At 26.6% G+C, this 121,896-nt stretch overlaps 5 protein-coding genes across 10 annotated transcripts; 4 read left to right on the forward strand and 1 right to left on the reverse strand.

Annotated features, from left to right (window-relative positions):
- Positions 1–10,543: 10,543 nt before the first annotated feature.
- On the reverse strand, positions 10,544–50,519 carry LOC129611247 (uncharacterized). Its single transcript, XM_055524297.1, has 2 exons — positions 50,435–50,519; positions 10,544–13,362 (listed from the first exon to the last, which is right to left on the reverse strand). The coding sequence occupies exon 2, from the start codon at positions 13,338–13,340 to the stop codon at positions 10,671–10,673; it is 2,670 nt and encodes an 889-aa protein (XP_055380272.1). The 5' UTR covers positions 13,341–13,362; positions 50,435–50,519; the 3' UTR covers positions 10,544–10,670.
- Positions 32,001–39,710, forward strand: LOC129610802 (uncharacterized). The gene is made up of 11 exons (XM_055523524.1): positions 32,001–32,272; positions 32,381–32,451; positions 32,845–33,018; positions 33,127–33,802; positions 33,884–34,014; positions 36,060–36,287; positions 37,219–37,330; positions 38,629–38,882; positions 38,985–39,123; positions 39,387–39,541; positions 39,601–39,710. Exons 1-11 carry the CDS (start codon positions 32,001–32,003, stop codon positions 39,708–39,710), a joined length of 2,322 nt encoding a protein of 773 aa, XP_055379499.1.
- On the forward strand, positions 48,255–50,784 carry LOC129611249 (serine proteinase stubble). 3 transcript variants are annotated; one of them, XM_055524304.1, is made up of 7 exons: positions 48,393–48,408; positions 48,467–48,586; positions 48,670–48,750; positions 48,828–49,207; positions 49,277–49,422; positions 49,491–49,598; positions 50,509–50,784. In XM_055524304.1, exons 2-7 carry the CDS (start codon positions 48,509–48,511, stop codon positions 50,685–50,687), a joined length of 972 nt encoding a protein of 323 aa, XP_055380279.1. In that variant the 5' UTR covers positions 48,393–48,408; positions 48,467–48,508; the 3' UTR covers positions 50,688–50,784. The 3 variants fall into 3 exon arrangements, with proteins under 3 accessions (XP_055380277.1, XP_055380278.1, XP_055380279.1); XM_055524302.1 differs by having other exon boundaries at positions 48,255–48,408; positions 48,467–48,750; XM_055524303.1 differs by having other exon boundaries at positions 48,255–48,408; positions 48,467–48,750; positions 50,453–50,578.
- Positions 50,785–58,421: 7,637 nt separating this feature from the next.
- LOC129611248 (serine proteinase stubble) lies at positions 58,422–77,347 on the forward strand. 3 transcript variants are annotated; one of them, XM_055524298.1, is made up of 6 exons: positions 58,422–59,054; positions 70,293–70,475; positions 75,192–75,620; positions 75,839–76,016; positions 76,254–76,551; positions 76,892–77,347. In XM_055524298.1, the coding sequence occupies exons 1-6, from the start codon at positions 58,856–58,858 to the stop codon at positions 77,189–77,191; spliced, it is 1,587 nt and encodes a 528-aa protein (XP_055380273.1). In that variant the 5' UTR covers positions 58,422–58,855; the 3' UTR covers positions 77,192–77,347. The 3 variants fall into 3 exon arrangements, with proteins under 3 accessions (XP_055380273.1, XP_055380274.1, XP_055380275.1); XM_055524299.1 differs by having other exon boundaries at positions 75,474–75,620; XM_055524300.1 differs by lacking the exon at positions 75,192–75,620.
- A 7,417-nt stretch (positions 77,348–84,764) lies between these two features.
- On the forward strand, positions 84,765–120,990 carry LOC129610901 (serine proteinase stubble). 2 transcript variants are annotated; one of them, XM_055523693.1, is made up of 10 exons: positions 84,765–84,855; positions 101,422–101,770; positions 115,785–115,942; positions 115,999–116,184; positions 117,799–118,309; positions 118,365–118,643; positions 119,305–119,482; positions 119,732–119,884; positions 120,309–120,580; positions 120,674–120,990. In XM_055523693.1, exons 2-10 carry the CDS (start codon positions 101,422–101,424, stop codon positions 120,835–120,837), a joined length of 2,250 nt encoding a protein of 749 aa, XP_055379668.1. In that variant the 5' UTR covers positions 84,765–84,855; the 3' UTR covers positions 120,838–120,990. The 2 variants fall into 2 exon arrangements, with proteins under 2 accessions (XP_055379668.1, XP_055379669.1); XM_055523694.1 differs by lacking the exons at positions 120,309–120,580; positions 120,674–120,990 and adding an exon at positions 119,950–120,072.
- Positions 120,991–121,896: the final 906 nt, after the last annotated feature.

Consider the following 121,896-nt stretch of genomic DNA (forward strand, 5'->3'; position numbering starts at 1 on the left):
TCTTATGAATAAGCCTACTTGTATAATAAAACTTGAAAAATTATATAACTCCAACGATTGGTAATTTAATTTAAAGTATTTTAACTTTGCCATTCTTCATGTCATTGTTTCTAAAACTTCACAACTTAAAAATCATCTTATTTTGCTAGAAAAGTCAAAAGTATTTGATACAGAGGCAGGAACCACATAACCTATTTCGCAAAATTATAAATTTTCGTAAATTGTAATTTGAAAAATTTAGATTAGTGCCTAAAATAGATAGTTTTACTTAATAAAATTTTTTTTGTTGTAGAAAATTTGTGTGTTGAATTGTTCCGTTTGTCCAAAAATTAGTCATTTAAGTAAATTTGTCAAAAAATAAGTTATCTGAAAGCCGGCAACTTATTTTTTAGCAAATTCTAGTTCATAATTGAAATCAACTACATATAAATATGTTAAAGTTGGGTCAAACAAAAGTTTGTAAAGTAGCACCTTTTCTTTCGACAACTGTTTTATTATATTTTGTGATATTTGAATTACTTTAATTCATATACCAAAATATGCCAAAAAATAGCATATATTTAGGATCAGACAAAAAAAAAATTTTAAAAGGTTGTTAATTTTTGGTGGTATGGCATTTACCTTTAGCCTTCTGCGTTAATAGATATTTGGGAAAGCTTCCGGTTATTTCCTATTGGCAAAAATTCTAATTTGGCAAATTTCGAAAAGCGGTTACTTGAAAGGGTTTCTAACGGTCATTTTGTCTTTTTAAAGTTCAGAAACCTTGAATTGAAAAATTTTTTGCTTTTGCAGAATTTTTAAACTGTTTGTTCTTTCGTTGCAATTAATAGCCAAATTTTTAGGACCTTGAGGGACTAAAACTAAAAGAGAACGGGGGGAGATGGGAAAAATTTGCTTCTACACAAACAAGTTTCTAGAGATCTATTTATATTTATATTTAAAATTTCATTTTTTTATCTTAAAGGGTTTAGAAGTTTTGTAGACAAACACTCGGACGGACGGACAGAGTGAAACTATTTTTGGAAAATGGCTAAAAAGAAACTATGAATATTCAAGTTTTGTCAATGTTAGTTCCAGTACAAAATATAAGCTAAATAATGTAAAACTGTCAAATATTTCGATGATATTTAGTTTTTTTTACTATTTAAAAATATTATCATAATAACAATAATAATATAAATTAATATTAATCTGAATAATAATGCAATCGTTTCCAAGCAGATTTAGATTTTTTCCTTTCTTTTTGTTTTAATTAAAATGATTTCTTTTTCATTTTGGAAATATCACAGTCATAAAGATTTGACTTTCTTTTTAATTTGTACGGTACTATACAAATATACCATATTACAAATATACCGTAATTCGTTTATTTGTATTTGGGTTAATTTTACGATTAGCATGAAGAAAGAAATTTGAATTAGTTTTTATGGGTTTTTTTTGATTTGTTAAGTAAAAAAATAATATTTTTAAAGTTTTTTTTCGTAACTTTGGTTTAATGAAATATTTTCTTTTTTATTGAAGATAATTTAAATTTAATTTTCAATTTTTATTTAAGAAAAATTTAAAAATATAAGATAATTTAAAAAACAAAAATAAATGAAACTTTATGTGTATAAAATTTTTATTTCAAAATTGCAAATTTTGATAGAAAACGAGAAAAAATAGAGTTGACCTTGTCAACTCTGTGAAATCCATACGAATTTGTTATCCTATGTGCGAATAAATATGCCATAACTGACTATGGGACAGATTAAGACTTAAAATTGCCTTGTTGCCACATTAATTTATGCAAAATTTCAGTACTGCGTTTTTCAAAATACTGTGTGTGCCAAACTACTATTGAAGTTGTATGGCAGCTACCAGAAAGAGCCAAAAAATTTTAACGAATTTTATCAAGCACATCGGCCCTACTAATTTATTCGCTTGTGTGAAATATCAATTTTTACATCTTTTATAGTTTCTGAGATATAGCCAAATGAATTTTGAAGTTGTATGACACCTACCAGAAGGAGCCAAGCAATTTCAACGACTTTTATCAAACACATTGGCCCTAATCATATATTCGCGTGTGTGAAATTTCAATACCATAGCTTTAATAGTTTCTGAGATATAGTCAAATAACTTTTGAAGTTGTAAGGCAGGTGTCAGAAGGAGCCAAGTAATTTCAATGACTTTTGTCAAACACATTGGCCCTACTAATATGTTCGTTTGTGTGAAATTTCAATACCACAGCTTTTATAATTTCTGAGATATAGCCAAATAAATTTTGAAGTTGTATGGCAGCTACCCGAACCGGTACCCTGGTCAAGTCCAATTTAAATAGAGTTCTGACACTTACTACAATAAATCATTTGTGAAAATTATGTGAACTTAATTCAATTAGTTTTTGAGTTATCGCTGGGACGGACGGATAGACGGACAGACAAAGCCAAATCAACTCAGAATTCGACGCTGATCAAAAACATACACTTGAGTCTATATCTATGACCGTTATTTCTTAACGTTACAAACGGTAAGGCAAATTTAGTATATCCTTCGAACATACGTTCGTACTTGTAGGTATAGAAATTGACGAATTAATCTTGTTTAAAATCAAAATGAAAAATAAATAAATTTCTGTGGATTTGAGAATTTTAATTATGAATGGCTAAAAATTTCACTAAGGCAAGTTTTATCTTTATTTTTATGTCAATCGAGTTAAGCCAAAACATAGCTTTCAAGAATTTTATCCAAATAAAATTGTATTTCTTTATTTGGCGTTGAATCTTCTGCATGAATCTTTTTAAATCGTGAAGTTATAGAATATTTAGGTAATTTGAACGAAACTCTTACAAGTAAAGCGAGACGACGACATATGCAACTTATGGCAACCTGAAGGGTCTTAAAAGTTCTTTGAGTTCCTATGACTCTAAACACGAAAATCGTATCCGAAAAATATATTATGTATCTTTCCAACAGGAAACAGCTAGAGAATGACCATCTTCAATCCCCATTGTAATTTTTACACTGGAAATTGCAAAAGAATCGAGTCTTAAATTATTTCAAACCTTATGCAAAAATCACTGTGCATTGTTGAAAACCTTATGTGAAACTCTTTATTTAAATAAACATGTACATATATGCTTTTTCTAATCACTAACTAAACTTTCTAACTATAATATAAGATATCTATATTACCTATATGTGCATTTTACGTAGAATCTATGTAAATTTGCACATTTTGTGTAATAAATAATATTTAAAGTAACAAATTTCTTTTAATACCAAAAAGCATTAAAGAAATTTATTTTAACTTGTATTTAAACTTATAGTACTCGCATAAATGTCTACTATACAAATTTCCGCTATTGAAAGTATGCCTTTATCTGAATTTAAATCTTTGTCATTTATACTCGTATATTGTGTTGAATTTTCATATGATATTTGCTATAAAATTGTTTTTTTTTCTCATATACTTACATAACAGCAAACAAGTTGAACTTTGGGATAGCTTTGGTGAAAATTTAGCATTGCAAAAGCATTGATTGCATAAAGGAGAAAATGTAAAAAGATTTAAATTTCTATACAAAAACATGCCTATACTTGTTGTGTATACTTACTAAAGAATCTTACAAGAAAACCCTCGATTTATAACTATGTGCATTATGATGTATAATATTTACTTGCTACAAACGAAACTACTTCCTGTGGTTTTATTTTATTGTTAGCCAATAAGGAAATTTTCAAGGAATATTTTTAAATTGGTTTTTTTTTTGTCTTAATGAAACAAGTAATGCATTAGCATTGCATTTCCTTTACATTTGAATTTTTTTGAATCAAGCAGGTTTTAAGTATAGCTATTAAGAAAGCATATAGCTAGTAAGCATTTCAATCTTTTTGTTGCAACATTCCGTATTGAGACAGTCGATTATTGGCCTGAAGTCATATCTTTATTCAAAATAAAGTAAATAAATCTGATTAAACACCAAAATAAATAACAAATATATTTTGACGCATTCCAAAAAATTAGTTTCCGGATCAAAATTTTTTTACTTTCGCAGTTTTTTTTCTCAATCTCTATTTGGTACATACTAATATACATAATTAAATAGTGATTTAATATGAAAGCGTGTAGGTGGATAAAAGAAAACATTGTATTTTCACTGTAAGCTTACCTAAAATTTTGAAGAAATTTTACACACTCTATGATTTATTCTGTGTTCAGTATTGTTATAAAGTAAAATGAATCAGAGAGGATGTAACATTATCATTGTCATTCCTATAGTTTTATGACAACGATAATGTCATGGTCAAATTTAGTTAACCGATTTAGTGTAATTTGATTGTCTTAAGATTTGTAGACATCCCACAAATATTTACAAAGACACGAATAAATTCGTTTGAATATAATGTTGATATTTACCATTGATAAAATTGCAACTTTTTTTTTTCTGCAAAAGAAATCTACGAACTAAATAAAAAACTTAAAAATTTATACTTAATCGATTAAGGAAGTATTAAAGGAATTTATTAAATTTGGCTTGTATTATAATATAGTATTCGTTAATTAATAAATACTATATTATAATAAAAGCTAAGACAAACAATTTGTGTGTATGTAACTAAACTCTTTAATGGTTACCAGCCGTCTTTAAGAAACTGTATAAGAGTTTTGTCAATTAAAACATGTATTGTCAACCAAATCTATTATTTTTAAAAAAAACATTCCTTTACAATTTAAGTCCAAGTTTTATTCCTAATAAAATTTTATATCTCTAAATACGTTTTATAATAAAATTTTGCAGAAATAACTGATGAATCTTAAAGTGTCACCATTAAGATTTGATTTCGAATTAATTTAGTCATGGCATAATGATCGATGGATCTTATATTATATTAAAAATAGCAAAAATCTGTTTTAAGATTAGAATTAGTTTAATAATCTTAATTTTGCTTTTAATTTTTTATGCTAAAGGTAATAAGTCTGCTCATTTAGACCAAAGAACAGACGCAATGGCAAAATTTTTCGAAAATATTTTGGATTGCTCCAAAATAAAAATTTATTTTAAGTTTACGAAAAATTACACCGAATAGCGTTATTTAAAATAGAAAAATTGGTCTAATATGATTTTGAACAAAGATAGGAAAGTTAAATATCTCTTTGGAATACGTTATTGAAAATCTAAATGAGCATAATCTTCTTTTAAACCGAATATTCTAATGAAAAATCAAAAAATATTTAAATATACGTCTTTTTTCAGGAAATGTGCTTTTTGCATACTATTTCACTTAGTTTGTCTTAGAAATTTTTTTTGATTCTAATTTTTATAAAATTGTTTTTTGAATAATAACAATGTTAAATTATTTGCTGAACTTAAGGTGAAATTCTTTAAAAAATAAAAGAAATTTATTTAAAATAGTTTTTATTATAAAATAAGTTAAAGTTGTTAGTATAGCATGTGGGTGTATACAAAAACGAATATTATAGTAAATATATAAAGGTTGTCACATGATCTGTAGGAATGTAGTTGTAATAAAGTAAAACGTTAAATTATAATTTATCTTAAAATATCACGATATTTGTTATACCGTATAAAAATGTAGAGTAGACGTATAGGCATTTAATTTAATCATAATGCGTGAAATTTAAATACAAAGCACTTTCTACAAATAAACTTCTACCCTCGTTATTAGTAAGTACAGTTATATCATTTTCACTTTTAGTTTTGTATCCATATTTTCGAAGGGTATTACAAATTAACCACTCTGTTTGAATAACGCTAAGGAATAGAAATCTGAGATTTAGTCATTTTATGTTATAAGCATATTTTTATAATCTTACTCAACTGAGAATTTTTAATCGATTTAGTTTTATGTGTTTATTCGTCAGTTTAACTTATACTTAATTTTCTGACGCATACCGAGATCCTAAGTTTCAGACTTTGTACGCAACAACTCGAAACCAATCCTCGTGTATACCAAAAAAAATAAATTTTTTAATTGTTGAACTTTAGTGTCCAAAAATCAAAACCAAAAAAAAAGGCCCATTTAACTGGAAATTTTATGACTTACTTAATTTATGGTTAACTTTATGATTAGGTTTCTAATTTACCCATATAACGAAAGAATTTGTTATCACATGTCATTGCCCCACCTACTGTGAAAATTTATAAAATTGGCGGATTTTCATTTTACAATTTCAGATGAATACAGCAATGTTAATCAATAATTATTATGTTAGAAATTTGTAAAGAGAGGAATACATTTTTTAAAATTATAATTTCTAATTTTTACCCATTATTTTCAAATTGTAAAAGAACTAGAAATCCTAAAACTTTCGACAAATTGATTTGAAGCTGTGGCCATTTCTACAGTGATCATAAGACAAAATCCGGATTCATTACTCTTTGTCTTATTAAAGCCGAATTCAAAATTTAATAGAATCCCTAAAACGCAGAAGTGAAAAACTCAAATAGAATTGGGAGCTGAATCTAATTTTAACAATCATTTAGAGTTTAAGTAACAATGATTTATGAAATTTTTTTGGTCTCACGAAACTCAAAATGTTTGATTTGTTTACCTCTTCTAAAATAAATTTCGATTAAATATTAAAATGATTTGGGATGTAATTTTGGACGAAATTTTTTAAACATACTTAGTCGATTTCTTAAATTCGTCATTAAATCATAATATTTCTTTTAAAGCAAAAAACCAAGTTAACTTTACCTTTAACTTTAGTTACATTTAATGTAAAGTTTAATCGCGAAATATTATGAGAAAATGTTATGGCTGATGGCTAAGAGAACTGAAAGAGTGCTGAAAATTTTTATAACACGAAATGAAAAACAAAATATTTAAAATGCATAATGCGTGTGATCGTATTAGAAAACTAGCTTAAATGAATGCACAATAAAAACGAATGCATATTTACGGTTATTCACGTATTTTTTTGTTATTTTTATCATTGTCTATATTTGATGCTGGTATTCTTGTATCATTATAATTTTTAGTATTGTTGACTATTGTTGTTCCCTCTGAAGATACATATATGTGGTGCAAGGTCGTTTTTTTTTTCAAATTAAATTAAGGATTGTTTAACATTAAATTTTCAAGTTTAACAATTTCAATTGTATTCGTTATACTGCATTGCATATTTTTATGATTCATTTTGTTTTTGAAATCAGCTAATATTAAACAATATGAACATATTATGTATGAGTGTGTGCACTTATTATGTACTTAATTAAGTTTCATTACAGGGAGATAAAGTTAAAATTTTGACAACTTTCAGAATATCAAAATGATATTGAACACATTCTAAGCGTTAGTAAATGAATTCGCACGAACATTTTGTTTTATTATCGCACAAATTTATTTAAACACTTTAATATTTTTCCGGCAACTTTATTTCAGACTCCGTAATTTTTAAAGTTTTTGACGAAATTCGTGGTGAACTTTTTATAGAATTTACTTGTAGAAAGTACTTTTGCAGTAATTTCGAGTTAATTTGTATTGTAAGAAATGTCTTACTCGAAAAGACATAATCATATGCTTCTGAAAAAAAGAAGTATCTTGTTGGAAAATATTTTGAAATATGCTAGTAAGGTAAAAGAACCAATTAATTTTTTTTTGTTTATTTTTTGAATAGCTTTAAAAATTTAGATTCGATGAGCTCATAAAACTTTAAGCTTAAAATGTAAATTGATATTTATTTTATTAATCATATATAATTTATAAACAATAATAAAAAAAAATTCACATAAATTGTTCTACAGAACCCTGTAACATATTTGCTGTAAATTTGAATGTTATACATTTTCTGGCCGAATGAGAAGCTTTACAAAAAAAAAAAAATATTATACACACTATACCCAATATGTATAGGTACTTTAACACAACTTTAATATTAAAAAGTAACTGAAATTTCAATATCAAAATGTTGTCAAAAAATTTTAAATAAAATTAGATTGCGTATTGTGTTATAAATTTACAGTACCATATAATAATGAAAACAATCGCGCGATTTTTAAACAAAACCAACAACAAATTCTTCTAAATTATTAATGAAAATATAAAAGTTAGGAAACATTTGGAATGAAGTTTTGAAAATAAGCACATTTATATTGTAGTTGTATACTTATTTTAATTCAAACACAATTTTTGAATAATTTGTTAAAATACTTCGCGGGGGTATGGCATATTAACAAAAAGTCTGACGTTGTTATACCAAAATTTCACGTAAATATCTATGGCTTCAAAGTTTGGTATTGCTTTACTAATCTATAGGACGTAACTAAAAATTTTTTCTTTAGGAAACCTCCTTAAAAAATATTTTTGTACCATGTATCAAAAATTTCAATGAAGTTTTATTCGGATGAATTTTGATTTTATAAGGATAAAACTCAGATTGTTAAAATATTTAAAATTATGTCAAGATTATTTAGTCTCCAATAAATATTGTCCCTTTTTTAATGATTTTTCTGTTTCCGGCAATCATGAATAATGAAGAGCAGTGCATGAGGAGCTGGAAGCAACATTATAGGCACCAATGTAATGGTATTCGTACCATTCAATATAATTTTAATTTATTTTTTATTTAAAGGCTCTATACTTAATTTTTTATTTTTAGGCAAGATTTTATGATTAACTGACTTGATCAAACTTAACGATTTCTAATACACCTTTTCAATAAGTGTAATAATTTTTTATTCACTTGCGATTTTTCCTTTAATGTGCTAAAAGTGGAGAGCTGATATTACAGATCACATTAAAAACAGCAAAACATACAGTGAAATACTAGACTAACAATTAAATTTTCTAAAATAAAAATATTAATAGAAGAGAAAGATTAACATTTTATATGGGTATTGTACTTTCAATTCTTCAGGCATTTACCCTTTCTTTTTAAACACTTTGTAATTTTGAATAGAGAAATTACTTTAGCTGCTGAAAACAAAAAAAAAATTAAGCAGATGATAATGACTTAGGGGACTCAAAAAAATCGCAACTCTAAAATACTTTTGTACATTTCTTTTAATTTTCATTTAAAACAATCCACTTTCAACAATTTTAATCTTATCATAAGACTTTTTTAATTTTAGTTATTCTTCTTTTGTATTTTTGTGAGACATGGCAAGGTCTTTGTTATTTTTAAAAAAAACTTTTGAAATTGATAGCATCTTTTACACCTTATTAAAATAATGATCGTAAAGTGAAAAAAAAAACATAATTTTTGTTTCTGAATTGAAGAAATTTTTTGTATAACAAAAATTATAATTTTTCTTGTTTTTATACCTTTATTGTCATTCATGTATGCATACATACATATATAGATAAATTTTTATATAAACAATTAATTATAATAGAGGTGAAGTTTAAAATTTCACTACGGAAATGAAAAGTGAAAGGATTTAAAATTACATACATTTATGTATGTCAATGTGTGTGCATGTTTAGTCAAATTAATTCATATATAAAGTAAATATATGTATGTATATAAAGTATTCATAAAATTTATTTACAAAATATAATTTAAACAAAATATAGAAAATGGAATTTATGAAATGGAGTAGCAATTTTGCCATATGATATTGATAGTGGCAGACGCAAATGAGGGAAAACTCATCGGATCCGATTAGCAAAGAACTAAATCAGAGTATTTGTATTGAAAAGGCTAACTAATAGCCGCATAATCAGAGGACCTATTTGTGGTCGATTATATTACTAAATTTCAAGGAATTTTAATTATTCCTTCATACTTGATAGAAAATTTATTAAAACATGCTCTTGGCAGTTTTCTTTTCACTTTTGTAAAGATATTTATTTTATCTTTGAAATTTATTTTATTAAAAATGGGGGAATGGTTCAGGTGAGAAAATGAGAAACAAGGTGATTTAAACGAGTAATTGCAATATTTTAGCTAATTAATAAATAATAAATAGCAAGCTTTAATTACAAATTAAAGTTGAAAGTTAAAAATTTCCTGAAAATTTGAATGGCAATCTCAAGAGGTAGTGTGGCACAGTAGTGATATATTAGCATAAATATTTTTCTAATATTGTTACTTCTAATTTCATAAATTTACTTTGGTTTAAAGAAAATAATTTAAGGAGAGGTTTTATTCAGAAAATATTTTTTTTTAAATTCCGAATTATTTTCATAAGTATTATTGGTTGGTTTTGATTGTTTTTCTATTTGCCTCATATAAAAGAGCAACATTTCTTTGTTTGCAAATATGACTACGAGACAAAATAGTGAAAGAATTAACTTTTTATATCTTTCGTGTAAAGTATACCAAAATTGCATTCTAGTTTAATGATTAACTAATATAATTTAACTTCAATGAATTCTAAAGGAACAACTACAACTCTTTATAACTTTACAGAGTGCTAAGCTGACTAAAAAGCAGATTATATATTTGGAAGTAATTTATTTAAAGTTCTATTAGGGCAAGCTTGTCATGGCATGTTTGATATAATCATGCCATGACATAATTAATTATAATCTCTTATTCAGTTATTTGATATAATCTCTTATTCGATTAGATTAGATTTAGAGTTTGATATAATCTCTTATTCAGTTATTTGTATAACTTTTATCACTGAAATGGCTCACGTTATATAATAAATAGAATTGTAAGACCAATATTTTGCAGTTTTTAAATTTATCAATTTTGTTACTTTTCTAGGTAACTATGTGCCATATTCATTACAAATATCTTCAATCTTTTTTTGAACATTTATTTCTTCCCAATCACAATCTTCACTAGCGGCATCATATTTCATAAAACTGATAACATCGTCTAATGTCGCTAAATAAATAAAATCAGATTTACTAATTGATAAGTCAAGGCAACGAAACTTTCCAACATTATGTATGCAACCCTTGTACAAATAATATTCTTGAAAATATTTGAAAACTATGTAGTTGCCATATTTTGTTATTGCTAATAAACGATCAGTGCATTTGAAGGCACTATTAAGAAGGTTGCGTAGATTTTTGTAAGTACATTTTTCTGTACCAACGATTGCTAGTTTCTTACGGAATGAATGAATTGTCGGTCTCTTTGGTTTTGCATGTGGAGCACAAGTAATCGGTTCTAAATATTTTGCATTGCATATTTCAATATCTTGTTTGATCTCAAGTTTGGGACATGATCTCACACTAGGTGCGCATGACTCGTCTGATTTACATATTTTTGCTAACATTTCCATTTTATCAATCTCAGTCGACTTAGCTAGTTTATCTAATAATATTTCATCTTCACCTCCCTTTGGCGTGATATCTTTATCTCCCTTTGCCAAATCACCTACTTTCTGGACGAGCTCATTATCATCATCAACATGCGCTGTATCTGCAAAGTGGTTTTTATTCTGCTCATCCAGATCATCATTAATAATTGGAAGAATATCATTTTTTTGACTTGAAATGGTAAAGGTATCCTCATCTGGCAGGTTCTCACCTTCAAATAATTGTGCTACAGTTATGCCATCTTCCGCTTCTTTTTCTTGTTCTTCATACAAATCCTCTTTATCCTGAATTTTTGATTCTTCTATGTTGTCTTCATTTAATTTTCTGCGCAGCTCTTCTTTTAACTTTTTCTCAGCATTTGCTACTTGTGTTTCAAACATTATTTGATTTTGAATATCAAAGTAATCTTTTGCTATTTGTGTTTCTGAAATTCCAGGTGAATTTAAATCTGCTACACTAATTTTATCAGCTAAATTTTTCAAATCACAAGTACATTTAAACGTTTCGTGACAAACTAAATCTTCAACTGACTCGTTTAATGATTTAATCTCTTCATTTTTCAGTATCCCACTCGTACGGGTAATGCAAAATATTTGTCCTTCTTCATAGTTTGTTTCAATTCTGCGATCGACTATATTTAATATACGCACAGAATGTAAGTTAAAATTGGTTGCGGATGGAATTTCTAGAATGAGCTGAGTCAAAATTGAACAACATTGATTTATTGTGCTACACATATGAAGAACTGCTGATTTATATCGTTCAAAATCTCCACGATTTGCTTGATGTTCGTATGGATCAAAGATGTAATAAATATCATGCCTTTTCCATATAGCGTAACTTTTACTTTCAATTTGTAAAATTAGGTTAACGTTTTTAGCAAAACAATTTTTAAGTGCTTTCGTTAGTCCACTTCGTTTATAATTTGAAACACATTTCCATTGACCAAACTCTATATTGAGATTAACAGAAACATCTATCATATACTGGCCAATAGTAATCTTATTTGGAATATCATAAAGAGTAAATTCAGAACAGTGTAAGCAGTTACTCCAGGTTTTGTAAAATGTTGTGCCAAAAACAATAATTTCATCAATCATAAGGTTATCCCAACTGCATGTAGGCGAAATTTTTGAATATAACAATGCTATTATTGCCACAGTCAACGATTGTTTATACCGAAGTTCTTTAAAGCAAATTGATCCAATATGAATATGACCTTTAAGTATTGCATACTTATTACTAACAATTTGAAATGTTTCAATAGAATTTTTGGAAACTTGATCCATTTTGAGGTTGGAGCAATTAGGGATAATTTTTGACATTTGTAATTTTCTTATAGAAAATATTCCATCTATATTCATGTTTCCTAAGTTAACAATGTAGTAATATAAATTTTCTGGAGAGCGAACCGCTACTAAAACAGCGTTTGAATTCGGTTTTACGGTCAAAGTTTCATGATCTCTTCCGTATGAATCCCATAAAAAGTACATTCCGTATCTTTTCCATATGAAGTAGTAGGTTTCATTACCAAACAATAACAAGCCATATGAAGAATATTGGAAAAACTTTTTCATTGATGTTAATAATATTGGAACTGTTAAATCTTTAGACTGAACTTTTCCAGTGTATTCCGGATCTAATATTTCAATTTCCATTACATTATTATTGACGACAAATTTTCTGTTCACCGTTATTTCGTTGAGTTTTTTTGGGTTGTTTTCCTCTTTAACGATCGAAGCTTCAATCAATTTTTTTCCATCTTCAAGAATTTGATTAATTATTAAAGTATTCCAATCCTTTTCTGGAACAGAATATGCCATTCCAAATGCTATTAAACAACAAGAATATGCCTGCATTGAAATATTGCTCGGATTAAAATGATAAATTGACATAGTTCCAAATGTAGCACCAACTGGACTTCCAATGCTTATTTTTGATACATTAGAATATATTTGTGCAGGAATTGACATAAGGCAAGCTTTATATTTTTGTTGAATTTTTTCAGGGTATAAATGTTTTCTGTATTCAAGTTGACGGCATTGAAGAACTTTTTTTACATTTTCATTCAAAGAATCTTTAGGAGAATTATATGACCTGGTTGAAAACATTCCGCTTCTTCCAACTGTATTCCTTTTTCAAAATAGAATTTTAAGAACAAAGAATTTTTCGTTATTAAAATTACAAAATTAAATATGTCAATAAAATATAATACACAAACATATACAAAAAAAACTCAGTTTACATAGACACAAAATTATTTTTTAAAATGAAATAAGAAAGGTTATTCTCAATAATGTGGCACAAAAATTGGATTTGTTTGATATTGTTTCGTTTGCCGTGAATATTTAGTCTTACTTATTTTTGACATAATGATGATTAAGCTCAATGTCCTTGAATGGATAAGTTATCTTAAGAGTAACACTGTCCGCGAGAAACTTAAAGAAATCGTTTTTAGCAAAATAGTCATCTTTCGATATACATACATACATCTGTCTTTTGTTAGAAAATCATATTTGTTTTTTTAAACTTCTTGTTTTTATCGCAACAAAATCTAAAATGATAATACTCGATTACTGGATTATCACGGTGAGTGGCAGAACAAGACTAAAAAATAAACCTAAATCGATTACACCGGGTAAGCGAAAAATGACATTTTGCGAATTTTTTGCAGTAATAACTTGTGAGAGGAAGGTGTTCTTTGAAACTTTAGGTTTGTTAGTATTTATCAACATCTCTAAAATGTGTTGAAATTGATAAATCATTTGATTTACCGTGAAAACTGACTTGGAAAATTATTCAAAATCACGTTTGGAATCATAATCGAAGAGTCAATTCAACAACCTAACATTTGTTTATAATTTTAAAAAATTATAAAAGCTTTATATTGTCAATATTTTCAGTAGTTTTTTTTCTTTGTTTAAAATATGTAAGATATAGTCTTGAATTTTTTAAATTTTAATACTCCTACAATTTATTTTTATTTTATAAAACAGTTTTATTAAACGTATAAAAAACTGTATCGATCGATCAATATTAATAATTAAGAAAAAAACTAAAAATATTGGAGTATTTAAATAAAAATCACACAATATAAATCACCCTATTGAAATTAAATTTTTAAAAGAAAATTATAATAACATAAAAGTGAAAGTGTATAATCTTTGATTTAAATAAACACAGCGCGAAGAGTGATGAAAAGTGGTTGGCAATTTACTAAAAGGAAATAGCGAAAAACGAAAACAAATTAAAAAAAAAGTTCCCTACGAAAAATTTGCAAATCATAAAATTACATGATTTTTAATTAACAAATAACGGTGTAAGTTGTTATTTAATAACCACAAAATACTCGGTGAAAATATTTATTTAACCTTTAACTATGTACGTAGTTTGGACTTGTACCTCTTTGCATGTGTGGCAAATTTTGGAATTATTTTTAGTTTTAAAAATTTTTAATTCAAATTGTATGTTATATTTTATATAAATATCCTTTTTTATCTTTGAATATTTAAAAATGTGTATCACAACGTATTTTTTAATAATATTTATTTCATAAGTTGAAATTAATTCAAAATTAACAAAAATATAATTTTACTTTTTACAAAAAAAAACGTCTTTAATTACAAAAATTAATTAAATTGATAGTAATAATATAAAAACAAAAAATACGACTTGAATGTCTCAAAAGATAAAAAAAGTCGGGACCTTAAAAAATTTCAGTATTGTCACTAATAATTACACGTTTTTGCTCAGTTTGTGCAAAATCTTTTGATAAAACCAAAATAATCAATGGCAATCAATGATACAGCTCGACGTTTAAGTCATGGAAGACATTTAGAGCACATTTTCTTCTATGGAGCACTACTTAAATGTATCAATTTCATTTGAACATACTTCTATTCTTTCTATATGTAAAATATTATGCCAAAAAACTTTTCTTTAAACTTCGGATCGCCAACTTTAACGATATTGGAAGACTTTTTTCGTAGTTTTTCAGAAAAAATCTTTATAAGATGTATGCGTGTCAAAAATAATTCCATCAAAAACTTACTTGCATATGTATGAGTAGAAAAAAAAATTTATTCCTGAAACTTTCGCATGCACATGAGTCAAAAAAAAAAAACTCTGAAAAAATCACACTACTTGTATGTGGTATTTTTTTTGCCATTAAACTAAATTTTAAGTCATTACTCCCTCCCTTTTAAAACCAAAATGAAAACTAAATTAAAGCTAGCCGCAAAAGAGAGAACCCTACAAGTGAGATGATGCTACTACAAGCATTTTAAGCAAAAAATTTTTGCAGTTTTTCTCAAAAGTGTCAAAAAATCTATCATAGTTAAAGGTTAATATTTAAGATTCAATTTAAGTAAAAGTTTAATATACTTTGATAATAATTACGATATTAAAACTAGTATTTCATAGTTAAACAAGTCTTAATTTACAATTTGATTACAAAACAAACTTTAATGGTTAATAAATAACCCAAAAAAAAAGTATAAATGAGTAGATGAAACCACAAATTATTGAGGTAAACACGAATCTTGTGAAAGGGTTTTTCTCTTAACACAAATAAATAAAGTTGGGTCAAACCAATGGTTTGTATTGTAGCACTTTTCCCTTCAACAAGTGAAAATTCTGCTTTTAAATACAGTCTATGTCTATCAAACACACTATTAAAAATATTTTCATTAATATACGATACTCTTTCTAGGATTGCATATCTTTAGGATGAACGATTTGTGCAGTCTGAAATAAATCAAAAATTAATATAAAGTGGGGTTAACATAATGCTCGATTTTAAGGGTTAATTGTGTGAGTTAAGAAAAATAATTATATTTTTTAATGTCATGGGTATTAAAAGGTATTAAAAATTCAAATTTTACAAATTTCAAGAGGCGATAACTTGAGAGGGGACGGAGATGGAAAAAAATTTTCTTCTAACGAACTAAACTTCTTGTGTTAATGTCTAAAAGTTCCTAAAATTTCGAGGTTCTACAAGCTGGGGTCTAGAAGAAAAATTAAATCAAAAATTTGGAAAAAAAGGACTTCAGATAACGGTCAATTTGAACGGCCATTTTGTTTTTCTAACAAAAATGCTTATGGTTTCATTGTAACAAATAGTTGAAAAAGACCATTTTTAGGGTTTTTGGGGGGGATAACTCCTAGAGGGGGGGATAGGTAAAAATTTTGTTCTACGGAAATAAGTTTCTAGTAAAGATCTATGTACGTATTAAATTTAAGCTTTCTATCTTCAAGGGTGTAGAAGTTTTCTAAACAGACACACGGGCAGACGGACGGACGGACGGACTGACGGACCGGCGACGGACAGAGTGAAACTAATAAGCATTTTTTTAAAAAAAATTTTGTGCAATTAATATAATATTTTTCAATGGTTAGTTTAATCACTAAGATGGTGTTGTGTGAAGACAGTAGTTATAATAATCATCATTAACCGTTTTATTATATGATGATGATGATGATGATTATGATTATAAAGTTATAATGTTAGCTTGCGTATTATGCTGATTACGATTATTAAGTTATGCAAAAAATTTCTCGATTACGAAACAAATTTTATAAAATGTGTGAAAAAAACATCGAAAGGAGAAATGAAATGCTCAACCAATCTTTCTTTTCAGTTTTTCTTTTTTACAGTTAAATATTGATTTTTTGTTTTTTGTTATTTTTACGTTTTATATGAGTGTCTGTTTCATATGTCGATGTTATTATTATTATTGTTTTGTAAATTACCAGTTTGCATATATCACAGCGCACTTTTCATACATATATATACATATATGTATATATATATACATAAATATAAGTATATATATAAGAGTCTGAGCATATCAATAGTTCAATGTATTGATTGCACTACAATATCATTTTTATTGTTATTGAATTACATGAAGTTAGCCAGTTAGCGTTTTACAATTACAATATATAGTAATATGATCATAACGGTAAGTTTTTATTTTCGTTACATCTCACTACTTATACTTGAAGAAATGTTAGGGATTTTATATTTTCTTTTAATTCGAAGAAAAGTTTTAATGAAATTTTGTAATAGGCATAAATTGGTTATAGGAATTAAGTATGTTTCTCACATTATTCTAGGACAATTTTTTTCATTACGAATGCTGTAAAGAAAAGAATAATTATCTACAAATAAAATTTATACCTAATAAAATAAATGTCAAATACAGTAAAAGACCCGAATAGATTTGAATTGTTACAACAAAAAAAAACTTAGTGGTTGTCCAATGATACTCGCTCTTCTAAATTTAATTAAAATAAAATAAAAAAAATTTAAAAAAATCTTGTGGATCCAAATTATTTGGTTGACATAATAGTCTAAACACCAACAACTTCTTTACTGTATTCTTCTTTACTGTAGTGTCCATATGATACAGGATATAAAAATTCGAAAAAAAAATTTGTGAGATTTTTGGCCCATTGGAATTTTTATCACTTTGCTATAACAACTGATATCATCCTGAAACTAAAAATTTTTTATTATTTGCTTTTTTGAATCTTACCATTATAAATATTTTAATATCTGCTCTTTTTTTGTTTACACTATTATAGTTCGATTTGATAAAAAGATGAATAACTTATCCTCATTATTTTGTGTTTTATAAATACAACAATGCGTTTATAAAGTTTATATTTATATACAGTTATATACATCAATTTAGCAGCTATATATTTACATTGAATGTCTATTGTACGTAACATTATGCATATTTTTATTTGCTTTAAATGTGTATGTAGATATACAATTAGTATTATGTTGTGTTTATGGCCAACATATTACCTAAAAGATTACGAAATTGAAAAACAAAAAAAAATAAACATCAAGCGAAAGCAATTCGGGTTGATTGAGGAAAGGAAAAGTTAAAATTTTAAAAATGAAAATGAAAGTGATTGTTAAACACGAAAATCGAGAAGTGCAACACAGAAAAAAAATTACAGTAAAAGAAAACAAAATCAAAGAAAAACACAACAAAAAACAAAAAAATGTATTCGCACAACATTACAAACGGCTTGGTTGCCCCCGCTTTACCTTTCTTCTATATTGATGTGTAATAATGTAGCAACTTAAGTTTGGGTTTATTTTTTATATTTTTTATACGTTTCTATTTCTGCGGTGATTGCTTTAAATTAACTGAGCTTCATAGACAACACCATTTAGCTTTTGAAAAAAAAAAACCAAATTATTATTTTTTTTCTTCTTCATTTTGTTTTTTTTCAATAAAATTTTTTAGGAAGTATTTTAAGCTGGAAAAGTAGCGTGAAATGCTCATAACCATGTTCGTTTATTATTTTATTTATTCCTATAATAAAAAAAACTAAATTTAATTTTTTTTTGCTACATGAACAAATTTGAACCGAACCAAACAACAATAACAACAATTTGTTAGGAAAGAAAAAAAGAAAGTGAACGCAGTCAGTGTGATGCTGAATGTAATTTAGGGGAAAATTTGCTGAAAATAGCAAAAAATTAAAACAAAAATCTTTTACAAAAAAAAAAAAAAAAAAACAAATCACTTTTATGTTTTTTTTGTTTTTTTCCTATTTTTAAAGATTTCAACTATGGAATTGTTAGTTTGGTTTTTGTTTCCTGTTTATTACATGATTTTCGATCTGCTAACATTTACGCTGTACCATAAAAAAAAATAACACATAAATTCAACTTTCTTTATCGATTTGAATTCAAATCAATCATAAATTTGAGTTAAAAAAATATTTATTTGAAAGTAATCGAAAAATGTAACCCACCACTTTTACATGTTTTACGGCCGAGATGTAAATTAACTTTTCGAAATATGTAATTTCAATAAATTAACAACTCGTATATGGAAAGAAAAAAAAAACTAAATACGAGTAATTAAGAAAACAAAAATTCAGTTATGTTCAATTTATATATTTATTGGCTTTTCACATTATAACGGCACAATTGCTACACACAACTGCACGAAATGTCAAAGTATAAATTTAATTCACTGAATTAAATGTAGTAGTTTATATTGCAATGATTTAGAACATCAATGTTAGCAGAATTTTGAAAAATCGAATGTTATTTGCCTTTACAGCGTACAATTATAGATGAATATCGAATCGTGAAATGTTATTTTTAATTTTGAAACAAAAATTGCAATGCAAAAAAAGTCTGATATGGTCAGCACTTAACCGATCGCATTCTACATTGCCAAGTTAAGTGAAAGTGTTACAGTTAAAATTATGAAAATGCATTTTAAACACCACCTGGAAAAGTGAAAATTTGGCTCTTAGTAGAGTTTCGCTTTTCGTGACCCTAATATTCTGAAACTCAACAGTTAGTTTTGGTAACAACCAGAACTAAAATATCTAATTTCAAGAAATTGCATCAATCATTGCCGCAGATAAGGTAAAAAATGTAAAATCGGCCAGCAGTTCAGTTTTCGAGCCTTCCAAAAAATTTATAGATTCATTGTTTTAACAATCCGAAGTTAAATACTAAATTTCAAGGAAATTGGTTGACTACTTCTCTCTATATACGTAAAAATATAAAATTGGCCCGACCAAAAGTTGATCAATCCGTGCCATAGCCAAAATAAACTGACATATAAAATTTCCTCAAAATCGGTTCAGCCGAACTTAAAATATATGCGCACACAGAACGAAAGACCGACAGGTTGCTATAATAGTTTATTTACACTTCCCTACTATGGAAAAGTGTGTTCACACTGAAAACTCGATATGCAAAATTTGTTGCCAGCAAATAATCCATATAAAGCATATAGAAAAGCAAATAGAAAAACTGATGTAGTAGTTTTAAAAGTTAAAGCAGAGCTAAATAATAAAAAAAAATTTTAGACTATAATGTGAAATGTTTTGATGTACGAGTATCAAAGTCGCTAGTCGAAAATTTTAAATAGATACACAGTTAAATTAAATTTGTCTTATATTTAACTTTAATAAGCCCTGTTTGCAGTATTAAGAAATATTAATTTAATTAAGCAAATCAATTAAGTATAATTAAATTGAAAAGATAACGTAATTTGGTACTTATTTCAAAAGTATACAATGTTTCGTTACTTTTTAATTTGAAGTATAACTAAATTGCGATGCATAATTCAAATAACTTTCATGATCGTTCCAATCTTATTGTAATATTCCTGAAACGGATAAGTACTGAAAAATTTGGAAAAATCAATAAAAACATAAAATATATTTTAATGTATGCATACGAGTATTTACATTTACTTATTTTATTACGATTAAATTAACTTAAATGTTAAATTTGTAACATTTTATTTAATTATTAACTAATAAATCATGTTACTCTGAAATGAATTTATTTCAAAAATAACATTTTTCAATATTATAGTACGAAATGGAGGATTTCAAAAAAATGAAATATTTTTAATACCTAAACTGTTAGCAAAACTATTTCAAAGACGGATTTGATCAAAGTTCTTCACTTCAATGGAACAACTTGAAACGTACAAGTCCACAACGTATTGGTTGACAATATGAAGAAAGATAATAGTTTTGGCTATATAACTTTCCTTTATACATAATTTCATTTGTAAACCTATAATGACCTTCTTTTACATCTAATTCAATAATATTTCCAGACTCTGCTCTAAAACCTATTTTAGAAATTAAATCTTCAGCATCTTCTGGAGACAGGTACTTTAATCTTTCACATGTAGCTTGATTTTCTGTCATATAAGAAAAGATTGATACTTGTATATATTTGCAGCAAAAGTTTTATATTATATATGATATTAAGTAAAGATTTTGCAATAAAATATAACTGTATTTATCAATTTACCAACAAGTGTAGGTCGCAACGCTAACTAGCTCCAGCTTTCTAAAATTTTACGCAATTCGTCATATTCTGGAGGTAAAATTATCATTATCCGGTTCATCGTTTTCCATAAAATATGTTTAGGAACCACCATTATTATTATTATTATTTTCAATATTTGACCTTTCAAGTTCAAATGTAGACATCTTTGAAAAATTTTTTATTCACTTATATTCACTTTTTCATGTATTTTCAAAGATCTCGGTAATATAATATGTAGACATAACATTTTATTTAATTATTTATTTTTAATTATTCAATATCTTCACTTATTTATGTATTTTTTTTAGAATTAATAGTATAAGAAAACAAGGCACATTAAAATTTATTTTTGCGCATATGCATACGATACGCGTCCACTTTTCGGATTGACATATTTTTATTTAAAATAACCTGAAACGTGTTTGATTTTTTGTTTTCAATTTTTGGTAATTGTATGTAGGTTTCTGTTAAAATCAAACTCATTCATTTTTAATCAGAAATTTAAACAGAAATTTGGTAACACAAACAGAAATCTGTTAAAATTAAATATGTATCTGTTTAAAAATTTTGTTACGGAGGCATGTTTAAACACGAAAAAAACTAACAGATTTCTATTTAATTTTTTCGTTGTTCATTATTCTCAGTGTTGATAAGATTACAAAAAATTAATTATCTGCATAATGGCTAACAGTATTGGTTCGCCTATTAGATTGAAACTATTTGTTATGGCCGCTTTCATTTCAATTCAATAAACAAAAGTTTATCCTTTAACCATGTACGCAGTTTTAGTTGTATCGAAATTAAGATGTTGAGTTTGGAGTTGATTGTTAGTTGAGTTGATTTGCGATTTGTAAATTGAATTTTGCAAACACTTACTTTCAAATCTTTTCTTTTTTTAGATGAAAAAAGATGTTATCCTCTTTTTTATTTTAATTATATAAAATTAAAAAAAAATTCAGGATTTCTAACTTTTTGAATATTTCAACATTGTTTGTATGCTTGCAAATGTTGGGAATTTATTTTTAATAATCAAATGGCAAAAAAATTATAAAATAAGTAAAAACGTTTCAGTCGGTATAAACCGATTGAATTACACCCTGCACCTTTCGTTATTGTGTAGCAATTACTCGAACCTGTGAAATCATTCTATAGAAACTTCACGGACATGTCTGACCTATAATTGTATATCCGACTGCCCAGTTTCATGAATCTGACTTTATTATTTTTCCAAATATTAAGAATAAGCTTTTAAACTTGTATGGGATCTACTCGAACCTGTTAAGGAATTCCAACAAAACTTCAGAAATATATCTGATCTATAGTCGGACATACAACTCCCAAGTTCCATGAATCTGACTTTATTATTTTTCCAAATATATAAAATAAGCTTTTGGAGTTGTATGGCAAGTATCCGAACCTGTCAAGCAATTCCATCAAAACTTCGTAAATATATCTGATCTATAATCGGACACACAACTGCCAAGTTCCATGAATCTGACTTTATTATTTTTCCAAATATTAAGAATAAGCTTTTAGATTTGTATGGGAGCTACTCGAACCTGTCCAGCAATCCCACCAAAACTTTAGAAATATGTCTGACCTATAATTGGACACACGACTGCCAAGTCTCATGAATTTGACTTTATTATTTTTCCAAATATTTAAAATAAGCTTTTAGACTTGTATGAGAGCTACTCAAACCTGTCAAGCAATTCCACCAAAACTTCAGAAATATATTTGACCTATAATTGGACACATGACTGCCAAGTTTCATAAATCTGACTTTATTATTTTTTCAAATATTTAGAATTAGCTTCTGGAGAACTTCAGAAATATATTTGACCTATAATTGGACACATGACTACCAAGTTTCATGAATCTGACTTTATTATTTTGCCGAATATAAAAAATTTGCTGTTGGAGTTGTATGGCAGCCACCCGAACCGGTGCAGCTATCCTATTTTAATTCTTAGAGCATGTGTAGAACATAATTGGACACATGTATTCAATTTTATATTTATAGCTTTATTAGTTTTTGAAATATTCAAAATAAACTCTTTGAGTTGTATGGCAGTTACCCGAACCCGTTGTCCGACTTGGTCCAATAACAATAGGGTTCGTCCTTGGCGCACAAGAAAAAACTTGGGAAAGTTTGGTGTCGATTGCATTATTCGTTTTTGAGTTATCGTGCTATAGGACATGTCTAAATCGACGCAGAATTTTACGCAGAGCAAGAATATATATATATGTCCATACCGCAGATGACTCCTTCAAGTAGTTACAAACTCCGTACCAAAGTTAATATACCCTTCACAAAGTGCAGGGTATAAAAATGATAAAAAAATTTTGGAAGGGGTGAGCGTAAAATCTATAATTCCTTGTCTTTTATAAATTGCGCTTAAATTTGAATTGTAAAAAGTATTGATAAATATTACGTGCTTTGTACAGACAATGAAAATTTGTAATAAAACAATAAATTTGACTTTGATGTAAATGTTAATTAAGGTTAAGTTTCTGTTCAAAGTCAAATTTAAAATATTACAAACGTTTTTTTTATTCCGTTTACTTAAGCAAACTAATATTGTTATAATGAAGCCATTTGTAACAAAAAAACAAAGTAAAAACCGAATTAAACCTTTTTTTATTACAAAGTGATAAAAAAAAAGGTTTAAATCGTTTATAATAGCTGTGAAAGCTAAACAGAATATGTACATCTTAGACAAGAATTTGTACTTCATGAATAGTTTCGACAAGGGCTCGATTTCCGAAATAATTTATCAATAATTTTGCTGTTTATTAATAATTCAAGGCATACATGGCATCCAATGCAAAAAAAACCTTACTGTGCATATAAAAAATTGTTATTCTGAGATTTCAAGGTCTAATGTTAACTCATATTTTTAAGATTAATAAGCTAGGTATACTTTAATTAAGGCAGGGGAAAATAACGAAATAATTTTTTAATTTTCTGCAGCAATTTAAAAACGAGATAGGCCTGATAAATGTCATTTGTTCTCTAAACATATTTCCCATACAAAATTAGTTAAACACATTGTTCTATATTATATACCAATATTGTTGTAAATTCATCCCGATTAACCCATGGTACCGTTATCCCATCTTTGGTAATGTTTAGCTATATGTGTGAAATTATAACGCATTATTTTAGTTGGTGTAAATTATTTTACAGTACTATTTTGTTAAGTTATTATAATGCAAATAAAATCATAACAGTACCAAGTAAGAAAGTTATTTTACATCTTTGCCAATATCAAAACTGCCATCTGCTTTAAATTGAACTTTCTTATAAGAATATAAGACTTGCCATGCATTCAATTCAATTAATTGATTGAAAATTATAAAATAAAGTAATATGGTATTTGTGTATGAAACTGTAAGTATAGGAAATTGCAAAACATGGACTTTAATTTGCATTATTTATTCACGTTTTTCAAACAATTCACGCATTTAAATTAATTATGCAATTTTTTTTTGTATAACAAAACCTTATTGAAATTATAAATAATTTCATTATCAAAGTGCAAAATAAGAAAATTCCAATCAAAACCCTAGATTTTTATTCAATCCAAAACGAAATCGAATGTTACATAAGAAAAATGTACGAATAACCTAAAAAAAAAAACCAACAAAAATACAATTTTTTTCAAACTCTTTTTTTAATGCATATTTATTACATAATCGGAAAAAAGTTTAAATTTATTTGCATAACAATCGAAATTCCCCAAATTGCGATCCATTATAATCGCATAATATTTGTACATAACGTACTTATATATGCAAGTTTTATTAATACTTTGAAATTTATTCAATACAACTTTTTAATATTTTTAGTATATTGTGCAGTATACGACGACGATATTATTTAAAAAATACAATTAAAATACAAATATAATAAAATCGGTCAAATATTCAAAAATTCATTTAAAATTCATTGAAAATACTTAAAAAAATATGGTATGTACGCAACGTAACAACTCTACCACGAATACCATACGCATAAATTAATGCATACATAACCAAAAAAAAAAAAAATTAACTTAACCCAATTGACGAAGCACGAACACAGAAAACGTAGCTGTTCTTCTTTGTTTTTTGTATGTTTACGAACTTTGAAAATTGCATATTACAATTAGCCAAAAAACTTGTATTGAATACCTAATTGAATTGAGATGGCGATGTCGTAACTCTTGATAAATAAATTATTAAGAAATCTACTAAGAAAACTTTACAAGAAAATGACACATCAGTTTTTTTTATTTTTACATTAAGACTTTCATTGTTTTGACTCAAATGCTATTTTTTTCAACTTTCTTTTTGAAAATAATAAAAAAAACAAGAAAAAATGCTGCTAAGAAATTCTTAACCCTTTCTCGACGCAATTCATATGGAGATATTAAGGACCAATTAACATAAAACATATTGGAGTAGTTGACCTTAGCTGTTGAATGTAAAGAGTTTGTGCTTAGCGAGATGGTGTAATAGTTTATCAGTATGCGAAAAAATTCGTTGTTACAATATTTATTTGCAATGAATTAGCTTAAACAGGAAGAAAAAAAAATTCGTAGAGAACAAATTTATGTCACTAAAACAAAATTTCCGAACCCCTTTACCTAATTGGTCAATTTATATTACTTATAAATCATTCTCGCTAAAAAATTTTATTGAAATTGGCCGAATTGGCCGAATTGGCCGAATAACAAAACAAATATTGTAAAACTACATTCGTTGTTATTTACAACAAGTTGAAAAACATTTTTGTTCAAATTTCAACCAAATACGACGTAATTTACGTACTTTTGAAATGTTCAAATCTCTAGTAGTTAAAAAGGTATGATGTGTATTGAAAAGGTTAACTTATCTCGTCTTTTAAAAGCTTCATCTTATTTAAAAAGCATGGAAAATTAAAAAATTTTACATCGGGATCGTTTCATTATTGTTATTTTCGCATTATTACTATGAAAATAGGGTATGCAAACATACTTGGGGTATATGCTTGTGTATTTTATTTTCGAAAATCAATAAATTGTGTTTTGAGTGAATGAATTTCACATAATATGCGCGCCCATAAATTTTATGCAATCTAAAAGAGTACCCATATTTTCCACATTAGTATACAAGCATGAAATAAAGTATTTTCACATCTCAAGATATAAGAGCATTATAAAACAAAGACAGATGAAAAAGAAAGATGCTAACAAAAAAAAACAGAGGTTCAACAATTATTTTTGATTATTTTATCTGTTCCCTTATACATATGTATTTCTGTTGATTTAAATGTGCCTCCAAAATGCAGAAATAAAATATTATGTTAATTGTATATACCCCTTTTGTTAAAAACCTTATTTCAACTTCAAAACAAGTCGACCTTGTTGACGGCCAAAATATCATTAAATCGTTTATTTTGTTACTCGTATAGTTAATTCGATGCTGTATAAAAAAAAGCATCCTATTAATTATGGAAAATTTCAGACGTCATTTCAACACTACAATGGAGTTAGCAATATTATTTTTTTAGCATATTTTTCATATTTAAATTTAATGGAAGAAAATTGTGAAGTTCATTTTACCCGTTGATCCATTCATAACTTTTTTTTGAATCAATTATTGTCTGTGAAAATGATTAATAATACGTATAGGTCGGACCTGCATAATACTTGCTTAACAAACCATTCAGCTTATCAGTGTCAATTGGTGGATTGTATGTTGATACTATTTTGTTACAATGTTAGGGAAAGTTGTGATACGTTATCTAAAAATATATGTAGTCAATGTCAAGATTTTTTTCGAAACATTGCATTGAAGTTTAGGGAAAACTTTTGTAATTAAAATTTTTTTAAATAAGTTCTTTAGTAATTGAATAGAAAAATAAATAGTTATTGGCTTATTTAGCGTCTTGGGTAAACCTCATATTGAAAAAAGAGACCTTTGTAAGATATATTGAATATCTTCTAGTAGTTATAAGTGGGTACTAATTGATAATCGATATATATTACAAGAAATATATAAATAAAACAAAGTCTTCCTTTTCATTTTGTAAATTTTTCAAAAAACAAAATAATATTGTTGATAAACAATGAAATTTAGTTTGAATTGAAACTTAAACTCAAATTTGCAAGGAATAGAGAATAAAAATAGAATATTCATGAAGTAAAAAAGGGAAACTATGACGATGAACCCAGTTATGAGTTAAGACTAAATATAAAATTAACTTTCTTGAAAATTATTACCTTATTCCTAATTTGATTTTAATATACCTAGTAAATTCATACAAATTGACGTAATATACGTCAAAAATTTCTTATGAGTCAAAGTGAAAACTAAATGGTAAAATTTAGGGACAGTCTGTATTAACTGCAAGCAAATAAGAAAACAATTTGTTGAGAGACTTTTTGTTTTTTGATAATTTTATTTTTTACAAATGTGTAGTGAAAGTTCCGTTTTTTTTGTGTTTTATTGAATAATGAATAAATTAATTAATTACTTAATTGTAGCCGAGGTAACGATAAAGGTTTTTTTTAATGTTAAAAATTGTTTTTAGATTTAAAGTGTTTTTTAATTGGTTTTGTTTATTTATTTTTGTTATTTACTTTTTTAATGTTTTGTAAAAATTTAATTCATAAGTTTGGTTTACGAATGAAGAACTCTCATGTATAAATACTCGTTAAATATTTTGTAAACTAAACAAAAGTATAAGTTATATTTTTTTTCAAAATTTATCAAATTGTAAATCTTGATTATGGAATTGTAAAAAAATCCTTTGAGAACTTGTTAACCTGAAAGTAATTTGAATTTGAATTCTTTATTTCTAACTTTGCAAAAATATCAAAGTCCATTTAGAATTTTCTAATTATATTTTGATGTGGAAAGTAGCTTAATAGTTTTTTATTTTGAATTCTGTGGCCTTGAACTCGAAAACCCTGATGACTTAGTTACGGAGCACTAACTCTAAAATTTTTTTTTTAAATTATAGATTTTCCCTAGTAGAAATAGTGTAACGGCGTTATATGTTTGTTTACTCTTATGTTTACTTTTCTGTAAAATAATATATTATGGTGTTGTTGCTATAAATGCTATTCATACATGTTTCCGGGCTAAATGTTATTGTAAAACATATAAAAAACGTGGATTAAAAATTACAAAAGACTCCAGGGAGAAACTCTTGAGCTCAAAGTATTTAATAAATGTTTTTACTTTGAATTCAATTTTCAAATTAATAAAAATTTATTAAATACTTAAAGAAATTTTCTTTTAAAGATAAATGGTTTTATAAAATTCATTAACTTTGCGTTTAAGTACAATGTCTTGTAAATTGTTAGGTATTGGTGCTCGATTGAATATAAAAATTGATTTAAAATTAAGCAAATTAAGACAATTAAGCTTAATTCAAAATTCGTTTACAATCTTAACATTTACTTCGCTCAAGAGAAAATTTCGATTTATTGACTCATTGCTCTCTTATAAATTTATGCTTTACATTCCACGTTCTTTGATAACATGAATTTGATTATTGAAATTTTTGCAAAAATTTTTAAAACTAAATTTATAAATTCTAAAAATTGTTATTAATTTTTTATTTCTTTTTTTATAAAATTTCAGATGCGAAACGGATTTCCTCCTTCTATATATCATTAATTATTCAATACTCAGAACTTGATTGTTAGAAGTTTATTGGATTGCATGAAGGAAAGAATAAAATTACTATTGAGGAAATTCTTAAAAAGCATTAATGTATAACTATATAAACATCACAATTATCATATATATTACATACATATGTGCATACATAAGTGGGTACTAATTGATAATCGATATATATTACAAGAAATATATAAATAAAACAAAGTCTTCCTTTTCATTTTGTAAATTTTTCAAAAAACAAAATAATATTGTTGATCGTTTGAATACGAAGCTTAAATTTATCTCCGAATATATTTATTTTCATTCAAAATTAAATTGAAAAATAAAAGCCGGTTGGTAACAGGATAACGAAAATTTGAATTGTTATTACAGAAAGAAAGAGAAAGAAGACTAAAAAAAACAAGTATTATACATATAGTAATGCTATTATAATAATCAATTTTAAACCAGTCGCTTCAAATAAATTGAAACGATAAGCATATAAGTTTTTGAAAACAAAAATAACGTGTCATTTAAAGAGTAATTCCGTATGTCGAAGAATTATATCGAATGAAAATACGACAGTGATAAAGAAAGAAAGAAAGAAAGGGAGTGAAAAGAAAAACAAAACAAAAAATGTAATTTAAATGCTCATATTTTCTTTGTTTTGCTTTATTTTTATTTTTTGCACAACTAACAAAACAACTGCCTATAAGAGGACAATAACATTTGCATCAGGATAAAAGTGGAATATCAGTATAACACTTGATTATAAGAGAATATTGAAGTAAAGAAATTGTTATAAACAAAGTTTGATAAAAACATATTAAAGCAAAAAATTAAAAATTTTTTTAATTATTGTTTGTTGTTAAAATGATGTTTGTATTTTACAGTTAAAATATTGTTATACACTCTTAAATTAAATACTGTTATATACATTTTAAATATATTTGTGTTGTATGTTAATCGCTGGAGCTTTTGTTAACTTTATTATTTCTTTCTTTTTTACAATATTTTTTATTATTTTTATTTAATTTTAATCCAATACCAATATTTTATTCAAGTAATTCAATTTTTCTTGTGTTCAAAGAGCACAAGTCTCTTAATATTTTCTTGTTGTTTTTTTTATTTTTTTTTTTTATTTTTTTTACTTTTTACATTATTTTCCTATATATTATAGCGAAAATAGTATAACAGAAGAAATTAAAAAAAAAGACAATTAATTCAAAATAAATTAAAAAATAAAACAGAAAATAATAACAAGTGCATTGCACTTCTTGTCTTATATTTTGTCACAACCAAGAGCAGTTAAAGGCAAATTATATCGACAAGAAAAAACCAAATTAAAGCTAAAATGGTGACATTTATTCAAAATCATCAATACAAACTTAAAGTAGACGGGATTTTGGTTTGATTTTTGATCAATAAGAAATAAGAAACCGTTGCAGTGACAATATATAGTGGCGAAAATATTAACATCAACACTTGAATGAAACTAAATGATAACAGTTATTACCTTACAGTTTTAATTCGATAATCGATAATGAAGTGTACAATATTTTAACGAAAAAAGTGATACAGTTACTGAAGTTTGACAACAATGACAACATTGAAATTTCATAGTTAAGAAATATAAAAATAAATTTACAGTTTCATTTTTGTTGTTGCTTTTTTTTTTATAAAATTGAGTGCATTATGCAGAAAATAACGTTTGTTTTTTTTTCTCTTTTTAATTTTCATTTTTAACATTTATTATTAAAAAAGTTAAAAACGCACTTAAGTGTGGAAGGTGGATACGTTTTGTTACCGTTTTACTAATAAAAAACAAAAAAAAAACAAAAGAGATTATAACGAAAAAGTGAAATTTTCATGGTTTGATTTTTTTAAAACGAAAAAAAAAAACAGTTTTTCCAATTTTTTTTCTTTTACTTTAAAAATTTTATTATTGCTATCTCTTTTTAGTTTTCGTGTTAAGATAAAAATAAAAAAGTTGTTTACGTTTTTTCATCTTTATACAATAAAAAAAAAACTAAATTGTGTATGTGAGTGTGGTGTCCCAAGAAAATTAAAAATTTTTAAAATAATCACAAGGCATAAAAAGAAATTAATAAAGAAGAGAGGAGAGAGAAGAAAGAAAAATTCGAAGAGTAAAATTTTGTTTTTTTTTGAACTGGATTGAATTTTATGTTTTTCTTTACAAATTGCATGAACTTTGTATGTGTACACATATAGATGTAATACAATAAATTACGTACATATATGTATGTATATATTTTCATTTAATTTATGACTCACAAATATAATATTATTAATATACCGTTATTACAAATATATACATATGTGTGCTTATAAAATGAAATACAATAATTTTTAAGTTGTATAAAAGAAAAGACCAGTGTAATCATTTAATTATATATGTGTATATGTAAATATGTATGATATATTTAATGTATTTTAATATTTTGTGCATGAAAATGAATACTTTTCTAAAACAGAAATAATACGTAGAAAGGAATATTTTATATGTATGATTAATCTTAATAAAAAGTTATAATAATAATAAATAATAAATAGTAACAATAAAAATAAAAGTAAATAAAAAAAATTTACGAATCGTAATTCTCTTGAACTTATACTTCACGCGAGATATCTTAACCTGGTACTAAAATTTTTTCGACTTTTTCTATAACAGTTACCAGTAGAAACAAAAACAATAAGTCAAGTAAAAATAAATAAATATGTATATTTTTGTATATATACAATAATTTTAAAAAATATAAATTTATTATACGAAACGGACAATAAGAAATTAGTATCTATATTATCAACATATTTAAAAATATATTATTAAAATGGTAGAGAGAATAATAATGAAACAGATGTAGTGAACTTGAAAACCGGTATGAACTTATGCTCATAATAATTAACAACAGGAAAATTTATTAAACTGGGAAATTGTTAATTATTAATATAATAATTAGGAATTAATTAGGAACGAAAAAAATATCATTTTTTTATGCTTCATTTTATATTCCTTCCCAATTGCAATTAAAAAACTGTTTTATTACGTAACTTTTGAACACAATTTTTAAATATATTGTAAAACAATCAATAACAAAAATAATTTAAAAATTAAAAATAATTTTGGAAATGTGTTGAATTTCATTTCTAATTAATCTAAAATAATTGCTTCATTTCCAATTTAAAAAGAAAATAATTTCATTGAAATTAAAAAAATAATATTATAAATTGAATAAAATCATAAAAATAAAAAATACTTTGTACAAAAATAATGTTAGGACATAATCAATGGCGATTTTTTACTATTATAGCTGGATTATTATTAGCGAATGCAATTGATACTCCAGCAAAACATCATCAAAATTCTAATCATCCAATAAGATATACATTATACACAACACAATTACCTTATTTAAAATCACCTGCATCATATACAATAGCAAAATTTACAAATAGAGATTTAAGAAAAATTCCATCATCAACATCGTCTATTGTAAAATATCAGCAGCAACAGAAACAATTACAATATCAGCATCATCAACAGTTTCAAAATCATTACCAAAAGCCAATAATTCCACAACAACAACAACAAATACAAAATAAATCGTATAAATTACAAAAACAATTACAACCACAACGTGGATTATCTAGTCTTAATCTTGAAAGGCGAAATATTTATGTAGCATCGTCATCACCACCTTCGTCATTAGATTTACATCAACGTTTTATTCCAAAAAAAAATCTTATTAACGATAAAAAATATTTTAATATACAAAAGCGTTTTTATGATGTAAGAGCATTAAAACCCTCATTCTCATATAATCCAATATATCATAAAAATAGAAATAATTTTAAAAGTAATCGTAGATCAGATGATCATCAAACAACAACTATCAATAATATTAATGAAAATCTAGCTAGAACACCATCTTATGATAATTTAACAATTGATAATCAATTATTACAACAATTTAATAATGATCTAATAGAACAAACAACTACTACTTTACCAAATAATCAATTAGAATTAAATTTACAAAATCCGCAAAATTTACAACAACCAATCGCTGAAAAATTAATTCAATATCCTCAAAAATTTCATTCATTTTTGCAAGAACAAAAAATTGAAAGTACAACACCTTATGCACAACAATATATTTATATTGCACAAGTTATTGAACCAACAAGTCCTGGACCAATTAATAATCGCAAAAATAATTCTGATAATCAATCTATACAACAACCAAACCAAGCAGAACAAAATCAACAATTTCAACAGCAGCAACGAAGTAATGTACATCATTTGAAGTTAAAAAATACTAACATTCGAAATAAATTGAATAATTCGAATGAATTTTCAAATTTGAATTTAAATCAACAACAATTACTTGATCCAGATCAGCGTAATAGCCGTGATACCCAGGAAGAAGAATCAAACTTATCTGGACGTCGTATTGGTTTTCAATTTCCGCTACAAATTAGTAGTTATGATTCACCGTTTCTAAGTTTCCCAGATCCAACAATTTTTCGAAATGGACCACCAATAGCACAGTTCAGTGATAATAATAATAATGGCGGCAGCGGCGGGGTTGGTAATGGAGAATTATTAACAGCCACAACTGTTGGTGTTCCAATAACATTTCCATCTGGATTTGATATAGATAATAGGTTTCCGAGACAATTAATATTTGATGATACAACTGGTACATTACCAGGAAATATTCAAGTTGAATTTCCGGGATCGGTAGTAGCAAATAAAGCTCATAGTAATAATGGTAAAATTTTCCGCGATGAATTAACAAAATTCATTGATTTAAATGGACCATTAGGACAGCGCGGGCCGAATCGAGGATTATTTTTTACAGATGATTTTCGGTCTGGTGGTCCAGGTCGACCATTTTTACCGGCACCACAAAAAATGTATGTTGAATATAATGATTTCCCAGGTCAATTGAAAACTTCTAGAGGTATTCCATTTAAATCATCAAGAACACCAAGAGTTGTATTTCCAGCAAGTGATAATGTCGGAGGCAGTGGAAGTGGTGTATATTCAAGTGACACAGTAGCTTTCAGGTATACTTGTTTTTTTTTCAAAACATTTTCTTTTCAATAATTTCAATTTTTAATCGAAATTTCCATTTTATAAAATTTTAGGGATCAAAATTTTGGTTTAAATGAATTATCAGCTATTCAAGATGTACGAAATGAATTTACTTTGCAAGACATTAATAACGATAATCCTAGTTCAGCCAAACCAGATAGCTCTAGTTCATTCAACGAAAAAGGTATTAGAAAAATCTCTTTTTGCAGAAATATCATAAGATTTTAATGGAACTGTAGGTACTAAAATTGCTTAAATACTATATCGCCTATCAGTAAAGATAACATTTTCATTGGTTATTTAATTACATGCTATTTCCCCTTTTTTTTTAATATTGATGAAATAGTTAATGTTGTTAACACTCTCAATTCTTAGCTTTACTTAACTACTATTATGCTCATGCTCGGGGTTTATTCAATATAGATTCCTATTACTTTTTCAAAAACTCTTTGAATAAAATTAAAGTTTTATATTTTCCAAGATTCACACAACACTAGTATGTTATGAAATACTAGTATATGATCTACATTTTTGGAACTTTCAAGGTGTGACTTTATCTGTGCAGGATCTGTCAATCACTTGTAACTTGTTTTAAATTATGTAATTTAGTGCATATATTATAAGCATTGATAATCCTTTCTCATTTAGCTCCACTTACAAAATTCTGTGATCAAAAGTAATTCTGTTAAAGAATTTATAATTTTCCGAAAAACCAATAAATTAAAAATTTTTCAAATAAGAGAGAAACCTTTCCTGAATTAGTAAAAGAAGTTCTTCTTTACGCTAAAATATTTCGTATGCAAAGTGTCCAGATTTTGTCTAAATCCATATTCCTAGATTAAGGAAGTTGTAGTTTTTTTAAATATTCTTTTTTTCAATCTAAAATGATAGAAACTTTTTCAGATCAATAGTCAGATAATCGTCATCCATAACGGACAGTTTTCGTAGAATTTTTATATTTGTATGCTCTCGTTCCTATTTCTTTTCAAAATTCAAATGATCAACCTTTGATTGTATCATCCGTTTCATATAAATATATGAAAGCTATAGATTAAAATCTGCTAATTCCCAGCTTACTTGATCGTTTTACTTAATTCCTCAAAAGCACCGATCTCTTAGTTAGTGGTCTCTTCGTTTGGCCGATCAGGGATTTTTCACAATTGTTACATTTTATTTTGTATCACCGTATGCGTTCTCTTTTTTGAATTTGTGTTTGGTAGAGATTAATAAGTTTCTCAATTGATATTTGATGAAAGTCTTAGATGATCGCACGTGTAATATTAAATAGATTGAACGATAACCAAAAGTAAAGATACAGATGTTATTCGTTATGCGTCGAGTGAAAAGGTTGCTTTTCTGTTCCAGCCATCATCTGTTCTTTTTGTTGATATATTGATGATACAGTCCATCGAATCTCCAGCTCATTTAAAGAAGCTGAATAAAAAATAATCATACTGAAAAAATTAAACGATTTAGCAATTTAAAGAGTATAGACCATTCAAAATTACTAAAGAAACTAGGAGGATTTACTACAAATAAACGAAACTAGAATTAAAATAAGAGAAAAACAATTATAATGACAGAAATATGAAAGCAAATAGATCAGACGGAAGAATATATGGTAGTACAGTTAACAGGAAAAGCAAATGTTATACAAAATAATTCTCAAAATATTGTATAGTCAACTGATTATAGCAATAGTATTTTTATTTCTGTGCGAAAGCAAACATCATTGTATTGTTATATTCAATTGTATAAATGAAAACGCCATGTGGCTTCAGTAAAGTTAAAAAATTTGCATTTATTGATCAATTGAGTTTTCCAGCATTGCATAAATTAAAACGAAAAGGGTATAATGCCACGTTTGATAAAATTACTAAATTTCAAAAATATTAGTGCGCTGTACTGAGAATCGGATCTGAAAATTTTAGTTACCCAATTGCACCTAAAATAATTATCGGTTTGGAAAGCCTTCGTGCTTATTCGAAAGGTTGAAATATTTTTTTACACAAAATTTGACATCTTTGAGATAACCTAGTCCATTTCGTGTACACATTTGTACTTAGTTTTTTAAAATTCTCCCTTTAATCCAAAAAATTACTAACAAAATTAGCAGTAGCTTAATTTTCTGCTTTAATAAAATGCAAAACAAAAGTTGTACAGTAATTTTATTTTAAATCTGTAAATGTAATTTTCTTATATAATAAATATACCTACACAAATATATAGGTGATATAACAACGGAACTTCAATGCCAGCATCAAGGTGGAACTTGTGAGTTCTTCCTAGTATGTTGGATGTCTACTGGTTTAATAAGAGGAACATGTGGGGGCATCCTACAAGGATGCTGTCATCGTACTGCCAAATCATCAAATTTGGGAACATCTGATTATGTGAATGCAGTTGACTTAACAGATCTACCGCACAAAACTTATGGACCAACTATTAATGATGCTAGTGAGTTGAGTTTTATAGAGGGGAAGGAAAAGAAAGGGAAAAACAAATAAAATGAAAATTTCTAATGCAAAATCTTAAGCTTTTAGTTTTATTTCTTGTTCTTATTCAGGTGTTTAAAAGGATAAACGCACATTATGTTAAAAGAAAAAAAATAATGCATATAGTTTTGAAGGGGAGCAAACAGTTAACTAAAGAGAAAGACATTTGTAAACAAAAAGTGTTGGGAAGCTTGCATGCAAAAATTTTGTTTTTTCTTTTTTATAAAGTTGTTCAATCAGTTCACAATATTTCATTAATGTTTTTATTTATTTAGTGAATATTTTATAATAGTAATGTTTTTTTGATTAAAATCATAGTATATTAACTATTTTTTTGTTATCTAACCACACAAACACACACGTTTACATTGTAAATTAATTTGAACGCAATGTACGATGCGTTTGATTAACCCTTCAAAATATCAAAAGCTTGCGTTAATCGCTTTTGCATGCACACTTTCTAACACTTATATGCGAGATCAATAATTTTATTTTTGTTTTTATAGGATTAAAAGTAGACATTTCTTTTATTTCATATCATATTACTTGTTATATAAATGTGTGAAAGATCTGTTGGGTCGCTGTCTATTTGTGTAAATTATATGCTTTGTATATTTTAATAATGTTACTAACATAAGTAAATTTTTAACAAGTGCTTTAAAATGTATAACTAATGTTTTGTTCTTTTATTAAATTTTTATTTACATAAACGTGCATATACCCCCTTAGTCAAAAATACAAAATTATCATTCAATTATGTTCTTTATTCAGCAACTGACTCTGCGTCTGCTGATTAACACAAATTAGTAATAATTTTGAATTTACGATACAGGGCACTTTTAAATTTACGTGCCGATAAAGCAATATATAAATAATTAATATTTAAATTTTAGGCTGCGGAATATCATTAGCAAAGCAAACAGCTCAAAGAAGGATTGTTGGAGGAGATGATGCAGGATTTGGTAATTTTCCATGGCAAGCATACATTAGAATTGGCTCTTCAAGGTAATATTATGATAACAATAGTTCGTTGATGTTCATTGAAAGCTAATGGAGTTTATTTGTTTTACTATAACTAGGTCTTATTTAAAATTTAAATTCAACCATTGTAAACCTTAGACAATTTTCTCAGTTTTATCTTTAATGAAAAAATACTTGTTTTTTTGTCACAATAAATTCTTTTGCACAGTTGATTTTTATATTTTTATATTGAAACTTGAAAGTAGGATATGCAAACTTTTGGAACAAAAAAAATCAAAAAAATCCATCAAAATAAGAAAAACCTTGCATATTTTTGGGAGAAAATACAAACCAATTTTATTCCCAATAATACTCTGTAGATTTTGTCTTTAAAAAACTTTAAAATTGTGATAAAAATTAAAATAATTTTATTATTTTTTTAAACCTAAATTTGTTTGTGAAAATTAATTAATTTTATTCCTAACAATTTACTTTAAGTATAATTAAGGTGTTATTTTTAACAAAGCTAAATAGTTACGATGATAATAATTCGATAAGTCTAGGACGCTTTTTAAGTAAAAAATCCCTATACTTTTAAAATTATTTTTTTAATAAAGCTCCCAATCTAAAATTTATAAATTAGTAACTGCATGCAAAACTGCGTTTCATTTACAAATTGCTCCCAAATACTTTACAAATTTTTGTTACGAGACAAGAAAGCTGTGGTCAAAGCTAGACTTGCTTCTCAAAATATTTGATATCTTTCCGATGTGAGGATATTGGTGCATTAATGGGGTTTCTAACAAGGCACTATCTGACTGGCGAACAAGCCAGGAGGGTTAGCCACCTCGCAAGCAATCACTGTAGAGGCTGCTGCGATGAAGGAAAAGAGAAAATGCTATGCTCATGTCTAACTGGCGAAGCGCTGGCGAACTCTAGGTAGATATTCTTTGGGCCTTATTAGCGAACGTAAATGCTAGAGACCTTAGTCGGTTTTTAAGAAATTCCGGGGAGATTCTAAAGCCAACCGGATTTGGTTGGTTCCGAATATTTTGCACTAAGCTCTTTAAGTGTTTTCGTACTAATTTCAGGAACTAAATTGAATACGATATTGAGCATGTAAAGAGGTTTTATTTAAATTTAAAAAATTTTTTTTAATAAGCTTTTATTTAAAATATTCAGACTAAGAATAGAAACAGGATGTTTAGAATTTAAGCAGTTATTTAAATTATAACATTGGTTTTTTATGAAGAAATTATTTGTATTTAATAAATAATGTACACATTTTGTGTTTGGATCTCATAAAAATGGATTATTATATTTCTCTTATTTTTACATTTTAGGTGTGGAGGATCACTTGTATCTAGGAAACATGTTGTTACAGCAGGGCATTGCGTTGCACGCGCCTCACCACGCCAGGTTCATGTAACGCTTGGTGACTATGTTATTAATTCGGCTGTAGAACCGCTGCCAGCTTATACATTTGGTGTTCGTCGAATTGATGTTCATCCATACTTTAAATTTACTCCTCAAGCCGATCGTTTTGATATATCCGTATTAACTTTAGAACGACCAGTTCATTTTATGCCACACATTGGTATAAACTATTTTTATTTTTTTATATTGTTGTATTTTGCTCTTAGCTTCTTGTATATTTGTTGAAGTTTTTAAAAAAATTTTATTTTAAAAAATTATACAGCTCCACTATGTTTACCTGAAAAAAATGAAGATTTTCTTGGTAAATTTGGTTGGTCAGCCGGATGGGGTGCTTTGAACCCTGGTTCAAGATTGCGACCAAAAACGTTACAAGCTGTGGACGTTCCAGTTATAGAGAATCGGTTAGAAAAATAAAAACCAAAACTTTATAAAATATTAAAAATTTTATTCCTAATGCACAACAAATTTTTGAAAGCAAAGTTTTTTTTTGTAGATTTAACAAAAACCATATTAATTAAAGTATAAAATTTAATATTTAAAAAAGTTTAATATGTTTAGATTTTGCTTTAAAAAGAACAAGTTGAAATTTTAGTTGATACAAGGACTTTTAAATTTTTTATTAAAATTTAGTTTCATACAAAATTTTATTAAAATATTATTTTAGAGTTTGTGAAAGGTGGCATAGATCCAATGGAATAAATGTTGTAATTTATCCTGAAATGATGTGTGCAGGTTATCGAAATGGTGGTAAAGACTCTTGTCAAGGTGATTCTGGTGGACCATTAATGCATGAAAAAAATGGTAGATGGTATTTGATAGGTAATTAGATATGTTTGATTTAATGATTGGTCTTTATTAATTTTTATTTTGATATTTAGGAGTTGTCTCAGCCGGTTATTCTTGTGCTTCAAGAGGACAACCTGGCATTTATCATCGAGTTCCCTATACTGTAGATTGGATTTCTTATGTTATTGGCCTTACATCATAGTAAAAGCAGAAATTAAATTTCTAATATTTTAAAGTTAAGACTTAACCATTAAACCAATTCGAAAAAAAAGAAACTAATGCAGGAAAGCACAAAATTATTTTCCGTTATTAAAACGAAATGTTATTCTTCTATTGTATTCAAATTAATTATTAATTTTAATTATTTATTATACGTTTTATTTATTAGACTTTTTTGTATTCAAAATTTCTATATTAATTTAAAAAATTTTCCAAATACAAATCTATTTAAATTTAGTACTAAAACAATGTGAAGTTTGAGAAAATTTACGGACGTATTGGGGACGGCAATCTTTATGTTTTAATAGTGTTACTTCTATATTGAAAATTATTCATTTTAAAGCTAGAGGATGGTGCGAATATGAATTTTGCTTGAATTTCTCAAATTTTAAATTTTTATTAGTTCCTTAATTTACTTTCAAATGCATTAAAACCCATCTCATCTTTCTACTATAATCAGTTCGCGAATTGTTCAATTTCTTGAATTAATTACTTGAATTGTGAAGGAATTTCTGGAAGCAACAAAGAAATTAAAGAACATACTAATTGTGCAGTTTTGTGCAATAAAACCTGCCAGCAAGTAAAATGAACAGATTTTGTTTAACAATTTATATAAAACTATTTTCATAGATTTTCTGTTATAATTTTTCAAATTCTGTTCCCAATGACATTTTCATGTTTTCCGTATTTTTACCACTAATCTAATATTGAAGTACTAAATTTAAACAAAAAAAATTTATAAATTAAGCATTAAATAAAAAATCGAAAAATCGAAAAAAAAAGTAAATGTAATATAAAAATTAAATAATTATGTGATATTTTTTAAGAGTAAACATTAAAAAACTTTTTAATAAAAAAAAAACTTAATTTAACAAAAAGAAAGTCAGAATTTTTTACAACTACTGTTAGACCAGATATATAATTAATTGTAGGCGTACATTTATACTTGCAAGCCAAATCGTTTTAAGTGATAAATCTCAATTATCCTAATTACTGTAAAAGATTAAGGCCTAAATCTCACAGAAATCAGGAATTGATCAATTAACCGAACTCTCAAGTTAAAGAACTGAAATCAATCAGTTGATGTTTATTATAATTTTATTATAATAGCGACTTATTCCAATCCAGGTTTACGGCTTGAGATCCTGACTTAAAACATTATTTTAATGAAAAAAATTCTGATTTTAGTGAAACACTATATTTTCGTATGCTCATTTTTAATGTAAAAGTAACTTTAATCGTTAGAGCAGAAAGTTATTACTAATTTTTAGCAATTACTAATTTTTATACAATAAGTAGGTGTAAATATTCTTGAAACGATGTTTTTTGTTTGTTAATAATTTTTTTTATATTTTTGTTTTTTTTTTTAGTACATTGTTTTATCTCAGATCTTTTAAGAAAATCAATTACTACCTATAAATCATAATTAATTATAATTTAATTAAAAATGTAATTACTTAGTTTAATTTTACAAATATTTTAAGCGAAATAGTAAAATTTCTCTTGCATATTATTTGAAAACTGGTAAATAAAAGATTTGTGTAAATAAAAAAAAAAAATGTTTGTTATTTAGTTTGTCCTCTGACAAATGAATTGCAAAGAATAATTTGAATAAAAATTCTTTAAATAAACTATGAGCTATAAGAAACAAAAAATTAATTCAATCACACATAAAGAATATTTTGCTGGCACTTCCAGTATGGCAAATGGCAATTTCCAATAAAATCATTTTAATGTCAAGATTTTGAAAGTCTTAGGACAAAGTATAAACTCAAACAATTCTAGCTGCCTTGAAATAATTGTTCTAAAAAGCAAGGTACTTAAAGAACCAAAAAATGTCAACTTCCTTTTCGTTAAGTCAATTCCTTGTTCTGAAATATGTGTAAAGCTTTCTTTCACTGAGATGATTTTTCACGTTAAATTTTTACTATAATTCGGAAAAGTTTGCTAATTTTGAGAGGTGGTAATTTTGAAGGGAATTAATTATTTTTTAAATGTCAAAAAGTAAGTATAGAAAATGGAATGAATTCCGGAGCCTTGAAGTCTATACGTTTCGAAATTGTGCTTTTGATTTAGCATTTAAGTGGATCTATTGGTAAATGAGGTTATGTGTTAAATGCTCAAGGTTTTTAAGTTTATCAAACACATAAACATGTTGTTAGTTTTCATTTCCAAAATGACTAAAAATGTAAGTTTACGAGTTGTTGACGATTATTTTCTTTAATGTTTTTATAAATTTCTTATGCAATTACTTAACTACCTCATAAAATTCTAAGGAAATAAAACTTGTTTTTATTGCATTTTAATTGAAGATGAAAAAAATTTTATTCAATTTTATATGAAATAAGTAAATTTATGTTGTACACGCTTGCCCAATTTTTTCTATTCAAATTATGAAATTAATGAAAAATTAAAATCGTGCCTTTTACATTATTGATTCACTGTTGTGAATTTTTTGAACATTAGTTTAAAATTCATTCAAGTTAAATCTCCCAGCTCCCACAATTTCAGTGGATTTTCAAATGATGCATGCCTTTACAGTACAAATTACAACATAAAATATGTGCCTTTTAGCATACAAAGAGAAAAAATTTTTTTTTCACATTTTTTAAAAAATATTTTCAATTTTTTTCTCATATTATGAATGAATGTATAGGATTAAAGGTATACAATGAAAATCTAATGGGAAAATATTACACAATTTTTGAATTTAAAAAAAATTTAACAAGAAATAAAAAAAAATATTATTGTGCTTTTCGTTTTTTTCTTTAAATTTTGATTGGCTTAAAATTTCGGAGGTGCAAATGTTCGTACAATGATCTGGCTCTCACTTATTACTCTTATTTTCAAACTTATATTTGTAAATATTTTCATATATTCGTTTAAGATTACCATTTTCATCTAGTTTTAATGGTTAACGGAGCAATATCAGGCAATGGGAAATTTGTATATAGAATGGTAAGATGACAAGAAAATGGTATCTTTTTGTTCAAACAAAGAACTTTAAAGTACGTGAAAAATAAAAAATGAAAGAAAATAGTACGAAGGAAGAAAAAGAAAAACAAAACAGACAATATTTAAAAATTTTATTACTAGTTTTCGAAACGGATCCCGTGTAACAGAACTGAAATTGTATTGGTTTTAAATTTCAATATCGCAATAATATGGAATAATGACTATTCGCTTGACCATTTTCTAAAGTACAATGATTGTAAGTTTACTTTTGGTCACTTGCATTCCATGTTATGAATTTCTCGTTCTCGAGGAAAAGATTCAAGATTCGAGATACAAATTTCTCGATAGTTTTCCTTCTTTATAAGTCAAAATAATGTGTTCAACCACTTGAAGCAGTCATCTACGATGTGGACATGTATATAAATTCTTGCTCAGCTTAAAATTCTGCGTTGATTTAGATAGGGTTCGTCCGTTCGTCCGATAGCACGATAATTAAAAAACAAATAAAGCAAATACGACCAAACTTTCACAAGTTGCTTCTTTAGTGCCAAGGACGGACCCTATTGTTCTTAAATCAATTCGACCAAAGGATTCGGGCAGCTGTCATGCAACTCAAAGAGTAAACTCTTTACATATTTCAAGAACTAATAAAATTATAAATATGAAATTTGTATTCGTGTGTACCATTACATTTTAGAGGTTCTAAAAATTTCAATTGAATGATTTCACTGCTTCGGGTAGCTGCCATACAACTTTAAAAACATAAGAGAGTTGGACTCTTGAGATTTGGCAGTCATGTATCCAATTATAGATAAGACATATCCGTAAAGTTTTGGTGGAATGGTCTGACAGGTTCGAGTAACTACCACACAACCGTAAAAACTCATTCTAAATATTTCAATAACAAGTTTTTATACTCAGATTGCCAAGGTTCAGTGTATTATTCAGACGGTTCAGATCAACTGAAACGTTTCTACTTGTTATTTTAAAATTTGTTCTGAATTTTAGTTCACTATATTTTTTGTAGTTCTGTTGACGTGTAGTTCCAAATACATAAGATCTGAATTGGTGAGTCAACCTTTTTTTCTTATTACACTACTACGCCACCTATAGTACAAAGCAAAAATTGAAATGTTTGCGATATTTTTTTAATTCAAAATAATTTATTTTTTTCAATACAAAGAAAGAATCCCAAATTTCCTATTCTGAGAATAATTTTGAGAAATCTTTGGGATTTTTAAAATATTTAAGTTCTCGACAAAATTAAGTCTTAAATTATCAAGCTCAGTATTTAAAATTTCGTTAAATAATCGGTTTCGTATGAAATCGTTTTCATATTTAATTTCGTTTTGTTTCTAATTTTCGATTGGTAGTTGAAATAGGGTTTTATTTATACTATAAATGAAACCTGAAAATATAATAGTTTATATTTAAAGACAGTTTCTTAAAAGTTTTCTATTCAAGAAACTAAAAAATTTATTTATGCCTTTTAATTCATTCTTTTATTTCTTCACAGCAAAAAATAGCAAATGAAAAAAGTAAGGAAAAAATTTATGTGAACATCTTGCAAAAATTTTGTTTTGTTTTTCATGAAAAAAAGTCTTTTAACTAAAAGTAAAGTCAACTGAATAAAAAAAAAAATCTAAGTAGAAATTTACACGATCATCGTGCATTTAGTCTTCACAGTGACGGTAACGTGTTAACATCGTTGTCTCATCTCCTTCTTGTTTTTCTTTTTTAGTAGAAAAAGTACATTAATAACGGCTACGAGTATTAAGGAAAATTTTAGAATTTTATATTGCTTGGGCTACCTATATACTACTATTATTAAAACTATTTTTCTTAATTGCTGTACAAGTTATAAAATTACATAAAAGGAAATCTAATACAATTTTTATATTGTTGTGAAAAAATTCCAGGAAACGTTCAAATTTAGATTTGGATCTAAATTAAATTTTTACATACAATACAAATTTAAGAAAAAGTAGAACAAAACAATATTTTTTAAATTTCGGGAAATTCTTACACCTAATATAAATATAGTAAGTATAAAATTATAATTTAACAAATATAAAAACAATCTTATAGTTTCTCCAGATTCTTTGTTAATACCAAGTTTTTGTTCTATATAAATTCAATACTATACAATATAACACTTTTATATCATTCAATAGAGTATATACATGGGAACAAGTTTTTCTATGTAGGCATATTCTAGGTTAATGTTACAAATTGCACCTGTCTAACAAGTGTTTATGTTATATGTAGAACAAAAACGAATGATAATTTAGTTGTAGTGTATAAGAAATTTGAAAAAGTTTATGAATATTATTTAACGAAATTGATTTCGATATATAAAGTATCGTTTAACATATATTAAAAGACTTGTATAATATTTTAGAGTTCAATTTTTATTAAAACTAAAAAGAAGACTATTTACTCATTTAGCTATGATGGTAAACGCTAAAAAAAAAAAACAAAATTAGAATTAAGAGTATGATACTAAAAAACTCGATTATTTCAGTTGAAGGTGAAATTTTTGATAATAGATATTATTCTAATTATAGTTTTGCATCTTTAAAATATTAGATCGAGTTGCGATTTTTAATTTAATATCAGCTTAATTTTTTATAATCTTTAAAAGTTTAAAATACATTTGCTTTAGGATTAAATATTTTACAATTACGTAATATTTGGATATTACTATACTTAATTTGTATATATATATATGTACTTATATGTATCTATAAGGTAGGCTTGTCACCTACCTAGTAAACTCAATAATGCAAGAAACTGGTTCATGATTCAACGATGTTATACACCAGCCTTATGCTCTTGCAATAGCAGCGATGTAGGATAAAAAACATTACTTATATGCATATCAAAATTTTTAAGAAAATTAAAGATTAAATGAAAAAATTGAATGAATTTTCTAAAATGAATTTTATTTGTTCTTCTTCCAAGTAAACTTAACTTTAACTCTAAGATAATTTTACTAGATTTGAAATTTTGTACATTTCACTGAAAGTAAAATATTATGCTGCAAAAGATAATTTCATTTAAATTAATAGAAACATTTAAGTTGGCTTAGAATTTTGATATATTTTAAAAGAAAAAAATATGTTGTGACCTCATTCTTAAAGTGTTGCATAAGATTATAAAATTTTTTTCGAATTTTAAAAAAGATCAAAATTAGATTTTATTAATGTTATCTATTAAATTTTTAAATTTGGTTAAACAGTGGAGGTTTATTTTCTGTAATCACTGCAGAGTCTCTCAGTTAACAACCAGAAATTTTAAGACAGTCTCTAAATTCCTTCTTGGGTTATGGTTGAATATGTGAAATCTGAACAGTAAAAGTTCTGTTTCCGAGCCTCGATATTTCTGAACGAAAATTTTGCTGGTTCTGTGTAGTGTGATAGTAGTGGTTTTAGTATTGAAAATGAAGGATGAGTTTTCTTGGTCACTTTTGTAAGTTCTGGAACTAATTCTTGACACTTTTGAAGCATATGTTATTTAATTCAATTAATTATTTGAAAATTGGTCATCTGAGAAATGTGCATATCATTCATAAAATCCCGATAAATTCTGCAACAAAAAAAAAAAATTTTAATTTTTCGTTTACATTTTTCGAATTTCGTTTAATTTTAAAGCAATTAAAGTTATTTATTAGAGAATTATAATAGCTTTGACTTAAAAATCTAAAACACTAACAATCAGCAAATTTGGTAATTACCGTTAAGTCTTTTGTATTACGAGTATGTTCAGATGATGAACAGGTAAAATATTTTTCGCAATATTTCATACACATCTGAACTTTTATTTTACTTTATGCTGTACACAGCAAGAAATTTTTTTTTTTTTTAATTTTTAAATACTTTAATAATAAAGATGCAAAAAGTATAAAACGTAATTTTATCCCGATATGGACTTATTGCTTCATAACATAACAAAGGCTGGAAAACCCTAAAAACAAAATTCAATTGTGTAATAATTGTGGAATTTCATACACGGTGGAAATTTTGTTCGTCTTCTTTAAATAATGTTGCAATTATATTTTAAATAGTTAAATAATATTGTTTAAATTGCTGCAGATTTTTGGTGTTGCATGTTGCTTTAAATAATAATCTCGAAACTCACAAACGCATTTCCAGCTTCAAAGTATTGTGTTGATAAAATGTAATTCTCAGATTTTGTTTAAACAATAGTTTGAAGACAGACTTGATTGGCAGAATTTTTTGATTAATTCCCGCAAGAGATGGTTCCTTCAGCCTATAGTCACATTTTCCAGCTTTTTTTCGTAATTCATTTAGATCGCAGTACTATTCAGATACGTACTTTGCAATAAATTTATTTTTAAAACGAAATGTGGTTTTTAGAGGACTCTTAATAATTTGTTGTAAACTGAGCTTAATAGTACATTTTTGAACTAAAACTAAAATAAAAATTGTTTATATAAATTAAGCACACAACTATTTAAAGCAAAATCTTAAAAACAAAATTTTATTTCGTAACTCTACAAAATCTAACAACCTTTAAAATTTCATTGCTTTTCAGACTTTTACTATTGGGTATATGAGCATAACTATAGAATTACATGCTTCTTTTAATAACATTTCTCAACCTACTTAATTTTTTATACCATAATGACAACGTTTTTTAGCATGATTTCCTCAATTTACACCAAATTCTTGCATATGCTATAATTTAATAAATTAATTCTATAATATGCTATAATTTATTATTTACAAAATAACTGAAGCATTTTCAACATTGACTCTGATAATAATCAAAAAATACACACAATGAGATTACATGAAAAGCGACTACAAGAAAAAAGCATTAATTTGAGTACGTTAATGCAGCTTTAAGTTTTCTCAAATGAAATATCGAAAATTTCTCTATTTCATTGCCAAAAAAAAAAGAAATAATAAAAAGAATAAGAAAAATATAGGAAAAAAGAAAAAAACAAAACAGTAAAAACACTCAACTTTTCAAACTTTTTATTTCCAAATGGTTAAACTCACTGTAAGTTGAGGATCGGATTGAAATTGTTTAATAATGCCTTTTAATGAAAACTATAAATGAAAATCATATTTCGGAATTTAATATTGAACTTTGCTTTTTCTATTGGAAACACTTAATTGCATAGATGAAACTACTTAATACAAAAGGAAGCTTTACAGATTTTATAATTTTAAGGTTGATTAAGGCCATCTCTTTGATGAGCCACATTTTGCTTGAGAATCATGAGAGAAAAAAAGGGTTTTCCAAACATTATCAATTCTATTTAGGTTTATCGAATTTGGCGGCCAAATTTTTCCACATATATTGTTGGTAATGTATAATTATTGAAGTTTCATTAAGTTATTAAACTATTAAGAACTAAATGAACTTGCAAATTTATTCGTAAATATAACAGAATTCACAGATTTTTGAGGCTTCCAGAAAAAATATCATTTGAATTTTTAAATAAATTAATTTAATAATACCTTGTTCCCCCTTTTTAAATTAAATTTAAAACTAAACAAAGATCTCTTTTCAATTATTTTTCTAGATATGAGGTATTTTAGTACACTTAATTAAAACATAACTGACTATTCTTTCGGATATAAAGCAATTATGTAATGGGAAACATTTACAAGCTATAATGAGAGAATGGAAATTCTTTTTCAATGTTCAAATTTTACTTCAATTGTTGATAAATTTACGGCCTCTTAATTCAGGTATTATTATGTAACCATAATTCCTACTTTATATAAACTTTTTAAATGGTTTTCTTAGCACTTTTGAATACGGTTCTCGGGTATCCGTCAGAATGCATCCATGAAAATTCTATACATCTTTGTCAATTATCATTTCAATGTTGGCTTCAAGGTGGACGGCATGCAAATGGATGCGGTGGTAATAAATGGTTATTTTCTTGTTGTGTTAAAGATTCTGACAAATTTCAAACTTCTGCAACCACAACTAATATTATTAAACAGAAACGTAATAAAAAAATTGCTCTTTTGCCTAAAAGGATAATGATGAAACGCCGCGATGAAGACAATAATATTTTTAAACAGGTAATTTTAAAGTAACAAAATTAATTTATAATTGATAAGTTGAATCAAATAGTAACAAATGCTTTCTTATATTATAGTCTGAGTGTGGAATACCTAATACTTTTCAAAATACTTTACAAAAACGAATAATTGGAGGAAGACCTGCACGTTTTGCTGAATATCCATGGCAAGTGCATATTCGCATTTCTGAATATCAATGTGGTGGTGTATTAGTTTCAACAAGGCCAGCATTTATTGCAACGGCAGCTCACTGTATTCAACAGGCTGATTTAGATGATATTGTTGTTTATCTCGGCGAATTAGACACACAAAATTCTGGTTTCATTACTGAGCCCATTCCTTCCGAAAAACATAGAGTTACCCATAAATTTGTTCATCCGAAATTTAAATTTCGTATAACCCAACCTGATCGTTACGACATCGCTCTATTAAAATTAGCTAAATCTACTGGATATTCGTAATTTTGTTCTAATTTTTTTTTCTTTATATTCAAGTATTTGAGAAATAAATTTATCTTGTTTTGTAGATCCCATATACTACCAATATGTTTGCCAATTAAACCAATAGAAATAATTGGTAAGAAAGGTTTAATTGCCGGATGGGGTAAAACTGCGGCACAAATGGGTCATACTGGTACAAATATATTACAAGCAGCAACAGTGCCAATCATAAGTATTATTTTAATAATTAAAAGATCGATAATCATTAAAATATTAATTCTGATAATTTAAAATGATCAGGCACTAGTGATTGCCTTCGATGGCATAGAAAAAAATCAATACGGGTTGAACTATTCAATGAAATGTTTTGCGCTGGTCATTCAGACGGTCATCAAGATGCATGTTTAGGTAATACATACTTATTTTTGATTATATACATTTTAATTATAAAAAAGTTTTTTGTAACATTAAAGATTGTAGGAGTCTCTCCTCTGCCTTTTCAATTATTTTTGCATGAATCAGTCCAATCAAATTCTAAATTTTTATAAATATTTGACTAAAAATCATTGCAAATATTATTAATTGAAAATATTCTCGAATCTGTTCTGTAATATTTCAAAGATTTAAGCCAATTTGAATTTTTAAAATCAATTCAAATGAGTTTATCTGAATTTTTAAAATATGAATTGCATATGCTTAAAAATTAATTTCCATTTCCTCTAACTAACAATTTACAATCCTTTTAGCATAAAAATTGAATTACCTTTTGAATAAAATTTTTTAAAGTTAACCATTAAATTTGTTAAATTGACTAATTTAAAATTTGTTAAATTAGTTGCTGCTACGAGTACATTTTTTTTGCATAACAAAAGAAACTCTTTTAACATGTAAAACGTAAATGATTTCAATTGCCCTTGGCGTATATGCAAATTTTTTGAAAATATCTTGAACCTAAAAGTATGCAAAAAAGTTGTAGTTAATATCTTGACGCATCACTATTACTTATTATGTTGTTACATACTCACAATCAAATATGAAGCTATGTAATGAAATGGTGTAACAAAAACGGTAAAATAAAATATCACAAATTATTTTAATCGCATACCCAATTTCTAATGTAATTGGTAATTCGAAAATATTATGTTAATTAATTCAAGTTTTAAATATTTTGGAATTTTCAAAGCAATCATGACTTAGCCATTTTGAAATTTATTATAAATGAAGAGTTTAATATTGTGTACTACCTTTTGCATTTATTCCAGATACACCTACTAACTAAACTGAAATTTTTATTATTTACTTAATTTTTAAATAATAGGAGATTCTGGTGGTCCATTAATAGTTAAAAATCATGGTCATTTTGTACTTGCCGGAATTACAAGCGCAGGATTTGGATGCGGTGTTGACCATCAACCAGGAATTTATCACAATGTTCAAAAGACTGCAAAATGGATACGAGATGTTATCAATCAAAATGGAGGAAACCTAAAAAATTAAATTTTTTCAACAATTTCGTATTTATTGGTATTTTAGGGTTAGAGAATCTGTTTGTAATTTTTGTATTTATTTTCATTTTAAAATTTCCACGGATCAAAAATTTTTATCACCAAAATTGTTTTAAGAAAAATGATATTTTAATAAAATTTTGAAAAAACGAATAATTTTTTCCAAAGTTCACAGAGAAAGTAAAATGTTAAATCCGTTATTGCAGTACATAATAGTGAATGAAAATTTAAACCTGCTATATCCTGATATTCTTGTAAAGGTGCAAACTACATAGATACTGCTTCAACTTTATCATTTTATGTTAATCACTAATTTATTAAAGCACTAATTTAGAATCATATTCTAATCTCAACTTAAGAAATTTATTTCCATAGAGGAAAATTTTTACCTAACTCGGTCCCTCTAAAAGTTATAGCCCTCCAAAATCTTGAAAATGCCATTTTTTAACATTTCATTGTAAAAAAAAACCAATTCATTGTAAGCATTTTTCAAATTTTGCGAATGCAGAAAAAATAGTGGCTGGCTTCTTCCATCGCGGCATACCGTATTATGACCGTTAAAATCTATCATTATTTAAAATCCGTTTTTCCCAAATTTTTGATATTGTTTTTCTTCTAGATCGTAGATGCCAAAACGAAACTAAAAAAAGTGCTAAAAACTTATTAAAAATTTTTTCAATAGAATTTATGCTTCATTTTTACTAGAGGCGGATTTAACATTTCAAATCATACGTAAGAAAATAATCAACCATTTGTTGAAATTTAGTATTTGAGATAGGGTTATAAAACTAGCTACTAAACATATTAAGAAAAACATAGCGAATTTTCTCAAAATTATAAATAAGTGGGCAAAAATTGAAAAAACAAATTTAAAAAATAAACAATGCGTTCGATTTTTTGTTGACCATATAACATTTTTTTAATGGAATGAAGCTTATTTTTATATTGCCTTTCACTTTTTATTATATAAAATAAAAAAAATTCCGAAAATGTCATATTTTTAATATTAACGTTTTATTATTTGAAACAATAATTAGCATAATTTGCGTGACCATCAAATTATGCTTCTCTCTCTCTATAATCGATTCATATGTGTACCAAGATATGCCTCTCCGCAAATATTAAATAATTTCGTTTTACATAATTCTTTCATATAAAAAAGAAAGAGAAAAAACAAATATAAAAGAAAATGTGAGAGTTTTTCTAAGCTAGTATAATATTTTTCTTACAACACAATCAATTGATTGAACTTACTAGCAAATAATTTGTTTTTACTTTTATATAATCAGATTCGAAAACTTAAGTATTATTATTATATAAAAAAGAAAGAGAAAACTGTAACAAAATATCATCTTAAATAGAAGCACTTTTCCTATTAGTTAAATGTTTCTGAGCAGGTGCTTGTGAAGTTTGGAAAATATTTTTAAAGCTTAAGGTTACATTGACGATTAAGCGAAGTATCAGAATAAGAATTATTTTCATGACTTTCTTGTAAAAAGACAAGAAAATTTTTGTTTTTGAAGAATTATGCAATGAATCAAATATCGCTATGTCAAAATATTTCGATATTTCTTCTTTATAGGCTATTGAATATTGGGACGTTAAATCTCCGTATGTTTTTTTAGAATTACAATTGTATATCAAAAAATATAATTAACGTTCTCTCCGTTTGTGGGTGTAGAATATTGCATCAGACAAATTTAGATTTGAATAAAATTAGCTCCGATCTATATCAGCCTTCAATTAACTGGTTTTAAAGCTTCCTTTTATTTTAATCAACTCGCATCACACTCATTTGACTAATATATCTTTCCGTCCACAAGGGTAAGATTTTACCCCATTTAAATATAAGTAAAACTGGCTCGGATGCAGATTCTGATCCGATTTTTAAACAAATAATGGTAATAATTAATGTTTAGAAAATAAATTTTAAGTTGTTCACAAAATTTCAATATTTATAATTATAATTATTTATTGTATATTACAATATAATGGTTGTTATAGATATTAGAGCAATCGAAGAAGACTATGTTTTAAAAAAATTCTTTTAATTTATTATCTTTGGGAAACGTGCTACTTTGTAAACCATTGGTTTGGTTTCAATTTATTTATTGTAGTGATAGTGGGCTTTAAATTTTCAAGAATAATTTTATATAATCAACTGTGCATGTATATAAATGTAAATATTATATAATGCACTTATTATTAGTATGAATCGAAAATTCCACATAAGAAAATATTTTTAACTATACAGTGTACATGTGATTAGATGAACAATTTTCAATTTATTACTTTCTTGCTAAATTTAATTTAACGGTACAATAAATAATTGATGAAAATTAAAAGAAAATATGGCGTTACAATACCGCAAGCTTATTACCATAAGGAATGATCATTACTTTCTTAACAACATAAAATGGAAATGATCACTACTTTATTTTGCAAAAAAAGTGAAAATTTTTTACGATAATAATTGCTTTACTTGCTCTTAGTTACAATTATTATGTAGGAAATGTTAAAATAACAAAAAGAGAAAAATGTTAACATACGGGTTGTGTAAATATATAAGTGTTAAGAAATAAACTATTTTTGTTCAAAGGTCAAAATTATTTCACTGTGAATTCAATTTTAATAATAATCTCATATACGCACTCATATACTCATATTCTTTTATATTAAAGTTTATCAAATAAAATCTGAGTATCAATCAAGAATAATGATTCTTACTAAGAGAAATAGGAATAAAAAACACTTGGATATGGATTTAAATATTAAAAAAATCTTATCTCTAATCATGAAAAATCTCAATTAAATATTAATTTTAGTCGTTGATTATAACGATCCAATTGAAGCTAGAGCTTGTTATGAACATATATTTGTTATGTGTAAATATTTTAAAAACTTTTAAACTGGTGTAAAGCTGAAAACGTACGAAACAAAACATACAAACCAAACAAAATAAACAGAGAAGCTTTCACTTTCTCTTTGATTGAACCAAAACAAAAGTGAATAAAGTAGGAAACTGAAATAACACCAACTGTACAGCAATGGTAAATTATAAAGGCATTGCGTATTTACGAACACAACATTATACATAGGTGGAAAAATGGAAATGAACGCAGAGAATTGGAAATATGCACAAAACAATTTTTTTTTTTTGCAAAAGCGATTAGGTAAATTATCTAGACATTTTTGTTTTTTATTTTTAAGCACAAAGTATTGTATGTATTACACAATGCATGTGTGTATGTGTAAATATTGAAAACACCGTTCCTGTCGCATAAAAACATAATTGTTTGTTAAAAAAATGTGATTTCAATTCTACTCTGACAACTGATGTTCATCTATACATTTCAGTGTATATAAAATGATTTTATAACAGTAATTTTTGTAATTGTTATTACATTTTACGTGGTCACTCTTTTTTACTGTTTTTATATTCTGCGTGATTGTGGTTTCAATGGCATTTTAATAGATTTGAAATCAATGACTCATAAATGAATCAGTTGGTCCTATGCTATATGCAATGTTGTGATGCATGTATATTTCCCTGAATTACTTGATTAACATAACTCGTTTGTAGGATAGTTAAAAACACAAATATGTGTATGTCAAGGTTTGTATGTATTATATTTTATTGTTACTGTTATCACATAACATTAAATAAGTTTTTGTATTTGTCATGTTGAAAAGAAAAAGCAAAAAATAAAAAATAATATTTCGCACTTATCATGTGCCTTTTGAAGTTAAATTTTATTATGAAACCAAACTGTGCTTCGATCTAAATTGATATTATTAATCGTTTTGGTATATGAATGCATATTAATCTTCCTACATATTATAGTTTAAGGTATGTACATAAATGTACCTATTAAATACCTATTGATTCGTATTGTATAAACATTTTATTTGGAACAAATATTACGCGATTGTTTTTGAAAAGTTTCCAATTCTAAATAAAATCATCGATTATAACGAAATTTAATTAATAAAATTGTTATTTATTAGGTTCGTTTTGTTACCTTCCTTATTAATTAATAAATCATTTTATTAAAGAAGTATATAGGCATTAAATGAAACGAATATCACGCTAATTGGAATTTTTTTTCTGCGTAAACAGCAAATTTTCATAATTTTACATATACGTATTTGTTAATCTTTAATATATTGAGGAATTGGATGCGTTTTTCTGAATACGAGTATAAGAATTTTATTATAAGAGAATATTTCCAATTAATTAATTATTTTCAACTTAATGAAGCCGAATCGAATGTTTTTAAAACTGTTTTTTTACTGTTTAAAATAATGTTACGATATTAACTGAATTTTTTATATAATTTTTAATAGAGTTTGCATATAATGTTGGGTATTGGAAAATGCCTAAAGACCATATTGTTTTCCTTTTATTTTGTAAGATGAACAAGCAGATAATGTAGCTAAAATGAGTTTTAATATGTTTTGCTTTAAAGGCATAGATACAAACATCCATTATTTTATATTAAATAATTTTTTAATTATATAAAATTAAAAAGAGCAATTATAAATAACACTTGGATAATGGCAAACAATTAATTCAGTAAAATATAAGCGCATACTTTTCGATAAGGGGACGATTACAAATACATTTTTGCTCTAATATTAATTTGAAAGATTTTATAGTTCGAAGAAATAAAAAGCCGAACAGTAGAATAAAGTATTTATCATTCTCTGCAAATTGTTAAAAGTAGGTACAAATCCAAGTTTTGAAAAAACCCGGCTTGAAATAAAGATTCCGTAAACAAATATTTGTTTACAGTTCCTTATGAAAGAAAAATAATTTCTGAATTTTCTATGTATATAGAATTTACAAATGGCGTTGGGTTAAGGTATACTGCTTTTACCGCTTTGGGATGCTTTAGCTTGAAGGAGAGAAAAAATACCAAAAAACTTGTTGTAGAGAAGTAATATCATCCCTGAAATTTTTTTCTGCACAAAATTTTACCTTTATAGTTGAGAAGTCTCGCAAGCAGACGTACAAACGGACGAAATGATAAAGGGCAGATACGTTAGATAGCGAAATTAATGGGAACATTTCTTACGAGCAGGTGTGGAAAATTATTATGTATTATATTCTTAATTAATTAAATCTTCAATCATTATAATTTTCAAATAAAATGGTTGGGAAACGATTTTGGAATTTGGTAATAAATTATAAATTTATTTTAAATAAATGGTGTAATTTAATATGCCAATTTAACGATTTTTAATGCATTGTTTTGTACAGTTTTGTTATATGCACGTGCGTGCTAAGCATGATTGTATACGTGTTAAGTACTAAATATATTTATCTTCTTCTTTTTTTTATATATATCAGCCTAATTAAAATCTCCAATGCTAGCAGAGGAAATAACGAGCAAAGATTAAATATTATTTTATGTACCTGTACATATTATGATATCGTATTCGTATCGTATAAAATATCTGCACAACTTATTAACTTAAATAACCGAAATGGTTCTGCGTTAATGGCATACATTTATATTTACATTATGTTAGAATCAGATTAGAAAAAAATATATTTTGCGATGTGAATACGTGTAGTAATTAACACTGAATTCGTTTGCATTGATTCAATTTTTAAACATTCTGTAAATAAAATAATAAAAAACAATAACTTTTAGGGTGAAGGAAATAAGTAATTAGAGGAAACCCTTTTCTAATTTTTTCTTATTTTCGTTTTAATGACGTACAAAGGGACACATAGTTGGGTGGAAGGACAGAGTAAAAGTATAACTAAATTTTTTTTTTTAATTCTGGAACTTTTTAAAATTTCAAAAAATATTGATCCTTTTCCTTGTTTATAGTTTTCTGATATTTGCTGCAGAAGCATTAAGTATCTATAGTGACATAATAGAGAAGAGATTATTTTATGTGAACAGCGGCATTTTGTGATCCATCAATTTCATTGATTTTGATTTCTTATAAAATAGAGCCAAGTAGGTAATCGAAAAAATTTAAACAAAATTTTTAAAATTAAGCTTTTCAATGCACTTGACATTGGAAATTTTTTTTTTGCATATTTTTAAATTACAATCAAATATCCAAAACTTGTTCAATTCATTTATAATTGTAACGACAGCAATAAACACAAAAGTTGCACTCAGTCATTTAAAAAATTTCTTGTTTGTAAAATTTTATTTTGAATTTTTAAATATTTTGCTGTTGCTGTTTTTCTTTAAATTCAGAAAAAATATTTATGTACTCGTATATAAGATGTATGTGTGTTCATCATGTGTTTTAAGCTTATAAAAGTTTTCGATGCAAAATCACCACGTATAAAAATTAAATAAAAATCAAAGTCTCTTCATATTGTATTTGTGTAAAATTTTAATTGAAAGAGCTAGTAAATTTGGTTTTCCATTTGTAATGATAAAGCTCAGTCTAACTATCAAAAAGAGATTGTATGAAAAGCAACATTTGTGCCAAATTTATTTTAATTTTCATTATGCTTTTTGGGCAACTTAGTAATATGCCTGCGTTTTAGTCCTCACTGAGAGGTTAGATTAAAATAGAGACTAAAACAGTGCTTTTATAAATAATATATGTATATAAGCAATGTCCACTCTATTCTCTTGTAGTGTAATATTTAAACTCAGAGTGTTGAATTATTTCATCGACGAATTTTTTCACAATGCCATCATTTCATTGTGTTTGAACTAATTAATGGCATTTTTTCGAGTATAATACTTGTTGCTCTGAAACTAAATACCAAATACTTTTATGAAATTTTGTTTCGTACAACTGATAGATTGAGATAAGCAAAAAACCTTTAAAAGTGTTCTGACTTCAATCGTTCAATTATAATATTTCAAAAGTATTGAAATTTTGTATAACTTCTATTGTGACTTATAACTGTAGGCGCTTACATATATTCCAAGAGAAAACTGATATTTTTAATATGAAATGTGTGAGTACCCTAATATTTTACTTTTTTACCTACAACATTTTTTTCCAGTTATTTATTTAATATTAAATTTTCTTAATCCAATGCACATGTATATGTACATTGTACACATAGTGAGTTATATTGCTGTACATACGTAACTATTTGTAAAGTCGCAAGTTATTATTGTTATTGTTTTTTAACACATAATACGAAAATGATTTTTTTTTTATTTTTGAAAATTTTTTATACTTTCCAATCATTTGGGTGTAATGCACGCCGTGTATTTCTTGTAGTTTTATTGTGTTTTTATCGGCGTGTTGTTTTTTTATTGTTTGTTTCATTTTGGTTTTTCGACATTTCTTTTAAATGCGATGACTTTGATATCAGTTGAATTTTGTATTTTGGTCAAAAATTAACAATTAATCGGATCATTGCTTGTTTATAAATCGTATAGAGTTTTCGTGATATCGGCGTTCGTAAGGAAATTTTTAATTAATCAAACAAAATAAGTATGCACTCTAAGTTACACAATGTGTTTAGAGACCTAATATAACAAAAATTGTTATTATCTTTGCAAAATCAAAAATAAAATTTATCTTGAAATTTTAAAGTGCTAAAGAAGATATCAACATAGGAAATTTTATGGGGTAACTCCATAAATAAAAATCTAAACATGAAAGAATTATGTTGCAAATAAATAAGGTGAAAATTATTTTATTTCTCCCTTAAAAAAATCATTAATTAGAAAATTTCTAATTTATTTGATTGTTACTTTTTATTTATTGCAAGTTGTAATTTTTTGACTCAATTAAAAGAAAGTGAAATTCCAAAAAAAAAAAAAAGAAAAAAATTGTGATATGGAATTAACGTTAAAAGGAAATTATTTACTACATTTATGACCTTTTGAAATTTCTTATAAAAACTAAATTGTGCGGTTCAGCACTCCAATGATAAACAAAAAATTTTTTCATATTGAAAACAGGTGAAATAAAAGCGAAATTTTAAATATTTAAAAAATAAAAAATAAAGTTAAAATTTTGTATAAATCGTTATCCTGTTAATTATTCAAATAAAATAACAATAAAAACTGCAATAATATTTATTAAAAGACGTTAACAAAGGAAAACCAAAAACAGTTCAAAAACCGGATCGACTTTTCCCCTCTTTAATTTGATATCATATTGTGAAATATTTACTGCATAACATCGGAGGCAGGAATATTAAAAAAGAGAGAAATGTGTCTAATGAATTTCAATTTAGTATTAATTTTAAATATTATAAAATTATTACTTATTAATAATTTCGTGATGTTAAGCGATTGTACAAAAACTAGTAGTTATAATTCTGTATATAATAATGTAATACCAGATAATTTAAAAAATTTAATATCGAAATCATTACCAAAGGAATCAAAATTTTTTGATGAATTAGATTGTAAGTATTAAACATGAATAATAAATTTTCTAATTTTAAAATCTCATTTCATCCCAATGAAATAAAATAACAAGCTTAAATTAATAAATCCTTAGATCTTAATCTATTGCGTGTGAATTTTTCAATATTATCGTATTGGAGAAAAAATGTAAAAATAAAGAAATGTTGTTAACTTCGCAATTGTTCCGTTATTTTACGTCTTTCTGCTTACGCTCTAAGAGAAAAAGCGACTTCCACCTACCCTTCTAACAAACATCCTTTCAAAAGACAAGGAAGGAAATTAAAAATTTGATATTGTGCTTGTGTTGTGATAATCAGCACAACTGATACATAATTATTTATGATTACGGATGTCGTGCTTTAACGCGAAGTTGGATCTTTTAAACGTTGAGTTATTCTCTTGAAATGCATCAACTATGCTCTTTTATATAAGGTAAATTTTCATAGGAAATTTCAAATTCGGAATTACAGTGGTCTTTTCTAGGAAAAGTATTTTTTCATTTTGTACAATTTCCAAGAAATTTTAAAATTTCGATTTTTAAAAAGAAATTGTATAAAATTGAATTAGTTGCCTGTAAATCATTTTTTAAGGGGCAAGGATATAAAGAAGAAAGTGATGCAAGAAAGTGATTACAAGAAGAGGTACAAAGAAATTTTGTTCTAATAGAATGTTTATTATGTTGAAATCTGCTATACCTTCCTATGATAGAAGAAATAATTTCTGATTTTTCTGCCTTTACCAAATTTGAAAAGTTACTTTTTAATTGACTATATGTATATGGTAAAAGTACTCTATGACTAATTCGCCAACATTTTGTCACTTTTTTATTAAATTTTATAAATAAAATGAATAAATTTGATAAAGCACGCGTGTGTTTCATTTGGTATAAAAATATACATTTAATGCGTTACACAGCCATTTTAATGGATATTAATAAAATTACCGTAATAGTTATGTTGAATATGATGGTACTAGCGATAAATCGTGACTTCAATAATGCTTTGTAATAATTTTAAGTACGGTATTAATACGATTAAGCTACCGCCTCAGAGCTTTCAATACCTTTGTATTGTAAAGAAAACCGCTAAAACTTTTGATTTTTGGAATACAATTTTTACAATATTAGTACATACTTGGACGTTTGTTTGAAAATTTCAAGGTAAAGTTCTGTGCAAATGTTAATTTTCATTAAATGTTACCACATCATTAAAAACATAGCACTTTTATTCTGCATTTTAGGAATAAAACTTAATTGGTTATTTCTGGTATAAGAAAAGCGTGCTCGATTTTTTCGATACCCAATTCACTTTTATTTTACGTATCCACTACGTATAGAACGCATTTAGGAAAAGTGTACAATGTAAAAGCTTTCACTGAACTTTTTGGAATGTGATACTTTGTAAAGTTTACGTTGAAAGTGTATTATTGAAATCACGGTTTCTGTCACAATAATGCGACAACGTTATTATTTTTTTTCTGAGATCTACTTTTACCAAATACTCATGTACAGTTCAGAAATGGTCGATATCAAGTGTATAACTGAAAATTAATTAATGAAAGAGTTTATTTAACAAGATTAAACGAAACCCTGTTCTTGATCAATAATTGATCACATTATTAATCAAAACCCAAATTTCAGAATCGTAATTTTACAGGATGCTTAGAATACATAAGTATAGTAGATTATAATACTAGCTTGCACACTTAGTGCAGCTTTGTTTACATAATATATACTGCCCATATTTTTATAAAATTCATCCTTAAACATATGCAATAATAAGCAATTAAACCTATTACGTTTACCAGTTTAGCTAAATCTATTCGATTTCACATAATCAAATGATTTGGAAGAATAATTGTGTGCTGAATTGTAGCTTTTCAATTTTGTACAACTCATACAACCCATACGAATGAATAATCAGGAATGAATAAATTAGGAGAACCGATTGTAAATTTGACGATTGAGTTAAATTTGATCACTTGAGTTAAGTTTGATCATGGAGAAGTGCATCGAAACGCACTTCTCCATGATAGAGTGCGTTTCGATGCACTTCTCCATGATAGAGAAGCATAAATAAACTAAACTATTTTTAAGGAAATGTCGGTTCGTCTGTCTGTATGTGAACGCATGTATCTCTAGTTCGGTTGAACCGATTTTTATGAAATATTATATGTTACTTTATTTCGGCTATTTCACGGATTGGTCAACTTTTGAAATATGGCTTCGTGAACTGGACCTTTTCGCGTGCCAGTAATGAAAAATAATCAATCAATTTCCTTTAAATTTAATATTCAGGGAATTCGAATGCACAAAAAGAAACTCTACTTAGAGCCAAATTTACATTTTTCTAGGTATATTAACTAAAAGCTTGCCTTTAAATTAGAAAGAAGTGTTTAAAAGGAATGTTCATAATCTTCTGTAACACTTTCGCTAAACTAGACAAATGAGTTTCTTTTTTATAATGAAACTATTCTGCAATTTTTCTAGCAGCTTGTATAAGAATTCATATAATCACAATTTATTGGGCTTTAAATGTGGTGCTGCTATTATTAAATTTATATAAACATTAAACCTGGCTTAATTTAGTTTCAAATTGCAGATAGATCTTGGTGAGCTATTATAAATGCATAAGCAGGAAACTGACAACCACCTTAGAAAATACTTCCAGATAATGTAAACCTGCAAGTACAGTAATTAGTTAAGAATTCTTTTTGAACACAATTTGTAATTTAGCAAAGAATTTTAGGAAAACAAATTTATGTTTCTAGTTTCCTTGTATGTATGAAGCAAAATGCATAAAAATTATATCTAGTCAAACTTATGAAATTGCGCCTATCACTTTTGTTATTTTGCTTCAAATAAAGTAATTAAAATTATGACTTGTCCAATTCATAAATCTTTTCTTGTATCAGAATGCCTACAACTATAAATTTACATAGTTTTACTTCTTGTATTTCCATAACAGTTTTCTATTTTTTATTGTACTTACTGAAATAATTGAATTTTGGGAATTTACGGCATCATAACAGAAATCTTTTACTTAGATTGTGTAATATAACATACCTATATCGCGAAAAATTAGGTTATTTTGTTGCTCTTCTTTAGTAATAATTAATATGAATTATTAAGTTAAAGTAAGTAATTATAAATGGGGTAAATGTAACACAAAACAATATAAAAGAGCAATTACAGAGGAAACAAAGTACAAAGATGTATGCAAAGGAAGTTTTTATATTTATCTGCGATGTAAAACTCAAAATTCAAGTTGGGAAAAAAATATAGCGTAAAAATAGTACCGTCAATTAAGTTGGCAAAAATGTTATTTTCAGGTGATAAAATATAAAATTATTTGAAAACGTAATATGAAGTTTCTTGCACATATTCATTCAACAGCAATTTTGTTTGAGTTGCTTTTGTCTTTTTCTAACTTCAAAAAATTTTATGTTTTGATCGGGGTAAAGGTTGAGTTTACTGGTATTAAAATATGTAGTGCAAAATATCACGAACTTACGATAAAGTGAAAATAATCATTTATTGCCAAGATATAGTAACAATGGTGCTAGTCTAACCCTACAATCGTATGTCACACGCGTTTAATTTATCGGTACAGTAGACCCTCTGCATCAAGCTGATTTTACTTTTGCATTTTTTTCATCTTTTCATTTTCCAAAATTATTAAATCTTTTAAGGAACACAGTTTATATTACACATTTTTACAGTTAGAGCTTCAAAAAGATGAAAAATTAGGAGAGACAAACATTTTATATGCTTTTTCCAATTTGTTTTGCAATTTAAAGAAAATTTTTAATTGTTTCTCAACAATATTTTTATAAAGCATCAATGCACCGTACTTCTTTGTTTTCTTAAATATCAAGATAGTTTTAATGTTTTAATTTCACAATTATTAAGAGTTTGAAAAATAAAAGATGTGAACATTAACCTTGATGATGAAAAATATACATAAATCTTTGTTGTTGTTATTGTTGTTTGTATTTTCTAGTACAAATAAAGATTAAACTTTAAAATTGCTGAATTATTTGTTTGAAATTTCTTTGCAAAAGTATGTGGTACAAGCGCTCCGCTCACACTTTTTAATATTTGCAAGAAAATTAAGAAAGAAAATCGGTTGTTTACTTATCATATTTAATAATCATGTACATACATACATATAATATGTATGTACATATAATAATATTTGTGAAGCTTGATTTCACTTTAGTTGGGCACAAACATTTTGCAAGTTTTAATAATTTGTTTTTAATAATTTTTATTTAACAATTTAATCTGAATTCACAAATTAATATTGGTCGGACATCTAGAGAAAGGTTTTAATAACAGAATACAAGAGAAATATAGAACGAAAAAATAAACTATGCACTCTTAACACCAATGCTCTGATATTTATTTTTCTTATATGAGCAACGAAGTCATCGTTTTAAATAAAAGTATTTCAGTAGCCACTGTAAATAAAGGAATGCTATGTTCAAGTTAAAAATAAAGTTATCACGGTTACTATTTTAGTATTCTTCATGTTACATAAAGGGTGTTTTTTTTCGAAATATAGGTATTTTAAATTGGAAAATTGGGTCATAAATATTTGTCAAAAAAAAGTTAAGATTAGATGAAATAATGTTACATCAAACAAAAGGTTTTTAAAGTAGCACTTTTCCCTTTACCAAATGAAAATATTGCTGTTATAAACGATTTATTACATTGTTGAAATTACTTTCATTCTTATGTCAAAATATTTCGAATGATTGCTACATTTGATGTAGAGGCATTAACATAATAGTCGAAGTCAAAGGCTTATTGTGTAAATTAAGATAAATAATTAGATATTACCTTCGAAAGAGCTTGTAGTTTCGGAAATTAAAGCTTATAACGGAGCATGGAAACGGAGCTTGTAGTTCTGAAAATGCAAATTTTACAAACTTTGAGAGGCAATAACTTAAGAGGAAATGCACTTTTTTTTTAATACAGCTGTAAAAAATAATCAAAAACAAAGATAGGCACACCCAAACTGTCATCAGATCTATCAATAGTGAAGGACTTTAACCCAACCTAAAACGCACCTGGATGATCATAAACTCCTAAAACTATTCAAACTGACTAACCATTACTTTTGTTCTTCACATGTCGTCTCAAACGCCCCCTATGTTTAGTTCTTTATTTTCTCACTTGCTTGGGCAAAAATAATTCATATTGCAGGGGAATGCAGGTGGAATGTTTTTTCTTTCGAAATAAACTATTTATTATTATCTGTTTTCAGACGCCTATAACTTACGCTTTAGATGAAAAACGATTTAAAAAATTTGGAAAAAAAGGGACTTGATAACGGTAATTTAAACGGCTCTTTACAATTTCAACGCTTAATCATATTATGCCGCGGCTCAAAAGCCAGTCACTACTTTTGTGCGTTTGCAGAATTTAAATAATATTTTTGGTTTCGTTATAAATACTTAAAAAATTGTCTTTTCGGGACTTTGAATGGCTATATCTTGTAGAGGATAAGGCGATTGGGAAAAACTTTCTTCTATGGAAATAAGTTTCCAGTAAAGATCTAGTTTTAGCAAAACAATGTTGCATATAATTAATATTTTATAAATCTAAGAAACCGTAAATCGTCATGTATATACGAAATATTATTAAACAAATCGTTTTTCGCATGTTTTTTACACAATTTTTTAATTGAAACTTTTTTTATTAGAGTTTTTTAGAATTGTCAGATTTAACATTGAAATTTTTATCCTATAAATGTGTTACCTCTATGGGGAAATGGAAAAATTAAGCCAAAAACATAAAAGTTTTGAAATTGTTTTAAATCACGCAAACTATTATATTATTACGAAAGACGTGCAATAAAAAAATTAAGTACGTAAAGAGAAACTTTAAAAAATGGTTTACTACTGAAGGGTCATTCTCTGATTTAATATAGTGTAATTATGTAGCAGATTTAACTAGACACAAAATTTTGAGTTACTAAAATTTTAATGGTATCGAATTATTTTTTTTTTGTATCTACGAACAGAGTAACTTTCTTGTATGATCAATCAACATTATGTTACCATTTTAATATACCACAACTGCTCTTTCGCTATGATAGCTATATAAAATTTAAAAACATTTTCTTAAGTATGAAAGGAATAAAAAAAAATATTTTCTTAATACTCTCTGCATCTCTTTTTTTGTTATTTTTTTTTAACTTTAGGTCTGTTAAAGGAGATGTCAACTCTTAAAACTTGACACTTTATTTACTTTTGTTTTTAGGAAATGTTGAAGGGTATTAAATATTTGCCATTTTGTTAGTAATGCTAACATGTAAACTTGAAAGTATTAGCGTATTCTGAATGTATACCGATTTGATAAATATAACATCCATCCAAATTTCTAACAGGATCCATCCGAAACCTTTTTTTCAGCTGACATGTTATAACTCTTGTTGAGACAGAAGTTTTAGCTTTTTTGTTTAATACTCATAGTTTGTTCTCATAGTTCGCACTAAAGAGATACGTTGTGATTGAATTTTTTATCTCTCTAACATACAAGTTCCTTATTCCACAATGGCACATTTAGTGCATATTTATTTTGTTCAAATTTTAAGCTTCACTATTTGTTTAGTCGACAATTGTAGCTACATAAGTTAAATAGCTCTTCTGTAATAAGACCATTTATACTTCGATATTTACTTCTTAATTTTTTAAACTAAATTAATGGTATTAAGTACATTATACATTAAGCGCGTCGTTAAACAAAGTTATGGAAGTGAAGCTGAAAAAAGACTACTAGCAACTAATTTGTGTATCATATCCAAAAAGGTTTCTGCAAACAATAGGATCACCTTGGCGCTATCTTAGAATAAGTAGAATCAACCAAATTTCTTTCATTGCTATTAAATTTGTCTTACATGCTTGCTATGTAATATTACAAATACATACTTATAAAAAAATGTTCATACAAAGTTAAACATAATACATGCAAATTTAAATTAATCATTTTTCATACTCTTATTTGCTTCAAACCGCAATTACAAAATTAAAGAAAACGAAAACTGATGGCAAAATGATGGAAGAAGAAAACAAAGAAAACTCAAAGAGGAGCACAAGCAAATTGCACGCTTTAAGACAACGAAAATTCACATGCGGTGAAAATAAAATAATTATTTAAAATGAAAAAAGAAAAGTTAAAAATAAAAATAAGCATAATAAAAATGAAGAAAAAGCAAGAAAATAAAATCCATTTTTGAAAATCATCAAGTTGAAGTTCAGTTCTTTAGTAAGCTTTCTTCAGTTCATTTCGGATCTCATTTAATATTGTTGTTAATAAAAACGTTAACCGCGGTGCACGGAAAAATATGCATAATTTAATAATATATATATATTTTTGGAAAACTAAAGAAATTCGCATTTGTAATGTATAACTGTGCAATTTATAAATAAGTTAAAGAAGAAATTCCAAATTTAAAAAAATTATAATTGTAAAAATTGGAAAAAAATACGAGAAAAGTGATTATTAAAAATAAAGATAAATTAAAATTAAAAATAAATTTATCAAAAAAGAAAAGAGAAAAAATACAATATAAATATTTTTGTAGTAGCAGGTAGAAAGAGAAAAGTAATCAAAAAGGACAACAACATGCAACAAAAGTGAAAACTTTCACATTTTTCCGTCGTTTACACTTTGCTCTAACTCTTTAATTTTACAATTTTAGTTGAAACGAATTGAATAAGACACCAAAATTTAAAATACGCACATTAAATTTTATCCGTCGAGAACAAATTCTCTTTTATTTGACTGAAATTCTCGTTTTTGTTTATGTTTTAATCTTAAAGTTAATAAATCAATTTTAATTTATTCAAATTTATACTGCTATTCTTGAACTTTGAAAGTTAGCGGTAAATTTAATTATATTAATGTGAAATGATACGGTTTCGTTTATTTAATAGTGTTTTTAAAATAGTTTTCATAATATTTTGTATATTTTCACATTTTAATCAAATAACAAATGGATATCCACCAAATCAACAACAAGAACACGATCTTTTATTATTAGATGCGTTATCAAGGCGACAGGGCTTTTCACCATATGGCTCAGCAAATACTGTTATGGATTTATTAGGAAGAAGTATGATAAAGATGCAAGTGATGACATTGATATGCAATAATAAGAGCAATGCTAATGACTATGAACTGAAAATATTGTTGAAAAATTAATTGGTTTCAATTTCTTTCCTCCCACCAGTGTTTAGAATTTATTTTCGTTATAATAAATATATTTTGATAAAGATAACATAAAATGTTAGATTGACAAAATTTTTCGCCGAGTGTCTCTTTACGAACTTCTTTTATGTTAGTCGTTTTTCTTGTATGGGCTGCTTAAAATTATATAATTAAAATTATTTATGGATTATTTAATTTGCCCTAAATTATTGTTAAGACTGAAATTCTATTCGCAGACCGAAACTAATTTCTGCAGATAGTGCAAGCCAAGGATGAGTATATTTACTTTGACTTAGGCACAAATGTTTACACAAAATTATTGTTTGACATTTTGAAATTTTCTCTTTTAATTTATAACAATATTGTTTTTGAAAAGCATATTTTAATAAAGTAGATTTCTTTGAAAGCTTCTTAATTTGTGCGAAGCTTCTTCTGTTTAGAATTGTAAATCAATTTAATAGTTCTGAGTAAAACATTATACCATTAAATCGCATTCAGTATGATATAACTCGCAATTTCTAAAATTTTGATAATTTCAACTTAGGCAGTGTTTTATTTATTTTTTAAGGCATTCAGTTGAAAGGTATTTTATAAAATTTTCACTTAAATGCAAGATTTCTGTGTCCATGTTCAGATGTTCGATACTTTAACACTGTTGTACGAATTTGCTACAGCAGTTTTTTCATGCAGAAATATTGTTATTGTTTAACACGTTTCATTTCGATCCAAGAGTTGATCTAGAAAAAAATACAACAAAACGTTAGGAACATTTATAATTCTTGAGAAATATAAAGGACAACATACATTTAGTTACAGCTCACAATTAAATTAAATTAAAAAGAACAACAACCATGAAAGATGTCCAATGCTCTCGCTTATTTAAGTTTGAACCGAAAAATAGAAAAGCAAAAAAAAAATTCGCATTAACTTACACAATCACAAATTTTTTTTCGGTGTGTCAGTTTTAAGAAAACGTTATGGTAATTAAATTCATTATCGCTGATTACCTTTCCAGCAATTCACATGTTGCATAATAATAATTAGACACTTGTACGAATTGTATATTCATCAGAAAAGTTTTTTGTGAAAAATATAAAAACAATTTGTGTTTTATAAAATGTTTCGTAAAATGCTCTTTTATAATTTGTAATTTAAATTGCTAGTTAAGGTGTACGATCGAAGAATAAAAGTTTGAATGTTAGTGGAAAGCTATAAGGAATTGCAGCAAACTAAATTTTTTGAAGCAAAATTTGTTAAACATTGTCTTGCGAAAAACAGATTTCGAAAAGTGTAATGTTGTCAAAATAACTCGCCGGCAATTAATATGATACTAATATGGTATAGTAATTTATTGCAAACCCTTCACAATAATTTGCAATAAATTATTAGTTCAAAGATGCTCCATATGTACTTTGCACCCCTCCGCAAAACTTAGTTTTAACAAAGACGTATTTATAGTACATACTGTACTTGACTGTAACTTACTACAAAAAAACATAATTTCAAAATTTGCTATTTTACCATTACATCATATGCCATTTTCTTGAAAAACTTCCTTGTTTTCTGACCAACATTGACTTCGAATTTGTTCTACAAAAAAACATTGAAATTCAAAGGAAACCAGTTGATCTTTTCTGTATGATTGGTTGCTAATACAAGTTGTACCGCCGGACTTCCAAAAATTGTTTATTTGCCTTCCTTATCACTTAGGGAAGTTATTGTTAGTTTGCTTTTTCTTTTTTAAATAAATTTAATCTAAAACCATAAATGTTTTTTATAAAATAAATAGGGCTATTTTGAACATGTACTCGTATGTGTCAACCTATTTATGAAATATTGTGGCACCACTTTACTTTTTATTTTAAACACAATTAATAACACATTTATTTTAATTTTTTGAGATACACTCATCCACTTCAAAGTTCTTAGTATAAAAGACTTAGAGGCATGTCTATTGAATTTAAGAATAATTCTCATACCTCTACTTTGTTATCTTTGGTCTGATCATCATCTCAAAGTGTTGTCTTATCATAATATTAAATAGCTATGTTGCAATCCATATTGACAAATTTTTTTTATTTTTGAAAATCCTAAATTGTCATTGCTTGTTCACATACATATGTAATCCAAGTGCTACTTAAAATTCTATAACTATACCTAAATACTTTATTTCAATAACAATGTCAATTGTTACATTATCGATTTTAATTTGAACATTAGAATTGTATAAGCCATTCCTCATTAATTTTTGATTCACATTCTTCCACTGAGCTACCTAGAGTACAAATTAAACTATCTTCTGCAAACAAAGCTATCTACCCTATCTATTCTTTTTACCTTCCTCATATTATTTATACATAATAAAAATAAATTATGCAGTTTTCTTGTTACACAGCACAAATTGACCAACATTTAACTGACAAAGAGTTGTAAATTTTTTATTGTAAACATTTAGTAACATACTGCATAGTTGCATTCCCAGATCTTTCTTCGGGAATTGGACAAGATTTTTAAAAAAGTTCTAAAATAAATATTTTAGAGTTTTAGAATGAGTTTGCATAGTCTATATAAAAAAATAGATTTCTATTAATATTTAGGTTTGATACTAAAAAATTGAGCTGAATTTACGATATCGTCCAGATATTCCTTTTTAAACTTATTTTAAAACTATTTCAACGAAACACTGATTAAAAATTTTTAACAGGGAAATTTATTCCGTAATGAATTTCAAGCAAAAATTTTCGGTTATAGGTTCAACGCCCTAGGAGTATTAATTAGGAATATTGGTATTGGTAAAAGCAATTGACTTAAAATCCATTAGAAGACCGTTAAATCAACACATAATTTTACAGTCGGGCATATAACCCACACAGGACTCATTTTGTTTTAAATTTTGTTCAAAAGGGGATAAGTTGTTTTGTTCCCATCTGCATTTAAATACTCAGTTATTTCCGAAACTAAACAAATAAATCGTAAGTAGATAGAAATAAAATTAAATAAATTTCAATTATAATTGCAGTGATACCACAATCATGCCGCTTTAAAGGACACAAATTCGAATGTGGTCTATCGATATCTTGTGTTCTTGGTGGTGGCAAACCAATGGATTTATGTTCCGGCGGAATGATATGGTCATGTTGTGTTGACAAAGATAAATCATCGATTGAACCTGAACCTCAGGTTGGATTAGTACAGAATGCAAGTAAGTTACTTAATTTAATATAACAATACCATTGTTTTAATGTAAAACGAACTACAATGTACTTATAACACAACATTTGTGTGATATCGCGCAACTATCATAACATGATACGGTTGAAATTTCACAATCATAAAACTTTTATATATCTACCTTACAAAGTTATCATGTAAAATTATTCTGATATAAGTATAAAAATTATTTCAAATTTGAAAGCTTCATCAATTTTAAAATTGTCATTGCAATCATGCATCGCTATACATAATAATGTGCATTGAATGAAAATAATGTAATTTGTGCTTACTTTATTTTAAAACTAAAAAATAATTCTAAATTTGAAACAATTGCTTTTGTTTTAATTTTGTAATACCATTAAAATAATGTGCTACTTAACTAATTTTGTGACGTTCATTTACTCATTTCCTACTTTTTATTGTTCGAAATGTTACTAGCGTTAAAATGAAAAGTTACGAAAAAAAGAAGAAAAAATTAATTACTTACTCTCTTTAAAAAAAAGAAGGAAGAGAAACAAAATTAAACTAGAATAATTACACGAAAAGCGAGTATTTTTTAAGTAACTAAATGAAAAGAAATTGTCACCATTATTTTGTTGCAAAATACATGATCAACTTTTGTCATTTTTAAGTTGCTTTTAAAACAACAGTTTTCCTTACAATTATTGTCAAAAGTTGTATTGCCACATCATATGTCACTGCTTGCTCTTTCTTAATTTAAAATCATAAAATTCACATGAAACAACGTAATATTTTTAAAGCAAAATAATTATTATACATGAGGTCAATTAATGTCAAAATTTAGAAAGTCCATTTAAAATTGAGAACTAAATTTAATTTTATTTTGATATTGCAATTAGGAGAAGTTCTCGATGAGCACGCTTAAGGTATGTTTGCACAAATAAATTTTTTTTTCGGATTGAAGAAAGTATTTACTTTAAAACATTTAAAAACAAACAATATAAGTTAACTTGCATCAAAAAACGTTAAAACTAGTAAAATACTTATTATGAGCAACTCATCAACCTTAATGATTTCAAATTTATAAAGTGCTTATAATACATACACATATATGTATGCTTGGTTTTGGTATAAATCTATAAATTGTTTCGAGTTTTTTAGGGCTTGGTAGATACTTTTCCAAAAAGTTAAAAAAAAAATCCTAGTAAAATTTGCTAAATATATTTTCAGTTGTTCGAAAATTGTAGGGTAGGTGTTCGATTGGCACAAAAAATTATAAACCTGATCAATTAGGAAACGGTTTTCAAACTGTAGCTTTGTAGGGGCAGCTTACAGCTGCAAATGGCTTGTTATTTTGAATAAGAATATTGATACTTATACATAAGCCGTAACCTGAAGAAATTAAAAACTTTTAGAAAAATAATTATAAAAAAGATTTAGAACTTTAAAACTCTCAGCAATGTCGCCTGTATTGTAATATAAATGTGCTTATACATAAAGTCGTTTCTACATATTTCATATATTAAATATTTCTGGAAGTTGTTTCAATTAAATTGTCGGTTAGGTAATAAATTTTAATAAATTTTTCTATAAAAAAAGATTCACTTTGTTAAAAATATTTACAACAAAAATTGACACAAATTTACTTATTAGTTTCATGCTGACTTTCTATTTTTCCGTTAGCATGTCTATTTACAAATCACCAAAGCATTAAAGATGGAAAGTCTCGATTTTATCAGAAATCTATTTTTATACAAGAAGACTATACCCAATCCTTTAAAATTAATGTAGCCTCTGAAAATTCTCTCAAAATCTATTTTTTTGATGACCTTTAGTGATGAATTCCAAAAAGCGAAAAGAAATCAGTTTATTTCGTGCAACATAAAACGGCATAATGGCATAACAATATTATAATTGAATGTAATTGAATGTAAGACACTTGTATTAAATTTTGATCAAATAGAATTTCAAGATTTTAAAAGTTAAAATTCCAAATATCTTGAAAATGTGCTTAAAATGGTTTTCTAAACTTTGGTTCGAAGAATTTGAAGATTAATTCTAATTAGTTATTAGCAAAATGGAAAGAATGTTTAAAAATTTTTGGAAATAATATCTTTGCTACATTCTTCAAATTAAAAAAAAAATTATTTAGCCCTTAATTTTTAATGCAAAAGTGAAATTTAAATACTTAAAAATCTGGGATTTCGGAAAATATTAGAATAAAAATAATTTATTCCTAAACTTGAAATTCTTAAGTTACCCTTTACATTTTACAAAATAATCTCTTTAGAATGCTTTTTGTCTTACGTTCCTTTGATTTATAGTTCCTCTAAAATTGCATTGCATTCTATTATAATAAGAAGAAAATGATCACCTGTGTAATTTTTTATTTCAATTTACATTGCGAATTTTAATTCAGTTAAAATTTCTTTCGTTTTCAGTATTTTTGTTTGATTTGAAATGAAAGCGAAATCATTTTGGTAATAGCATTTTTCTATTTAATTGAACCATACAACTTAAATTAATAAAAATGTACTCAAATAATATAAAATTTTCACAAACCAAGTTTTTTCCCTCATCCGCATCACTTCTTTCTTAGTCACCAATCTTTTTTTTTTTTTTTTTGATTATATCACAAACAAGAAGAAACACAAGAAAGAAAACAAATGTGAGGAAAAACAAAAGAGAAAGAAATCAAATCAAATGTAGACAATTTAAAAGTGAAATTTTGTATTTCCTGAATTCATAAAAATCATATTATTGTCTATTAGACATTTTATTATGTTAAAAGAAGTTAAAAATCTTAATGTTTTCAAGGCCCTTCAGTGAAAAAAACAATAAGTTTCTTTGGATAATGAATGGGAAAACCAAATGTTCCATTAAAACATACTCCCAAACTTATATAGAAATATTTGTGCACATAAATTGTACACAGATATTAAAAGTTTAGAAAAAATATGGTAAACCCAACCAGCCATCAATTTAAAATTATATAGGATGGCACTTTTCACAATGTGTTTTTATTTTTTCTCACCTTTTTATTTTAAGCAAGTTGTCAAAATATTAACAAATTTCGAAAAAAATTGTATAGATGAACGCAATGTTAGTAATTTTAAAAATTATATTATATAAGATTTTTGGATAGCTTTTTGAACAACGAATTACTATAATTTTTTGGTAGAGTTACTAAATATAATAAAACATGTCTTTTATTTATACTACAATATTTGTGAAATTTCTTTGTAGATTGAATAATGAAAATGATAGAATTACGAACTTAAAAAGATCTGATGTGAACGACACATAACCGAGCGCATTGTCAAAGTATCGTATAAAATCATGAAAATGTCCTTAAAACACTTATTTCAAATTCTATGAAGAATTTCAAATGATCTATTAGTTATTCAATGTAGAAAAATGTAAATTTTGGTTCTTGCTCATCTTCTGTCAAGTATAATTCCTTAAATATAGTACAAAAAATAAAATTGATAAAAAAAATCGAAAGTTCAATTTCTTAGCAGTGAAATTCTCGAAAAAATTTATTCAGTTCTTTAGAAACCAGAGTTTAAGTATTATATTTCTGGAAAATTGGTTAATTATTTCTCTTTTTTTAAATATAACACACAACCTTCCTTGCATATAAGAAGGAAGGTTATTTGAAATTTTGGATGTCGTGTTTTCGGTAAATAAACTACTTTTAGGGAGAAGTCGGTCTGTCTGCCTGTTTGTCGGCCTGTGGGTGTACGCGATTATCTCATGAACCTATTTTGATGAAATATTATCTTTGGGTTTATTTTGGCTTTGGCACTGACTAATTTTTGGGATATATCAGACTCCGCGAACTAGACCTTTTCGCAAGCCCGATTTAAATTTTTGCGCATATAGACCGAAGTAATCATCCAATTTCCTTGAAATTTAATATTTAAATTCGGGGTATTTAGACAATGAATTAATAAACACTTTGGAAAGATCAGCGCTCGAAAAGCGAACTGGAATCCGTCTTTACATTTTTTAATATATCTACGGAACAAGTCGATAGAATTACTTGAAATTTGATATTTGAGTTCTGGTTGTTACCAAAATTAACTGGTGAACTTTTCAGGGATTTCGGGTTGCCCAAAGCGAAATCCTACTACGAGCTAAATTTATGCTTTTATAGGTATGTTAACTAAAAGCTTATTTGCTTAAAATTGAAAGGAATTGTTTAAAAGACATTTTCAGGTCGGTCAAGACATTGCGGTCGGATATGTGCTGACCACTTCGGATTTTTTTTAATAATTACGAGTATTTTGGTCGAAAGTTGTATCGAATACATGCAATATGTACACAAATAGAAATTTATACATCTTAAAAGAACAAGGTGCTTCTACTATGAGCTAAAAATCTAAAAATCTAATAATGTAAACTAATTAAGCTTAACAGCTTTTGTAGAGTTTTTGAGATATTGCTATAATTAATGCATGTACCTATATTGTAAGAATTTTATAAAAAAGCCGAGTTTTAAATTTATTTGTTCAATTGAAAGTATTTACCATTCAAATTTTAAACAGCACTGAGTTGATAAAATTTCTCTTATTTAAAGTTTGCATGCCCTATTATATACATTTTTCCTTCATGATAGCACAATTCCAATTCACATTTTGAAGCATACACCAATTTTAAAGTTATTCTTCATATATTTATTACTTTAAAACAATTTTTTTTAAACAGCAAAAAAGCAAAAATATCAACAACTCTTTTCCAGGTGACATAATACATTTACATGACATATACCCAGGTTCACCTTTAGATCAGCATAATAACCATCACCATGTCAATCATCACAACAATAAACATCCATATAATCAATTATATAACTTGCCTACATCATCAGTTCCTTTAAAACCATCCCTGAAACCAAACACCTATCCATATAAACCAAATCAGTGGGAAGTCGAATCAAATCATATCACCGGAATCACAAATCATATTGATCCTAATTTTGGATTCAATGACGGTAATACCGGAAACAATGGTTTTAATTTAGAAAATCATCATCAATTTGGTAATCCCGGTGTTCAAATAAATAATCCAAATGGAGGTAGCTTTGCATCATATACAACTGGCAATGGAAATATGGGACCCGTAGCTGATGATGAATATAGTTATGATGGTTTCTTTCGATTATATCCTGGTACAAATAAAAATTTTAACAAAAATCAGTTACTTTATTTTCCAATTTCACACTGCTCAAATTTTTTTGGTTTTAAGTTTTTTTCTTGATTTCCAATGCCACGTAGCACTTTTTCAATTCTTTCGTTACTATATTTTTATTTTTTATTTATTCATAGTCTTTTCTTAAACTTTTATGAAATAGCTCTTATTTATTGAAATTTTCTTGTTGCATTTCAGGTTGTGGAGAGATATACTCAAGAACAAATCGGATTGTTGGTGGTCATTCAACAGGTTTTGGCTCACACCCATGGCAAGTTGCTCTCATAAAATCAGGATTTTTATCAAGGAAACTAAGTTGTGGCGGAGCTTTAGTGTCAAATAGATGGGTCGTAACAGCAGCGCATTGTGTTGCAACGTAATTATTAAAAAATATTATTTTATTTTGTTTAAGTCAGTTATGTTAGTAATCTTGGTTCAACTTTTTTGTCTAATTGTAAAATAAATTCTTATTTGACAAGAATTATTTTGACAAGACAAGGGAATATTTTTGTCGGTCTTTTCTACATAAAAAACTATTTGAATTAAAAATTGATTATCTTATCTAGAAAATTTGTTATGCAGTATGACAAAAAATCTAAATTGTTTTTTTTAGCACTCCCAATTCAAATATGAAAATTCGACTTGGTGAGTGGGATGTAAGAGATCAAGAAGAAAAATTGGCACATGAAGAATTTGGAATCGAAAGAAAAGAGGTTCATCCAAATTATTCTCCTTCAGATTTTCAAAATGACGTTGCACTGGTGAAACTAGATAGATCCGTGAAATTCAAGCAGCATATACTACCGGTTTGTTTACCACCTCCGACAACAAAATTAGTTGGAAAAATGGCAACTGTAGCAGGCTGGGGAAGAACAAGACACGGTCAAAGCACGGTACCATCTGTATTGCAGGTAAGATCAAATTAGTTTTGATTCATTAACAAAATTTTAACATATCTCAGCATTATTTTTGTCCTAAAGTATGCCATATTTAAAGGTCTGTAAAGGGTTTGTAAGTGAAATTATTTAAAAGTTTACGTGGCAATTCTTTGTTTAATCTTTGTTGTTTTCATTTCTACAAATTATTGATAAAAACAAAGGATGCTTTAAATTTAGTATATTATTTTCACAAAGTTGTATTGTATGGTTTTAAAGAATATAGCGCCGTAAACATATTCAATATTTAATTTTAAATTTAACCCAAAACTTAAAGTCTAATATTTAATATTTGATTTTTTCAAATCTATTTTAGGAAGTTGATGTTGAAGTTCTGTCAAACGATAGATGCCAAAAATGGTTTAGAGCAGCTGGCCGTAGAGAAACAATTCATGAAGTGTTTTTGTGTGCTGGATACAAAGAAGGTGGTAGAGATTCATGTCAAGGAGATTCTGGGGGTCCACTAACTTTATCATTAGACGGAAGAAAGACTTTAATAGGCCTTGTATCATGGGGAATAGGCTGTGGTAGGGAACATTTACCTGGAGTCTATACCAATATACAAAGATTTGTGCCCTGGATTCAAACAGTTATGGGAAAGGAATATTTAGCGTGATTTCTACTTAGCATTTTTTGTTAATTTTAATTTTACATAAAATTTAGTATGTTTCTTATTTTTGGTATAATACGCAAAACATAACCAACAAATTTGAATAAATTTTTAAGACAAAATAGAAAAATTACCTTAAAAATAATTTTAATTAAAATATTGTAGAAGGAAAATTATTTTTTTAATTTATTTATTTTATTTATGAATTATAATTAGAATACCCAGAAAGAATTTATAAATCAAAATTTAATAATTAATCAATGTAAATGTAATAAGAAATTTGTGGTTTTTTATTTGAATCTCATATCATTTTTTCTGAATGGTATTCTTTAGTAGACGCATATTATTGCGAGTTTTTATGTTTGTTAAAAAATTTTTGTTAAAATTTTTGGAACAAAATTTGCTTTGTTTTTGTATTTAAAAATGTATTATAAAACTTAGTTAATAACAATAAAATTTTTTTGTAAATAATTTCAGTAGTGTTTTTAATATACTTGCCTCCAAAAGAACTCAAAAGTTGACGAAGGGAAATCGATATACTTATACTGGAACCACATAATATTTCTCATATTTTATAGCACAACGAGAACAGCATTAATTTTAGGAAATAGTTAATTAATATCGAAATATTTAATGCGAGAAAACCTTACTGAGAAGAAGTTCATGTAATTATATAGATACTGAATTCCAAAGAAAAGTTTCGGTGAGAAAATTTGCATACATTTTGGAGCAATGGATATAGAATTTATAACGAAATAATTATATGTTAGGTCAGATTTTTCACTAAAATAATTATTAATGGTTTAAAAAAAAGTTTTTTACAATTCAAAAGTGTTTTCAATTTTAGAAGTGCAAGACCTCATTTACAATGAACACTAAAGAACAAACAAAGAAGGACGGACACTAAATAAACCAGAATTTTCAAAGAATAACAGCAATTTAAAAACAAAAATAACAAGTTTTCAATTTCAACTGTTGTTCAAATTTAAATTTTTTTTCAAAAAACTTATGAATTGCGTACATGTACTCATATTTCGAACTCCAAGATTAGTGTTTGATACTATGTATTGCATTTACTGTGTTCGTTTACACAAGTTCAATACAAATACAAATTTTCTACAATAAAAACTTAAATTTATCTTGAACGCAATAAAACATTGTAAATTTTAGCAACGTTCATATGAATTTTTTGCATATGTTTAGGCTAGCAGATTTATTTTTCTCTTTGAGATGAAGCAGAAGACTTTTCTTCTGTAGATGGTATAAGAGTTGTCAATATCAAAGGTTTTTCACAACAAAATTTTTACATTTTAATTTTAATAAGCTGTTAAAAATATTTACTAACAATTCACAAAAATTTGAAAATTTTTGATGTGAATGAACGAATGTGTGAATTATTTTAAGAACTTCAGCATTCTTCTAACTTCCGTATAAAATTTAACATAAAATTGAGAACCTCCTCTTTGATGAATCGGAACATCTAAGTAACTATATAAACACGTTTTTAACAGAAGTTTAAGAAAGTTTTAACAAGAAAATTAAGACTCCTAAAAATATTGAGAGTTCAGATTAAAAGAATTTAGTAGAAGCGTATTAGGGCTTTAAAAAGTTTGCGTAAAAGTCTTAACACAATTATTTATATAATTGAATAATTTTTTTTAAAAAATTAGTATAATCTCCTGATTAAACTTAATTAAGGATATGTAACATTATAAATATTATATAAGTTATAAATGTTAGCTTAAAATTAATGCAATATCTTGCTTTACGGCCTAGATATATTACACGAAACTTTGCCGCAAAGCGAAAAGCTTACGTAGAAAATAGTAATTAATTATTTTCACAAAAATTCAATTGGATCGGTTCCAATTTTGTAAAATGTGTAACATGGTTTATCTTTCTAAATGCATTTTACCTCTTTATTTCATTTAAATTAAAAATGCACCCATTAGATGTGTATATACATATATCTGCATATAAAATTATAAAAGGCTCATAAAACCAACAAAAATCTTTGAGCAAATATGAATCAACTTTAGGTTACACAATTGTAAACTTAAGCCTAAGTTACTTACCTAACTTACATTTAGGTTTACAATTCGTGTATATATACATACATAATTTTTATTCTAATAGTTACACAATTAATGGGTAACATTAAAATATAAAATCTGCCCTGATTGAAGAAGCCTATTAGAGCGAAGAATGGCCGTACTCATACCAAAGTTGTACATATGCCTATTGATACTTCGTTTGTAGTAAATTCTGCACGCGTAATAGACCCTTCCCATTTTTGAATGACACATTAGTTCCTTTAGGAATTGTGAAATCGTTTTTAAATTTTATTCTAAAAGCAAAACGCTATTAATATTCAATTTTTTTGTACTTTTTTTATCTATTGCTGGAAAATTTCTTTTAATAAATTTTTTATTGTAGTATTTAATTACATTGATAAAAAGGTTACGCGAAAAAAAGGGAACAATACTCCGTTTAATGAAAAATGTAATTATAAACCAGTTTTTAAAACAAATTTAATTATTTACCCAAGCTAAAAAAATCAAAAAACTCATTAACTATCATGTGCAAAGAAAATTGTCTAATATAACAATTTAGAGTACAGCACAGGTTACAGTACGGGTAATAAACATAAATTAGGAAGAATAAATTAACTGTAATCTTCCCAAGTAACTTAAAACATTCTTTAATTCAGGTTATAAATTTTTGTTTGCTAAGAAGCAAAAAATAAACCTAATTTTTTTAACGGATTATTAGTGACCCAATTAACCTAGTTTTAAAAATTTCAATTAAGTTATGGTTGATTAACAAAAAATGTATTAGATTGTAACAATATTAATAATTCAGTATGGGAAAATTAATTTCAAAGAGTATTAAAAAATTTTAAGGGAATTATAAGATTAATAGAACAAAATCTAGAAAAAGAATGAATTGACTTTGTCAACCATAATTCATTCATAATTTAGATAAAAGTACTGTGGTAGTGCCAGTAGTATTCGAAGATCAATTAATTCTCGTATTTGCGGTATTCATTTCAAGTTTATAAATTATTAAATTTTATTAATTGAAAATTAACATTCTTTTAAATGGTTATATGAGGGTCCAAGAAGCAGAGTGGCGTAAGCAACAAATAAAAACATTTGATGTACATCGGTTATGTACATCTTCTAAAATTAGTGATATTAGTTTCCAATTTTGAAATAACTTTTTTCCTATTTATTTTTCACAAAAGTACTTTTGCTTTTGTGAAAATTTTATGATTTTGTAAAAATTTTCTGATTTTTCAAAAGCAAAGTGGCATAACCCACATTGTGGCTTACGCCACTCTGCTTCTGAGCCCCTCATATTTTCTTTCTTTCTGATTTGTCTTTAGAAGAATCTCAATCATCTTATTGTTAAACCAAATAATTGAATCTTACAAAATTCTTTAGGAAATTGTTAAACAAAAATTTAATTGCTCATACTTTTAATTAAAGTAAGTATGGCAAATGAAGAATTTATTAAGTAGTAAGTGGTTATTTATTGAGTATGTAGATAATCTTGTTAGTTATATTCTTTTTTTGTCCTCTCTTCTTAACTTGTACATAATGTATACAAGTACCAAACAGAAAGTTATCTTGCATTAGTTATTTTTTATTGAAATTGAAGCATAGCTTTTTTGTTCAGAAATTGTTCTTCCCAATTTTCAATATATTGTTTTTATTAACTTGTATTTAAAGTATAATTATTTCTACTTTTCTTTAAAAAATTATTCTTTTAGACATTCAAAGTACATTATAAGTATATCGTGTAAACTCTGTTATTCATTCATTAAAAAATAACAGTAATAAAGCTGTTAAATCAACAATTATTTCTAATATTCTGTACACAACCAATAATATTACGAACCCAACATAGTTTTCAAAAAAATTTCTAAAAATTTTAAAAGATTTAAGCTGAAAATGAAATTTATTTTACTATTACTAGAAATTTAACATAAAACAATAAAATATGTTAGAACAAGATTTTGTTCTTACATTTAAAAACCTATTATTATTCTGATCTTCTTGCAAGGATTTAATTCTTTGTCTTGAATTTTAAAATCATTTTTTAAAATTGTTTGTTCAATAGAAAATGGATTGAAGCAATACGCTTTGAATAATAATGTATTTGTTGCCCCCTATATCATTCAGAAATGAAATTGACGGGAATAATATTTGTCCTTTAGTTTAATGCAACTATTGAGGTAAGGAAATGAAAAAACTCTCAAATTCTAAAATAGGAATTAAATTTAAGATTTTTAGGCTATAAAATAGTATTGAAAAATAATTTATTTTTAAATTTAAAATTTTCATCTTAAAAACTACAATTTCAATAACGTATTCATTACCTCATATTAATATAAATGAATAAAATGTTTTTTATCTTTTTCAAATTTTACTTTGAGCAACGACCTCTGAATCTCTGAATGTTTACAATCATTATTATGTCTTCATACCATATGGCACGTGCGTTTTATCTTCTAAAAAATATTATATAAATAATGTAGGCATATGAATATATAAATAAAGAAATATGTTCAAATAAAATTTCAATCACAAAATATGCAGTTAGATATTTCACATCGGTTTAAAAGCAGAGTTTTTAAGAATCGGAAATTCACCTGCATAAATATCAAATTAAAATCTTTGTTCTCATAGTAAATTGCTACGACGTGTAAATTTGTTTTGAATTTAATTTTTACTCACTAAAATTTTATATTCTGATTCTCTTTTATTCAGGTAATTCAGGTAAGGTACCCTGGCTGACATTTCTCTTTATTCAGTTTTCCAGTCTGGTAGTCATATTTATGAATTAAATTAGATGTCATATTATACTACACCTATTTAAATTGTTTAAAATGAGAGAACACAAATAGACAGGATTGCCACACGTATATAATGATAGTTGCAGTTGTTTTTATAAGAAAAATATATTTTGTATTTATATTATTTATATATTCATTAAAGTAATTAAAACAGAAGTGAACAAAATAGTAATAAACAATTATGAGAATGCATACCAATCATACTTGTTTTTCAAAAAGGAAAGTCTCATGAAATTCGAAATTTTTTGATAAATTCCAATAAAGAGAACTGAAAAAAAAACAAAGAATTAGAATAATATTAGTTCTTGTAAAATTACAATGTTTCGCGTTCTGAAATAAAATGAATTACAAACTAGAATAGAATATTATTTTAAAGGTCTTTATTAACCTTTTCAAAAACTGTTTGCCTTATCTTGAAGCTCCTATCTTGAAGAAAACAGGAATTTTAAGTAAAAAACCAGAACAGACAGAAATTTTCTGGAATATTTTTGAAATTCCCGTACTTTATACAATCACTAAAATATGATACGTTACTAAATACAAACAATTTACCAATTCTTACTCACAAATCTAAACGATGGTATTAAACGTTAAAAAACGTACAAAATCACCCTGCATATTACTTGAACAAACTTTCGCAGTCTTCTGTTAACTTTCATCTTAAAATGAAAAAAATTTGAGTTGTACGAAATATTTACCTTTTATAGCCCCATTTTATTGTTAATTTTAATTAAATAATTGTTTATTATAACCTAAACCACAATATTTTAAAAACCATAACTAATGAAAAAAAATTATAACCTTATTTTGCAGTATGTTATTTATTTGAATCAGTATGGCAGCTCTATAACTACATATATATTAAGAGAAATTATAAAAATACAACATTAAGAGAAAAAAAAGTTATTATTTTTTTGTTCGTTTTCAATTTTCTCACTGTTTTCTCTTTGTAAAAGCTATAATTTTTTTTGTTTTATTTATTATGATCTACACTTTGCTTAATTTTCCTTTATTTTGCATTAACTTTGTTAAAGACATAATATAGAAACGAAAAAAATTGTAAGTCACAATTATAGGCACATTAATTAAAACACAGAAACACTAGTTTAATTACATATATGCACAAAATTATTTGAAATACGCAAAATATTTGCGGTCTCCTGTTTAAAAACCAGAATAAACTCTGGATAAGAGAATTTAATATTGTGGGCTAAGCAAAATACGTTTTTTTCTAGATTTTAAAAACGTTTTAAGTTTAGACTTTAAAAATGTGAGATTGAATATTCGCTGAAAATAGAAGAGTAGAATAATAAAGAGTAAAATGATAAAGAGTAGAATTTTCAATAGAAAAGAAGTCGATGAATAGAAAAGCGTTTTTTTGCTTATAATTTAACTGGAAAAGCATAATCAAAGCGGTAAACGGCAACGACGGACAAATTTCGTTGTCATGAACAACAACATTTGAACAACAACATTTCAACAACTGAATAACAACGGTACGGCAAAGACTGTTCACACACAGAAACAGATGATGTCAAAAAACTACGCTAGTGGTTTTGTTTCATCGTGGGCTGGGGAGAACACATTTATAAAAAAAGCTGTGTAATTTGAAAAACTAAAGTTGGTATATCTTGACACAATTTTAAAGAATATTTACAAAAAGAAAAAGCAAATGTTGTATGGAAAATTTTAAAAGTTAAAAAAAATCAAAATTTAAAAACCTTAAAAGTATATGCAATAATGTTTTAAATTTTAAATAATTTTACGTGACCATTACTGCGATTTTCTACATCGTAAAAATTAATGTAGGTGTAAACAAATCAAAGAGAATAAAATATTGAACAAAAGAGACTAAAAATTTCTTTCTTTTCTCAAATAAAATTTAAGAGAATAAAAAACAAAAAATCTCAAATACAATACTTATGCAAGTTAAAATAACCTGCTCAATATTAGTAAAAGTAAAAAGAAATTACAATGTTATTTTTTTTTTGTTTTTTTTTCCACATATTTTTATACTCAAATAAATTTAATGAAAGAAATATAGTAAATTATTGTTGTTGTTAATTATTTATAGCTTTGTAACTTTGCTTTTGTAAGAAATATATATAGTTGTGTGGTATTCTCGAAAAATAAGAAAAGATTGTATGTAGTATTGGATAAAAGGAAGTAAATGAGAAATTGAATTAAAAGCGAAGAAGGTATAGTAGCACTGTAGCAACATAACGTGTTAGCATAAAATGAAATTATAAGAAATATTCAAGTCAGTCGGCGATGATCGTCTTCAGTGTCAAGGTCTTTTACCAAGTTCAAGAAGATCTTGGTATATAACATATACAGAAAATAATAAAAAAAAAACAGACAACTTTTTTTGTAATAAAAAAAAATCCGGTGCATTTTTATTGCAAATTTTTGTGGAATATCTAATTTATTATTTTTTATTATTAATATTAAATAAAGATTAAAGACTATTAAATATTAAAATTTCAGTAATTTATTGAAAAAAAGAATTTTTTTGGAATATCTACTTTTATGAAATGAAAAAATAATGCAGTTTTAATTACAGAAGATTTAAGCGAAAAACTTACTCATTAAATTTTTCGTTTTTTGTGTTCGTTTTCTATACATACCTATATGAAATTTCTAATTTTGATTGTGCTCAAATATATTATTTGTGTCATAAGAAAATAAAATGAAATTAAAAAAGTGAATAATGTGAATAAAATACTCAAAAAATTGACAAAAAAAAATAATTTCAAAGCTTATTATTAAAATATTTAACTGAGTAATAATTTTGCAATTAAAATTTAAGGTAAATTTTACAACAAAAATAATTTAATATATATGTATGTATTGAAAAAGTATGTTTATTTAGAAAATTATGTTAATTATGACTATTAATTTGTTTTTGCAAAAAAAAAATACTCGTATCACATAATTAGTTATTAAGTAAATTCAATATAGAATTTATAATTTTGAAATATAGCAGTATGATCCAACGATTGAATTTATTTGAAAAACATAATAATTATTGTTATATAAATTAAAAATTACAAATAAAAAATTAATAAAATTAAAGTGAAAGAAAATGAAATTAATTATAAGTACCTATACATTTTTTTTTTGTTAGTAAGAATTTCCCATAAATTAAAAAAGAAGAAAAAAAGTTAATTATAATAAATTATAAAAGCAAAATAAAAAAAATAATTAAATATCGTGACAGATAATCATAAGACTAGAGAAATTATTTTAAATGAATGTGTACGTAGATGCACCTACATTTGTGCTAAGAAATATATGTACACGTTTTTATGTACACAAATTTGTAACTAATTTCAATTAAAATATTCAATTATAAACTTAATTTGGAATTTGCTTTTTTCAATGTTCTTAAATAATTTTAGTTAGTGCCTTTTTTTTTGTAGCCGAGATGAAATCAATTTAAATAAATTTTGATGTTTCATAGAATTTCATTTAAAGTTGAATTTATCTACAATGTTTTATACTTATATTTAGCATAACGTTTCACACTCATTTCAAAAATTTTCAATGTAATTTGCATGCATAACAAAAGAAAAACAAGAAAAAAATAACTAATAAGAAATTTAGGTTAAAAATTGTTTTTTTTTTTTTCGAATTGATTTTTGTAAAATTAGGAGAAATTCCTTTGAAATTTTCTCTCTTTTGTCTTACTTTTTTTTGCTTTTTCTTGTGTTGAACACTTAATCTTGGCTACAAAAATATGATATGCTAAAATTATAATAATAATAAAATAACCGTTATGTATCTTATACATACATACATATTTATATAAAATTGTATGTGTAGTTAATTTTCCTGTATTTTCTTCGTTCTTTCTTATTTTCTTTTTTAATTTGGTAAACATATTATGAATAAAATCAAGAAAAATTTTTTTTTATCAAAAAGGTTCTTGATAAAATTAAAAATTCGAAAAAAAAAATATATTTTTTGTTTCATTCAGATTCATTCTTTTGTGACTTTTTGAAATGTCGATAACTTTTAGTGACCGACAAAAAGTTAATAACTTTTTTTTTATATTTTGTTGCTGTTATTATTCCAATCTTGTTATAAATATATTAATAATAAAGAACAGAGTGGTATATATGTATGTATGTATGAATGTACATTTTGGAATGATTAATGTTTTGTATACGTATATGTGGAAAGAAAGCAGAATATCATTTAATATATGCGATGTACATACATTACATACGCTTTATGTGTATGTATAAATAACAAGTGAAACACAAAGAGGAAAAGAAATTACAAAAAAAAAATTTTGTGTCTTACTTTCAAATTCTAAGAGTGATTTTTTTGTTGTTGTATTTTCTTTCTTATTTTTTTTTTTTTTTTGGTATAGAAAATAAGAAAAGCAGGAAGAAAATAAATGAGAAAAAATATATTTAAGCTTTTCTACAAAAATATGTATATTTATATATGTACACGCATATATGCGTGTACGTACTTGTATATATGAAAACTTTGCGTGTGATCGAAGTTTTCAAAAATAAAAATAAAAAAACAAAAGTTAATACTCACGTAGTAAAAAAATTTTCTCATTTAGGTTTCTTAAAATTCCTTCATTAAAATAAAATAGAAGATTGGATAATAATCAAAAAATTATACGAAATTGCTCTCTTAAAAAAAAAGACACACTAAAATTAATTATGAAAGTTTGACAAGTGTTATTTTTTAGTTTCCTAATATCCAACGTTATTTTGAAATATGTCAGAAGATGAACAACAATATGTGACATGTCGATACATAAGTTGAATAGTTTTTGAATTGAGTTTCATTAAAATGAATGTAACAACTTTTTCAAAGTTGTTTGCACAAGAGATTTCGTAAGTCGAAATACATGACAAAATGAATTCAATAGTTACAAATGTCAAATTAATTAAAATGTACAAATGAGTTCACCATATCATCGATTGGCTAAACTAATTACTATAGCCTTTCTATTAATATTACATAATGGGATATAAGTACAACATAAGTAACGCATACTTATGTATTAAGAAAGAAACGCATTGATTAAGTGATCTCTTGAAAACTAATTTCCAAATATTTTCAAAATTTTATTTTCAAATTAATGTCAAATAATACAAGTTTCAAATCATAAACACTCAACGTAAAGTATTTAGTTTAAAATATAAGCTCAGAATATAATTTTTTTAATGCAGGCGACATAATAATTATGCTGGTATGCATTTATTTAAATTACATTCATTATATTGCGTATTTAGCACAAATATTTATTCAGATTTTTTAGATAGTGTTGGTAACATATGACATAGAAGAAGCTACCGTTTTGTGTTTTACAAATAATGGTGTGTGTATGTGTAATATGTTTGTCACAGCGTAGGGTATAAATATTTTACGTAAATAATATTTTCATACGTAGGTATAACACGACGCGATTATATGCATCGATAAACAATTTTATGTATACGAACATACCTACAGAATTTCTACTATAAATAAAAATTATATTATAGTTTCTTTTTTAGAACCGTTATTGTGTGTCCGATATGCATATATTTACCTTTTTTTTGTAGTTTTTGTATGGATACATACACATAACTGCAAATACATATGTTTTTAGAGTTGTGTACGATAGAAAATTTATTTGTTTTTTTCTTGTTCTGGATTGAGTTTATTGGTTTTTTGTTAGTATCTAATTATTGCTTTTTAATTTTGGACTTTTTTCACTTTTTTGTCATTGTTTTTTTGGTTTTTTTTTCAATTCTATTTTCTTCTTTTCGATCTCAGCTTTGATTTTTGTTGTTGTGTTAATGTGTCAGGTGTGATATGTTATTTTGACTTTGACAATAGTGTTCTTGATAAGATTAGTTTTGAACAAATTGATGAAGTTTTTTGGCAATTTTAGATAAGTGTATTTGCGAAAATTTGTGATTAAATTTTTGAATTAAAAAAATGCTAAGGTGTAGAACTAATTTCATTGCGAAATAGAATTTGAATAATTATTTTTAGAATAGAACTTTAACTACGTACGTATTTGTGTTTTAATAATTAAGTAAATAAATTTTAATTAACATGTTAAATAAAGATATTAGTTTTTAGATGCAGGCAGAGAAAGAATATTTTGAAAACAACTACATAATTTGAGGCATATTTTTGTCGAAATTTTGGAAAATTTCTTTTAAACTAATTATAGCGAATTAATCTACATCGTGAATTTTGAATATTTGTACACAATTTAATAGTGGATGCGGTAGTATACGTCAAAATTTATTAAATTCATTTATAAAAAAAAATTAATGGAAGGAAGTGTTGTTTGAATGATTAAAATAAATACAAGATTAAAGATCTAAAATTTTAGCTACTATATCAAATGAATTCCGACCTTTTTTCTTCATAAAGATTTTTACGGAATATTTTTTCTAACTAACACTTACATTAACCTCAGTCTAGTGAGAACCCAAATTGGTTGTTTACGTTAATAACTGAAAGATTTAAGAGCTACTCGTATGGAAATAATATAGTTTTAATTATAATAATTTTTCATGTGTTATATATGAAAAAAAGGTATTCTAAAATTTAAAATTGGTAATTTTTAAGAACTTCTGTTTGAAAATTTGCATGAACCCTAATTGGTAACATTAACATTTTACGCTGTTTACATACCCATTATTACACTAATTTAAATATGCATATGTGTGTATACAAATACACATAATACTGCAATTGTTTTAAAAACTTAGATTCATAGAAACACGTAACGTGAAATCGTGTTCTTATACGTTTTCTTCACTAATGACTATAAATTTATTTATAATTTATTCTTGTAAAACAAAAAATAAGGTGCAAAATAATTATTTTTCGTAAATATGTTTTATATGTATATGTATAATTATTCAAGTGATTGATTTTTCTTAGAAAGTTTTTTTGAGTGAAATGCGTCAGTATTATGTCTGCTTACCACGCGTTTATAGCCGCGAAATTTTGATATTCATATGATCGTTATAGAGAATTTAGTGAAATAAGAAAATTATTTTTTATGGTTCATTTATTTTATCTAATTTTATCATTTATTAGTTGAATAAGTATGATGCGTTGATGATGCGTAGTGAATAAGTATGATTAAGGGAATATGAGTGAAAACTGAAATCGAAAGAAAAACTCTCAACATAATATTAATTTAGTTTAAAAACAAATCAATGCAATATAGTTATGTACAGAAAAGTAAAAAAATTAAACATTTTATATAAACAATTTTGATGTGTACGTTAAAAAAACTGAAGTTAAAATAAGTCCTATAATAATCTGAATTAAAAGAATTAACGAACTTTTACAAATAAAGAACAAGGCAAAAAAAATAATTTAAATTCTCATTTTTTTTTAAAGTAAAAATTCAACGCAATCATCATCAGCATTGCAATTTTTTAATCGGCATCATTTTTATTATCAACATTATTTTCTACACACAGTGAAGATAAATATTATGATATTATTAACTAGAGTTATAGTATTCCTAAAACTAAAAACGACATAAATTGTAATTTTACCACAGGGCTAATGTTAAACAAGTATTTGGCGTTAAATTGTTGAGAGTAAGAAGTACTTACTAGCGCAACGACATAGAATCAATGGTATATTAAAAAGGAGACAAATAACTTTCACGTTCTTACGAGCATAAAAATGATAATGCAATGTAGAACAAAATGTAGTAGATCTCTTTTTTAATTTCAATCATTATTGTACTTCAATTCGATATGTGAATATAAATGCTTTCGTTTGATTTCAAATTAGTTGCCACCGTATTACCACAATGTGAAACACTCAAAATGTACAATTACAAAGATAATGTCTACGAGAAATCAAATGCAATATTTTTTGGGCTGCAAGTCAGACATGCACGTATGAGAAAAGTTGAAATAAAATTGGCAACTTTAACATTAATTTGTTTTAAAATCAAGCTGTAGAAACACTGCAACATTTTTATTTCTTACTTATATGTGCATCTGCATTCGTATGCTAAAATTTATACACATTTCTTGTAATAGTTAATAGCATCATATATTTATAAAATCTTGTATATAGATATATTATGAATTATACCAACATGTGTACAAACATATTTTTCTTTTTATCAAGTACATCACTTGAATTATTATCATCACTGTCATCAAAACTATGATTATTATCATTAGTACCATCGACATCATCAACAACAAAAATCAAAAAATACCATCATCATTATCATCATTAGTACTAAAACCAACATTTCATACTATATATACATATGAAGAGAATTTTGAATTTCTGCAAAAAATTCTGAACTTCACTCGTGCTTCTTTCTTTTTTTTTTATTGTGTTATTGATTTGTATTTTCTTTCTTCTAGTTTATTTTTGGATTCCTAGGGTTTCGAGATTTTCAGCTACTGTATTCAAGTAAAAATAAAAACAAAGCAAGAAACCAATCTACTTTATATGAAAGCAAGAGAATATTAGCAATTTCACTAAGTTAATAAATTCTTAGACCTGAAGCAAAATTATATTTTTATTATTATTGGTGTAATTGTGGTGTACGTTAAAAAAGTTAAGAAAAATTGCTAAAAAAAAAACATAAAAAAAAACGCATAAAAAAAATACCATAGAAAACCAAAGAGTTAAAAATGTTCTTTGATCATATCTTTTACTTTTTTCGTGGCTGTTGATGATACTACTTACAAACTGGTCAAGATGAAGAGTTCAATCCAGAACTTCACAATTTTATTTTATTTATTTTTTCTTTATTTTTAAATACTATCTTGTTTTTCGTTATTAAAACTATTTTTGTATGAGAAAAACAAAATTAAAGAAAAAAGAAGTTCTGATTTGCACCGCAACTTTAATACTTGTTTCTAAAAACACACACACACAATGTAACAAGAATTACATATGTAAAAAGACAGTTTCGTTTTGCTTTTCTTTTTAATACTCTATGCTCGTACCGAGGTAAATATGTACATACATATTATGTGTATTATATACATATTTCGTTAAATATATCCAAATAAAAAACTTGAAAGAAAATTTATTGAAGAAAATAATAATAAAAGTAAGTAGTGAAAGAAAGAGAGGAAAACATATTGGCAGAAAGAGAAAGGTTATATGATTGAAGAGAAAAAGAAAAAAATTATTATAATTCTTCCGTAATAATCACCTGTGCAGATTTAAAACTAAAATAGAAATAAGAAATAGAAAGGAAAAAAGGAAAATTCAAGTCTAGAATCTAGATTAAAAAAAAGTTATAAAACTACCAAAAGAAAATAATGACAAGCATAGTTTATTGCTTATAGTTCGTTCAGATCCAACCATTGATCTAAATAAATTAACATAATAAAATTAATCTGAGGTAAGTTTTTAATTGTGTTGTTTTCTATAGAACTAAACTGTTTTTGTACAATTTAATTTATTTTAAAAGTAGAACATTAATAAAATGTTTATTAAAAAACTAGATACTCTAAAATTCAGTCAAATAAATACTACCTTTATTTATAAAATATTCAATAAAATATTCAATTTGTAATGGTTGATTTGCATGATCCATATAGCGCTGCTCAAATCTTTTGGAAATGATCCAATTTTAGAGATATCTAGAGCACGGTACGGCTTTCAAATACTGCAATACTGGCCTAACATGTAATAAGCAGAGATATTTCCCAAAATTAGCAAATTCTAATCTTTGGTCGAGCAAAACCCAAAAATCAATTAGAGGATTAGCTTTGAACTCGGGTATCTAAGCCGTGGTAAATTCTTTTGACCTTCTTTACCTGTTTTTTTTCAACACCTTCCGGCAATTTTAATATAATTCGAGAGAGATCGAAATGAACCATTGTTATTTGGACAAATCGAAAAATCTGAACAAATCCAAGAATTCTAATAAGCGTGCTTGGCGATATTTTTGTTCCTAGCACAAATTTTCCATAAAGCTTGGGAAGTATGTCTTTAAAAGCTTTTGTTATTTTGTGTGACAATGTTATATTTAGTGTAAAGCAGCTACTTTTAATTGCAGTTTGATTGAGGCTATTGCAATCAATGCAATTCCTTGTTGAGTCTATTTGATGAAGATAACAAGATTATTATATTTGCCTATAATACTTTCTTTAATTACAATTGCCGTATTATAAAAAAACAGGCATATTGTTCATATCTTTGAAATCTGGTTTCATTATTCTACCTGTACTTACCGGATTTGTTCTGCATGAATTATTTTAGGGAAGATTTATTTAAACACGACGTCATTCCGTTGCGATTGCATTTTTCAAACACATAATGTAATACAGCTTTGAAAATTTAGGCTCTTTGTTGTGGTAGTCAGGTTTCTGCCTTCACATTTACTGCAATTACGTTTTCTTATTTTTAAATTTTTGTGTATCCACATCTTTAATACCTTCTGCTTTCCGGGAAAGCTTATCTTTTCAAAATATTTATATTTTAATCCAGTTTATATAATCCATTTCACCCTTTATTCTCATTTCTGTTGTTTGGAAAACGTTAGCATAGTAGAAGAAAAGCTGAAATTACTCGTCTTTATTTGCTTTAGTTTATTTATTGCACTTTAAATGTCCTAGGCTTCTCTGCGTCTACAGCACTCTAATTAGTATGTTTGTTTTTATTGGTATATGACTCCTTTTCGTGTAGAGCTTTCGTCAAGTTTCTATCATTATGCTTAGACTTAAACATTAGCTCAGATCCTTACATTATCTTCTCTGAACGTTTTCAGGGACATACATAATTAAATTTCCACCTAGAATAATAAATAGAGGATAAGAGTGAAGCTGTTCATTTTAAATCAATCACTTGTAAATAGCTCCTAAGCGAAACATCAACCCTTCATAGTTAAGTCTAGAAAAATCTTTGCTATATATGAATATGGGCAAAATATTCAAACTAATTTCAAAACTTCTTTATACTTGACTTTGTTTTAAATATGTTCATAAGTATTAATTAAATGCATTGCCACTAATAGTAGTGTTCATTCTTACATCAATTTAATCAGTTTATTAGTCGAAGTATTGATTTTAGAACCACTTCTAATTTAGGGTAGATTTGCTACAACTACGTTGGAATGAAATTATTATTAAGTCAGGAAATTGCCGCAGACTATTAAAATTTAAAAATATTTAAAGTTCCTATAAAATCAAAAATTAATTTTGAAGCAATTTGAATTTTAAGTTCAAGTGACAAAAAAAAAATTAAAAAATTTCTACTTTTACTTATTACAAAATGTAATAAAAAAGGAAAAAAATTTCCAAATCCAAACCAAAGACAGCAATCAACACTTTCTTTTTCATTACACAGTTTGTACATATAAAATATTTGTTGTATTATTAATCTTTCAACTAGTCACCATATATAACCTCCGGATATTCATAACGAAAACAATAACAAAAGTATATGAAGCAAAAAATAAAAGATGAATTTGCTAAAGTGAATCACGAATTTATTATTGTTTTAATTCATAATATTTTGAATTTATCGTCACTATGTTTTGCAATTTTACAAAAATGCAAAATATTGGTTACCTATGCTAACAAGAAAGCAGATAGCACGCGAATTACTTTTACTTTAAAAGTTTTGTCACCATAGTCATCTTTTGGGATTTTTTATTATTTCTTTTTTCGTTTACATTTTTGAAATTCAATATTGCAAATATTTAGGAACTTGAAAACACGTTAAAAAATTTTGTTGAATTACAAATAATTTTTTATTTATTTAACCGACTGGCACTCTTTTATTGTATAACCGCACAAAATTTTTATTTTATCATTTGTAAAAACTTATTTTAAATTTATTTTTATTTCCAATTTCCAGAAAATAAAGATAAATTCGCGAGAAAAGTTATTGAAACTAGGTTAGATCGCGTGTTTCCTTTGTTTGTTTGTTTGTTGATTTTTGTTAAACATTTTTATTCTTTTTTTCTTATAGTTAATTAAATATTTATGTGGTTGTAAATTCCAATATATGTATGTATTTTAGGTCAATAGCTTTGTATATATTTAAAAAAATACAAAGCCTCTAGGTTATAAAGAAATATCCAAACATTTGAGCTACTGTGATCGTTACTTTTTCCACCTTTCTTTAATGTCGTTGTTTTCAATAATTGTTTTTTTTTTACCAATGATATAATATGAATCATCATATAATATTGACTTTATATTTAAATGTACAAAACCTCCCTCCTGTAAACATATAGGCCTCTATTTTGTTCTCAATACAAATGAAAAGGAATGTGAGAAAAAAAGTTTATTTGCATAATTTTCGCTCACAACTGTGTTTTTCGATGTAATTTCTTTCTTATTTAACAAAGTGATTTTGGTTTTATATTAAAACCAAAATCACTTGCAAAAATGAATTAAATAAACCAATACATATACATAAAATATACCCACTCATTTAAATATGAGTATATTATTATTCCAGGTATGTCAAAACGTCTGACATTATTCATAACATTATAAAGAGAAAGTTCTTGCTAATTCTTTTTGTATAGCCTTGGTTTCTTCAAAATTAATGAAGAGTTTGTTGCATATATACATATACATATAATTATATGTCCATTGACATAAAAAATTTAAAGGTAATTCACATATTTATGAAGCTGAATTTTATTTTAACTTTGGAGTAATTCCTGTTTATATTATAGAACAAGATATTAATGTTTATGACCATCATAATATTTGCATACAACATGAAACTAAAACCTAATCATTCATTGGTCGGTTTAAAAGAAAGAAGTAAAAGGGTACAATCCACATGCATATTTATACAGATTACGAAAATGCGTTTTAAATGCTTCTTTACAAGGGCACCAATAAGTTTTTAGCTAACATGCCTAGAAAAATTTGAATTTAGCTCTTAGTAGAGTTTCATTTTGTTTCATCCGGAAAGTTCGTCGGTAACTTCTGATAAGAACCCGAACTCAAATATAAAATTTCAAGAAATTCCAACAATCCGTTCTGTAGATATGGTAAAAACTGTAAAATTGGCCCCCAGATCAGTTTCCGAATCCTGATATTTCCAAAAAATTTATAGAAACACCTTGTATTTAAATATGAAATTTCAATGAAATCGGTTGGTTATTTCTCTTTATATACGCGAAAATGTAAATTTGGCCCGTAGTAAACGTGCAGTTGCTGAACCTGATTTCTTCTAAAAATTAGAAGGTTTCGCGTACGGTCGAATGAAGCTTATATATGAAATTTCAAGTAAATTTGTTGAATATTTTCTTCAAAATTATCAAAAACGTAAAACAGGCATGTTAAGAGGTCCAGTTTGCAAGACCTGATATATCCCATAAGTTGTTCAACCCGTGACGTGGTCGAAATAAACTTACATATAAAATTTCATCAAAATCGGTTCACTCGAACTTGAGACCGACAGATTGCTAAAAACAGTTTATTTACACATCCCTACCATGGAGAAATGCGTTCCCACCGAAAACTTGACATCCAAAATTGGGTGCCACTAATTCTAGGACATTGTTCACCTAGCTATTCTAATATTTTGTCACAGAGATATCTGTAAATTTTTTAATTTTAATAACTTCATTTATTATTATTAGGCAGTTGCTTAGATCAGCATTACTGTTAATATGCTATATATATACATATGTACAAGAAAGAAATTAGAAACAGCAACATTTAGTTGTGTTTGCTTTGTAAAAAGGTCTTCATTTAACGGAAAGGGATAGGAAAGAATACGAAGGTCGGTAAAACGTTATAATTCTAAAGCCTTTAAGAGAGTTTTATTTTAAACCAAAACAACACCACTTTACCCCAAGCCAATTCAAATCTAATCCATCGTACAATCTACCTTTAAGAATGGCGTTACTAATATTGGTATCAAATTACTAAAGATTGAAATTGATACTACGTTATGGACTCATTTTAACGTCTGATGCTTTGTTCATTTCTCCTATAACTCGCCCAATGATAACGCGCATTTAAAATTGCACCTCGCTCAAAATTTTTTGTTTTATTTTTGTTGATAAATGAAACCTGCTAATCTAGTGAGAAGACACAATTCCAGCAACAAAAAAAATTATTCTGTCTACTATTAAAATATTGTTTTGCTAACTTTATTCAACAATTAATTTCTAAAATTGTGGAATTGTTAAAATTAGCTCGTAAGGAGCAAATTGATAATCTTATTTATTAATGGGTTACCAGCAACCCCATACAAGAGAAAACTTGGGCATGTTGATTTGAGTTGAGCTGGTTTACAAAATGTTAAAGAAAGTTAAAATTTACCTTTAATTCTTGTAACTTAAAATTATTTCTTTAAAGTAAAATCGTAATTATAAATTTTTATATTAAGACTAAAAAATACTACAATCGATTCAATAAATACAGCACCACGCCATTGAAATTTTAGAAAACAATGAAATTCTCATTTATGCTTTACTTCACTATCACATACATACGTTTATGCATTTTTTATTTTTGAAAACAAAAATAAAATAAAACTTGTATTGTAAAAATTCTAAAAACCAGACAGTTTTCCCATAAAATATATATTTTTTTCTCGAACAATTACACACAATGTTTTTCAATTTACTTTTACAACACCTTTTACATCAAGGGTCATCCCCAATTAAAAATTACCTGTTGTTTATTATTTAACATCACGTTAAATAATTACACATATGTACATAACATAATAACTAAGCATTTTCATTCCAAGGTCATGAAAACCTAAACCACCCGATTGAATTGAATTTCGCGAAAAATTCATGCTCATTTAACGGAAGTCAATAATTATATAGTAAAGAAAAAGATCAACAAGGGTTCTTGAAGAAATTAATTCATTTGAAAAACAAATTTGATTATTGTATTTTGTGAGCTTTTGTACAAATATATACATATATAAATTTTCGTTGCTCAAAATGAATAGTGTCTTGAACTAAATTTAAAGTTGCCGCCTGTTTCTTTTTTTCGCTTGCAGAATATAATTGAAAGGGAATTGGCCGAAATTGACAGTGAGCTACAAAAAATGTTTAATGCTATTATAAATTATACTTGTCCTTGGAAACTGAGAATAAACTAAATTGAGAAATACCTCGGAAACTGAGAATAATAAATGCAAACTTATCCGGTTCCTTAATATTGCGAATTGTAAAAAAACAAATTGGACAAATTGGAAACAATTTAGAATTAAATCTGAAAATGGTAATTATATTAACACAAACAAATCAGTCAAATATTTAGGCATTCATTTTGAGCATAACCTAAATTTTAGACATAAAAAAACAAATTGAAAAAGCAAAAAAAGGCATTTGGAATTGCCTGGTATCTCTTGTACGCAAAATATTTAAATGCACATGCAAAGTTGATCGCTTATTAGGCGTTAATTAGGCGAATTCTGATATATCTATGGGCGTTAGACTTGTTTTAATGTAAGCGCATCACTGATGGAAAAACTAAGAAAATTTGAGAGAAAATGTATTATAGAATGTCCCAAAACGTATAGGAGATCAAGATAAAACTATTAACTATGCACAAGACAACATTAACAAATCACGAAAAATTAACTAAAATATGTCATAGAAGGACATTTTTAAAATTACTTTATGTAGTTTACTTTCTGAAATTTTTAATAGTTTTAGGATCAATTTATTTAGGATTAGTTTTTGTTTTAGGTAGTTTCTCGAGAATTTTTACATCCATTCGAAATGTAAATGAAAAAATTTAATTTTCTAATTTTACGTATTTATAAATTAATTCAACTGCATTGCTAAAAATAAAATAAATGAAAACTTATTAAAAAAAATTAAAATGTGCATATCGCAGGGTGAGCCTGTAACGTGGTATAATTTCTCAGGGGCCAAAAGGTGAGACAATTTTGTAAAAATTGTTCCTGGGGGACCTGCGAACGAATTTTAACCCCCAAAATCCCATTTGAATTTTCAGGGTTTCGACAAAAAGGTGGCGTTTTAAATGGCTATAGCTTCCATAATTATTACCCGATTTAAAAAATTAATATGCAATGGGAAGCTGAAAAGTAGCTTCTAATTTGACTTTAAAATCACAATATAGGCAACGATTTTTTTTAATTTTTAAGAAGATTTTTAAACTTCATTCAACAGATAAAACTCTTTAAAAGTCGGCTTTTAATTCATTTTATATTTTAGACACATTGGAAAGGTATTTAAACAAGCCTCAGTCGCCAAACGTTTTTTTTTCAATTGTATAATTTTTTTATTAGATGGCAACTATAGTGGATAGAAAATATATAGAAAATTATATTTGGACTTTAGAACGCTTTGATACAAGCGCTTGTGTATTCATAAATCACATGCATCTATCAATTGTGTATACATGTACATATGAATGAATTAAATACTATTCTATTGTTCTAAAGGAAATAATTAAACATATTATTCACTCTCAGCATCACATATAATAATATAAAACTATCTATTATTTTTGTTAGTCAATTTAAAATGTGTTATATTGTTTTCCACGTTTATTAGCTAATTTTGTGTATTTTGCTATGGGTTACAAATTTTAAAAATTTTGTTGTAAACACTGCTAACATTAAGACATTCATATATCAGATTTTACATTTATTTAGCTTAGATGACATAATTTGAGAAAACGACTTAATATAACATAATGTGTGATGAATAATTGTATGGATATTAATTTAGAAAATATTAAGCTGTACAATTTCGTGAAAATGTCCTCTAGTTACTATACTTACAAGGATTTATACTTTGTTCTCATCGCAGTTTCATTTTTTGGAATCGCTTTCTTCGTAAAAACTTGTTAGTTAATTTAGTCGATGAACAGAATATAAATATGAAATTAAAAAATTTTAATTTTAGCAAAACTCAGCTTTAACAAACAGAGTTGAAATATCTAATATTACAAAAGTCGCTTAAAAAATTAATTATTTGTCTTTATTAAAACTTTATAACCTTTATTATTCTCAAGAATAATCAAAAACCTGTAACTGCCTAGTTGTACAGGCTCAATCTCTGAGACATGACGTTCACTCAATTAAAAATCGACCCAGCTGAATTTGAGATGAACACAAATAGACCAACCTATAATTTAAACTTGCCATTCTGATTTAAACTTGGCATTTCAAGTAAATCAACCTTTATTATCTTGACTTATCAATTTATGTAGCAAATTTATTTAAAATTCATCTTCTGGATTCATTTTATTTTGTAAGTCCAATTTAATAAGTTCGTCAAGCTTATTTTCTGATTTATCATCTCTCGATTTTTCCAACTTATTAAGTGATTTATTTTTTCATGAGTTAATTTTTGTTTCGGTTTAACTAACATGTAAGTTTTTGATAAAACTAATGTAAAGAAAAACACACCAAGCTGGCTACAAGTTTTCTTACAAAAAAGAGAAAACCTTATATAATGACTCATAACCATTTGAAAAAAATTTTTTATATAAATGTATGTTACTGTTCAAATAATTCTTGTAGATAAAATGCATACCGTTGGACAGTGGGCATGAAAGGGTTAATACAGTTTTCGTGTTCTTAAGTTTAGTGAAATTTTGTCTTCATAATGTATTATGTACCTTCTTTGTGTATTTGTTTATATTGTTATACCCGAAAATTCAACTGTCTACGTCTTATAATGTCTGATATGCTAAAAAGCTCTTAGATGTTCTCTGTTTGAGTGACATGAATGTATGTTATTATTAAAAAATGTTATAATAATAACATAATAATATTATGTTATTATTATTTCTGAGATAATGACAATTAACTTTTGGAATTGTATGTCAAACACATTGGCCTACCAACATATTTGCTTGTGTGAAATTTCGATGCACAACTTTTAAAGTTTCTGAGATATAGTGTATAAATTTGGAAGTAAGATGGGAGGTACTCGAACCAGCACCACGATCATAACTAATTTTAATAGGGTTCTGGCATTTACCATAATAAATCATTTGTGGAAATTTAGTGAACTAACCTCAATGAGTTTTTTTCCTATCGTTGGGATGGACGAATGGACAGAAGGACATACAATGCTAAATTGACTCAGAATTCGAGGCTGATCAAAAACATATACTTAAGTCTATATCTCAGACCATTATTTCTTAGCGTTACAAACGGTAAGGCAAATTTAGTACACCTTCGAACATACGTTCGTACGGGTATAATAAGTATACTCGTACAAAATTTGTCACATTTTTAGGTAATGTTATTTAGGAATGACTAATGTAATTCGAATACTCCCATATTACTTATGTTGTATAGCTTCATAAAATGGTCAGGATGTGAAAGATTCGTGTTAGAATATTTTCACCGTTGATTAAGTGGGATGCTTATAACAGATCATATGTGTGATGTTACATATGATTGAATTCTCAGATTATTTTTAATTTCACTAATTAGTAATGTATATTTGCGGCTGTCAAGTTTAATACAGCAATAGTCTTGTACTGAACGCTGTATTATTATGAAACAACCTGTGTTATTTACGTGTGTATGTATATTATGATTTTGTACATGATGATAAATGTTAGTAACTATTTAGACATGGTTTCTTCTTTCCTTTTCTCCACGTTAAATCTTGATTATATTTTTTTTTTCTTTCTATTGGCCGTTTTTTATTCTTTAAATAATTTAAAAAAAAATGAAATAAAATAAAACCAAGTTTACCGGTATTTTTGCTTCTTTAATTCGTATTTCGGTCATTGACTTGTACATAACACTAATTTTTTTTTGTTTCATTTCCTCCATATATAAGCTAGGGATATAATATACTGTACATTTGTTTATTCTTAGCTTATTATAACTTATGAATATATGCGATACAGCTATAAGAATTTAAAGAAATGCTCTTCCTCAAAACTACACAAAAGAAACAATATATTTGCTATAATTTTCTTTTTTATTCTTCTTTATTTTTTCTTGCCTATACCTTTGAATTTTAGAGTATTAAGAATCAAGAACCTAAAGAATCAGTTTTAATTAATGTTCTACATTGAAATGATTTTTTTAGAGCAGTTTTCTATAGCAATGGAAAGACTAATAAGAAAGCAAGAAAGCAGTAATGCTGAAGCCAGAAAAAGAAAAAACTGGCTACTGCTATTGTAATAAATTTAAACATATTATAGAATAAAATAAGCATTAAAGCCCAAAACTGAAATTAAATATCTATTTATGCAAAAAAATAAAAAATTAGCCTTTCTTATAAAAAAAATATAGAAAAACAAAAATATTTAAAAAATTTAAGGTTCAACTGGACAAAATACTGCTGCGAATCATTTTTTATTTTTTTAAAATTATCAAAAGAAATTTTGTATTTCTTGACCATTTTCTGCATTTTTAATGACGATTTTTATTTTGTTGTTTTATTTATTTGCAGATGGACAGAGTCTCATCTTTAGAAACGAAATCCTTTTGTAGTAGCGGTAAAGTAGAGAATATAAAAACTCAGAAAATTGATAGCACTAAAGATAGTAAAAGGAATCGCAATTATAGAAACTTTTTTCGAAGGAAATTTCAAAAAAATAATTTACGAAAACTACCATTTTTGTCATCATCGCCGACATCATTATCATTTTTATTATCAACACTTCCATCAATATTATCATCATTAACAATGAGAAAAAATGAAAGAAATTATGCCGTTTTAGTTTTAACTATTTTATTAGGTTTAATTCAAAATAGTTTAAGCAGTCCAGTTTTTGTGGATAATCCTAGTATAGCACAATGTAAGTATTTTACTAATAAAAATTATTTCAAAACTAAATGAAAATATTTGTAAAAAACTTAAAATGAATAACAATCTAAAGAAATTTTAGGGCAAAGCATAATTATTGTAAAGAAAATGTATATTCAACGTTGATTGCTTTTAATGTTAATCAACTTTTTTTTTTTTCTCAAATTTTAACAAAGTAATTCAACTCAAACAATTCGATCATCTGATTACCATAAAAGTTTGGGAAAGTCTGTAGATTTGAAAGTTACAGCAAATATTTTGTCTTTTTTTCCTTTTTAACTTTTATGAGGTTAATAGGACTTCGATTAAACCTTTCCATCTTTCTATATTTTAGGTGATCGATTTTATTTTTACACAAGTTTAAGTCTATCAATGTTCTGCTTATACTTACTTAAGATTCCATTCTTACACTTACTTGGTTTGGGATTGCTCTTGACTTGACCCCTCAATATATGACCAACGCATTTTTATGTTTTTCTTTTTATTAGTTTTTTTACCTGGTCTTGTTTGTATATGTTCCATAAATAAATATTTCTAAATCTTTCTTAGCCTTCTAAATGTCTCTAGCTTTATCAAGTTTGTTCTCAATGTCAGCACTAGCTTCACCAACTGTACTTATAATGTTCCTCAATATTTTTTATTTATTTATTTTACATCCTCATCAAATTGTTAATTTCTCCATGGCAAATTTCATCTGAAAATTGTTCTAGCTTATTTATATATCATATATATCTGCATATTTCACATTATTCAACGTTTTGAAGGTGTTCCATTTGATCTCATTTTTTACTTCATTTTTTTTCCTCACAATTTTGGTGGAAAAAACTTCTATACGTATGCATATATGGTTCACAATATTCACTTCTTACCTATCTCGTGATCACGCGTGCAGTTTATTAACCCTTACATCGTTTAAGATTGAAAGATACAATGTAGTTCAACAATAATTGTTTTTCTGATTATTACAGCTGTTAGTGGAGCCCTTTAGTTAGCTCAGAGATAGTGGAATCTCTACCTAACCTTTCAACTTCTAAATTTTGGTTACATATCCCTTTTCCAGCTAGTTTTTTAACCACTTTGCTTGTTCAGCAATTCATCGAAGTGAGGGGTTAATTGCTGCGTAAAACAAATGTCCAACCAGAGGTCGCTGTGTTGGCACGAAACCCTTTAACAGTGTCAACTTTACAAGAGGTTAGGTTCATTGAAATTTCTAAGTAATAAACTTTCACTTCGTGAGAAAATTTGTAGAACTTGCAGATTTTTAGCAAATGAAAAAATTGTGTGTAATAAGAATTTCATTCCAAATTTATTTTAAACCATCTGATGAAATTTATGAATTGACGCAGTTCGTAATACTTCGCATAAGCACATTTGTTTTTTATACCCGTTTGAACGTATGTTCGAAGGTTATACTAAATTTTCCTTACCGTTTGCAACGCTAAGAAATAGCTCACGTGTATATTTTTGATCAGCGTCAAATTCTGAGTCGATTTAGCTTTGTCTGTCCGTCCGTTCGTCGCAGCGATAACTCAAAAACTAATTGATTTAAATTCGCCAAATTTTCACAAATGGTTCATTATAGTATATGCCAGAACTCTACTTAAGTTGGATATGATTAGGGTACTGGTTCGGGTAGCTACCATACAACTTAAAAATTTATTTGTCTATATCTTAGAAACTATAAAAACTGTGGTATTGAAAGTTGACACAAGTAAATATATTAGTAGGGCCAATGTGTTTTATTAAGGTCGTTGAAATTTCTGGGCTCCTTCTGATAGCTGCCATACAACTTCAAAATACTGTGATATTGAAATTTCATACAAGCAAATATATTAGTTGGGCCAATGTGTTTAATTAAATTCGTTTCTCTCTGGTAGCTGCTATACAACTTGAATCGTAGTTTGGCCATATCTTAGCAAATATTGAAAACACAGTACCGCAATTTTGCATAAATTAATATGGGAAATCTTAAAGATATGGTCTTTCCCATAGTCAGCTATGACATATTTATGCGCACATATGGATAGCAAATTCGTACGGGTATCACACAGTTGACACGGCCAACTCTATTTTTTCTTGTTTTTTTTTAAATTCAATAAAAATCTAATTTTAGTATGAACACATTAATGAAAATCTACATTTATATATGATCAAAATGTGCCGTCTTTTATGACGGGACTCGTCAGTTTTTTACCTTTATGAAAATATGTGTCCTTTATTAAGAAAATTTGGAAAACATACTCAAATGCTTAATAAAAATAAAAATTACCTAAATTTAGCATTTTGTTTTGTTCAAATATTCTACGAAAACAAAAAATTAATTGATTACAGTATTCATTTATGTAAATATGTATATATATTCAGTCTTCATAAATAACTATACACAAATACCTTAAGTTCACTATACCAATATAATAATTGTTATTAGTACACTACTAATATAATAATTGCTAAGACATCAGGTTAAAATAAAATCAAGAAATAAAGAAAACCAAAAATTTTCAAAAGATCAGTGAAATTCTTAATGCCACTCCTTCCTTCATTCATACTACATTATACTGTGCAAACACATTTAGAAAAATTCACCATATTAACCTAATTTCACTCAAAAGAAAGTTTTATTATTCTTCTTAAATCTGTTTTGTAAATTTCAAAAAATCAAGATATGTAAAAATAATTTTCAAGAAATATGTGCTACAAAGATCTCAATCTAATAAATATTTTTATACAAAACTGTGCGTTCTTTTGTATAAAAATTCAAATGAAAAAATTTAAAATAAAATAAAATTTTAATTTACTGTCGAATTTGCTAAAAAGAAGTTCATAAAATACAAATTACGTTACATTTGGAATTCGACCTAAAATTACATAATTACGACTGAACCATAATATAATCAGAGCTTAAAAATTATTAGGAATGCTATTTCTTCTTTAAATCTTCCTATTTATTTGCCATTGCTTCTTTAAAACAGTTATATTTGTTTGTAATTATCTCATTACATAAATTATACCATGTCTGTATATAAATACATATATTCATGTAAAGCTTACCTTTTCTTTTTCATTTTGTGCTCATATTGCCGCGAATATATAAGTTTTATTTTTATGTGTAGTAAAGTTTGGTTTACAAAGAAATACTTGCTGTCCACTCACACATGGGAATATAATTACCTAAAGATATTCTAGTTGATTTATTTTTAGCACTTTTTCAAAAAATTTTTGAAAAAAAGTGCTTATTAGTTTCACTCTGTCCGTCCGTCCGTCTGTCCGTGTGTCTGTTTACAAAACTTCTACATCCTTGAAGATAGAAAGCTGAAATTTTGTATGTGCATAGATGTTTACTAGAAACTTATTTCCGTAGAACAAAATTTTTAGCTATCTCCCCCCCTCTAAAAGTTATACCCCCCCAAAACCCTAAAAATGGCCTTCTTTAACTATTTGTTGCAATGAAACCATAAGCATTTATGAAATTTTGTAAACGCAGAAAGGCAGCGGCTCGCTTTCCCTAGCGCGATATACTATAGTTAAACTTTAGAAAAACAAAATGGCCGTTTAAATTTACCGTTATCTAAGGTATTTTTTTTCCAAATTTTTGATTTGGTTTTTCTTCTAGACCTCAGCCTGTAGAAGCTTAAAATTTTAGGGACTTTTAGACATTAACAAATAGTTTATTTCGTTAGAAGAAAATTTTTTTCCATCTCCACCCTCTCCCAAGTTATCGCCTCTTGAAATTTGTAAAATTTGAATTTTTGACACCTTATATTTACGAAACCGCAAGCTTTTTCAAATTTCTGTAAACGCAAAAAGCTAACGGTAAATTCCATGACATTAAAAAATATAATTATTTTTCTAACTCGCACAATTAACCCTTAAAATCGAGCATTATGTTAACCCCACTTTATATTAATTTTTGCTTTAGTTCAAAGACTGCATAAATCGTCCATCCTAAATATATGCAATCCTAGAAATAGTTTTGTAAATGAATGAAAATAATTTTAATAGTGTGATGGGTATACATAGACTGTATTTAAAAGCAGAATTTTCACTTGTTGAAGGGAAAAGTGCTGCAATACAAACCATTGGTTTGACTCAACTTTTTATTTAAACTAATATTTATCATTATAGTTAATAGTTTGAGAAAGTATTGTTTTGATTTTGATCATTAGAATTCTTAAAAGTAAACTACTTAAATTAATGTTATGGCGATTTTCTAGTCAGCGTCTGTTTAGTCAGAGTGTGTGAATAAATTGTTGATGAAATTGCAAAACTTTTAGAATTTTTAAATTAGTTTAGATTAATTTAATTTTAATTTTAAATAAATTAAAAGTCTAAAACTAGCATTATAGAATAATACGCAGAACAATTGATGAAATTTCTGAATTGCTGAATTAACGTAATTCATTGATTCTCTTTGGTACTTTTCCAAAAAAAATTACTAAAACAAAGTGCATATAAGTTTCAGTAATTTATGAACATAGACAAAAATTTTAAAAAATTAGAATAAAATGTCCAATTAATCTTTCACTTAACCATTATCTGATACCGGTTTTTCCTAATTTTTGGAGCAATTTTTCTTCTTATTAGAAAAAAAATACTCTACAGTTATTCTTCAAAATTTGCAAAATGTTAATTTTCAGTGCCCTAAAAATTCTTACGCTATAAACTTTATAACACTTCTATAAAGAAAAACAGAAGGATAAAGGTAGGATAAGTAAACTTTTTGGAGTTTCAAAATGTTCATATTTTTCGAAATTTATTACTCTCAATTTGAAATTCATTACAAACTCAAGACATAGATAGTTAAACTTGCCACTTTACGACGTTTCTCTTAAATTCAATTCTAATTTCTGTGTTTGTCCGGGAATCAGATGTAATTGAATTTTTTAGATATTTTTAAGTTCTAATAATTCAGCTCTCAGATGACCTACCGAGCTGGGGAAGTGCCTGTTGGAAAGGTTTAAATGAGATCTTCAATCCTATTGACCCCAAACAGCTTTTCGGTGCTCAAAAAACACTTCCAGTCCCTTCTCTGCTAAAAAAAAACTAAAGACTCCTAAATGTAGCCAAGTGGGTACTGCTGAAGAGATCTGGACATGCTGTATAAATTTTGTTCGAGGACAGAACTGAAAATCGATTCTGCTAGGGTCTTGGCTCAAAAGTAGTTTCTAAGAAGATGAAAAGAATGATAATTGTCTCGTGCGGCATATTATAATATAAAAGATACTGGAGAATAATAGAAGTTTTATTAGATTTTTTTAAATATCCGAAATATCCTACTGGGCTTACGTGCCTTAAAAATTTTCTGTGCAAAAAACGTTTTCAAAAGTTTAAACTAAACGGATTAAAATAATTTAGGATAAAAAAATTTGTTTTTCAAAAATTACAATTTTTCTGGCGAACTAAATTGAAGGTATAGAAGTAATTTTAAATGATTGGCCTATTCTGGACTAGGTTATATAAAGGGTTATTCAGTAAAGAGTACAATATTATGTACCATGTGTAGGACATCAAAAATGAGTAAAATTTTTCTTCCGAACTAGTTATAAAATCTCAACGGTTTCCGAGGTTTTAACGAATTTTCGCGAAATTTGTACTTGCCCGAGCTTTTTTGTTTATACCTTCCCTTTCGAAAAATATAAAAACTTCAAATGGGCAATTCCTTAAGGCCTAGTATTTGAAAGGCTTAAAATAACATTTTACTTTAATTTTTTATTTTATGTACATTCGGAATATCAACTATTCGAACTTAAAAAAAACAATTTTTCCCCTTACTTTAATATTTTAGTTTTCTCTAACCCGATAATTTCGTACGAAAATTTTTTATTTACAGAATTTTGTCTAGTTGCTTAAGCTTTAATTAAATTTCACTCACTAAATGTCAAAAAATCTTTTAAGGTACAGAAGATATAACAGAAAAACCATGATCATTTATGAATGAAATTATCATTATATTTTATTAATAAGCCTACAGAGGAATTTTTATCAAATTATATGAACGAATTCATCGCTCATCAAAATCACAATAAAGCGTGTAGGTATTGCTCTTGTTTTAACTTTTTCTACAAATTTTCATAACAAGTTTTTCATAAACTTAACGAACCATAAAATATTTACCGTACTATAAATAAGATTGGAATTTTTATCATTTCCAAAGTTACTCTCTTGTAAAATTTTCTTTCGAAATTTCTTCTACCAATAGGAATGACAGTAATTAGTGTTTTTTTGCATACACATAAATATTAGAAACATATACATATATATATATATATCAACACGTTATTCGCGTACCTATTATAAAATAAAAAGAATGAAAGAATTACAAATGTTCCGCTCATGACGCAGCACAGAATTTCGTTTTGTTTTTCTTTGATTAGCTTACACCTTTTGTTTTTTTTTTGTTATTTAACAATAATTGTTAAATTATCGTTGATTAATCCACAATATATAGCTAACTGTAACTCACAATAGAAAAACTGTTGTTAGGCATCTATTCATGAGCTTAATTTAAAAAAAAAAAAAAGTTGAATTTGCAACAAAAAAAATAAAAACAATAATGAAATTAAGCAAGATAAAAATAAGTTGAGTATTGTTCTAAACCGCAATAAGTAATTAATTTAATTCGCTTAGATTCAGAATAAAGAAATAAATCTGATGTGATCAGCCTATAACCGAAGCAATGTGCGTTTTCCAAAAAATATTTAAAAACTGCTATTAATTTGTAACTAATCTTATTAATTTGAGGAGAAAATTTCCCAATATTTCCCAATATCGTTCGAACATCATATTCAAAATACTATTTTTTTGTGAAATATTGTGGAAAATATAAAATTTGCTTGTAATAGAAGGCCGTATTGTTGGTTAAGAAAGAAAAATTTTAAAAATTTTTGTTAAAATTGTTTCAGTTAAAATATTAGTGCACAGATGAGCCGACAAACAGATTTATATCTCGACATGTGAAATTTGGTATGCTCACAATACCTTCGTTATTTAAGTATATGCAGATTAAAATACATACACGATAGTATACATAGATGTGACGTGTACACGAATAAAGAAAAGTAATGCAATACGAAAATATACGCCGCCAAACCACTAAAAAACCTTAAGGTTGACCTACATTTTCACCTTAACATTGACTAAAGAATTATAATTTCCATTTTAAGCGGTTTTACAAAGCTTTTTAATCATCATTTAAAAACCACAAAAAGCGCTTTTGTGCATTAGCTTTCGTTAACGTTCGAAGCTACAAAAAATAATTGCAATGCACAAGCATTATGTAAGTGTGAAAAATTTGTTTATCCAAAAAAAATATGTTTAAGATATTGTACACGAGTAAGATGTCAAAATAAAACTAAAATTAGAAAAATATTAATGAATTAATTATTTAACGACGGTACCAGAGATAGGTCAGGTAGAATTTTATGAGTAAAATGCAAGTATGATGTTTATGAGTTATCAGACAGTATCAGATTTTTTCAGATGTTTATTATTCGAAGACTATTTAAGATGTGTAGTGTTAGTAAACTTAAATAACGCAAATACTCTGGGAATAAATGTTATTGTGAAAAATAACATAGTGTTATTCAACATTTTCACAAATCTTTAAACTTCGTTGAACAATCAAATTAATTCACAATTAAAACAACGTAAGTTTAAAAAGTTATCTCTGTCAGGAATTCCTCCCATTTCTTTTTTATTTTCACTTCAAATATTTACTTGTCTAAAGTTTCGGCAATTTTAGAACACAAAAAGACACATTTTTCAAAGCAGCTCTGACGAATGTCATTGTCGGTCTTTTCGATTATATCTGATAAAATTGTGTAAAATATCGTTAGATCGGATGTACATAAAAATATTCAGTTCATAGATTTCACATATTTCAATTATATCCATAGAGTGAGAATTTTTCCTTAACACAGAAATAAAGAATTTTTGAATTAAATAAAAATAATTTTAACAACAATCAAACTGAATAAATTATTTTTTTTTTTGCAAAACACAGATAGGTGAACTTCATTAATAAATTTTAAACTTAGAATAAAAAAAAATCAACCAATACACTCCAAACAAGTAAACTCTCAATATCAATTTGAATATAATCTTGAGAACGAGGAAATTAAATTGTAATAAGCGGAAAAATTTAAAATTATCCTTACGTGGTCAAGCTCGTACATTATTAGTTTATTACATTTTCTTACTCTTTTTTTAATTTCGAGTGAAATAATTTGAAGCTATGACAAAGATGCGTCACGAAGTTATTTATAACCGCTTTCTATACAACATTCGGCGCAGTATAATTAGCAACCATATGAAATATACTTTATAAAAATATTTTTATTGTGCACTTATAGATTAAGAATTAATGAAACTTTTATCATCTTTAAAATTCTTGAAATACAAAAACTATAACAAAAAACAAAGACGATTCCACGAATATCCAGTTCTTGAAAGTAGAGTTCGAAATTCTCAAGAAAAAAAAGTTTTTGCTTTAAATCCGAAATTTTTAAGCAGTAAAAAAAAGAAGAGAACTTGATTTTTGTTTTTTATGAGTGCATTAAACTTGAGTATTTGAAATGAAGAGAAAAACAAAAAAGATTTTGTTTTTGTACGAGTTTGAGTTTGAGTGTTCTTATTAAATATTGATTATAATTTTAATCTTTTAATCAAAGTTGCGCAAATATATACAAAACGCATGAAAACTTCTATAAAGTTTTCTGTATGCCTAATTTTTTCAAAGCGTTATAAGAACTCTAGATAGTAAAACGCGCGAAAAAACGTGTTAACACATAATTTGCCGCATGACTTTTAAAGGGAGGAAAGGAACAGATGAGCACAGCACAAACGCTTCAACTCTTCTCAAGAAACGCTAATTACTTATACACAAAGGAAGATATTCTAAATTTTATTCACGTCGATTAGCGACAACTAAAATTATTAAATAGCAAAAGAAATCATCAGCAAACGTATTCCCCCAAATCCCGTGACTTTAATAATGCTTTATAAAAAGTTTAAGCACGGTATTAACACGATTGTAGTACCATCTGAGAGTTTTCAATACCTTTACATTGTAAAAAAAAAGCTAAAGCTTTTAATACATTTTTACAATATTAATACATTTACTTTGACATTTGTTTGAAAACTTCAATTTAAAGTTCTGTGCAAATGTTAATTTTCAACAAACGTTACCACATCATTAAAAACATAGCATTTTTACGTCGCATTTTATGAAAAAAACTTAATTGGTTATTTCTGGCAACATTTTTATGACATGTATAAGAAAAGCGTGCTCGATTTTTTCGATGCCCGATTTACTTCTATTTTACGTATCTTTTGCCAAACTTTTTGGAATGTGGTACTTTGTAAAATTTGCGTTGTAAGCGCATTATTGAAGTCACGGATCGTGCGAATGAAACAATATTAATTTAACAAAAATGAACCGTGCTCAGAAAACGAAATGTCAATTAGCACAAAACTTAAAATCGAATAGCATTTTTGAATTTTCTTATACATTCGGTAAACTATAACTGTTTAATACAGTTTAAAGGTCAACTTTTGAATAGGATTCTTATACTTTAATTAATAATCATTAATGACTTCTAATTAATTTCACAACGATATAAAAATTTTCATAACGAATACCGCGTTCACAAAATATTAAGTAAATAGCCCTTGTGAAAATGTTAAGGAAAAGTGGTTGTGCAAATGTAACCATCTGCTACACTATTTTAAAAGTATTTCAACATTCTTTTAGACCCCTTTAGAGTTGTAAAAGATTATATTAAAAAAGATTTTCATTAGAACTTTAATTTTTTATCAAAACAGCATCTCTTAAAGCTTTCAAATTTAATTAAATTGAAATAATGAAACAATTGAGAAAATTTTCCTTAAAAATTCTAAAATCGTAGTTATTATATAAGCAAGTATTAAAGTAAAAAAGCTGCCAAATAGATTTTGGTAAATTTTACAAATTATTCATCAGCGATCACACTGGGGTTTAATGAAATGGATCACTTATTTTCATTATTACTCCAATCTTTAATGAAAATTATTTAACTTTATTACAAAGAAAATTTTGCTTCGGTAATTTTAATAAGAAAATTAAAAAAAAAAACCAACAAACAGAAAAGTATAAAATTTTCTTATTTTCTTTAAATTTTTTTATATTTTTTATGGCATTCTTTTTTTGTACTTAAAATTCTACGTGAGAGAAAGTTAAGGTCAATAAATATAACTTTAAAATTACACTAAGTAAAATAAAAAGTGTTTATTAAAATCCAGTTTGTCAATTGAGACTGAAGTTAATGTTTATATCCACATTTGTACATGCACAGATACATAATATATCTGTTACAATACGTTATGAACGTTGTACAATATACCTATTTACAAAGTATGTATGAAATATTGTGTTATAGTATAGAAATTTACTTTAGCTCTTTCAAGGCGGAAAAAACAATTACTATTGCCGTCATATTCAAAGAATTAAAAACTTTCGTTATAAAAATCGTACATAATTGTATACAATCGCACTGCTGTGGTATGTGTACACTATAAACTTACATAGTGGTAATGGTATGTAAGTTAAAATAAGTCTTTAAAATTATGATGACAAATCACCAGTAACTCTTCAAAAAAAAAAAACTAAGAAAAAAGTCTAGAAACTAGTAAATACTGGCACAAACTTAACAGTAGGGGGCAAAGGAAACAGAAAAACAAAATTAAATTCAATTAACCACTATGATTCTGCTTCTGATTTCTATTATATAAAAAAGTCTACTTTCCTAAAATAATAGTAAGGTAATAATATAATGTGTAATAATTGATAGCTTCAAAACCGAAACTGGAGTTATTGTCTTTCTTTTCAATTACACGATTTAAATCGTGGACTATGAACTAGAGTTAAGATATTAACAAAACACGTTGCATATAATATGAAAGAGAAGAAGAAATTTTCAAGTAAGTAAGCATCCTCCTTCACATCAGGTGCTTTTGACTTTATTTCATTTTATTTTGTTTGTTTTTTTTTGTAATAGAGAAAGAAAACAAAACTTTCATTGTTAATAAGGTCAGTAAAAAATGCACAAAAATACAAAAAGAACAAAGCAAAGAAAGAAAATAAAAATGAAATAAAAAGAAATTCCGTTGACAGAAAATAAAGTCTCATAGCTGTTTTCAGCTATAAACGGTTACAATTTCTATCATTCATCATTTTTCTCTTTTAAACAACTGGGATGATTATGCTTTCGAAAGTAATTTCATTGTACTTTTTCCCACTTCTCTTTCTTCTTTTATATAAAAGTAATGATCTTGCATTACTATTTTTATTATAACGGTTTTTCTTTCCGTATTTTTTGTTTTTTTAATTCTTCTATTATTTATTTTGTTGCTAGTATCGTTGTTCTGTTGTTGTTACTTTTAAAAATTTCTTTCATCTCAAATTAAAAATTCTTGAGAAAGGAAAAGCATAATTGGGATTGTGCATTTATTTTTGTTCCTTTTAAGCACAATAACTTAAAAAGAAAACGAGAAAAAGTAGAGTTAACCTTGTCAACTCTGTGATACCCGTATGAATTTGTTATCCTGTGTGCGAACAAAGATGCCATAACTGGCTATGGGGCAGACTATGACTTTAAGTTGCCGTATTACCATATTAATTTATTCAAAATTTCAGTACTGCGTTTTTCAAAATACTGTGTGTGCCAAACTACTATTGAAGTTGTATGGCAGCTACCAGAAAGAGCCAAGGAATTTCAACGAATTTTATCAAGCACAACGGCCCTACTAATATATTCGCTTGTGTGAAATTTCAATACCACAGCTTTTATAGTTTTTCAGATATAGCCAAATAAGTTTGGAAGTTGTATGGTAGGTACCAGAAGGAACCAAGTAATGTCAACAACTTTTATAAAACACATTGGCTCTACTAATATATTTGCTTGTGTGAAATTTCAATACCATAGCTTTTACAGTTTCTGAGATATACCCAAATAAATTTTTAAGTTGTATGGTAGCTACCCGAACCAGTAACCTGATCATATCCAATTTAAGTAGGGTTCTGGCATTTACTCTAAGGAACCATTTGTGAAAATTTGGCGAATTTAAATCAATTAGCTTTTTAGTTATCGTTGCGACGAACGGGCGGACAGACAAAGCTAAATCGACTCAGAATTTGACGCTGATCAAAAACATGCACTTGAGTCTATATCTAAGACCGTTATTTCGTAGCGTTACAAACGGTAAGGCAAATTTAATATACCCTTCGAACATACGTTCGTACGGATAAAAAAAGAGTAGCTCCTATGTAATTTCATTTATTTCTCAAATCAAACGAATGTGAAAATGAAAATATTTCAATTTTATGGGTTATGGCCATTTGCAAATATTATAAGTTAAAAGTTATTAGAACCTGTGATGTCTTTTTTTAAAAACTATACATTTGATTTAATTCACCGGTATTTAAAATAATGAGGATGTTAATTATTAATTTGAGCCCAGAAATTTATATTGAAAAGTTCCCAAAACATAGAAATGTTACTGCTTTCCACAACTATTCTTATAACGGCTCAGGCAGCCAAGCAACTATTTTGCAACTATATGATTGCTTATGTATTCCATATAAGTTTATATTCAAGCAATCAAGCGGTAATTGCAACAGCATATTTTATCCAATTAGTTTGTTCTATTGACTGCCTCTTGGGTTTTTTAAATCTACAGCGTTTTTACTTATCTTAATATATTAAGAAGATTGTATATTAAGATACTTAATTATTTGTTCTATAAAATTCGGAATTTTAAAATTTAAAAATCATAGGATTGGACAACATGAATTATCAATTACGCAACATTTCAGTGATGATTTATAGCAAAAATTTCATTTAGAATCATTCGGTTCTGCCCACATATTCCATATTTTTGCATACATTTTTTTCATCTGCTACGACCTTCAGTTTGTGTTAACATAAGAAAGGAAACCTTCTAGTAAAAATTCATAATATTGAAATGTGCTTTTTTATAAATTTAAGAAGAAATCCTAACTTGTTTTTATTACATTTGTGTTAGTCTAATATGTTAGTCTAATGATGTGAGTATGACTAATCCGTTATTATCTAAGTTGCAGTGAGGGAAGTGTAAGAATCATTAAAAAAACTAGAAGCTATGTTAAAAAGAATACGAGGAAAAACTAATTTTCTTATTTTGAATGCAATGTAAAAACCGCTATAACAATAAAGGAAAGAGTAAGAAAATTGTACGGATATATTATACTAACTATATACAGATTCTTCAATATGATTTATAAACAGATGTTGTTTGGATAGTAAAAATATCTATAAACATGTTAATTTAGGTATATAAATAAATTTATATTTACAGTTGAAAATATTATGCATGTGTAAACCTATGTATAAGTATTACGGAGACCATGTTTCCAGCGGAAGAATGTGGGAAATATTTTCAATCCGTTGCTATTTTCCATTTTTGCTTTTGGTGTCATCAGAAGAGAAAGTTTTACGATTGTAAGAGCGGTTTAATTAACAATTTAAGTTATAGCTAAACTTTTTCACTTAAAAGAATTGAAATTTCTATCAATCGAAATTTGATTGATAAAAAATTAAACGACGGCTTATTTGAAGTTAAAAAAGCAGGAAACTGGCATAAATATTTTAGGAAAAAGAAGATGATTCTTAAAAGACCTTCTATCTTTGTTTTAGAGAGGTTTACCTTTACCAATAAAATCCATGCATTATTATTATTATAATAGGCTTCATACAAATGTCAACAATATAAACTTGCCTTGTGTCTTTATTTTTGCATTACATAGATCTAATTAAAAATAATATTTTTTATTGTGATAAGTAAGGATAAAAAACTGAACTTGTAATAAGAGCAAAACAAATTACTTAAAATATTTGTAAACTAGAACAATTTTACTTAGTATTACGTTGCATCTAATGACATTGTTCCAATATTATTTAAGAAATAATTTCTCTTTTTAATTTTTATTCCAGTTCAATCAGGCAGAAATATACGACACCTTCCCTGCATTGTTAGAAAATCTGGTTTATCAGGTACTTGTATGTTTGCGATTGATTGCATTAAGCAAAATGGTACACATCTTGGAACATGTATAGATCGATTTTACTTTGGCTCATGCTGTAGGATAAAGGTAAATTCCTCATTTTGTAATTATGTAATATCATATATTGATTATTAATTTTTCAGGATGATTATTTTGCACAAGATATTAATGACAATAGCATAGATCAAAACACTATATCACATTTTTTAAATGATATTAATACAACACCAAGTACGATTGGTTCATACAAACCCACAATTCAGCAGGAGTTAACAACTCATCACAAAACGAAGCCAACACTACCAGTCCCTTATGTGCCAATTTCAACGGTAATTCCATCAATGCAAAATCGTGAAAATTCAGTTAACTCCTCTTCCAGTGAACTTTTTGAGACAAATTCTTTAATAAATAATTCAAAAATTGCAATTTTATCATCCTCACAAACATCTTCGGTATCAGTATCATCCTCTTCATTACCATTATCATCATCAAAAACTCCATTGCAAATACCATCACAAAACGTGACTGAACAATCTTTAAATGAATTACAAACATTGTTTAATTTAAGTTCAACTGAAAATCTTACTACACCATCATCACTGCAAACTCATTCATTTCTATCATCGCTTTTATCATCGTCATTAAATTTGTCATTATCAAACACAACACTAACACAAAAAGCACCGTTGCCAACCAAGCCAATGATTATTTCAAACAAGCCAACCTCAACGGCACAAAAGACAACATCACATAAAACCACATCGACACATAAAATATCATCCTTTCATACTGCCGCAAATGAAGTGTTAAAAGAAACTTCAATAATTTCAAAGACTCCAAGTACACATCCGACAAAAGAAACACATGTAACAAAACATACACCTACTAAAGAACCTTTACCATTAACAAGTGACTTAACTACCATCACCAATAATAAAATCATAACAAGTACTAAAAATACGTACCCAACTAAGTTATCAACTTTTGTAACACCAATTCTTACAACTCTACATCCATCACTTATAACTTCCGATAGTCAAATAAGAGATACAACTGAATCACTTAAACTTACTACATTCCAGGTTGTCGAAACGACTACATTCGTACCAACAGCAACTCCTACTACTAAATTTGAGACACAGAAAACGACTGTTGCATCACAAACATCAACTAAGACTCCTTCCCCTATTATTTATGCATCGAATAAACCATTATATACCAAACGACCATTGACGACAAATAGAACTAAAGGAACGAAGCGTCCTCCACAAATTTCAACAAAACCAACTAAGACAATTCCTTCAAACGAGCAACTGACAACTACTACGACAATAAACTCGACGTCAAAAAAGACTACTACTAGTCCTACAAAAAAACCTTTAATAGTTACTAAAAGACCACTGACCACAAGACCACCAATAAGCAAACCTACTTCAACTGTCCAACCTTTTACTCTTACTACAACTTCTACACCGCATATACTTAATTCTTCCACGAAGCGGACTGATTTATATAAAACGGACGTTTCTACAACTACGAAAATACCCTTAACCACAACAAAAATTGACACTCAATCCACTAAAGCACCAAGGCCTAATCCAAAACCAACAGCAGAAATAGTTCGAGTTCCATATACTACGTTGAAACCAGACACAGACCTTACTACTACGAAAACCACAACAACTTTGCATACAGAGGATATTTCAAAAGTAAATTTATCGTCAACAACCTCAAAAACAGATTCATTACACTCGCCCATAACATCACAATTTTCAACAACAACGAAGATACCATTGACTACTTTATCTACTACACTGACTTCAATATTACAAATTAAAACCACTAATAGATCTCCTTTAACTACAGTCAAACCATTGCCATCCATTTTAACTAAGAAACCACTTATTTCAACTTCTTCGACATCTACTTCTTCATTTAAACAGCCTACAACAAAGCAACCTTCATTCAAACCATCTTCAACCAGATATCCTGGAATTAAGCCATCAATTATTACAAGTAAGCCCTCACAATCAACTTCCATACTAACAACAACAAAGGGTCCATCTGTCAACCTAAGTAAATCAACAGCATCTCCTAGCAAGTTACCAATAATTACTAAGCAACCCTTAACAACAAAACCGCCAATTTTTTCAAGTTCCTCTACAACAAAAGCAGCCTCTATAAAGCCTGAGCAAACTATGTCATCCACTATTTTCCAACTAACACAAACAACTACAACAACAACAACAACTGTGAAGCCAACTGGCTTAGTAACGTGGACAAATATTGACAATACACCTAAAAATAACATTTCAGTTTCGTTTAATACTTCCAATATAAATAATGAGAGTTGGCAGCCAAAACCTATGCCAGATTGGGCTCTAAAACCAGCTTCTGTGTTAGAAATAAATAAAACAAAAATTGAAACTCCTTCAAGCAGTCCGAAACCCAATAGTAAGTACATATCTATATTAAAAACAAAAACTATTTCTTGAACCTTTCATTTTAGCACCGACAACGGAAGATATTATAGCCAGCAGTATCACATCAGTTCTAGATCAATTAAATAATATAACTGCAAACAACATGACACATACAACTGACAGTTCGTGGGTTTGGACCACTGAAACAAGACTTAATACTTCAAGCACGACTTTATCAAGTTCAATTGAAAATACAGCTAATGCAACAAGCAATGGAACAGCATCAATCAACGAAGGTTTTGGAAATGCCACATCATCAACCGTGTCACCAATTCCAACATTGGAAGGAATAGATTATAAACAAAGTGAGAAGCTATAATATTTTTTAGATTTTTGAATAAGTTATAAACATCGGAATTTTTAAAAATTCGTAGTTTCAAAGTAATAAATGGTCAGATAAGTGAACCTTTATTGTAAAATGCGCCAAGAAAATTGTATATTTGGTTTCGAGATCGTTTTCATGTAAATGTGTAATAATCGGATTTTATAGTCAATTCTTTAAAATTCCAAAAATAAATTTTCTGCTTACGAGTACTTTCAAAAATTCTAAAGCCAACTGCATTTCAAATGAAACACCAAAGCTAACAATCCTTTCTAAATTAGTTGCATTCATTTAATTGATGATTTGTAAAGAAAAATGTGAAGAGAAATAAAGAGGAAGAAACTATAGAGGAGGAAAGGATTTAAAATATTTATGAGACTTTAATTTTAGTTCGCGAGATTTATTATTTTTCAGTTTCTTCTTCTCTTTGGTTGTTTTGTCCATATTTTGCGTATTCGTTTTTCTTTTGTTTTGATTTAAAACGCTTCATATTTTGTTAGTGCTATTGATTTCGTTGTCGAACATTTTTTTTGTTTTGTTTACAGCATTGTGTATTTTCAAAGTTTTATTATGTTACTTTTAATTTTATCGCGGTTAATTTATCATCGTTTTCTTCTTATACTGTGATTTTGTTTTCCTCGTAGTTTGTGGTAAACGTATGTATCCTGAACCAAGGATTGTTGGTGGAGCAAATGCTGCATTTGGACGTTGGCCTTGGCAAATATCCCTAAGACAGTGGAGGACTTCAACCTATTTGCATAAATGTGGTGCAGCATTATTAAATGAAAATTGGGCCATTACTGCGGCGCACTGTGTTGATAAGTAAAAACAATTTTTATATTCTTTAACTATACCTACAAATTGCTTTTATTACTTTATTATTTTTTTTTATCGTAGCAGGTTAAATGATTATTGAAAATATATTGTTGTGTAGATAAACTATCTATTGTATGTGTGAATGTTTTGTAAATACACATTAAATATAGTGTTAACGTATGGGCTTATGAAATTTCATTTTATTTTATTTATTTTTTAATTTCTCATTTTTTTATCGTTTCTTGTTGATTATAGTGTACCACCATCAGATTTATTGTTGCGTTTAGGGGAATACGACTTGGCTGAAGAGGAAGAACCGTACAGTTACCAGGAGAGACGTGTTCAAATTGTCGCATCACATCCACAATTTGATCCAAGAACATTTGAATATGATTTAGCATTATTAAGGTAATTTTTTCTTTAAAAGAATATTTTGTACAGTTGCACTCTCATATACATGAATATTTATGTAGACCTATAGAGATTTGAAGTGAAGAAAAGGTTTTAATTGCAATAAAACTTAAACTTTGTTTAATAAAATAAAATAAAGTGGAGATGCTTATCAGAATTATGTTAAGACTTTGTGAGCATTTTTCCCAAGAAATTCAAGACTTGACTAAGAGAAAATGAACTGAGTAGGCCAAATTTTTTGCAACAACGTCACAATATGTCAAATTTTTGAAACACAGTGAAATTACAAAATTAACTGTTTGTTAAAGTTGTTACCAAACTAATGCATATTTTAACTTTTATACAACTAAGCATAATAAATATTTTTGCTAATTAGTTTAATCTTAAAACTTTTAACATTTTTTTGCTCTTTCCTTTTTAGATTTTATGAGCCAGTAATATTTCAACCAAACATAATACCAGTTTGTGTACCAGACAATGACTATGATTTCCTTGGGCAGACAGCATATGTAACTGGCTGGGGCCGACTTTATGAAGATGGTCCATTACCGAGTGTTTTACAAGAAGTTTCAGTACCAGTTATTAATAATACAATATGCGAAACTATGTATAGAGCTGCCGGTTATATTGAACATATACCACATATTTTTATATGCGCCGGATGGAAAAAAGGTGGTTATGATTCTTGTGAAGGTAAGTCGCGTGCTCTTCATATAATGTTATGAAAACAAAAAGCATTTCTTATAACTATTTTTAAATGTTAAATATATTTTTTAAATATTTTAGGTGATTCTGGTGGTCCAATGGTTTTACAAAGAGAAAGAGATAAGAGATTTGTATTGGGTGGTGTTATATCATGGGGTATCGGTTGTGCTGAACCAAATCAGCCTGGTGTTTATACAAGAATTTCTGAGTTCAGGGATTGGATTAATCAAATTCTTCAATTTTAAACTATTATAATTGTAATATTAACAGTAATAATGAAAATTTATGTATTTTTATAGAAAAATTATTACAAAATTAGAATTTATAAAAAATCAAATGACAATACTGTTTATACAAAAGATTTTAATTAATTTTTGGAACCAATATCTAAAGCAATAATTGTAACCAATCGTATAATGTAAGATTAATTTAACTGCTCTTGTTAATATTAAGGAAATATAAATAAAGTTAAGAAAATATAAATTTATTAGAATTGTTGTCACTGCTAAAGTAAAATGAAAAATTGTGATTTCAAGTTAGAAAATATATAAGTTCTAAATTAACAAATACAACAAACTGGTACAAGGATTAGTTTAATGATATTTTTTGTTGTTATAAAAAGTTAATTTCGAGATATTTTTTTTAATTATAAATTATGTATTTAATTAAAAAATTCTGTAGGTACGTATATATATATATATACATACGTATATATATATATACATATACATATATATATATATATATATATATATGTATATACATATACATATATATATATATATATATATATATATATATATATATGTATATGTATAGCTGATAATATATATATATATATATATATATATATATATATACATATATATATATATATATATTATCAGCTAAGCAAAATGTCATTTAAATTATCATTTAATATCATTTAATATTACAAGTTAAAATTTATCTTTATTGATTTAAAAAAAATTATTAATATGCACTTGTAGCTGAAATTTCAGATTTTCTAATATATTTCATATATATACATATATTTTCTATTAATAGACTAGTCTCGAGATATTTAATTCAATTTAAATACGTTTTGATTGTATTCAATTTTCCTAATAATAAAAAATAACATCCTATAACTAGTCCAACACTCGAAAATATGTAACAGAATGTAAGAAAATTTTCAATTTGTTTAAGTACCACTACAAAAAGAAAATTCTAAACTTTATTAAGTCTAATATTATCTCATTACATGACTATTTCATTTAAATTGAATTGTGTAGTTTGATATAATGAAAATAATGTTAAAAAAA

The sequence above is a fragment of the Condylostylus longicornis genome, unplaced genomic scaffold (assembly GCF_029603195.1).
Source record: "Condylostylus longicornis isolate FDR11 unplaced genomic scaffold, ASM2960319v2 ptg000048l, whole genome shotgun sequence".
NCBI lineage: Eukaryota > Metazoa > Arthropoda > Insecta > Diptera > Dolichopodidae > Condylostylus > Condylostylus longicornis.

Excerpts from the sequence above, each read along its gene's own strand:
- LOC129611249 (XM_055524302.1), top strand. The coding sequence starts at position 48,333 with ATGAGAGAATGGAAATTCTTTTTCAATGTTCAAATTTTACTTCAATTG. Across the intron at positions 48,409-48,466 it reads TTTACGGCCTCTTAATTCAG|CACTTTTGAATACGGTTCTC; the intron begins GTATTATTATGT and ends TGGTTTTCTTAG. Across the intron at positions 49,423-49,490 it reads AGCAACAGTGCCAATCATAA|GCACTAGTGATTGCCTTCGA; the intron begins GTATTATTTTAA and ends TAAAATGATCAG.
- LOC129611247 (XM_055524297.1), bottom strand. The coding sequence starts at position 13,340 with ATGTTTTCAACCAGGTCATATAATTCTCCTAAAGATTCTTTGAATGAA.
- LOC129611248 (XM_055524298.1), top strand. The coding sequence starts at position 58,856 with ATGTGTCTAATGAATTTCAATTTAGTATTAATTTTAAATATTATAAAA. Across the intron at positions 59,055-70,292 it reads ATTTTTTGATGAATTAGATT|TGATACCACAATCATGCCGC; the intron begins GTAAGTATTAAA and ends TTATAATTGCAG. Across the intron at positions 76,017-76,253 it reads GCAGCGCATTGTGTTGCAAC|CACTCCCAATTCAAATATGA; the intron begins GTAATTATTAAA and ends TGTTTTTTTTAG.
- LOC129610901 (XM_055523693.1), top strand. The coding sequence starts at position 101,422 with ATGGACAGAGTCTCATCTTTAGAAACGAAATCCTTTTGTAGTAGCGGT. Across the intron at positions 101,771-115,784 it reads TAATCCTAGTATAGCACAAT|TTCAATCAGGCAGAAATATA; the intron begins GTAAGTATTTTA and ends TTTTTATTCCAG. Across the intron at positions 120,581-120,673 it reads TGGTTATGATTCTTGTGAAG|GTGATTCTGGTGGTCCAATG; the intron begins GTAAGTCGCGTG and ends TAAATATTTTAG.
- LOC129610802 (XM_055523524.1), top strand. The coding sequence starts at position 32,001 with ATGTTAGGACATAATCAATGGCGATTTTTTACTATTATAGCTGGATTA. Across the intron at positions 33,019-33,126 it reads ATTTCAACAGCAGCAACGAA|ATCAGCGTAATAGCCGTGAT; the intron begins GTAATGTACATC and ends TACTTGATCCAG. Across the intron at positions 34,015-36,059 it reads TAGTTCATTCAACGAAAAAG|GTGATATAACAACGGAACTT; the intron begins GTATTAGAAAAA and ends ACAAATATATAG.